This window comes from Schistocerca gregaria, chromosome 8 (assembly GCF_023897955.1).
Source record: "Schistocerca gregaria isolate iqSchGreg1 chromosome 8, iqSchGreg1.2, whole genome shotgun sequence".
NCBI lineage: Eukaryota > Metazoa > Arthropoda > Insecta > Orthoptera > Acrididae > Schistocerca > Schistocerca gregaria.
In genome coordinates, this window is record NC_064927.1 from 381,283,282 (window position 1) to 381,427,460 (window position 144,179).

A 144,179-nucleotide genomic window follows, 5' to 3' on the forward strand; every position below is an offset into this window, starting at 1 on the left:
TTGGGCTGAACGGTTCTAGGCGCTGCAGTCCGGAACTGCAGGACTGCTACGGTCGCAGGTTCGAATCCTGCCTCGGGCATGGATGTGTGTGATGTCAGGTTAGTTAGGTTTAAGTAGTTCTAAGTTCTAGGGGACTGATGACCTAATATGTTAAATCCCATAGTGCTCAGAGCCATTTGAACCATTTGAATCTTGGGCTGAAGACTTTTGGTAAACTTTGCATCAGTGTTAAAAGAGTAGAGGTTCTGAAAGCATGTTTTGCTTCTGTCAATCAAGATTATCATGCTATGCTTCGTCACATAACAGATAGACGAGCAACTTTACTGTTGGCTGTGGAAAGCGGACAGTGTGTTTTTGCCAAGAGTGAGAGAATGAGTGCAATAAGCTTATTTGGTTTTTCATTGCTAATGACGAAAGTGCATTGCCGGAGTGCACCATGTATTAAATTTGTTTCAGAAAAGTATAAAAATGTTCAAATGGATCTAAGCACTATGGGACTTTACATCTGAGGCAATCAGTCCCATAGACTTAGAACTACGTAAACCTAACTAACCTAAGGACATCACAGACATCCATGCTCGAGGCATGATTAGAACCTGAGACCGTACAGCCACGTGGTTCGGGATTGAAGCGCCTAGAACAGCTCGCCCACAATGGCCGGCCTCAGAAAAGTATAACTCTGGAACCCGAGTACATAAATCCTACAGGATTATATAATATTGATGCTCGAGGCATGATTCGAACCTGAGACCGTACAGCCACGTGTTTCGGGATTGAAGCGCCTAGAACAGCTCGGCCACAATGGCCAGCCTCAGAAAAGTATAACTCTGGAACCCGAGTACATAAATCCTACAGGATTATATAATATTGATGCTCGAGGCATGATTCGAACCTGAGACCGTACAGCCACGTGTTTCGGGATTGAAGCGCCTAGAACAGCTCGGCCACAATGGCCAGCCTCAGAAAAGTATAACTCTGGAACCCGAGTACATAAATCCTACAGGATTATATAATATTGATGCTCGAGGCATGATTCGAACCTGAGACCGTACAGCCACGTGTTTCGGGATTGAAGCGCCTAGAACAGCTCGGCCACAATGGCCAGCCTCAGAAAAGTATAACTCTGGAACCCGAGTACATAAATCCTACAGGATTATATAATATTGATGCTCGAGGCATGATTCGAACCTGAGACCGTACAGCCACGTGTTTCGGGATTGAAGCGCCTAGAACAGCTCGGCCACAATGGCCAGCCTCAGAAAAGTATAACTCTGGAATCCGAGTACATAAATCCTACAGGATTATATAATATTGATGCTCGAGGCATGATTCGAACCTGAGACCGTACAGCCACGTGTTTCGGGATTGAAGCGCCTAGAACAGCTCGGCCACAATGGCCAGCCTCAGAAAAGTATAACTCTGGAACCCGAGTACATAAATCCTACAGGATTATATAATATTGATGCTCGAGGCATGATTCGAACCTGAGACCGTACAGCCACGTGTTTCGGGATTGAAGCGCCTAGAACAGCTCGGCCACAATGGCCAGCCTCAGAAAAGTATAACTCTGGAATCCGAGTACATAAATCCTACAGGATTATATAATATTGATGCTCGAGGCATGATTCGAACCTGAGACCGTACAGCCACGTGTTTCGGGATTGAAGCGCCTAGAACAGCTCGGCCACAATGGCCAGCCTCAGAAAAGTATAACTCTGGAACCCGAGTACATAAATCCTACAGGATTATATAATATTGATGCTCGAGGCATGATTCGAACCTGAGACCGTACAGCCACGTGTTTCGGGATTGAAGCGCCTAGAACAGCTCGGCCACAATGGCCAGCCTCAGAAAAGTATAACTCTGGAATCCGAGTACATAAATCCTACAGGATTATATAATATTGATGCTCGAGGCATGATTCGAACCTGAGACCGTACAGCCACGTGTTTCGGGATTGAAGCGCCTAGAACAGCTCGGCCACAATGGCCAGCCTCAGAAAAGTATAACTCTGGAACCCGAGTACATAAATCCTACAGGATTATATAATATTGATGCTCGAGGCATGATTCGAACCTGAGACCGTACAGCCACGTGTTTCGGGATTGAAGCGCCTAGAACAGCTCGGCCACAATGGCCAGCCTCAGAAAAGTATAACTCTGGAACCCGAGTACATAAATCCTACAGGATTATATAATATTGATGCTCGAGGCATGATTCGAACCTGAGACCGTACAGCCACGTGTTTCGGGATTGAAGCGCCTAGAACAGCTCGGCCACAATGGCCAGCCTCAGAAAAGTATAACTCTGGAACCCGAGTACATAAATCCTACAGGATTATATAATATTGATGCTCGAGGCATGATTCGAACCTGAGACCGTACAGCCACGTGTTTCGGGATTGAAGCGCCTAGAACAGCTCGGCCACAATGGCCAGCCTCAGAAAAGTATAACTCTGGAACCCGAGTACATAAATCCTACAGGATTATATAATATTGATGCTCGAGGCATGATTCGAACCTGAGACCGTACAGCCACGTGTTTCGGGATTGAAGCGCCTAGAACAGCTCGGCCACAATGGCCAGCCTCAGAAAAGTATAACTCTGGAATCCGAGTACATAAATCCTACAGGATTATATAATATTGATGCTCGCGGCATGATTCGAACCTGAGACCGTACAGCCACGTGTTTCGGGATTGAAGCGCCTAGAACAGCTCGGCCACAATGGCCAGCCTCAGAAAAGTATAACTCTGGAACCCGAGTACATAAATCCTACAGGATTATATAATATTGATGCTCGAGGCATGATTCGAACCTGAGACCGTACAGCCACGTGTTTCGGGATTGAAGCGCCTAGAACAGCTCGGCCACAATGGCCAGCCTCAGAAAAGTATAACTCTGGAACCCGAGTACATAAATCCTACAGGATTATATAATATTGATGCTCGAGGCATGATTCGAACCTGAGACCGTACAGCCACGTGTTTCGGGATTGAAGCGCCTAGAACAGCTCGGCCACAATGGCCAGCCTCAGAAAAGTATAACTCTGGAACCCGAGTACATAAATCCTACAGGATTATATAATATTGATGCTCGAGGCATGATTCGAACCTGAGACCGTACAGCCACGTGTTTCGGGATTGAAGCGCCTAGAACAGCTCGGCCACAATGGCCAGCCTCAGAAAAGTATAACTCTGGAACCCGAGTACATAAATCCTACAGGATTATATAATATTGATGCTCGAGGCATGATTCGAACCTGAGACCGTACAGCCACGTGTTTCGGGATTGAAGCGCCTAGAACAGCTCGGCCACAATGGCCAGCCTCAGAAAAGTATAACTCTGGAACCCGAGTACATAAATCCTACAGGATTATATAATATTGATGCTCGAGGCATGATTCGAACCTGAGACCGTACAGCCACGTGTTTCGGGATTGAAGCGCCTAGAACAGCTCGGCCACAATGGCCAGCCTCAGAAAAGTATAACTCTGGAATCCGAGTACATAAATCCTACAGGATTATATAATATTGATGCTCGAGGCATGATTCGAACCTGAGACCGTACAGCCACGTGTTTCGGGATTGAAGCGCCTAGAACAGCTCGGCCACAATGGCCAGCCTCAGAAAAGTATAACTCTGGAACCCGAGTACATAAATCCTACAGGATTATATAATATTGATGCTCGAGGCATGATTCGAACCTGAGACCGTACAGCCACGTGTTTCGGGATTGAAGCGCCTAGAACAGCTCGGCCACAATGGCCAGCCTCAGAAAAGTATAACTCTGGAACCCGAGTACATAAATCCTACAGGATTATATAATATTGATGCTCGAGGCATGATTCGAACCTGAGACCGTACAGCCACGTGTTTCGGGATTGAAGCGCCTAGAACAGCTCGGCCACAATGGCCAGCCTCAGAAAAGTATAACTCTGGAACCCGAGTACATAAATCCTACAGGATTATATAATATTGATGCTCGAGGCATGATTCGAACCTGAGACCGTACAGCCACGTGTTTCGGGATTGAAGCGCCTAGAACAGCTCGGCCACAATGGCCAGCCTCAGAAAAGTATAACTCTGGAACCCGAGTACATAAATCCTACAGGATTATATAATATTGATGCTCGAGGCATGATTCGAACCTGAGACCGTACAGCCACGTGTTTCGGGATTGAAGCGCCTAGAACAGCTCGGCCACAATGGCCAGCCTCAGAAAAGTATAACTCTGGAACCCGAGTACATAAATCCTACAGGATTATATAATATTGATGCTCGAGGCATGATTCGAACCTGAGACCGTACAGCCACGTGTTTCGGGATTGAAGCGCCTAGAACAGCTCGGCCACAATGGCCAGCCTCAGAAAAGTACAACTCTGGAACCCGAGTACATAAATCCTACAGGATTATATAATATTGATGCTCGAGGCATGATTCGAACCTGAGACCGTACAGCCACGTGTTTCGGGATTGAAGCGCCTAGAACAGCTCGGCCACAATGGCCAGCCTCAGAAAAGTATAACTCTGGAATCCGAGTACATAAATCCTACAGGATTATATAATATTGATGCTCGAGGCATGATTCGAACCTGAGACCGTACAGCCACGTGTTTCGGGATTGAAGCGCCTAGAACAGCTCGGCCACAATGGCCAGCCTCAGAAAAGTATAACTCTGGAACCCGAGTACATAAATCCTACAGGATTATATAATATTGATGCTCGAGGCATGATTCGAACCTGAGACCGTACAGCCACGTGTTTCGGGATTGAAGCGCCTAGAACAGCTCGGCCACAATGGCCAGCCTCAGAAAAGTATAACTCTGGAACCCGAGTACATAAATCCTACAGGATTATATAATATTGATGCTCGAGGCATGATTCGAACCTGAGACCGTACAGCCACGTGTTTCGGGATTGAAGCGCCTAGAACAGCTCGGCCACAATGGCCAGCCTCAGAAAAGTATAACTCTGGAATCCGAGTACATAAATCCTACAGGATTATATAATATTGATGCTCGAGGCATGATTCGAACCTGAGACCGTACAGCCACGTGTTTCGGGATTGAAGCGCCTAGAACAGCTCGGCCACAATGGCCAGCCTCAGAAAAGTATAACTCTGGAATCCGAGTACATAAATCCTACAGGATTATATAATATTGATGCTCGAGGCATGATTCGAACCTGAGACCGTACAGCCACGTGTTTCGGGATTGAAGCGCCTAGAACAGCTCGGCCACAATGGCCAGCCTCAGAAAAGTATAACTCTGGAACCCGAGTACATAAATCCTACAGGATTATATAATATTGATGCTCGAGGCATGATTCGAACCTGAGACCGTACAGCCACGTGTTTCGGGATTGAAGCGCCTAGAACAGCTCGGCCACAATGGCCAGCCTCAGAAAAGTATAACTCTGGAACCCGAGTACATAAATCCTACAGGATTATATAATATTGATGCTCGAGGCATGATTCGAACCTGAGACCGTACAGCCACGTGTTTCGGGATTGAAGCGCCTAGAACAGCTCGGCCACAATGGCCAGCCTCAGAAAAGTATAACTCTGGAACCCGAGTACATAAATCCTACAGGATTATATAATATTGATGCTCGAGGCATGATTCGAACCTGAGACCGTACAGCCACGTGTTTCGGGATTGAAGCGCCTAGAACAGCTCGGCCACAATGGCCAGCCTCAGAAAAGTATAACTCTGGAACCCGAGTACATAAATCCTACAGGATTATATAATATTGATGCTCGAGGCATGATTCGAACCTGAGACCGTACAGCCACGTGTTTCGGGATTGAAGCGCCTAGAACAGCTCGGCCACAATGGCCAGCCTCAGAAAAGTATAACTCTGGAACCCGAGTACATAAATCCTACAGGATTATATAATATTGATGCTCGAGGCATGATTCGAACCTGAGACCGTACAGCCACGTGTTTCGGGATTGAAGCGCCTAGAACAGCTCGGCCACAATGGCCAGCCTCAGAAAAGTATAACTCTGGAATCCGAGTACATAAATCCTACAGGATTATATAATATTGATGCTCGAGGCATGATTCGAACCTGAGACCGTACAGCCACGTGTTTCGGGATTGAAGCGCCTAGAACAGCTCGGCCACAATGGCCAGCCTCAGAAAAGTATAACTCTGGAACCCGAGTACATAAATCCTACAGGATTATATAATATTGATGCTCGAGGCATGATTCGAACCTGAGACCGTACAGCCACGTGTTTCGGGATTGAAGCGCCTAGAACAGCTCGGCCACAATGGCCAGCCTCAGAAAAGTATAACTCTGGAACCCGAGTACATAAATCCTACAGGATTATATAATATTGATGCTCGAGGCATGATTCGAACCTGAGACCGTACAGCCACGTGTTTCGGGATTGAAGCGCCTAGAACAGCTCGGCCACAATGGCCAGCCTCAGAAAAGTATAACTCTGGAACCCGAGTACATAAATCCTACAGGATTATATAATATTGATGCTCGAGGCATGATTCGAACCTGAGACCGTACAGCCACGTGTTTCGGGATTGAAGCGCCTAGAACAGCTCGGCCACAATGGCCAGCCTCAGAAAAGTATAACTCTGGAACCCGAGTACATAAATCCTACAGGATTATATAATATTGATGCTCGAGGCATGATTCGAACCTGAGACCGTACAGCCACGTGTTTCGGGATTGAAGCGCCTAGAACAGCTCGGCCACAATGGCCAGCCTCAGAAAAGTATAACTCTGGAACCCGAGTACATAAATCCTACAGGATTATATAATATTGATGCTCGAGGCATGATTCGAACCTGAGACCGTACAGCCACGTGTTTCGGGATTGAAGCGCCTAGAACAGCTCGGCCACAATGGCCAGCCTCAGAAAAGTATAACTCTGGAACCCGAGTACATAAATCCTACAGGATTATATAATATTGATGCTCGAGGCATGATTCGAACCTGAGACCGTACAGCCACGTGTTTCGGGATTGAAGCGCCTAGAACAGCTCGGCCACAATGGCCAGCCTCAGAAACGTATAACTCTGGAACCCGAGTACATAAATCCTACAGGATTATATAATATTGATGCTCGAGGCATGATTCGAACCTGAGACCGTACAGCCACGTGTTTCGGGATTGAAGCGCCTAGAACAGCTCGGCCACAATGGCCAGCCTCAGAAAAGTATAACTCTGGAACCCGAGTACATAAATCCTACAGGATTATATAATATTGATGCTCGAGGCATGATTCGAACCTGAGACCGTACAGCCACGTGTTTCGGGATTGAAGCGCCTAGAACAGCTCGGCCACAATGGCCAGCCTCAGAAAAGTATCACTCTGGAACCCGAGTACATAAATCCTACAGGATTATATAATATTGATGCTCGAGGCATGATTCGAACCTGAGACCGTACAGCCACGTGTTTCGGGATTGAAGCGCCTAGAACAGCTCGGCCACAATGGCCAGCCTCAGAAAAGTATAACTCTGGAATCCGAGTACATAAATCCTACAGGATTATATAATATTGATGCTCGAGGCATGATTCGAACCTGAGACCGTACAGCCACGTGTTTCGGGATTGAAGCGCCTAGAACAGCTCGGCCACAATGGCCAGCCTCAGAAAAGTATAACTCTGGAACCCGAGTACATAAATCCTACAGGATTATATAATATTGATGCTCGAGGCATGATTCGAACCTGAGACCGTACAGCCACGTGTTTCGGGATTGAAGCGCCTAGAACAGCTCGGCCACAATGGCCAGCCTCAGAAAAGTATAACTCTGGAATCCGAGTACATAAATCCTACAGGATTATATAATATTGATGCTCGCGGCATGATTCGAACCTGAGACCGTACAGCCACGTGTTTCGGGATTGAAGCGCCTAGAACAGCTCGGCCACAATGGCCAGCCTCAGAAAAGTATAACTCTGGAACCCGAGTACATAAATCCTACAGGATTATATAATATTGATGCTCGAGGCATGATTCGAACCTGAGACCGTACAGCCACGTGTTTCGGGATTGAAGCGCCTAGAACAGCTCGGCCACAATGGCCAGCCTCAGAAAAGTATAACTCTGGAACCCGAGTACATAAATCCTACAGGATTATATAATATTGATGCTCGAGGCATGATTCGAACCTGAGACCGTACAGCCACGTGTTTCGGGATTGAAGCGCCTAGAACAGCTCGGCCACAATGGCCAGCCTCAGAAAAGTATAACTCTGGAATCCGAGTACATAAATCCTACAGGATTATATAATATTGATGCTCGAGGCATGATTCGAACCTGAGACCGTACAGCCACGTGTTTCGGGATTGAAGCGCCTAGAACAGCTCGGCCACAATGGCCAGCCTCAGAAAAGTATAACTCTGGAACCCGAGTACATAAATCCTACAGGATTATATAATATTGATGCTCGAGGCATGATTCGAACCTGAGACCGTACAGCCACGTGTTTCGGGATTGAAGCGCCTAGAACAGCTCGGCCACAATGGCCAGCCTCAGAAAAGTATAACTCTGGAACCCGAGTACATAAATCCTACAGGATTATATAATATTGATGCTCGAGGCATGATTCGAACCTGAGACCGTACAGCCACGTGTTTCGGGATTGAAGCGCCTAGAACAGCTCGGCCACAATGGCCAGCCTCAGAAAAGTATAACTCTGGAACCCGAGTACATAAATCCTACAGGATTATATAATATTGATGCTCGAGGCATGATTCGAACCTGAGACCGTACAGCCACGTGTTTCGGGATTGAAGCGCCTAGAACAGCTCGGCCACAATGGCCAGCCTCAGAAAAGTATAACTCTGGAACCCGAGTACATAAATCCTACAGGATTATATAATATTGATGCTCGAGGCATGATTCGAACCTGAGACCGTACAGCCACGTGTTTCGGGATTGAAGCGCCTAGAACAGCTCGGCCACAATGGCCAGCCTCAGAAAAGTATAACTCTGGAACCCGAGTACATAAATCCTACAGGATTATATAATATTGATGCTCGAGGCATGATTCGAACCTGAGACCGTACAGCCACGTGTTTCGGGATTGAAGCGCCTAGAACAGCTCGGCCACAATGGCCAGCCTCAGAAAAGTATAACTCTGGAATCCGAGTACATAAATCCTACAGGATTATATAATATTGATGCTCGAGGCATGATTCGAACCTGAGACCGTACAGCCACGTGTTTCGGGATTGAAGCGCCTAGAACAGCTCGGCCACAATGGCCAGCCTCAGAAAAGTATAACTCTGGAACCCGAGTACATAAATCCTACAGGATTATATAATATTGATGCTCGAGGCATGATTCGAACCTGAGACCGTACAGCCACGTGTTTCGGGATTGAAGCGCCTAGAACAGCTCGGCCACAATGGCCAGCCTCAGAAAAGTATAACTCTGGAACCCGAGTACATAAATCCTACAGGATTATATAATATTGATGCTCGAGGCATGATTCGAACCTGAGACCGTACAGCCACGTGTTTCGGGATTGAAGCGCCTAGAACAGCTCGGCCACAATGGCCAGCCTCAGAAAAGTATAACTCTGGAACCCGAGTACATAAATCCTACAGGATTATATAATATTGATGCTCGAGGCATGATTCGAACCTGAGACCGTACAGCCACGTGTTTCGGGATTGAAGCGCCTAGAACAGCTCGGCCACAATGGCCAGCCTCAGAAAAGTATAACTCTGGAACCCGAGTACATAAATCCTACAGGATTATATAATATTGATGCTCGAGGCATGATTCGAACCTGAGACCGTACAGCCACGTGTTTCGGGATTGAAGCGCCTAGAACAGCTCGGCCACAATGGCCAGCCTCAGAAAAGTATAACTCTGGAACCCGAGTACATAAATCCTACAGGATTATATAATATTGATGCTCGAGGCATGATTCGAACCTGAGACCGTACAGCCACGTGTTTCGGGATTGAAGCGCCTAGAACAGCTCGGCCACAATGGCCAGCCTCAGAAAAGTATAACTCTGGAACCCGAGTACATAAATCCTACAGGATTATATAATATTGATGCTCGAGGCATGATTCGAACCTGAGACCGTACAGCCACGTGTTTCGGGATTGAAGCGCCTAGAACAGCTCGGCCACAATGGCCAGCCTCAGAAAAGTATAACTCTGGAACCCGAGTACATAAATCCTACAGGATTATATAATATTGATGCTCGAGGCATGATTCGAACCTGAGACCGTACAGCCACGTGTTTCGGGATTGAAGCGCCTAGAACAGCTCGGCCACAATGGCCAGCCTCAGAAAAGTATAACTCTGGAACCCGAGTACATAAATCCTACAGGATTATATAATATTGATGCTCGAGGCATGATTCGAACCTGAGACCGTACAGCCACGTGTTTCGGGATTGAAGCGCCTAGAACAGCTCGGCCACAATGGCCAGCCTCAGAAAAGTATAACTCTGGAACCCGAGTACATAAATCCTACAGGATTATATAATATTGATGCTCGAGGCATGATTCGAACCTGAGACCGTACAGCCACGTGTTTCGGGATTGAAGCGCCTAGAACAGCTCGGCCACAATGGCCAGCCTCAGAAAAGTATAACTCTGGAACCCGAGTACATAAATCCTACAGGATTATATAATATTGATGCTCGAGGCATGATTCGAACCTGAGACCGTACAGCCACGTGTTTCGGGATTGAAGCGCCTAGAACAGCTCGGCCACAATGGCCAGCCTCAGAAAAGTATAACTCTGGAATCCGAGTACATAAATCCTACAGGATTATATAATATTGATGCTCGAGGCATGATTCGAACCTGAGACCGTACAGCCACGTGTTTCGGGATTGAAGCGCCTAGAACAGCTCGGCCACAATGGCCAGCCTCAGAAAAGTATAACTCTGGAACCCGAGTACATAAATCCTACAGGATTATATAATATTGATGCTCGAGGCATGATTCGAACCTGAGACCGTACAGCCACGTGTTTCGGGATTGAAGCGCCTAGAACAGCTCGGCCACAATGGCCAGCCTCAGAAAAGTATAACTCTGGAACCCGAGTACATAAATCCTACAGGATTATATAATATTGATGCTCGAGGCATGATTCGAACCTGAGACCGTACAGCCACGTGGTTCCGGACTGAAGCGCCTAGAACCTCTCTGCCACAGTGGCCGGCCTCAGAAAAGTATAACTCTGGAATCCGAGTACATAAATCCTACAGGATTATATAATATTATGTTCACATTACAAGAGGGTATTGTATCAGGTAAGAACGACTGTTTTTTTTTTCGGAACACAAGCTAATGAGGTTGAGTGAAATAAATTCAAGAATGAAGCTGTCGTAGCCTACCAACGAACTGCAGCTTATCATGAAAAGTGGTTCGGCTACGAAAACTCTCCTTCTAAGATTTTCACTTACATGGACGCAGGAAAAGTAACTCCTACATACGGAAAATATGTACAAGCATCAACTGTGGTGGGTATTGTAGAGGACATTGCTGAAGATAGTTTATGCGAAGATATCCATATACTAAATACACTACTGGCCATTAAAATTGCTACGCCAAGAAGATTACGTGCTACAGACGTTAAATTTAACCGACAGGAAGAAGATGCTGTGATATGCAAATGATTAGTTACTAAGAGCATTCACACAAGGTTTGCGCCGGTGCTAAAACTTACAACTTGCTGACATGAGGAAAGTATCCAACCGATTTCTCATACACAAACAGCAGCTGACCGGCGTTGCCTGGTGAAACGTTGTTGTGATGCCTCGTGTAAGGAGGAGAAATGCGTACCATCACGTTTCCGACTTTGATAAAGGCCGGATTGTAGCCTATCGCGATTGCGGTTTATCGTATCGCGGCATTGCTGCTCGCGTTGGTCGAGATCCAATGACTGTTAGCAGAATATGGAATCGGTGGGTTCAGGAGGGTAAAACGGAACGCCGTGCTGGATCCCAACGGTCTCGTACCACTAGCAGTCGAGATGACAGGCATATTACCCACATGGCTGCAACGGATCGTGCAGCCACGTCTCGATCCCTGAGTCAACAGATGAGGACGTTTGCAAGACAACAACCATCTGCACGAACAGTTCGACGACATTTGGAGCAGCATGGACTAGCAGCTCGGAGACATTGGCTGCGGTTACCCTTGACGCTGCATCACAGACAGGAGCGCCTGCGATGGTGTACTCAACGACAAACCTGGGTGCACGAATGGCAAAACGTCATTTTTTGGATGAATCCAGGTTCTGTTTACAGCATTATGATGGTCGCATCCGTGTTTGGCGACATCGCGGTGAACGCACATTGGAAGCGTGTATGTGTCATCGCCATACTGGCGTATCACCCGGCGTGATGGTACGGGGTGCCATTGGTTACAGGTCTTTGTCATTTCTCGTTCGGATTGACGGCACTTTGAACAGTGGACGTTACATACAGGATTCGAACCTGCGACCGTAGCGGTCACGAGGTTCCAGACGCTAGGGGAGGTGTTGCGCTATATTGGAGTGGTTGTCACCTGAGGGTGAGTCATTTGTTGTCTAGTTTGTTTATAATATTCGGACTTTGTGCGTTTTAGCCTTATTTTCATAGTTTTTGTTGGTCTTATTATCTAAGCTGCGATTTACATAAGTGAACAGTTTTAACTTTAATTGCAAGGGCGCTATTGACAGTGGCATCGAGCGTCTTAAAACCAACAGCAACAACGAAAAATGTTATCTAGGAATAGGAGAAGAAAAATCGGAGTAAACGTTTATGAATTGTTATGTTACACTCACCAAACTGCCTTGTATACTTGTTTGAATATCAAGAGGAGGAGAACGTGATAGGCTTCTTTCTTCACTAGATGGACATTGACAACAAAACATTATGTTTTATTTCACAGTAAATAAATTAAATTTACAAAAATAAGAAAGTATGTGCAGCCATATTGCTGCTTAATGATAGTCTCTCGCTGAAACTTCCACTTTGAAAGTAAAGAAAACACCTGTTAATGAAAATTGAAAGGGTAGTGATCAACGAGAGACGACACTACATTAATGTACTGTCCTATTCTATCTCGCATACATGCTCTCGGAAGGCGTATTCCTGTGAATATCGCAGAAATTTGTGGACAGTGACGCGACTTCTCTTCTTGAAAGGAATCAGCTCGTTGAGGTGCGCCACTTGTTGGCTCTTTCCAGTCGATCGTTGTAGTCGTGGTCCACCACCAGAGCCACTGTTGTCACGGCGTTGCGTATCTTCGAGGCCAAGTAATTCTCCACCTGCAGAGCAACAGACAAAAACACTGTGAAACGTGTTCTCCTACAGCAAAGAATGTTGTATGACCTAATTATAATGTGTGAATGAAAGTCATGAAAACTGTTTTACAACAGCGGGAAAAGATGATAAACCTACAACATTCATTACCATTTAGCACTTTGGAATCTGTTTTTTTTTTTGCTATCACACCCTTTATGGAAAGACTGAAACTGCGTAGCTTTCTTGGTGACTATTTGTGTTGGAAATATTGATAACTATTTAGTGAGTCACTTATCATACTAAATACCCGCGAAATGTTCAAAATTCAAATGGCTCTAAGCAGTATGGGACTTAACATCTGAGATTATCAGTTCCCTAGACTTAGAACTACTTAAACCTAACTAACCTAAGGACACCACACACACATCCATGCCTGATGCAGGATTCGAACCTGCGACCGCAGCAGCTGCGCGGTTCGGGACTGAAGCGCCTAGAACCGCTCGGTCACTACGACAGACCCGTGAAATGTTGTTTACTGCATTCGTCACTGGACTAACTGAACGGTGGAAAGCAATATAGAACACGAACTGACTTCAGTTCTCAAATCTAAGGACACGATGCAATCTATTACACTTCCGTTAAAATTTACGATGTAATTATTGTAATAATTTGGTCTGATGATTTTGTCCCCGACTTTTAACATTTGCAGCTTCTTAATGTTGCCCAAGAAGCCACACTGTTTTTCCTGTACAAAGCAATTCCTTTACGAAGACAGTCGGTACTCTGAAAATGAGATGCAGATGCTATTATGACTTAGGGGGACATGATCGATGTTCATACGCCACGCATATTGAACCGTAATTACAAAACAGAGTTTCCAAAATCCAAAACATAAAAGGTACTTTACTGTGGATTCACCATTTTTGGGGCAAGTTAAAAATAAGTGTATATGAATATGTATACATCTCAGTGGGTGTTTCGTTCTTTTATTCTAGGTTTAAACGTTAGCTATATACTACATATAAAATTGTTGTTGTTGTTGTTGTGGTCTTCAGTCCTCAGACTGGTTTGAGGCAGCTCTCCATGCTACTCTATCCTGTGCAAGCTGCTTCATCTCCCAGTACCTACTGCACCCTACATCCATCTGAATCTGCTTAGTGTATTCATCTCTTGGTCTCCCTCTGCTATTTCTACCCTCCACGCTGCCCTCCAATGTATAATTTCTGATCCCTTGATGCCTCAGAACATGTCCTACCAACCGGTCCCTTCTTCTTGTCAAGTTGTGCCACAAACTCCTCTTCTCCCCAATTCTATTCAATACCGCCTCATTAGTTACGTCATCTACCCATCTAATCTTCAGCATTATTCTGTAGCACCACATTTCAAAAGCTTCTATTCTCTTCTTGTCCAAACTATTTATCGTCCATGTTTCACTTCCATACATGGCTACACTCCATACAAATACTTTCCTGACGCTTAAATCTATACTCGATGTTAACAAATTTCTCTTCTTCAGAAACGCTTTCCTTGCCATTGCCAGTCTACATTATATATCCTCTCTACTTCGACCATGATCAGTTATTTTGCTCCCCAAATAGCAAAACTCCTTTAGTACTTTAAGTGTCTCATTTCCTAATCTGATTCCCTCAGCATCACCCGAGTTAACTCGACTACATTCTATTATCCTCGTTTTGGTTTTGTTGATGTTCATCTTCTCCTTTCAAGACACGGTCCATTCCGCTCAACTTCTCTTCCAAGTCCTTTCCTGTCTTTGACAAGAATTAAAATGTCATCGTCGAACCTCAAAATTTTTATTTCTTCTTCATGGATTTTAATACCAACCCCGAATTTTTCTTTTGTTTCTTTCACTGCTTACTCAATATACAGATTGAATAACATCGGGGAGAGGCTATAACCCTGTCTCACTCCCTTCCCAACCACTGCTTCTCTTTCATATCCCTCGACTCTTATAACTGCCATCTGGTTTCTGTACAAATTGTAAATAGTCTTTCGCTCCCTGTGTTTTACCCCTGCCACCTTCAGTATTTGAAAGAGGGTATTCCAGTTAACACATATAAAATATACAGTGAAAACATTGATATTCCTTTTTTGAAACAACCAGTACTCCACTCGCACAGGAGACAGAAATTGCACTTTTCAACAGGACAGTGTTCGTCTGTACATACCATGTGACTCTATGAAGTGTTAGCGTGATGACGAGGGCCAGCAACATCCCCAGATCTGCCACCGACAGAAAATGTATGGGATCAGTGCGAATATGAACTCCATCCCAGTGCCAGATCGAATACATCAAGGACTAGTTAGAACAGTTGTGGAACAGATTGCCTCTGGAGAGAATACAACGACCTTAGTACACCCTTCCCAACCGAATCAGTGCTCGCATCCAGGCCAGAGAGGAGTCCAGGGTCATATTGATAAGTGGGCTCACACTGCCAAGTTCTTTCTAAATTTGACTCGGTATTGTAATGACTGAAATAACGTCACATACTCTCTCAACCCATGAAGTTCCATTTCTTTTCCTTCTGTCCTTCAGCATGCTTCACTTTTCTTTTGTCAGGCAGTACCAGAGTGATTAGTTGCTGACGTGTTAGTTCTACTTATTGCCAACTGCACCAATGTCAATAAACAAGATAACTGAGAGTCCCTTGATCATTAATTGTGATTAAATTGTATCTGCGCTGCACCATTGTTAAACGTTGGTTAACAAAACGTGTTCATCTAACCGGGAATTTGATCGTAGTTAACTCTGTATGTTACAAAGGAGATTGCCCATTATACACCCAAAGTTAATGATTATCGCCTTGTGTAGTACTTATGCGTGCTTTTCAGTTTGTTGTAATGTGCGTACTGTTACTGCGCTATGGAGACCAAGAAAGGAGGCTCAATTTTACAGCTTTTCGGCTGTAGTGTGAAAATTTTAGAACGCAAAAAAAAGATGGACGGATTGAATAGCGAAAAATGCTGCACACCGACCTGAAATATGCGTATTAGTAGAATTTATTTGCTAACTCAGTTGAGCCTTCATCAAATTTTTGGTTTTAAATTGAATATAGTTAAACTGTAGTGTCTAGTGTGAGGTCACACATACGTAATATCCGTATTCCCGTTGTTGCGTTGACTACCATTACTCTGAAGTAAAGAAAATCAAACGGGTTTCAAGATAAAGATTCCTTTCATTTGAATGGAGGAGGATATTTTTTCAAAGCTGCTTACCATCACTGAAAAATATATTTACTGATAAAATAAAAACACGAGGCAGTCCTTAAAAGCAAGAGATATGTTTATTTTACACGAAGTTTCATAATAGCAAAAATTTCCAGTGTGTAGCTTGTGCTTACTTTCTGTTATAAACTGACAGTTATGTCCGCGCAGACTAAGCCAACACTTGGCACAGTGGATGAAGAGAGCACCCGTAAATGGCTTTACAGTAGGTTAAGATTTCTGGTCACTGGGGTAACTCTCCAGACGTTGACCTTTGCCAAAATAATTGCATCAAATACATTATTTATAATAAATACCATCGAATACTGCATGTAATACTTCTATTAAACTACGGCTTCAACAGGGTAGCGAGTTCTCCGAATAAGTATAGCCTACACGTGGTAAACACTGTATCTGCAAATGTTATTACTTGAGTTTTAACTATGACAAATTGTACCAAAACAACGCACTTTTGATAGCTCACTGTTAATCCATAGCATTGAAATTCACTGTACCAGTGACTCTAGGAAATCCATCCAGTACACTGAAACCATCTGTCACGGTGTGTAATACTACTGGAGAAGAAAACTTTATGTATTTTGGAGACACTGTTGATATGATCTCCAATACATCATTGATGAGTCTTCGTGTGGTTGTACTACATGCTATACGAGGGGCGTTTGAAAAGTTCGTGCAAAAATGAAAACTACTTACGTGTTTGAGGTAAATCTTTTTTATTTTTCGACACAGTCTCCTTTTAGACTTATACACTTCGTCCAACGCTGTTCTAATTTATTGGTCCCTTACGAATAATAGGAATTGTCCAAGTCTGCAAAATAGCTATTAGTTGCTAAAATCACCTCCCCATTTGAATAAAATCTTTGTCCCGCCAGCTATTTCTTGAAATTGAGGAACAAATAGTAGAGTGAGGGAGCCACGTCTAGAGAACAGGGCAATGTGAAACGAGTTGGAATCCTGTTTCTATTAATTTTGCGACTACAACTGCTGAGGTGTGTGCCAGTGCATTGTCATGCTGGAAAAGAACTTTGATGCGGTCTATTCACCTGCAATAGTTTTACCCTTTTCTACATGGTCGATGAGGATTATCCCTTGCGAATCCCAAAAGACAGTCACCATACCTTTCCAGCCTATTTTGGTGCAGATTCTCCCTTAGTAACGAGTGATTGTTGTTTGGTGTCAGGGGCATAGTAATGCATCCATGTTCCATCCACTGTGACGAAACGACGCTTTAAGTCCTGCGGATTCTACCTGAACAGCTGCAAACCACCCTTGCAACACTTCACAGGATTCTAATTTTGCTCAAGCGTGAGCAGTCGCGGAACCCATCTTGCGGATAACTTTCTCATGTCCAAATGTTTATGCAAAATATTATGTACCCGTTCATTCGAGATGCCCATAGCACTGGCAATGTCACGCACCTTAACTCTTCTGTCATCCATCACCATATCATGGATTTTACCGATGATTTCTGGAGTTTTAACCTCCACAGGGCGTCCAGAACGTTCAGCATCACTCGTGCCCATATGGTCACTTCGAAAATTTTGAAAGCACGTATAAACTGTTGTAATCGAAGATGCAGAGTCACCGTTATGTTAATCAAGCTTCTCTTTACTCTTGTTAATCAAGCTTCTCTTTCTCTTTACTTTTGCCTTTCATAAAGTAATTATTAATTACCGCACGAAATTCTTTTTCGTTTATTTCTTGACAATCACTCGACTTCCCTGATTCAGACGAATACCAAACACAAAGAAATAGACCAATATGGCCGAAACTTGGTGTGCGTTCTTTCCAAAGATGCTACCAACTAAACATGACCTCGAAACGCGCCAGTGGTGCCATCTCTCGGACTTCGCATGGACTTTTCAAACGCCCCTCGTAGGGCTGTCACCAATAACTACACAAAATGCACCAGTTGCATATATCATTAATATCATTAGAAGTCTGTTCATTGGCGAGTCTAAGTTATTCCGATAAATAGGAAATTGCAGCCAGTCGTTGATTTGACCGAATAACCACAACACTGATTCCTTTCAGAGATGAAATGTGTCTTCAAATTTCCTGTCCTCGTAATCTCCGAGAGGATTTCCCCTTTCCACAAGTACACTAAAACAGATGCAGCGATGATTTACGTGGTCAAGATGTAATATTTTCTGTGACATCTATAACGCCAAAAGGCGCCGCCGTCTTAATACGTACATATTTACCTAATCTTAACTGTGATAAGTTCAAGCTAAGCCAGTCTCCCACCTCAGTCAACTTTAACCCTGATCAACGCTCTCGTTTAACTTTAACTGAAGTTGGTGCAGCCGAACTTTTCGTTGAGCAGGGCTAAATGGCGACATAACCGCAGATAGCTTTTAATCGACGTTGATACAGTCAGCGCTTAAAGTACAAACTTCCAGGGTACTTTACATGTCACCATTTATACCGAAGTTCTGCATAAATGTCACAGCTCACCCTCTCTTTGTGACACATTACCCACACAGAACGGTGAGTTGTAATGTTGTTTCCTGGGCATTACACAGTGTCGAGAAAGCTACGTTAATTTAAAATGTAGAGAAAGATTTCCCTTTCTAGCAGTCTTGCTACAGGCATTTCGCAGCTACATTTACGACCCAAAACATTATGGCCACCTATTTAATAGTGTGTTGGTCGACATTTGGAATGCAATACAGCTGCGGTTCTTCCTGGCAGGGTCTGGACATGTGCTTGATAGTTTTCACGAGGTATGTGGCACCAAATGTTTGCACACAGGCCAGGCAGTTCCCATAAATTACAGACCGGTTGTTTACGGGCGCGAAACGTGGACTAGATACGTCATCGGGTTCAGATCAGGCGAATATGGTGGTCAAGACATCAATATGAACTCACTAACATGCACATCAAACCAACGTAGCACGATTATGGGCTTGTGACATGGATAGTGAACTCGCTGAAAGATATTGTTGAGGTTGGGGAAGACATCAAGGAAGAAGGGATGCATATGGTCCGCCGCAATGTTCACATAGACTGATGACCTCAGCGGTTAAGTCCCATAGTGCTCAAAGCCATTTTGAATGTTCACGTAGTCCACAGCTGCCTCTGATTACCAACACAGGCACCAGTGAACCCCAGCGGAATGTCATCCAGAGGATAATATTGGCCCCAGTGGCATTGTAAGTAGGCTGTTTACGTTTTCTTATTGGTAACGCCACGTAGCGCTCTGTATGAAAAATCACTGGCTGTGCCTTGTGCAGTCTGTGGCTGGTTTGCATTGTTGTCTGCCATTGTAGTGTTGGGCAGCGGCAGCTGGATGCTAACAGCGCGTAGCGTTGCGCAGTTGGAGGCGAGCCGCCAGCAGTGGTGGATGTGAGGAGAGAAATGGCGGTGTTTTGTAATTTGCAAGACTGGATGTCATGAACTACCATATATATTTTGACTATTAAGGTAAATACACTGTTTGTTCTCTATTAAAATCTTTCATTTGCTAACTATGCCTGTCAGTAGTTAGTGCCTTCAGTAGTTTGAATCTTTTATTTAGCTGGCAGTAGTGGTGCTCGCTGTATTGCAGTAGCTTGAGTAACGAAGATTTTTGTGAGGTAAGTGATTTGTGAAACGTATAGGTTAATGTTAGTCAGGGCCATTCTTTCGTAGGGATTTTTGAAAGTCAGATTGCGTTGCGCTAAAAATATTGTGTGTCAGTTTAAGCACAGTCTTGTATAAATTTTTCAAAGGGGACGTTTCATATAGACCAGTCGTGTATAATTTTTCTAAGGGGACGTTTCAGCATGTGTTTAAAACGCGGCGCATCTCTTGAGCAACTACTTGCCTCTATTGCAACGCATCCATACACTACCATAAACCTGGAGTAAAAAGAAATGTGAATCATTTCGTCAAGCGACATGTTTCCACAATGGACAGTGTTCTTCGAAACACTTGTGCCTGTAGCACCACTGTGCTCTGTCATTGTATTAGCCACGGGTCGCCAAGTACCCTGCTTTACAGAGGAAACAAACCTCCCAGCTCTATGTACTATGATGAGGCGTGGACGTCTTATGCCTTATCGCCAATTTGTAGTTTCACTCAGGTGACAATTGATGTCACCACTGACCCTGTCGCCTCAGTGCACCATATGGAAGGTTATAGGCATATGACGCACACATGTCCAACTCGTATATAGTTGTCAATTCAGTGGTCCGCAGCTCGTGGTCTTGCGGTAGCGTTCTCGTTTCCGGCGCACGGTGTCTCGGATTCGATTCCCGGCGGGGTTAGGGATTACTCTGCCTCGTGATGACTGGGTGTTGTGTGTACATCAGCATTGTTTCATTATCATTGACTCGCAAGTAGCTGAAGTGGCGTCAACTAAAGAGGACTTGCAATGCGGCGGCCAAACTTCCCCGCATGGGGCGTCCCGGCCAACAATGCCATACGATCATTTCATTTTTTTGTGAATACAGTAGATATTATTATCAACTTATTTATTAATTAAATAAAAAAATAGTTTTACCTACATTTAAAAGCATACTGCTTTACGACATATAACGTAAAGACGCCGCTCTTATACTATCTTCAGATGACCAATTAGTACAATTTTCTTTCATAAATACATGTTGCTCACAGTCAGAAAACGTTTCATTTTAAGTAACTCAGTATCACATTGAGATAGATGATCCTCTAAATCTGTGTTCTTTTTCTTAACTTCTCCTATCGTAATTTCTAATTGTTGACACTAACGTGCATCGCGTATTTCCAGCATCTGTTTAATAGCTGACGTTTTCTGTACTAGTAGTTTCTTCTTTACTTGGTAATATATTTACCAGTAAAACATCATCTATGCCTTACGGTAAATTCGTTTTCGTGCCCGATTTTTTTCCCATTGTTCATAACTACCCACTTATAAATTCTGCAAGGGGAAAATAAGAGACTTCATCTTGTGTTTCGGAAGAAGATTCAATAATTTTTCAAATTCATGTCATAATTACAATCAGCAAAATGTGTTGAGCACACACAAAAGTTAGCAACTGAAAACGTTTAAAGGCATTTATCAATTTTCTTTTCCTTCAGTGTTCTCAGAAACTATGTGAAACTTGATTTCTAATTAAACATGATTCCTAACTTTCTTCGTTGTCAAGGGTAGTTAGTACAACTCGTAATCGCACAGAAAATCATTATTTTTCATTTAAAAAAATCATAACATACTCCTCGAACCTCTCAGAAAACTGATAACTGTAGCATCAATCACGGATAATGCTACTGTTACACATAGAGACGTCTTAAGGCTAGAAAACTGTGAGCGAAATGTTGGAATACCTGCGTAGAATCGACGTTTGGTGCAGGGTTTGGCAGATGACGATCAGGCTTCAACATAACGAATGTAAGTAACCAGAAACACCCGTTATTGAATGATTACACGATTGCGGGAAATCACTAGAAGCTTTAACATCCATAAAACAACACTGCATTCACTCGAAAACACAATGACAAAGCAATAGCTTACGGCGTTGGCGGGATACTGATTGTGATTAGCGGAAGAGTCAGGTATGACGTCGATGTCCCAGCTAAAGCACTGGATATACCGAGCTGAACAATCCGCCATTTTGAATGCCAGTTCGAGGACAGTGTTGTATGCTTCGCTTGGCGCAGGAAAGTAAATCAGAGAATTTTGCTTAATTTTATTGTTACACAGCGTCAAATGGTTAGATGTACAGCTCCAGACTGCTCTGTTTCCTTCAGATATTTATCAGCGTAAGAGGTGACTTGTAAATTCAAGGCGCAAAGATTGGACATCAAATTCGAGCAACTATCTGTGTAAGTAGAAAGGCGTTTTCTTTGTTTTAGAAACAGATGTGCTCACAGAGCGGTGTTTATTTTAATCTTGCTGCAGATTATGTTTAGATAACACGACGTGACATTGTAAGTTTAAATGGCTCTGAGCACTATGGGACTTAACATCTGAGGTCATCAGTCCCCTAGAACTTAGAATTACTTAAACCTAACTAACCTAAGGACATCACAAACATCCATGCCCGAGGCAGGATTCGAACCTGCGACTGTAGCGGTCGCGCGGTTCCAGACTGAAGCGCCTAGAACCACTCGGCCACTTCGGACGGCTGTAAGTTTAAAGTGAAATACTTTTCATGATTTTATCTATAAAATCTGTACAAGACCACAAGCTCATCCAAACGAGCTGTTAATTTTATAAAACAAATTAATAACACTTTACCCACAGCTTGTTAGTAATAACAAATTATTATCAGTTTTTTTTACTTTTTAAATAACATCTGGACGATTTCTTGTACATCTTTTGAAATAGTCAATAATATTGGGATCTGCAGTATACTTCGAGTGCTCATGCAATTCCCACTTGTGCTGACATGAAATGTTAATGCCTGTTGTATTCCATTTTAGCATTATTCCGTAATTGTTTATGAATGCAACTCTTACTTAGAGCAAATTTAAATGGATGCGCCATATATCAACCAGAAAATAAGATACTGGTAACGAATTAAAAATGTATTTGGTAAATATGTAGAACAGCAACGAATGACTTGCATGGAACGCAAGTGAATGTATGATATCTCGGAACACCCGTCAAATCATCTACTTTAGTTCACCTGTCTCTTAAAGACAAATGTAAATATAATGTTATCAGCGCAAGGAATGCACATTTGATGGTCTTCAGAGCATATTAAAAAGTGTAAGTGTTCCGTAGAGTTAAACGAACGCCTTCAACGTGGGATTGAAAAAGGCAGATTGTTCAGCTTTTTCCGTTCAGTGCTCTAGTCCCAGCTTGCTACTGCGCACACACCCCTTGACCCCTACCGTCGCCTCGGTCGTCTACTGCCATAGCCTTTTAACGTTAAGTGTCGCTACACCGTCCCAACGGACGCGTTCGTCGAACGTCCCACTTTGATTTCAGCAGTTATTTCACACAGTGATCCTTCTCTGTTAGCACTGACAACTCTACGCAAACGGTGCTGCTCTCGGTCGTTAAGTAAAGGCCGTCGGCCACTGTGTCGTCCGTGGTGAGAGGTAATTACTAAAATTTTGCATTCTCAGCACACTCTTGATACTGTGGATCTCGGAATACTGAATTCTCAAACATTTTCGGAATGGAATGTCCTACGCGTCTAGCTCCAATTACCATTCAAAACTTCCCGTCGTGCGGCCATAATCAAGTCGGGGACCTTTTCACATGAATCATTTGAGCACAAATGACAGCTCCGCTAACGCACCGCCTTGTGTACGCGATACTACAGCCATCTGTATATGTGCATATAACTGTTCTTTGACTTTTGTCACCTCAGCGTAAACGGTACTTGACTCGCCGCTTAACATTCCCGAAACGTCACCAGGTAGCATGCAGTCTCAAGGTGAGCAGTGATCGTAACGGTTTGGCTCATCAGTGTATTTAGAGGTATCTAAAACATGAAGATGGTGAGAGGTCCCTTACTCCAAGGAGCGTAGGGAACGATGTGGGAGACCCGCGCCGCCAACTAGGCAAGGTCCTAGCGGAGGTGGTTTGCAATTTCCTTCCCCCGACCGTAATGGGGATGAATGATTATGAAGATGACACAACAACACCCAGTCATCTCGAGGTAGGGAAAATCCCTGAGCCCGCCGCGAATCGAACCCGGGACCCTGTGCGCTGGGAAGCGAAAACGCTACCGCAAGACCACGAGGTGCGGGCTAAAAACATAGATTTTTAAAATTTGTAACGACAATCGCCACCCTCTCCCCGCATTCAATCGCTGAAGTGGAATTTCGGAAGATGACAAAAACAGCCACCTGTTGTTGTTGTTTTCAGTTCTGAGACTGGATTGATGCAGCTCTCCATGCTACTCTATCCTGTTCAGGCTGCTTCATCTCCCAGTACGTACTGCAGCATACATTCTTCTGAATCTGCTTAGTGTATTCGTCTCTTGGTCTCCCTCTACGATTTTTACCCTCCACGCTGCCCTCCAGTGTTAAATTTCTGATCCCTTGATGCCACAGAACATGTCCTACCAACCGGTCCCTTCTTCTTGTCAAGTTGTGCGACAAACTCCTCTTCTCCCCAATTCTATTCAATACCTCCCCATTAGTTATATGATGTACCCATCTAATTTTCAGCATTCTTCTGTAGCACCACATTTCGAAAGCTTCTATTCTCTTCTTGTCCAAACTATTTATCGTCCATGTTTCACTTCCATACATGGCTACACTCCATACAAATACTTTCACAACGACTTCCTCACACTTAAATCTATACCCAATGTTAACAAATTTCTCTTCTTCAGAAACGCTTTCCTTGTCATTGCCAGTCTACATTTTATATCCTCTCTACTTCGACCATGATCAGTTATTTTGCTCCCCAAATAGCAAAACTCTTTTAGTACTTTAAGGGTCTCATTTCCTAATCTAATTCCCTCAGCATCACCCGACTTAATTCGACTACATTCCATTATCCTCGTTTTGCTTTTGTTGATGTTAATCTTACATGCTCCTTTCAAGACACTGTCCATTCCGTTCAACTGCTCTTCCAAGTCCTTTGCTGTCTCTGGCAGAATTACAATGTCATCGGCGAACCTCAAAGTTTTTATTTCTTCTCCTTGGACTTTAATACCTACTACGAATTTTTCATTTGTTTCCTTTACCGCTTGCTCAATATACAGATGGAATAGCATCGGGGACAGGCTACAACCCTGTCTCACTCCCTTCCCAACGGCTTCTTCCCTTTCATGCCCCTCGACTCTTATAACTGCCATCTGGTTTCTGTACAAATTGTAAATGGCCTTTCGCTCCCTGTATTTTACCCCTGCCACCTTTAGAATTTGAAAGAGAGTATTCCAGTTAACATTGTCAAAAGCTTTATCTAAGTCTACAAATGCCATAAATGTAGGTTTGCCTTTTCTTAATCCATTTTCTAAGATAAGTCGTAGGATCTGTATTGTCTCACGTGTTCCAACATTTCTGCAGAATCCAAACTGATCTTCGCCGAGGTCGGCTCTTATCAGTTTTTCCATTCGTCTGTAAAGAATTCGCGTTAATATTTTACAGCTGTGACTTATTAAAATGATAGTGCGGTAATTTTGACATCTGTCAACACCTGCTTTCCTTGGGAGTGGAATTATAACATTCTTCTTGAAGTCTGATGGTATTTCGCCTGTTTCATACATCTTGCTCACCAGATGGTAGAGTTTTGTCAGGACTGGCTCTCCCAAGGCCGTCAGTAGTTCTAATGGAATGTTGTCTACTCCTTGGGCCTTGTTTCGACTCAGGTCTTCAGTGCTCTGTCAAACTCTTCACGCAGTATTGTATCTCGAATTTCATCTTCATCTACATCCTCTTCCATTTCAATAATATTGTCCTCAAGTATATCGCCCTTGTATAGATCCTCTATATACTCCTTCCACCTTTCAGCTTTCCCTTCTTTGCTTAGAACTGGGTTTCCATCAGAGCTCTTGATATTCATACAAGTGGTTCTCTTTTCTCCAAAGGTCTCTTTAATTTTCCTGTAGGCAGTATCTATCTTATCCCTAGTGAGATAAGCCTCTACATCCTTACATTTGTCCTCTAGCCATCCCTGCTTAGCCATTTTGCACTTCCTGTCGATCTCGTTTTTGAGACGTTTGTATTCATTTTTGCCTGCTTCATTTACTGCACTTTTATATTTTCTCCTTTCATCAATTAAATTCAATATATCTTCTGTTATACAAGGATTTCTACTAGCTCTCGTCTTTTTACCTACGTGATCCTCTGGTACCTTCACTACTTTTTTCAGTTTCTTCAGTTTTAATCTATAGTTCATAACCAATAGATTGTGGTCAGAGTCCACATCTGACCCTGCAAATGTCTTACAATTTAAAAACTACAGCTGCCCAAATTAAAAAAAAATTACAGCAGTAAAGTTATTTAGATATGGAAATAAGTGGACGTCCTGGGATATTAAATTTCGTGTTCAGAGACGGTGAACACAATTTTTGGTTAAATACCTTATTTTCCCATCGCCAAGGCAATGTCGTCGACAGATGCATTTTCCTGATGAAATATGTATTTTTCTTTGTGTTGTAATCCAATACGGGTTTATTCACACTTATATTTTTATCTTGAGATTCCGGAACACTGGCATAATATTTAAGAGATACTGATTCACCCTTTGCAAGGTAACCAATAAAAGAGGAAAAAATTGATCTTTAATGTCCTATTAACTTCGATATTAGTAAAAACGGAGATTGAAGAGGTTAAAGAACGTAAATTACTATGTTCTTTTCGGGGGAACCATCCGGTCATCTGTCTTTAAGCGTTTTAGCTCTTCCACTGCAAATCCAGATCGCGACGGCCAGATACGGATTTGAATCTGACTCCTGGCATAAGGGACTCAAGTGTTTTACCCACTGCGCCAGCTCGCTTAGTTAGTGGAGGGGTAAAAGCTTTGTTGTTCCATGAAACCGGATTGCAGACGTAGCATACTTCGTCTATATGGTTACAGGGCCACCCGTTTTCATCTAATATTAAGAGTGCTGCTTCATTTCTGACTTCTGCACAGTCAAACTTCTAACATTCTGGGTGGTGCCTGTTTGTTCTATACCGTGTCTCCCTACCACTTTCGCGCAACGACGCTCTGAGCATGTTTTTTAGGGAATTGACTAGTTTGAACCTGAGACCTGTTGCTGGTAAGGAGACGCCAGACCACACATGACATGTAGAATTCAGAAGAGTTCAGTGAGACTAGCGATGATGTAACCAAATACTTAATGATTTCAGTGTCAGCTCCACTGCACTCCCTGTAAAAGAATCTTAATACTAACTAAATTTAGTGGAAGGGGTTCAAGGCTTTCCTATTTTTAGTTAGCTGGTAAAATAACGTCGAAAAAGCAGTTAAGTTTACCATTGGAAATTTTATTCTACTCACAAAACATCGTTATAAATTGCGCTATTGATAAAAGGAAATGTTTTAATACAGGATGGTAAAAACCAACTGCGTTCAACAAAAATGTGAACGAATATTCCCTGAATGGGTTTCCAAGCTCTACAATGGATCGAAGGATGACCTATGCCATATCACATCTATAATCTAAGTTTAAATTAAGTTTCACAAAAGAGCAAACTATCAAAGTGGTCTACAGTGACCCTCAATTATCTTTAATTACTTATCTAACTTGTCGTAAATTACAGTAGCTGATGTGGCTTCTCAATAACTATATAAAAGAAAAATCATCGCGTTTCAGATTTTTACTTCAAGTGGCAAATGTGAACACCATGAGCTTTAATTGACGATCGACACTAGTATTACGCAAAAAGGGGATGTAACAGATGAGACTTCTGCTGTTCTGAGTGAAGCCTTATGCGCTCAAAAATGTGGCATCGCGTGCGTTCATTACCTTGTCGGTGTTTAGGCAGCGTCAGGGCGGCGGCGGGCAGCACAGCTCCGCTCACCTCTCCATCTCGGAAGCAACTCTTCTCCTAATTTATCCTTACTACAATTTACCGAAGTTGGCTTAAAAAAAAACTATCTGGCTGTGTTTTCATCTGACCAATCAGGGTCTCAATGTTAACCTTAATCTCCGCCTACAAAAATTCTGTCTATCCAATGAGAAACGTTACACTTTTCGTGGTGGGACAATGTTTTTAAAGTTTCCAACGTAACAGAGACGCGAAAAAGTCTCACGCTAAAACCTGCAGCTGGTGTGGTCCTTTTAGCGTTATCGTAAGATCTACACTGTTCTTCTGGAGGGCTCTATCTTTTAAGATGGGCTGGGAGGGTGGTCCTAACGTAACAGAGACGCGAAAAAGTCTCACGCTAAAACTTGCAGCTGGCGTTGTCATAGTGGTTAGCTGGCGAATTGGGTGTCCAGTCCGTCCCTTATTGTAGGGCCTTCTAGCTTAACACGGTTCTGCTCTCGGCTGCTGTTCCCCCTCGGAACTGCGTCTGTCTCACGGTGGGAAGGTATGACATGCATTTAGGCATTCTTGTGTTAGTCTATGGTATTCCATTTGCTCACTCGTTACTCGTATTACTTTGGTTAATTTAATGTCGCGATTTTTTCGGAGCTATGTGACATACTACTGGATTTGCTTATCAAGTCAGGGTTTTCATAGAAGATGTTGGATTTGCCTAACACCTTACAAACTGGGCACCAGAAAGCGGTTAGTTTCTTCTTTTTTTTAAAGTCGAAGATTGCTGATAAATTCAACTAATGCAGCACCCATTATTAACTGTCATAAAATGTAAAAACCAGCATGCATTTACCTGACAGTAAAAAGACGTACCATGAAGGAATTATTCGAATACGGCGGAAATCGGTAGACGTGATGTACATGTACAAACAAATGACTACAATTTCAGAAAAACTGGATCATTTACTCAAGAGAGAGAGCTTCACACATTGAGCAAGCCAATAACGCGTTAGTCCACTTCTGGTCCTTAAGCAAGCAGCTGTTCGACTTGGCATTTGTTGACAGAATTTTTGGATGTCCTCTTGAGGGATATCGCACAAAATCCTGCCCAATTGGCGCGTTGCATCGTCAACATCCCGAGATGGTTGGAGGGCGCTGCCCACAATGCTCCATTCGTTTTCCATTGGGGAGAAGTCCGGCGACCTTGCTATCCAGGTTAGTGTTTGGCATGCACGAAGACAAACAGTAGAAACTCCCGCCATGTGCGGGCGGGCATTATCTTGCTGAAATGGAAGCCCAGGGAGCCTTGCCATGAAGGGCTACAAAACGGGGGGGCAGAATATCATCGACGTAGCGCTGTGCTGTAAAGGTGCTGCAGACGAAAACCATAGGGGTCTTGTCATGAAAACAAATGGCACCCCAGACCGTCACTCCTAGCTATGGGGCCGTATGACGGGTGAAAGACAGGTTGGTATCCCACTGCTGCCCGGGGTGTCTCCAGACACATGTTCGCTGGGCGTCGGGGCTCAATTCGAAGCGGGACTCATCGCTGAACACAGTTCTGCTCCGTGAACGAGATTCCAAGCCCAAGACTACGGCCTGTTGTGTTACCTTTTATGGAAAGGTTTCCTGGGCTTTCATTTAAGGAAGGTAATACCCACCCACACACGGCGAGAGTTTCTACTGTTTGTGTTCGTGCTTTCCAAACACTAACTTGGATAGCAATGTCACCGGATCTTTCCTCAATTGGAGACAATTGGAATATTATAGGCGGGGTCCTCCAACCGCCTCGGGATTCTGACGATCTAACAGAATTAGGCGCGTTATCCCTCATGTGGACATCCAACAACTCTGTCAATCAATACCAAGCCGAATAGCTGCTTGCATAAGGACGGGAGGTGGACCAACGCGTTATTGAATTGCTCAATTTGCGAAGCTCTTTCTGTTAAATAAAGCATTTGCAATCATTTGTTTGTCTGTACATGTACATCTACCGATTTCCGGTCCATCCAGATAATTCCTTCGTGGGCCGGCCGCGGTGGTCTGGCGGTTCTAGGCGCGCAGTCCGGAACCGTGTGACTGCTACGGTCGCAGGTTCGAATCCTGCCTCGGGCATGGATGTGTGTGACGTCCTTAGGTTAGTTAGGTTTAAGTAGTTCTAAGTTCTAGGGGACTAATGACCACAGCAGTTGAGTCCCATAGTGCTCAGAGCCATTTGAACCAATACCTTCGTGGTCCGTCGCTTTGTTTATTTTCTTTATTTTTTAAATCTTACGAGTGTATTACAGTTTAAGGACATAAAAGGGAAGCAGTTGTTAAGCAGTGAGTGAGACACTCTTGTGGTCTTTATTCAATTTATACCTTGATCAAACAGTATAAGAACTAACGGTATATACTGAGAGATATTAAAGTTCAAGCAGAAAAAACAAATACTTTACGTCTTCATCAACGACGCTGCAGTGTTTTCAAAGACGACTAGGCACCTGGAAGATCAGCTGAACAGAACAGACAGTATCTTGAAAAGAAGTTATTAAATGAACAACAACAGTTAATCCTAAGCGAATTAGTTTAGGAAATGAAATGCTGAAAGGAGTATCTTGAAAAGAAGTTATTAAATGAACAACAACAGTTAATCCTAAGCGAATTAGTTTAGGAAATGAAATGCTGAAAGGAGACGAGTTTTAATATTTGGGCCCAAAATTATTGATGATGGCCGTAGTGGAGGGTTATCAGATGAGACTGGCAATAAAAAGAAAAACATTTCAAAAATAGAAGTAGGTAACACCGAATATAAACGTGGTGAATGTGTTAGAAAGTCTTTCCGAAACAAATATGGCGGCAGTGTACTTTTGGAGGAAAGTGAATCCTCGACAATGGACGATTTGGACAAGAAGAGAAAAGCAGCTTTTGAAACTTGCCGTTACGTAAGAGAGCTGAATAATATTAGATGGGGAGTTCGCATAACTAACGAAGAGATGTGGACTCGAATCAGGTAGAAAAGAAATTTATGGCATAACTTGGTTCATTGAAGTGATCAGTTGACAGAATATTTTCTGAAGCATCAGGCAATTCGTTGGTGATGGAAATATAGGAGTTAAAGTCGTGCAGAATGACTAAGTATTGAATACAGTATGTAGTTTAGAACGGTTGCTTGATGTCCAGTATTGTACCGAGCATTTTGCGATGTTTTAATTGTTGATGGAGTTTTGGGACTACTTTCACTTGATTACTGTTCAAGAGAAGTGCCGCCGATAAATCAGCCTCCCATTTGTTTTACTGAAAATAAAGTAGTACACTCCTTAAAAACCTTCATCAACTTCTGATCAACTTCCTTTGGAGATAAACAGCCCAAAACAAATGCTGTCCAATTTGTCCACTGGGTGAAATGTCACGGACCCTCCCAGCCTTACAATTCGACAAGAATTACAATTTTCCTAAGCGCTTCATCACTCTTACATAAACTTTAGAATTTAACACTGCATACACTCCGTCAATCAAAATATTATTTACTTTGTTTAACGTCAATAAAATTTCAATTTTTTTTGCTTTCAAACTTTCGAAGTCAGATTTCCACTCACTCAGAGATCAGGATTGTGTTACACTGAAGTGAACTAACCAATCCCTAGTTTTTCCGCCGGCCGCGGTGGCCGAGCGGTTCTAGGCGCTTCAGTCGGGAACCGCACGACTGCTACAGTCGCAAGTTCGAATCCTGCCTCGAGCATGGATGTGTGTGATGTCCTTAGGTTAGTTAAGTTTTAGTAGTTCTAATTCTAGGGGACTGATGATCTCAGATGTTAAGTCCCATAGTGCTCAGAGCCATTTGAACACTAGTTTCTCATCATTAGATAATGGTATTTTGACATTTTCACAGCGCCGGCTAAAAACAGAAGTAAATTCGTCATTACTCAAGTTCTACGCAATCGCAAAACCACGGCATCTTGACTTATACGTTATTGTGAAACATTTATCATCATTTAAGCGTAGATAACCACGGCCGTTGTCACTATCAATAAAATTCTTCTGGGCTGTTGACCGCATTGTTAGTATATAAAATTATCCGATGTTTCGGCGATTATTGCAAACTACCTCATCAGTGTTTTGTGCTGAGCTTTATGCTAGCTCAGCACAAAGTCCTGAGGAAGGCCGTTCGCAATAATGGCCGAAACGTCGGACGATTTCATATATTGCTAATGTGATCAAGCAGCTGAGTAAAATTTTACTGACATTTATCATCATGATAAAAAATTTAGCGTGTTGCGCATAAATAGGCGAAGAAATTCAGTATGTTCGACTGCACTGCTGGTGACAAAACACTGTATTCGATAAAAATGTAAAACTACTAGGAGTATTCGGAATGACAATATAGAACTACTTATAGCAAAGGCTGCTGTCACGTTAAATTCGTTGATATAATCTTAAGGAAATACGTATATTTCATCCACAAGAGAAGTGGATAGCAAAAAATTCTTTGGACCAATTCGTGAGTATTGCTCATCAGTCTGGGCCCCTTGACGTGTTGAATTAATAGAAGAGCAAGAGAAGATCCAGTGAGAATCGTCGGTATTCACACAGGACCGTTTACTAAGTGCGAGAGCTTAAAGGAGATACTTAACGAACTCCAGCGACAGATGCTGCAAGAGAGGCATTGTTCAACATGGAGAGATTAACTGTTGAAATTCTGAGAGCAATCGAGGCACATAGTACTTCCTGCCAAGTAAGTACAACGAAAATATCGCAACGACAAAACCAGAAAAATTAGAGATCATACAGAGACACCAACAATCGTGCTTCCCGCACATCGTTTGCGTATGGCACAGGGGAACAGGAGTAAATAATAGTGTTAGCAGCAGTGCCTTCCACGCACTGTAAGGTGGCGTCTGGAGTATAAACTTATATGTGAATCGTAGCTCACTGATGTCAGTGTCCGCCCACAGTAGCTGAGTGGTAACCGGTACGGTAGCTCAGCGTGTTCGGTCAGAGAGATAGCTGCCCTCTGTAATAAAAAACTGAGTTAACAGCTCAACACTGGACTTGAACGGGTGTTTTGGGACATCCCTACCGGAAAAAAATGATCTGTGCGACATAATGTCAATCCTAAGGTTCGATTCCCGACTGTTGCCCTAATCATCATAATTTCATCCCCATTGACGCGCAAGTCGCCAAGGTGACGTCAAATCGAAAGACTTGCACCCGGCGAACAGTCTACCCGACTGGAGGCCCTAGTCACACATTTACATTTCTTTACTGATATCAGTTCTATTTTTGTGCCAGGCCGATACATTTCTACCTTGCCTCCATGTGATTTGAATCCGAATGCTTGTCCACTATCCACCTCACACACAATGGCCTTGTCACGTTGGATTCAATGGTTCTCGCATAACCATCGAAGCTAGGCAGGGTCGGGTTGGGTTGCCGCCTGGGAAAACTGGGTACCTTTGGCTCAGGGACGAGCAAGCCTCTAAGTGACCTACAATCGAAAGACTTACAACAGACTGTTGAGCCAACTACATTATTATTATTACCCATCACGTATGCGTATAAAGGAAGTCCGCCACGGTTACCTGTCCAAAGATGTTGACGAGCTGCAGCATCCTGTCGAAAACCATGTTCCGCTGCTCGGCTTTTTCCAGCTCGGTGAGGGGCCGCGGCGTGTGGTTGGCGCGACGGACCGCTTCCTGCAGCACGTCCTTCGTGTCGCGGACGGCGTTGGCTGCTTCGTCCTTGGCGTCTTTGACAGCCCACTGCGCCATCTCTCTGTCCGCCCTGGCCGTCCTGCTGATCACGTCCTTGGCGTCACTTGTTGCCTTCTCCGTCTCTTCTTCCAGGTCGGACAGCCACTGTGGCTTAGGAGAGCCTACTGCCTTGGCGTGGCAGCCCACCTGCAACAACGTGATAGTAATGGTAGAGGAAGAGTGCCGCTATTATCCGGAGCCACCTAGGTCGTGAATGTCTCCAGGGCCCATACTGTGGTGAGCAATCATCACCAGCTCACGTTCGCCATTGCTCTGGTCTCCCCAGGCACCTCGCCTGTGAACTCTTTGCTGCTGATGTACCCACCGTTCTAGTGAGTAGGCATTCCATAAAGTACTTACAATTGTGGAGTGGAAATTGGTTAGTGGTTTATAAATATATCCAGTAGGCCATTTAAAACAACTGGATAGTGTCCTAAGCCTTTAGTGATATACTGTAATTAAACTGGTGACTGAGGATCATTTTGGAACTAAGGGTACAAAATGAACTGACTACCCAACTCCCATATTAAAAACTAAACTAAACTCCATCCGAACAGGCCATGAAGGCCCAACGGTAACGCCTCAGCCTGAGGCGTAGCGCCGTATACCGATCCTGCCTTGGAGGCCGTTAAGTGGGAGATGTGTCTCAGAGCTGGATAGTGACAGATGGTGACGCGAGACTGGACGCGCACGTAGTTTATGTATCAGCCGATAGAGGACAATTTAGTTTCGATTGTGCCCACTAGAGTGCACTAAAGTAATAGAATGTTTTTCATAAACTGTTCAAGTATTTTCATAAAGTGTTATTATGTCTTTTTGTGTAGGTAAAATCTTATAAATGTGTTTTAGCAGTATGAATGATGCGTGAGTGGTTTGATGTTAATATGAAGATAACTGTTTAACGAGTTATGTAGTGGGATTTAGTGTGTAAACATTTCGAAGAAGTATGGACGTGGACAAAGGGGATTTTTGTGGAATAGATTTGTAAAGTACGTTTATGGTAAAGGGAAAATTAATTCCGGTACAAATAATAATAGTAAATAAATTTATGCATAAAAGAACTTCAGCATATTAGGTAATTACGTGGGTAAAAAGTGCAGTCGTTAGGTTTACTATTTTGTGATTGGTTATTGATGAAAAGCGCGGAATGACGCAGGAGAATGTTGTTTTGCTATTGGCTGCAGAGTAAACTGACCAATGGTAAAGCAATATTCTTCGCGCGCCTTCCTCTGCTGGTAGAGAAGACTTAGAGAATTCTAGAGGGGAGTCGGAGCCTAGCCATGAAACAGTTTGGACGTGTGTAATAGTAGTTACGATGGAAATGATAAGTTTCCGGATCTAGCAGTGTTTCATACATCAAAAGTGTTGTAAAGTGAAGGCATAATTATTCCGATGTGCGTGCAGAAATTGCGGAATTTTTAAGTGAATTTTGTGATGAGAAAAGACATAAATTCCGCGTGGCGTATTGAGCAGGTCGGTGGCTAAAAACTGTGACTGCATTTGGTACCGACAGACTTAATATTTGGCGAGCATTCTCAACCAAAAACAATCAGTATTTTTGTAGCTATTACGTTTTCGGGAAATGCAACACCATAAACTTGCTAACATGAGTGAAATGGATTGTGAGTGACTGTGTTAAGACTAGCACGGGCTTGGCAGTGATACTTGTTCCCCTAAGTTTCAGAATAAATTAAGGACAAAATTTCCAACCTTTCATTTCGTGTGAATACTTTCTCCCGGAACGCAGATTAGTGACTTTAATGGCAGCCTGGTTCACGTCGAAGTAAGTAGGTTTTGCTCGGCTTCCCTACAGATGATCTACTGAGACAACTTTCACAGGTAGGTGCTGGTACATAAAGGGACGGTTAGAACCACGCCGACGCAAGCCCGCAGGCATCACTGGATGCGGAAATGGAGGGGCATGTGGCCAGCAGACCACACTTCCGGCCGTACGTCAGTTTACGAGATCGGAACCGCTACTTCTCTGTCAACCAGCTCCTCCGTTTGCCTCACAAGGTCTGAGAACACCCCGTTTGCCAACAGCTCTCGGCAGACCGGATGGTCACCCATCCAAGTGCTAGCCCAGCCCGACAGCACTTAACTTTGGTGATCTGATGGGAACCGGTGTTAACCACTGTAGCAAGGCCGCTGGCGACAACTCCCACCTTATGGCAACTACTTAAATACATAGCAACACTTCACTGTGACAACCATCATGTCAATGCATACATTACAAGAGTGCACTAAATTTTACCAGACTCTGCCACATATCTCTGTTTTGCAACGAGATATCCTGTTACATCAACGACTTCATGTAACCCAACAGGAAAAAAATATATATATCAGAAACAAATACCGTCTGTGTGCTGGCATCGACCATATGTGGTGATACTATAAAATAAACAGGTATTGTCTTTCTGCTGTGACACACCCAAGCAGTGTATGACTATAGATTTGTATACTGTCATAAATTTTGTTTTTTACACCATGACTTTAAGATCTATGTCAGGTTTTAAACCAACATTAACATGTTTCGATCCATTGGCTCTTACTGAAATCTGGACATTGCATGGTGTAAATTTGAAACGTCCCCTTAGAAAAATTATACACAACTGTGCTTAAACTGACACACAATATTTTTAGCGCAACGCAATCTGACTTTCAAAAATCCCTACAAAAGAATGGCCCTGACTAACATTAACCTATACCTTTCACAAATCACTTACCTCACCAAAAATCTTCGTTACTCGAACTACTGCAATACAGCGAGCGCCACTACTGCCAGATAAATAAAAGATTCAAACTACGGAAGTCACTAACTACTGATAGGCACAGTTAGTAAATGAAAGATTTTAATAGAGAACAAACAATGTATTTACCTTAATAGTCATAATATATATATCAGTTCATGACATCCATTCTTACAAATTTCAAAACTCCGCCATCTCTCTCCCCAAGTCCACCACTGCTGGCGGCTCACATCCAACTGAGCAACGCTACGCGCTGTTAACATCCAGCTGCCCAACGCTACAATGGCAGACAACAATGCAAACTAGCCACAGACTGCGCACAGCACAGCCAGTGATTTTTCATACAGAGCGCTATGTGGCGTTACCAATAAGAAAACCTAAACAGCCTACTTACAAATTATGCTGCTGCTGTTTCCACAATACACAGGATGACTGGGATAAAAGCCAGAGGTGGTGTAAACTGACTGTTGGAAAACATTACTCGCCATGCAAATTGACTCATATGATCAAGTTAATTAATTAGCTTATCAATTTGATATCCATGATGTGCTGCCTGGCAGTTGGAAGTGATTGCTATGATACAGCACATATGATTCTTGACTTGAAGGGTAAACAGGTGCTCTTTTCGTTGCAGTGATATCTTTTAGTGATACCTCAATCTCTCACCTACACAGGGAGAGATGAGCATCTAAAGTGGAGTCCAGTATAAACCTAATATTTACAACTTCTCTGTGCTGTTACCTTAAGAGACATCATATGTGGCGAGGCATTTGGTTACTTTAAGAGAGGTCAAAAGTGAGGAGGGGTCTTTTGATAGAGGTAGATCTTAGCACTCTGTCACGAGTCAAAAATGAGTTTAATATTCTAGTCCTGCGATGCATGACGAAACAGATAAAAAAAATTTCCTACTTTATGAGAAAATACTTAGATGAAATGTAGCCTATGCAATGACATCACAGGATTTTCTCAAGTAACGACACTTAAGTGAAGTGAGAACACAGGTGTGCCTCGATCTCTTCTGTCTCCGAAAATAACTCATACAAAGGGTAGAAATTTAAATTTCACGTGAGAAATTCGATGTGTATGGTCAACAACATGCTTGGATGGGGTAAAGTAGTGTATTTTTAAAACTAGTGGGTCTATGTTTATGGCGGGTGGAATTGTTTAGAGCTACTGTATACATCCAGGCTGTAGCTGCCTGTTTTGCATGCACTGTGGCTAGCTAGAAGGGCGGTCACATGGCTTCTGAGATGGAAAGTTGTGAATTAGCTAAGCCTGTGATGGGTACAAAGAATGCACTGACCGGTCTGATCTTGCCCACAGCAGCAAGGGCTGGCAAAGTACCAATGTGCTGGGTGAGTGCGACAGAAGCGGACGTGCATGTTGTGTAATAGAAGATTGAATATGGGTGCGTGTTTGCTCTGGAAACATTGACAATATCCGAATTCCTACGACTCCAATCATCACCGGATGCCCTCAGTGGCGGGAGGTGATGCACTCTTACATACATGTGGTCCAAGACTGCAGCTGCAGTTGAGGTGGTAGTTTTCGCTGATCTCTGTGCATTGCTGGCGGCGTCGTGCTTTGTGCGGATGTCGGGACATGAGCGCAAGGGATGTGCGAGTGTTTCAGTGATCTCCGACATCTAGCCATGACAGCTGCTGCTACGGTCTGGATTGTGGTTTAAGTGTGTCGTGTTCTGTGCTTCCCAGTGCACTGCTGTGGAGTCTGCCTTGCAGTGCTATTTCTTGTTGTCTCTATCCTGTCATGCAGTAGTGCCTTCCTCCTTCCTAATATAGTGGAGAAAACCAATTTATGAATTCTATAGTGATCTGAAAACCCAATCACAATGGCGAATCCCCGATTGATAGTGATCTCTGACATCTAGTCACGGCAACTTAGAACTATGCATTCAATTGCGGTTGATGTGTGTTCTGTTTTTAGTACTTCTCAATACACCACAGTGGACTCTGTTTCGCATAGGTATTTTTGTTGTTGTTGTTGCCACCATCCCATCACGTGGTAGACTCTTTCTTCCCTTTTTCTGTGTTCTGGTATAGAAGAGAGAACCAGTCAACTTTGGAATTCTATAGCGCTTTAAGAATGAAAATACACCTCACAGACCTTTATTGGTCTGTAACTCTATAACTGTGAAGGAATAAATTCACGTCGAAATTTGAAACATCTACTATCATTCCACACATCACCACTTCCAATCGGATGTCAAATAATACACTACTGACCACTAAAATTGCTGCACCACGAAGATGACGTACTACAGACGTGAAATTACCCGACAGGAAGAAGATGCTGTGATATGCAAATAATTAGCTTGTCAGACCATTCACAAAAGGTTGGCACCGGTGGCGACGCCTACCGCGTGCTGACATGAGGAAAGTTTCCAACCGATTTCTCATACACAAACAGCAGTTGACCGGCGTTGCCTGGGGAAACGTTGTTGTGATGCCTCGTGTAAGGAGGAGGAATCAGTACCATCACGTTTCCGGCTTTGAGAAAGGTCGGATTGTAGCCTATCACGATTGTGGTTTATCCTATCGCGACATTGCTGCTCGCGTTGGTCGAGATCCAATGACTGTTAGCAGAATATGGAATCGGTGGGTTCAGGAGGGTAATACGGAACGCCGTGCTGGATCGCAACGGCATCGTATCGCTAACAGTCGAGATGACAGGCATCTTATCCGCATGGCTGTAACGGATCGTGCAGCCACGTCTCGATCCCTGAGTCAACAGATGGAGCGTTTGCAAAACAACCATCTGCACGAACAGTTCGATGACGTTTGCAGCAGCATGAACTATCAGCTCGGAGACGCAGCATCACAGACAGGAGCGCCTGCGATGGTGTACTCTGGGTGCAGAATGGCAAAACGTCATTTTTTTCGGATGAATCCAGGTTCTGTTTACAGAATCATGATGGTCGCAATCGTGTTTGACGACATCGGCGTGAACGCACGTTGGAAGCGTGTATTCGTCATCGCCATACTGGTGTATCACCCGGCGTGATGGTATGGGGCGCCATTGGTTACACGCCTCGGTCACCTCTTGTTCGCGCATTGATGACACTTTGAACAGTGGACGTTACATTTCAGATGTGTTACGACCCGTGGCTCTACCCTTCATTAGATCTCTGCAAAACCCTACAATTCAGCAGTATAATGCACAATCGCATGTTGCAGGTCCTGTAAGGGCCTTTCTCGATACAGAAAATGTTCGACTGTTGCCCTGGCCAGAACATTTCCCAGATCTCTCACCAATTGAAAACGTCTGGTCAATGGTGTCCGAGCATCTGGCTCGCCACAATACGCCAGTCACCACTCTTGAACTGTGGTATCGTGTAGAAGCTGCATGGGCAGCTGTACCTGTACACGCCATCCAAGCTCTGTTTGACTCAATGCCCAGGCGTATCAAGGCCGTTGTTACGGGCAGAGGTGGTTGTTCTGGGTAGTGATTTCTCAGGATCTATGCACCCAAACTGCGTGAAAATGTAATCACATGTCAGTTCTATTATAATATATTTGTCTAATTAATACCCGTTTATCATCTACATTTCTTCTTGGTGTAGCAATTTTAATGGCCAGTAGAGTAATAAGTTTGGATTATTTAATGAAATTTCTCGTCGAAAACACAAGACTGTTGTTTATGTGCACGAACTGCTGTGTAGTGTGGATCTTTTATTATTTCAAGCAGTTTGAAATTGTGTGAAGCAAATTGTTTAACATTATATTAAGGATTTATTTTATATTTCCTGTGGCACATCTTCTGAAGCAACATTTTTGACATCTACAAGATGTCATATTCCACACCTGATTTGATAACCCCTGAAGTAGTTCTTGTAATGCACCACAAGGAAGTGTGCCAGGAAGGCTGGGGCAGTTTAGAGCCCATGGCAGAATAAAATATCCCATGCTAGTTCCTATGCCATCTACAAAGCAAACTACTGCTCCCTCTCTCTGTACGGTCTGCAACTCCTGGTCTCGCGGTTGCATTCTCGCTTCCCGAGCACGGGGTCCCGGGTCCGATTCCCGGCGGAGTCAGGTATTTTCACCTGCCTCGAGATGACTGATTGAATGTGTTCTCCTCAGCATTTCATCATCATTCATGAATGTGGCGAGTTTGGACTGAGCAAAGGTTGGAAATTTGTACGGGCGCTGATAACAGCGCTATTGAGCGTCCCAAGAAACCAAACGTCATCATCAACTCTGCATGCAATGATCTTTTTTTAATGTATTTCGAGTCAGTCTGCTACTAGTTTTTGACATCATCAATTTGTGTGTGTGTGCGTGTGTGATATAGTTACCGTGCCCGTCTTACAATCCCTACATTACGATCACAGGGCCAGAAATTAATTATTTATTAACTTCAGCAGTATTTCAGGATCGTTTCCCAATCAGGTATTTACCTTGGAGGGAAGGCGTCTCTCACACTCATCGGTATCTGAAAAGTTGGTTCACAAACGTAGAGCCTTTGAAATGGCAGCCGATAGCTGACAGCTTTGTTAGAAGCTCACTGGCGTTTCCAAAATCCCTCTGGTACATCCCATCTCCAGGCAGCCAACACACGTGGCAAGACTCGAGAAAGTTTTTCAGATAGGTTTAAGAGGTCTGTGACCGTGTAAATAAGTGTTTCCTTATGAGGTTGGAATGAAGAAGCATCACAATTGTTTAAATGTTCCATAAATAGCCTTGAATCCCGTAAATTGAATAAATAAACAATGTTCCACACATTGTCTAAATTGCTTAAACAATATTCCATACACTACATTCAATTTCCCACCGAAGTAAACTGTATTGACCAAATTGTTTAAGCTATATTCCATACACTGCAATCTATTTTCCACCAAATTCTTTAAATAAATAAATAAACTATATTGTCAAAATTGTTTAAACGACATGCCATACACTGCAATCGATTTCCCTCCAAATATTGAATCAACTGAGTCTTCCCCCCCCCCCCCCCATTTCCAGGTGGAGAATAAAGGGGGAGGGCTGCGGTGTTTCCCATGGGGTTAATTTATTGATCAATTTAATTAATTAGCCAATGTGTGCTTGTATCGACAAGGGCAGTTCCTTGAGAGCTGAGGGAGGGGGAATAGGAGGGGGAGGAGAAGGGGGAGGGGAGGGGTAGGATGACATGGAGAAACACTTAACCAAACAATAGGTTAAGGACCTGTCAATCAAGAGAAAACAATACGCTTGCCCCTGAATATGTACTTGACCGTGATGTAGGCAACCCACAATGAGTACTGATGTTTTTACCTCTTCAAGCTACCGGGACAAATTTATTTCAGGAACTCGCCACAAGTACTTGTCACAGAAGTCCAGTTATTCTTAAAAGCCGGAGCATTCGCACTGTTACTGCATTATTATTCATGAATAAAATTCGTGATGAAACACAAAAATAAAAAAAAAAAATAAAAAACAATGTTGGAGGAGTAAATATTGATGTTACCAAGAAACGCAACTCAATTAACTAAATCAGAGGACTTCGCTTGGATTAAAATCTTTGAGGATGTCGTACGCAAATTTCAAACATCTCTTGTCTATTGTTTAATCAAGTATTCGATAACAGAGAACAATGTTGTGGCATGGTATCTCACCATGAGACTTTGATTTAATTACTCTTCGATTTTTGCAAATGTATTGCATATGTGATTATGGTAACATATCAGCTAAAATTTAAAGACGTCTGTACTGCCATTCTACTTTCCCCTCTCGTCAAAGAAATTGATTGGTAAACTCACTTCGCAATTCCTTGACTGGTGGTGCCAATTATGTTTCTTTAGGGGTTCCAACCGTACACTTTTTTCGGTCCATCTGTCTGTGTGTCATTCGCGTTTTTGACAATGATATTTTCACACCTTCTGTAAATTTGACAAGTTCCACGAAAAGACAAATTTGGCAATTACTTGCAGCAAGATGCAAGAAACTAGAACGAATTTTCACCCTTCAGTGGAGTGTGGGTGATTTCAAACCATCTGACAAATTAGAACTGTATGCCGGACCGAGACTCGAACCTGGGAACTCGATATGGCACACAGTTTCAATTTGTCTGGAAGTTTCATGCAAGAATCTGTTTCGATCAACTTTCGAACTTCTTGAATTTCACGAAACTAGCGGACATAGATTGGAAAGGGGGGGAGGGGGGTTTCAGATATGGTGGTTCGATAAATTCCACCCAATTCTATGATTGTATGGATAATGCGCCATACCATAGCAGGGAGCCCGACAGAACGCCTAATAAATATGATTTCAGGATTACAGTGTTAGAGTGGCTACAAGATGGGCAAATAAACTGCAACAACTCAATTAGGAAGGCTGAACTTTTATCTACAATAAAGGAAAACAAACCAGCCGTGAACGTGTACGTCGTTGATAAAATTGCTGAGAGCGTAGGCCAAAAGTAGTAAATGCGATAGAAGTGGCATGGGCCAAAATGAAACACAATTTCAGGAAGCACAATGTCGCTGGTGACATGTCGAGGGAAAGATTGCACAATCTTGTTAATGCTGCTTTCCTTTCAGTTACTGCACAGTTCTGGCAAGCTTATTGCAGGAATGATCAGCAGCTAGAGCAAGACTATTGGACACGAGATGGAATAATGGAAATGGGGATTGATAAATTTATCGTCAGTACCACACCTTCAAGCGATGATGAGGATGGTGATCCTGAATCAAAGACAAATGACAGTGATCTTTAGTGAACATCATTTTGACAGTTCTTTCAGGCACAATTAATTAGACTTTGTGAACATTGGTGCTGTGCTGCGTTTAATGAATGCAATGTGAAAACAGATTCCAAAAATCTGTTTTTGATGTTCAGTTCATAGTATCGAAAGTTGTATATTCATCTACTTTCATTTTCAGTGTTTTCGGTTAATAAATACATAAACTGTAGGTACAACTCTCGAGGATGCATGTGTCAACAAATTAGATGCTTTCCGATCTGATGGGAGTGTCACTTAAGTGGGCAATATTTCCGCGAGTGCCGCCTCCAATTTAGTTTTAAGCACAAAACACGGATAGTGGAGCTAGCACTGCTGCTAGATACCGACGCTGCCTTCCCCCCACCGCCCCCCTCCCCACGGCAGCCGTGATACGGAGGCGCGGTCGTTCCCCAAAGCCACCGCGCCAATCGTCTACTTATTGTGAACAAAAAAATGGTTCAAATGGCTCTGAGCACTATGGGACTCAACTGCTGTGGTCATTAGTCCCCTAGTACTTAGAACTACTTAAACCTAACTAACCTAAGGACATCACATACATCCATGCCCGAGGCAGGATTCGAACCTGCGACCGTAGCAGTCGCACGGTTCCGGACTGCGCGCCTAGAACCGCGAGACCACCGCGGCCGGCTATTGTGAACAAACAGTACACGCTTCGACCTTCCACTGCAGTAAGTCGTGCTGAAAACAAGAAGACCGAAGCTTAAAAAAAAGAGTAAATGGGTGTAGTGCGTTTCCTGACAGCGGAGGGGGTGTTGGATACGAAAATTCAGCAAAGAATGGTATAAGTGTACGAAGAGCACTGCACCACAGCGATCACCCACATTGGAAGGACAATGTGCGTTTGGGATTGTAGTTCCTTTGGGATGTCATTGTTGGAAGATATTGTTGATTTAGCTGCACTCTACTAATTACACTACTGGCCATTAAAATTGCTTCACCAAGAAGAAATGCAGATGATAAACGGGTATTCATTGGACGAATATATTATACTAGAACTGACATGTGATTACATTTTCACGCAGTTTGGGTGCATAGATCCTGAGAAATCAGTACCCAGAACAACCACCTCTGCCCATAATAGCGGCCATGATACGCCTGGGCATTGAGTCAAACAGAGCTTGGATGGCGTGTAAAGGTACAGCTGCCCATGCAGATTCAACACGATAGCACAGTTCATCAAGAGTAGTGACTGGCGTATTGTGATGAGCCAGTTGCTAGCCACCACTGACCAGGCGTTTTCAATTGGTGAGAGATCTGGAGAATGTGCTGGCCAGGGCAACAGTCCTACATTTTCTGTATCGAGAAAGGCCCGTACAGGACCTACAACATGTGGTCGTGCATTATCCTGCTTAAATGCATGCTTTCGCAGGGATCGAATGAGGGGTAGAGCCACGGGTCGTAACACATCTGAAATGTAACGTCCACTGTTCAAAGTGCCGTCAGTGCGAACAAGAGGCGACCAAGACGTGTAACCAATGGCACCCCATACCATCACACTGGGTGATATGTCAGTATGGCGATGACGAATACACGCTTCCAATGTGCGTTCACCGCGATGTCGCCAAACACGGATGCGACCATCAAAATGGTTCAAATGGCTCTGTGCACTATGGGAGTTAACATCTATGGTCATCAGTCCCCTAGAACTTATAACTACTTAAACCTAACTAACCTAAGGACAACACACAACACCCAGCCATCACGAGGCAGAGAAAATCCCTGACCTCGCTGGGAATCGAACCCGGGAACCCGGACGCGGGAAGCGAGAACGCTACCGCACGACCACGAGATGCGGGCGATGCGACCATCATGATGCTGTTAACAGACATGGATTCATCCGTAAAAATGACGTTTTCCCATTCGTGCTGCCAGGTTCGTCGTCGAGTACACCATCGCAGGCGCTCTTGTCTGTGATACAGCGTCAAGGGTAACCGCAGTCATGGTCTCCGAGCTGATAGTCCATGCTGCTGAAAACGTCGTCGAACTGTTTGTGCAGATGGTTGTTATCTTGCAAACGTTCCCATTGTTGACTCAGGTTTCGAGACGTGGCTGCACGATCCGTTACAGCCATGCGGATAAGATGTCTGTCATCTCGACTGCTAGCGATACGAGGCTGTTGGGATCCAGCACGAGGTTCCGTATTACTCTCCTGAACTCACCGATTCCATATTCTGCTAACAGTCATCGGATCTCGACCAACACGAACAGCAGTGTCGCGATTCGATAAACAGCAATCGCGACAGGCTACAATCCGACCTTTATCAAAGTCGGAAACGTGATGGTACGCATTTCTCCTCCTTACATGAGGCATCACAACAACGTTTCACTAGGCAACGCCTGTCAACTGCTGTTTGTTTATGAGAAATCGGTTGGAAACTTTCCTTATGTCAGCACGTTGTAGGTGTCGCCACCTGCGCCAAACTTTTGTGAATGCTCTGAAAAGCTAATCATTTCCATATAACAGCATCTTCTTCCTGTCGGTTCAATTTCACGTCTATAGGACGTCATCGTCGTGGTGTAGCAATTGTAATGGCCAGTGGTGTATATTACAACTACACTGTGCAGTCATATTAGTGTGACCTCTTGCAGCGTAGACCACTGTGTGACATGCAGGAAGAGAAAGAGAGTCGATGAGGTTTTGGGAGGCACAAATAGGGATGTGGACCTTTCCTGACTCCAGTGTCTCAACCAGCTGCGCTTCGTTTCTCTGTTGAGGATCCATGGCGCGAAAAGCCCAACCGGGGTTATCCCACAGATTATTGATTGTGTTTAAATCTGGGAAGTTTGGCGGCCAGGGAAGTACAATCCTGGTGCTCTTCGAACCACGCATGTACGCTGCGAGCTTTGTGATCTGTTGCATTGTCCTGCTGGTAGACGCCATTGTGCCGAGGAAAAATAAATTGCGTATAGGGGTGGACATTGTCCCCGCGGGTAGAGGCGTACTTGTGTTGATCCGTTGTGCTCGTGGAAGATCAAAACACATGTTTCTGTTGCCTCCACACCAAACTTACAGAACACGGAGTTAGAGTTTGTTTTACCCCACGTCCCACTCTCCCGCAATACAGGGTGTTACAAAAAGGTACGGCCAAACTTTCAGGAAACATTCCTCACACACAAATAAAGAAAACATGTTATGTGGACATGTGTACGGAAACGCTTAATTTCCATGTTAGAACTCATTTTAGTTTCGTCAGTATGTACTGTTCTTCCTCGATTCACCGCCAGTTGTCCCAATTGAAGGAAGGTAATGTTGACTTCGGTGCTTGTGTTGACACGAAACTCATTGCTCTACAGTACTAGCATCAAACACATCAGTACGTAGCACCAACAGGTTAGTGTTCATCACGAACGTGGTTTTGCAGTCAGTGCAATGTTTACAAATGCGGAGTTGGCAGACGCCCGTTTGATGTATGGATTAGCACGGGGCAATAGCCGTGGCGCGGTACGTTTGTATCGAGACAGATTTCCAGAACGAAGGTGTCCCGACAGAAAGACATTCGAAGCAATTGATCGGCGTCTTAGGAAGCGCCGAACATTCCAGCCTATGACTCGCGACTGGGGAAGACCTAGAACGACGAGGACACCTGCAATGGACGAGGCAATTCTTCGTGCAGTTGACGATAACCCTAAAATGTCAGCGTCAGAGAAGTTTCTGCTGTACAAGGTAACGTTGACCACGTCACTGTATGGAGAGTACTACGGGAGAACTAGTTGTTTTCGTACCATGTACAGCGTGTGCAGGCATATCAGCAGCTGATTGGCCTCCACGGGTACACTTCTGCGAATGGTTCATCCAACAATGTGACAATCCTCATTTCAGTGCAAATGTTCTCTTTACGGATGAGGCTTCATTCCAACGTGATCAAATTGTAAATTTTCACAATCGACATGTTTGGCTTGACGTAAATCCGCACGCAATTGTGCAATCACGTCATCAACACATATTTTTTTATGAACGTTTGGGCAGGCATTGTTGGTGATGTCTTGATTGGGCCCCAAGTTCTTCCAACTACGCTCAATGCAGCACGTTATCATGATTTCATACGGGATACTCTACCTGTGCTGCTAGACGATGTGCCTTTACAAGTACGACACAACATGGTGTTCATGCACGATGGAGCTCCTGCACATTTCAGTCGAAGTGTTCGTACGCTTCTCGACAACAGATTGGGTGACCGATAGATTGGTAGAGGCGGACAAATTCCATGCCCTCCACGCTCTCCTGACCTCAACCCTCTTGACTTTCATTTATGGGGGCATTTGAAAGCTCTTGTCTACGCAACCCCGGTACCAAATGTAGAGACTTTTCGTGCTCGTATTGGTGGACGGTTGTGATACAATACGCCATTCTCCAGGGCTGCATCGGCGCATCAGGGATTCCATGCGACGGAAGGTGGATGCATGTATCCTCGCTAACGGAGGATGTTTTGAACATTTCCTGTAACAAAGTGTTTGAAGTCACGCTGGTACGTTCTGTTGCTGTGTGTTTCCATTCCATGATTAATGTGATTTGAAGAGAAGTAATAAAATGAGCTCTAACATGGAAAGTACGCGTTTCCGGACACATGTCCACATAACATATTTTCTTTCTTTGTGTGTGAGGAATGTTTCCTGAAAGTTTGGCCGTACTTCATTGTAACACCCTGTATATCCTATCCGCTCTCTCCTCTGACCTCTAGTTCGCGAGTAGTAACGAAGATTCCCTATCGACGTGTTACGGTTCACAGCAGAGCTAAACTGTTGCGAGTGAAGGTTTATACATTTCGGAAAGCAATGTTTTAATTCGTAAATTTTGTTCTGTTTGTATCGAGTGGGAGAAAAAAGATACTGTCTCAAAACTTTGCTTTAAAAATAAGGAACATTTAGAACGCTAATAAAGCACTTCAACATTGAAGCTGCAGACAACAAAAGAACCATCTTTAGATGACCAAAAGAAAGCTAAGAGTGAAACGACAGAGTTTATTCACAAACTACTACGATATCACTCAAAGCCAACATCCCGCTGAAAAAGGTAGACGGCACTGTAGTCCAGAAATGGCTTCAGGTGTATGTACCTGGCATATACTGACTATCAAGAAAACCTCTTTGATTGCAAAACGCGGATTTCTAAGACCTCTTTCTGATTCTAATTTTTCTTTTTTCAATTGGGCATGATGTGGATAACTCCCCACTGCCAATTCATGAAGGAAACAATGCGTCCCGCATTCTGGATATGAAATACTGGCAAGATAAAGCTGTATTTAGAAGAGAAATCAGACCAAGCTCTAACTTGCGACGAAATTACAGATTCTTCTGGCCCCTGTGTGTTCGCAGTCTTGATCAAAATTCAAGATCCAGCATCTGAAAAGGAAATTATTTTGTTATGATGTGCATTTCTAGATTCCGCTAACAGCAGAATGCGTTCTGAATCGATCGTTCATGCTTTGCACACTTCTGAAGTTAGCCATGAGAATGATTGTAAAGTGTATAGTAACTGATTCTGCCCCATATATGTTAAAATATTGTGAGTACTAATGGGACTTACATGTGAACATTTCATTCAAACCACTTGTTGGGCTTATAAATTCAGCGTGTTCTTCTTGCTTGATGTCTTGCAAAACAATTTGAAAGAACATGTCGAAAATAAAGAAATGTTTTCACATTTCACATTTACTCTGTTCATACCTTGACTAAAACTTCCCCTATGTGTCATTTTCATTGTATCCCGAGGATATGCTGAGTAGATGCAGAAGTTGATTTAAAGCCGCCTTTTCATACATATGTACAAAGTTAGATACCCTCCATTCATTCTTCAAACAATTGTTACTAAACTTGTTCCCATGGTAAACTGCTAGACAGAAATGGGAGAGGGCAGATTTTGCAACTTGGTGAAATTCCAAGCAGCATTTGTTTTTGAAAATTGTAAGTTTATTCCAGATGTTATTTTGGAATTAGAGAGGCCTAATTATCTTTTCTGGTTTCAAAAATAACAGAACTGAAGGATATGATGAATGTAATTGCTTCTGGTCGTGTTGGCGAACTATTTAGTAAAACTGAGTGGTTTAGTGACTCGTTAAAAAGTGAAATAGCTCTCCTCTTGCAAAATTTTAGTATTTTAGTTATGAATAAAACTGAAAAACACATGTCCCCAAGTGATGCTAACATGTTATTTGCACTTTTGAATGATTTATTTCATTCAGCTAACGTAATTAAGTCAGGCTGAGTAAAACTTTGCGCCAATAATTGAAAAAGCACAAAAATAATCCGCCTTCAAAATGTTAAAACAGTCTGATATTATTGCTGGGTACCTTGCTTTTAGAGATATATTGCTAAATCAAACAGAAAAATCCCATTCTACAGTTTGAAATAATTCAATCACTGCGATCATTGAAACTAATGCACCTGATCTTTGCAAATTTTGTCTTGAAGTGTATTTGGGTTCCCTATTCATCCGTTGATGTAGAAAGTTTTTTTCGAAGTATTGTTTCATTGTCATTGTCATTGTCAACGAGCGGAAACAACTAATGAAAGAGATGTCCAATGTAACATGGGCTGTGTTATCTTTCACGATGCAAAGCACGGTAGTATAAGCCAGTGTTAACCACGAACTTAACAAAATAGTATTGGATATTTATTAGTAACCTTTCAGGCTTTCCAATTAATAAATGAAATGAAATGGTGGCCCTCGATTACGTACCCTCCGACTCAGAGTTGCGATATTAAAGGTTTTGGCTGGTTCAAAAATGGTTCAAATTGCTCTGAGCACTGTGGGACTTAACATCTGAGGTCATCAGTCCCCTAGAACCTAGAACTACTTAAACCTAACCAACCAAAGAACATCACACACATTGATGCCCGAGGCAGGATTCGAACCTGCGACCGTAGCGTTCCAGATTGAAGCGGTCTAGAACCGCTCTGCCACGTCGCCTGGCCGAATGACAGGGAAATAATAAATTCCTACTGCATGTAATTAGTCATGAACAACAACACAGCTCGCGAGATATTCACGTCTAAACGCACAGTACGTCTTCACTGTAAAGGCCACGTAAATCTCACAGGTGTACAAGTCGGCACTCTGAAGTATTTCTATCACCCGCGACCACGAACAAACCGCTCCACACTCTCCAAGTCTCTCCGCGACTGTGCGACTGCCGCGCCGTCGCGTCCAGCTCTTCCGTCCTGTGCGACTACCCCAGCACCCTTCACCCGAACTCGCTTCAGTCCAGTCTCCCCATTTACGAGGGCTGTGATTGGCTAGAGCGCTCGTGCTGTGTCTTCATACCAACGCCGCCACACAATCATAATGAACCACATTCGAAATACTGTATTTACATTTAAATAACTTGAAATTAAATAAATACTCCTACGGCTGGAGCATAAACACGCTATAACACACATTATTAGATACATAAACAAATTAAATGAACATATATCAAAGGAATAGAACAAAAGGTAGGCCAGTAGCCTAATGTCTCTGTGCTTTCTAAAACACAGTAAATATTTAACCAATTTCTTCATGAATGGTATATGTCGGATATAAACAATTACATAGATGAATACATATATTTATAAGCATGCTGCTACCGTTTTTAGTGTAACTGTGGAGTGCTTATGGCCTGACGCGAACGATAATAATCGGCCACTTTGACCTCCAATAACTCATGTACTATTCAAGTTACATGCCTGTAATTCATACCAATTTAGGTTCACACTAATAGCTTTCTAAAGACACGTGGATCGACGAAATCTGATGAACCTTTTAGATTTTGGAAATTCGTTGTTGGGTGTTACTTATATAATTTACAGTCAGATACTAAACTTTAATCTAATAAAGCTACTGAATATCTGATTACACCATCAGAATCGTCATTCAAATAATAGTATGTACATGTTTCTTTTTGAGGTATCGTTATTCATCTGGCTACTATTAATTTCTATATGATCTGTGAAATGTCTGCCATTAAGATTTCACAAAGTCCGCCATCTTTGATACTCCCGGCGGGGTGGCATTCATCTCACGCCAGGTGAGGAGAACACTACGTCATAATGACGTAACGCTATGCCATCGTGACGTATATCACCTAAATCGACTAAATAAGTACGTATATCGAACTTTGCAGTTGTACCGAAAACGTCAAAACTAAATGTAAATACATGTGTACAAACGGAGTGGCAAGAGTTGTGTGATATGCTCATCCCAGCTGAACGAACTGCGCAATGTAATCCCAACAATTTGCGATGTTATTGTGTATTTCATGAACATAATTAATGTCTGAGCGAAGGCGCCATAACGAAATAAAAAAAAGTTTGTCATTCTTCTTAAATCCGTGAATCGTGCATAAATCGTGTGGACAGAAAAGTGAAGTAACTAATTATTAAGCTGCAAATCCAAAGAATGTGGGATGTTATTGTGTGTTTCGTGAACGTAACGAATATAAGAATGAAGGAATCATAGCCATAACGAAAGTTAAAAAGTGTCTAGTCATGTTTTCAATCCGATTAATATTGAATAAATCATGTGGATAAAAACGCGAAATAGGAAGAAATTAAAGTGCTGGTATTTTTATAAAATCCAATGAATTGTACATAATTCATGTGGGCAGAAACGTTAAACTGAGAAATTGAAGTGGTTCTGAAGATAATTCCGAATGTTGCTAGAAACAGTTTTGTTTAATTTTGCCTTAGTGTTGTAAATCAACTAAGAAAGATAGTGAAATCTTTCAGACTATCTTCATGGATCTGCTCGAAAGTTCTCTCAAGTTCATAACGACGTACACGCTAGCAATACCGGACAATAGGACAATGAAAGCACATAAACAAATAACAATGCAAATTCAAGACGCACTCAACAGTCGATATACAGAATGCACACAACAGTCGATAGCACAACTCGCGAAACTCATGATGACGCGTGCCTACGTCACTATGACGTAGGGCTCTCCTCACCTAGCGTGAGATGAATGCTACCCCTCCCGGCGTGTCTCCTTCATCACCATAGCGTCACCATGGAATTCCCAGCCAAGCGGCTGGACAACTCTTGCTTCGGCCAGCGTCTGGCACCACGTGGTCGGTCTGCCGAGCGCCCACTGCCTCCTCCGAACTTAGAATATTTTCAGGGCGCCACAATTCGCCCGTTACCTTACAACCTGTTCAACTACCATTCATATAAACAATTCAGAATCGCAACACAGAAACCTTTCATGCTTAGTTACAGAATTTCATTAAAGCAATACGACACTATCTACATCGCGAAATGACGCAAAAATTAGTACCCTTCTCGCGAAATCGAACAGAAATCAAAGCGAAAAAAAAAACAAAACATGCCTCTGATTATAGAAAACTGCAGGGTACGGCGCTTAAATCCGGACGAATTTCAGTTTGAATTTACCGCCATATCGTAGTTCCGCCGGATGGTGTTTTTGGAAGTCATAGGCATCTGGTAAACAGTCAGAAACTCAAAATGGCCGAGATGTTACGGGCAAGGGAGAAGTACATCGGAAGAGCATGGTTCGCGTCCTAGGTGTTGTGTCCAGTAAGGTGATATCATGACGCCATATTTCTTTGAAAAGAAACAAAGTGTCACAAAATAAGTTTCTCAGCAATTTTTGACGAATGACGTGTCACCGTGTATGGTAACTGTAGCCACAGAGAGACAATACGTCTTTCAACAGGACTGTGGAACCGGTTCATACGAGGCATTTAGCCCAAAACTGGCTCTCGGATGACGTTGACATGTTCTGGTCAAAGGAGTTCTGGCCCCAGAATAGCCCGGATTTGAACGCCGTCGACTACTGTATTTGGAGCGTAGCTGAAAGAGTTACCAGAATGACGAGGCACCCTAATGTCGGTTTTCTACACACGGCTATCGAAGGAGCATTTGCGGAAATGGATAGCGCTCTTTTAAAGAGTGCGAGGGGCTCCCCCCGTCGGAGGTTCGAGTCCTCCCTCGGACATGGGTGTGTGTGTTGTCCTTAGGGTAAGGTAGTTTAAATTAGATTAAGTAGTGTGTAAGTCTAGGACCGATGGCCTCAGCAGTTTGGCCCCATAGAACATACCACAAATTTCCAAATTTTAAAGAGTGCGTGCGATCGCTTCAGGACAAGATTGCTGCTGAAGGACGTTACATCGAATAATGCTTCTCTTTAAAGATACCACTTATTTTGTGTAAAACGATTTTCATTTTCATTTATATTTTGTTTTAATAATTTAGCGTTTTTAAAGAAGTTCCATTTCTCAAGGTTTAAGCGTCGCACCCTGTATACCCAACCTGAAACAGCCTGACGTTATTATTAATGTTTTCTCGAAAATCAGTAACATATAACATGAAGAGCAAGGGTATAAACACAATCTCTTGGTGCACGCCTGACGTTATTCCAACATCAAGCCATAACTCTGCTTCTAACAACGTCGCTCTCTGACACTGTCAAAACTTCACTTGTTGAATGAACGGATAAAATAAAGCGATACTTGTTTTGTGTTAGGTGCAACATTCAGTAGTTTTCGAGAAAATGACGAAGTTTTGATGCTACTTCATCAGTTCGCGCGCGGCTTTCAATCAAGCGCGGTGGTAACCTAGCGCCTCCGAGCACAGATTCGAATATTTGCGCCCCGTGTTCGCAGCCATTTTTTTCTTTGGTGTCGCGGAAGTATGTAATATCTGTGACATCAATATTTTTTGACATCGAAAAACACAGTGTGATTATTGATAAAAGAAATAAGCATTTAAAATGTGTTAAACATAGATTTCAATAGCACTACTCTGATACAGCCTGATATAGTTAACGTTAATTGAAAATGGTAAATGTAAATTGCATTGTTGGCTTTCATTTTTTACTTTTATAATTAGAGGAATAATGCATTCCCCTTGTTTTTATATACCACAAAAAATCCAAAGCATAAAAATTCAGAGCACCACGAGGAACGTGTGAACGCAGGTCACGGTCACATTTTTTTAAAAAAATTGTGAATAACGTTAGGATAAACAACCTCGTTAACGAAACTACCTGGCAGATTAAAACCGTGTGCCGGACCGAGACTCGAACTCGGGACCTTTGCCTTTCGTGGGCCAATGCTCTACCAACTGAGCTACCCAAGCACGACTCACAGCTTTAATTCCGCCAGTACCTCGTCTCGTACCTTCCAAACTTCACAGAAGCTCTCTTGCGAACCGCACACTCCACTGTAGAGTGATAATTTCATTCTAGGAACCTTGTTAACGTTGCTAAGCAGATCGCGCTCTGGCGATAATTTCGCGGTAAACCAAGCATAGCTAAACAATTTCTCGAAAGCTGGAGCTCGAAATTGATTGCGCATGCACGAGTGTATTTTATTAATTACATCGCTTGTACTTGTGGCTTCCGTTAGGAGTGCTATGAGGACAGGGCACTTCTGTATCGGGCGAATGTAATTGTTCATTTGTCCATAAAAGTATGTGTCGTAGTGGAGGAACGGCGCACATTCTGGTGGAATTACGTTTAATGAACACGTCGATATTCCGATTTCATCCACAACCAAGTCATCATGTAAGGAGGAATAGCTTTCATCATCCTACTAGTGAATAACGAACGGAAACGTCTCCATTTTTACGTAAGGTTGCAAAAGTTTGGCCAAAAACTGAGGATGGAGTTCTTTGTTTCTACTGACCAACAGCTTTGTCTGTACCTTTCTTACCTCAAAACGTTAACGTTCTCCTGCTACAGATGTGATACTAACTTTCTGTTTGACCCATACTTATAACTAAATCAAGATTTAAGTCAGAAATTATAGTGAAGTTTTGGAGTTGAAACCGTCTCGCTGTCCACAGTAATTTAGCAAAAGCACGCTCGCCGTTGGTGCTGATGTGTTTGGCGACACGATGCTGTCGAATTCTTTGTTCCCCCTTGAAAGAACCGCGTCAGGTGTCTGTGGCTTTGTATTCAAAACGTTCCGTCAGCAATGAGGCTGCTGCAGTCACTGCCCAATGCTGCAATACTCGTGTAGAAACCGCTTGTCCATTGTTTATAGCCTATGCTGAACGATTGATCACCCACGTGTCTCGAGTGCACCCTCCGCTTGTCACTTGGACGCTTCACCGCGACAGCTGTTTTGGACTTGATAGCTTGCGCATTCGTACACAGGCCACTATGGATCAACACTTTCCGGAAAACTGTCACCAGCAGTTTTTGTCTCCAAGACGTCAGTGAAAAATTTGGCCCTCGAGACCACCAAGACATATGCCAGTTAACGCTATAACGTCATAACGTGTACGCAATAGTCACAAAATCTGGAAAGCTCACAAAAGATACCTGTCACCAGGTTTTAGACAAAGTTTTGTGAGCCTACATACAAATGGAGCGGTTTCTGAACATCATTTATTCGCATGATGAGCAAAGCTGTCCCTCCTTATACTATTGTGGCACATGTGCCTTCACACGTTGCCCGTGGTGCTGAATTTTTATGCTTTGTACGGTTGTAGGACGATTTGCAATGCTTGTTTCTTTGTTAATAATCCCAGTATGTTGCTTGATGTCACAAAAAATATTGATGTCGTTGATGTTCAAACGGTTCAAATGGTTCTGAGCACTATGGGACTTAACTCCTGAGGTCATCAGTCCCCTAGAACTTAGAACTACTTAAACGTAACTAACCTAAGGACATCACACACATCCATGCCCGAGGCAGGATTCGAACCTGCGACCGTAGCGGTTACGCGGTCCCAGACTGTAGCGCCTAGAACGACTCGGCCACCCCGGCCGGCTGTCGCTGATGTTACATACTTCCAAGGGACCAAAAGAAAAATAATGATAATTAAGATCGGATTTGAACATGGATGTACTACGCTACTGCCTCACTAGGTTTAATGCCACACGCGCGAACTCATAAAGTTGCATCAAAACTTTGATTGTAATTTGCTATGATACTATTGAGTGTTGGCCCCTAACACAAAAAAGGCGCCTCTTCATGTTGATCCTTTTTTCACCGAGCGAAGTTTCAACAGTGTCAGAGAGCAATCTGTGGCATATTCTTCTTTTAAGATATCATCCTACGACTTCCTTCCCAAGAAATCGTCAATTTAGACACAAATTTCTCTTGATACGCCATGCGATCGTATTTTCAGTTATTGGTATGTATGTGATACTGAGTGAAACGCTTTTCGGAAGTGAAGAAGTACCACTTATACGGACTGCCTTGCTTCGTGCTTTTCAGGATGCCTTGTGCGAAAAGCACGTGTTGAGTTTCACATAGATCTATTTTTTATTTGCTCCGAGAGTTGAATACCTTCATCACTTTCCCTCTGAAGAACATCAAGGCACAATGTTGCCCCCTTGCCTAAGCACACACTTGGAAAAATCAACCTCTTATGGCACGCCACTTTTGTAGTTTACAGAGAAAATTTTGTAAAATTAGCTCAGAAATGTAGTAAATATGAAGGCGAAAGCCTCCAGGTCAACACGTTTACAACAGCTCCTACGTATCAACTTGGTGGAATCTCAACTTTTCTGGATGCTGTGACTTTACAAATGACACGTTTCCGCCTTTCAGTACGAAAAGTTTCAACGCAGACTTTAACATATATCATACAACTATATTCTGTTCTTGTCCAGTGGTTCTCGAACAGTCTTTGTGAAAACTATGTAAGAAAGATACAGGGTGACCATTATTGAACTGTATGCGATTATATAATCATAACTTCTGAAAAGTTCACTTTAGGACGTTCAAACTGCACGCTGGCCGCGGGACATGTTGGAAATTAGTATGTGCATACACAGGCGTCTTGTTCTTGTCGGCTATTTGCACGGGAAAATATCACGGTACAGCGTGCCTGAGCGTATAGCGCTTGTGAATGCCTGCTATGGGAGCATAAACAGCCCACCTACAGCTCAAAGAAAGTTTGCGAACGAGTTTAAGTTGAAAACAACCGATCCATGTGTGCTAACAATCAAGAATTTGGTTCGCAAGTTTGAAAGAACCGCTAGTATTCGTGATGACAGTGTTGGCAATGTAGGCCGTCCAAAAAGGGCGAAAACGCCTGAAAAGATCGGGAAGACACGAGCTGTGTTTCAAACCAGCTCCAAGAAATCGAACAGAGGAACTGCACAACAGGAGGGAATCAACCGGGAGACACTGCGACAAATTCTTGTCGAAGACCTGCATCTCTTCCCATACAGTATTCCAATCCATCAGCCATTAAACCTCAGGTTCAGGGAACAGCGGTTGAGTTTCGCCACCTACATTGTCCACAGAACTGACAAATAGGACTTTGATGTGAATATGGTTTGGTTTAGCTACGAAGCTCACTTTCATTTAGATGGGTTCGTCAATAAGCAAAACTGGCGCTTATGGGAGACTGAGAATCCGCGTTTAGCGATCAAGAAGTCTCTTCACTCTCAACGGGTGACTGTGTGGTGTGCAGTGTTTAGTCACGGAATAATTGGTGCGATATTTCTTGTTGACACTGTGCTACCGAACGGTACGTGAAGCTTTTGGAAGATGATTTCATAACCATTATCCAGAGTTACTCTGATTTCGACAAGATGTGGTTCATGTAAGACGAAGCTGGACTCCATCGTAGAAGGGGAGAGTTGGGGACCGCATTCTGGTTCTGGGGTACGCAGAGGCCACTGGCATGGGCCTCGATTGTCCACCATATTCTCTGGGTCTGAAGACATGCGACTCCTTTTTGTGGCGCTATATTAAAGACAAGGTGTATAGCGATAACCCCAAAATCATTGCTGAACTGAAAACAGCCATTCAGGAGGTTTCCAGAATGAAACTTTTACTGTGCAGCGGAGTGTGCGCGATATGAAACTTCCTGCCAGATTAAAACTGCGTGCCGGACCGAGACTCGAACTCGGGACCTTTGCCTTTCGCAGGCAAGTGCTCATCCTTTCTTCCAGGAGTGCTAGTTCTGCAAGTTTCGCAGGTGAGCTTCTGTGACGTTTGGGAGGTAGGAGACGAGGTACTAGCGGAATTGAAGCTGTGGGGAAGGGCCGTGAGTCGTGCTTGGGCAGCTCAGTCGGTAAAGCACTTGCCCGCGAAAGGCAATGGTCCCGACTTCGAGTCTCGGTCCGGCACACAGTTTTAATCTGCCAGGAAGTTTCATTAAAGACGTCATCGACAGCATCGATGTTCTGACGCTTCAGCGGGTCACGCAGAATTTCGCTATTCATCTGCGCCACATCATCGCCAATGATGGCAGGCGTATGGACAATGTCGTAACCTAAATCCGAATATCTACAGTGACGTTTACATTTTGAATAAAGTGTGTGCACGCCGTAGTTTACGTTTTTTCATATAGTTCAATAATTGTCACCTTGTATTTTCAGCATGTTTCACACAAAGCATTGTGCTGTGTAGATTAACCAACTGTTTAAGACGGGAAAGTGTGTAGAAATACTAGTCAAAATTAAGTAAATGTTTGCAATCATAAATAAAATTTAAAATGCATTACAAAGATAAATATCCAAAATGGTTTATTAAATGCAATAAAAGTCTCTTTTTTACGTTTCCTTTTGTATCAAAAGGAAAGCTTCCAACCAATTTCTCATAAACAAACAGCAGTTGGCAGGCGTTGCCTGGTGAAACGTAGTTGTGATGCCTCGTGTAAGGAGGAGATATGCGCAACACCACGTTTCCGACATAGATAAAGGTCGGATTGTAGCCTGTCGCAATTGCGGTTTATCGTATCGCGACATTGCTGCACGCGTTGGTCGAGATTCAACGACTGTTAGCAGAATATGGAATCTGTCGGTTCAGGAGGGTAATACGGAACGCCGTGCTGGATCCCAACGGCCTCGTATCACTAGCAGTCGAGATGACAGGCATCTTATCCGCATGAATGTAACGGATCCTGCAGCCACGTCTCGATGCCCGAGTCAACAGATGGGGACGTTTGCAAGACAACAACTATCTGCACGAACAGTTCGACGACGTCTGCAGCAGCATGTACTATCAGCTCGGAGACCGTGGCTGCGGTTACCCTTGACGCTGCATCACATAGAGGAGCGCCTGCGATGGTGTACTCAACGACGAACCTGGGTGCACGAATGGCAAAACGTCTTTTTTTCCGATGAATCCAGGTTCTGTTTACAGCATCATGATGGTCGCATCCGTGGTTGGCGACATCGCGATGAACGCACATTGGAAGCGTGTATGTGTCATCGCCATATTGGCGTATCACTTGGCGTGATGGTATGGGCTGCCATTGGTTACCCGTCTTCGTCACCTCTTGTTCGCATTTATGGCACTTTGAATAGTGTACATTACATTTCAGATGTGTTACGACCCGCGGCTCTACTCTTCATTCGATCCCGGCGAAACCCTACATTTCAGCACGATAATGCACAACCGCATGTTGCAGGTCCTGTACGGGCCTTTCTGGATACTGAAAATGTTCGACTGCTGCCCTGGCCAGCACATGCTCCAGATCTCTGACTAATTGAAAACGTCTGGTCAATGGTGGCCGAGTAATACGCTAGTCACTACTGTGGTATCGTGTTGAAGCTGCATGGGCAGCTGTACCTGTACACGCCATCCAAGCTCTGTTTGACTCAATGCCCAGGCGTATCAAGGCCGTAATACGGCAAGAGGTGGTTGTTGTGGGTACTGATTTCTCAGGACCTATGCACCCAAGTTGCGTGAAAATATAGTCTCATGTCAGTTCTAGTAGAATATATTTGTCGAATGAATACCCGTTTATCATCTGCATTTCTTCTTGGTGTAGCAATTGTAATGGCCAGTAGTGTAAAATCCACGAATAGGTGTTAGGAAATTTTTGCTCAGACAGTGTATATGTGCTATAAACGTGACAAATGTGTGCACGTGCAAAACTACGGTAATAATGCTAGTAGTTAATAATTATGACTAGAGATTATATGACCTAAAACAACCATAATATGTTATTATGAGCAAAAATTTACAAAAACATACACAACAACACAAAAGTGTGACCTAACATTATCAAAATGAGGCAAAATTTCTATTATGTAATAAACTAGTGATACAGTTTTGATAATGATTTCTTTGAGAATAAAATGCATATGAGAAGTAAGCTACGCTATGGAATTTGATACTGTTGTATGCTTTTTATTAATGTTGTCAGAACATAGATAATCTATGATATGTCTGCATGCCCTCATTTTTACTTCAATTTATGAGCTGTGAGTTGCGATGTACGATTAATACTTTGTGAAAATTTTCAAATAAAAAAGATTTCCTATACTCAGCCAACAAAGACTTGTACTCCGAAAAACTTCTTTCTGCTTCATCTGACACAAGAGGACCATATTTAAAAAGGACAATGATGGCTCTCGAACTTCCACCATAACCGAGTCCATCAACATGAGGTAGCAAATATGAGGGAGCCAAGGAGGTGGAAACGTGGGTTCTACTATGCCAAGAGTCCTTGGTAGCTACAACAGGAAAACACAATTAATTAACAGGAGTTCAAAATAAGAAAGTATTTATTTATTACTTAACTTTGTTGTAGTCCTTGATTTGTTGATTGAAGACGCGACTAGACTAAGCGTCTGTATAATGACATAATTTGCAAGTCACAAATCTTGCAGTGACGAATTAATTTCTCGTAATCTTGAATGTTGAATCCGGCGAATTTAAAGACTAACTTGGCTGTCGACATGCCAACTTAGTACTGTCCACTTTACTGTAGTACTATTACGGAACTTTACAACTGAGCTATAAAGACTTGACGGTAGCAATGACTGAGCTGTAGACGATGGCTGAGTAACGTCGGCGCTGACTGACCACTGAGCGCGGCTACGAACTGTAAACTGGCACAACTCCACTAACTCTTCGCAGCGAGCATAAGTACAGCGACTGGCTGTGTACTCTTTGGCTAGCAGGGCTGTTCCGTTTATCGAGAGAATCGCATCCGGCGGATCGATCTCTCAGGCGGCGGTGTGGTCGTATGACTGACGACATCACAGACAATACCATTTGAATCGAAACACAAATGAATAAGAGAGAACTTTTCACCTAGCAAAATGAGTGAAATGGCGAACGCAGTGTATAATAACCTTAGTTTTTTCTAAAAGCTTTGCCGCTTTCTTTGACATTTCTTTTCCCACCTTACCACAATCAGCTTCTAAGTTATTCACAGTTGTTTTACTTGTTCTGTCAGCTTCTCTAGTGACACGTGGGACTACACCAAAATAGTTAAGGCAGCGGGAATAAATCCAAAATTTGATGTTATGTACGAAAATTTGCACGAAATTTCAGCATTCTTAGCTCGAATTGTGTCAAGGATGGAAAAGGAAATCGGCCGTGCCTTTTCAAGGGAACGATCGCGGCATTTGCCTGGACCGATTTAGGGAAATCACGGAAAACCTAAATCTGGTTAGCCAGTCGCAGATTTGAACCGTCGTCCTCCCGAATGCGAGTCGAGTGAAGCAATGCGAGCTTGTGCTCCGTCTTTAATGACCTCGATGTCGACGGGACGTTAAACCCAATCTTCCTTCCTTCTGTCCTTCCTTTATTAATTCTTTGGCTAATCGAAGCGAAGCGGCTTCACTGCAATCCACTGAATCAGCGATGCTTTTCACGGCAGTAATAGTTACACGCATAAACCCAGGACCCCTCTCTTCTCAAAATGGTAGATGGCGGTAAGGGAATGTCCGGAGCTAACAACTTAATTGCTGCAACATGTGATGAGGCTTTCAGAAATACATTTCTGACACACCCAATAAATTTTTCAACATCACTAAATTTATGAAACGTCCCCTTAGAAAAAATTATACAAGACTGTGCTAAAACTGAAACACAATATTTTTGGCGCAACGCAATCCGACTTCCAAAAATCCCTACGAAAGAATGGCCCTGACTAACATTAACCTATATGTTTCACAAATCACTTACCTCACAAAAATCTTCGTTACTCGAACTACTGCAATACAGCGAGCGCCACTACCGCCAGCTAACTAAAAGATTCAAACTACGGAAGTCACTAACTACTGAGGCACAGTTAGCAAATGAAAGATTTTAATAGAGAACAAACAATGTATTTACCTTAATAGTCTATATATATATATATATATATACAGACTGCGCACAGCACACCCAGTGATTTTTCATACCGAGCGCTAAGCGGCGTTACCAATAAGATAATCTAAACAGCCTACTTACAAATTTACTACGAGTCCCTTGTGCATCTCTGGGTAGGGCGTGAGCTAAATAAGTCACATGCACTATTTTACTGTATAACGCTTTCAGTGGTTCAGCAGCTATAACCACAGAAAGCACAGCATCCGTTACGAAGACTGGTACACTTTCACACTCACACCGTCAGGCCATATGGCACCCATAGATCTGTCGAGAAACTCGCTGGTGGTAGAAAAATTAACTTTTTATAAATGGTCACAGTTTATTAGAAACTTTTCGCCTGGTCCATCTTCTTCCAAAATTTCTACAACGACATCTGTGACATATCTTCTCATAGAATCTGTGGTTTTATCAACTGGTACCGATATTTTTCATTGATAAACCGCTGTTTGATTTGTTGACTTGTTTTTCTTAGCTTCTGCTGACGTAGTTCCTTTTAATGTGGAAGAATCACGAAGAGGTATGTCTGTGTGTTTCTCTAAAATTTCACAAAGTTTTGGACGGTTCGACTTACTTAAGGGAACGTCAGTAGAAAGGAAAGCTTTAGAAAAATCTTCATAGAATAGTGAATAAGATCGGAGGAATTCCCATAGAAGCATTAGCTGTAATGTTTTTCCATTTTCAATTAAGACATGAACTGTTATAAGTTTACTGAAACACTTTGCTTTACTTTAGGCATTTTTGAACTATACTGCACAAGTCTGAATAACGTAATAAGACACTTGTCTACAGGGCAGTGTCCAGAATGGTTTAAGAGACTACCTGTTCATAGAATAACAACAGCACCGTTGCGAAAGGGCGAAGTCCATATTGTGAATTCAAACAAGTAGGGGAGGGAGGCAAATACTTTTCCAGGAAACAAAATGAGATGCGCAGTTCTGAGAAATGATGTTACAACGAAGAAAGAAATTACCTGAGGTAGTTCTTTAATTCTGATAAGAGTGAAAACTATGCTACTGTACGCTCTATCAGACAGAAGTGGCCATTGTGCATAAATACGTCTTAACAAATTACGGAAACTGATTTAGTTTTTTCATAACAAGTATTTATATTTATATATGGAATATGCGAGTCTTGCCGAAAAACACATGACCTAAAATGCAGCCTTTTAGGGCCGGTATCTGCAATATTGCTGATGCTTGTATATGCGGCACCCAAATGAAAACGAGACAAATTGCAAGAAAACTAGCCAGACGCGAGTAGCACTCGCACTGAGGGTTCTGTACTAATTTATTTATGTGTATAGACAGTTCATCCATTTTGGGAATCGAGGATCTCGAAGATTTTCCTGTTATCCACATGATAGTGACAAGATATCGGTCCCGGAAATTCCAGGACATTCGAGAATGCTTTTATTGTAAGATCAAAATCGAATACCAAATGATTACAAATCATCACTTTTCGGATTATTTTTCTTCACTTTTATAGTGAAACTTGCATCTTGACGAATTTCGTGATTCTAGGTCACAGGAAGTACCCTATAGGTGTTGATGAGTGCGTTTGCGGGTATAAGAATATGTGACATCAATGGCTGTATCTTTAGATGGCTTTGACTTACAAGCTTGAATTTACTACACCGCCAAGGGGCTATATACCTTAGAAATGACATGAATTTCAACTTGGCACGTTCCTCCTCCCTGCGAAAAAGGGGCCTCAACAGTCGGACGGAGAGACAGACAGTCGAATGACAATTAACAAAAAAATTTCTTTTACTGATATGATTACAAATTAAAAATTTCCGGATTTCTTCCTTTTGTTTTATTGCGCAACCTTGCTTCTTACCCAATTTAATGACTATGGGTCAAAGGGGAGTACCCTATAGAGTTTGCATCAAATTATGTGACATAAATGGCCGTATCTTTTGATCGAATTGACTTGGAACCTTCAATTTTTTACACCACCAACGTAAATATGTAGCATAAATTTCAGCTTGGTACGTCTACACGTTCCTGAGAAGAACGCATTTTAATTGTTGCACAGATGGACAGGCTGTCAGGCCGGCGGACACAAAAATGATCCTCTAAGGGTGCCGTTTTGTCCGATAGACATAAGGAACCCTTAAAAGTAATTAAACTTAATTACTTCAAAAGTAATCGTCATAACTTTTAATAAATTTATCCAACTGTTAGACAAGACAGTCAGTGCCTTCAAGGAAAAATTTTGCGCTTGCTTAAGGAGCCACGGTTGTACCGAGGCGTGCACCTCTTCCACCAAAGCGACGGTCACCATTGTCTTTCTTCAGGGCTCCAAACTATGGAAATCGCGCTGTAAGAGACCGGGATTATATGAGGGATGCATAAAGGCTTCCCAACGAAAGTTCTGCCGCTTAATCGAAACAACTTTGGCAACATGTGGGCCCTCCGTACAATCCTGATCTCTCCCAAAGCGATTTCCCTATTTTTGTGCCCTGCGGAAATAACATTCGTGGCCGTAGATTTGCTTTGGACAAAGACATGCACTCCTGGGTGCAATCGATGTTCCATAGGCAACCGTAAACATGGTTCCATGAGGGCGTTGACCATATATTCTGATAGCGGGACAAATGATTTAACAGCTGTAGAGATTACTTTTGAAATAATATATAGTTTTCTTTTTTCCATCTGTCTCTGTTTCATTTGACTGCCCCTTAAATTACAGGCATTAGGCCGTGGTCCATAGCATAATTCAGTGCCTCACGTTTCGTCTTCTGATGCTGGAGGCGTCATCGGAGGCTTTAGCGATTCAGAAAGCAGTGCCTCATTATTTCTTCAAAAGAAAATAGTCGTTCAGCAGGAGCAAAACTTGGTAAACAAGTACTGTATTTAAGGAAAGATTTTTTTTACAGTTGTCATTTTCTTTTAAATATTTGTAGTGTTTCCAGATCTACTGTCACTGGCTACAGAATCGGTGTCCTCAACAAACATATAATAAGTTTCAACTTTTTTTATCAAAATGTTGTAAGTTTTTTCCATCTTCTTCTTCTTTTTCTTCTTGTTTCATCTTCTGCACTTCTGATATAAACAGTTCTTTAACGCATTCTCTGCTAACCTTCGGTACCAATTTCAGTTTGAAGAAAGATAAGGTATGGATACGAATGGGCCATTATTTGCCTTTGGTTGCTGTGATTTATAGAATCTCTCAAAACCCCTATTAAGACTTTCTTTAATAATGTGTATCAACGCACCTCAGTACTTACGTTTATCCTTTTGCAAGCTGCTTAGAATTCTTTGCATTCTCATTAGTTCTGGCAGAAGACTCCCTGACGGGTATCTTCGTCCTCCTACAAACTTAAGACGTTGTACTTCAATTATTTAATGCTGCTAATCCGAGTTTACTTAAACTACTTTTCAGACTATTCTTGACTGTGGGTAGATCTTGAATAGAATTATAGTATGAAACCGATTTTGCTGGACATGGATTAGGAGCGGATTTTCCAGTTGATTATAAGTAGATTTCTCAAGCCTTACGAGACCTTGATCACAGATTCGAAGGTGCTTGACATTTTGACGTGGCCCTTTTTTGTATGAATTACTTTGAGAATCTGCCATATACATATCTCTTGAAGCTCTTAACGTAATGTGTGTAACCTCACTTCCTCTTTCATTCAGTCACTTTGGCGTTCTCAGATGACTTCAGTACGTTTTAAACAAAATATGAAGGTAAACATATAATGTGTACTAAAGTTTTACTTCTTTTTCAAATAATTGTGGTCATGTTCATACTCATTTGACAGGTACACCTTTGGCGCTTATTGCGCCGTCTTTACCCAGCGTGAAATTACTTTTGTTTAAACAAATGGCTCATTAAATGAATGAAAGCTACGAAATACGAAATAACAAAAATCAAGAGAAGCATTTTGCGTTATACAAAAACAAAATATCTATATCTTAAGTATTTTTTGAAAAAAAAAGTGTCCGCAGCTCGTGGTCGTGCGGTAGCGTTCTCGCTTCCCACGCCTAAGTTCCCGGGTTCGATTCCCGCCGGGGTTAGGGATTTTCTGTGCTTCGTGATGACTATGTGTTGTGTGATGTCCTTAGGTTAGTTAGGTTTAAGTATTTCCAAGTTCTAGGTGACTGATGACCATAGATGTTAAGTCCCAAAGTGCTCAGAGCCATTTCAACCATTTTTTGAAAAGAAAATGTATTTCAGACGGCAAATAAAAATAGATATTTTGCATTTTCTATTTGCATTTCACATATATGTGTTTCAAATGATTTACATTTGTGTCCTTAAGATGGTGTTAACGCTTCTTTTTGAACTTCCAATGGACCCTTGGCCGCAAGTGCATGCGATTTTATGCACTCCTGCGTCGGTCCTTTGCAGTATTCAGATATTCGCGCCCCATTCTTGTTGGTTTAAACACTATAAATTTGCTGATACTATCCCTGACAGTTTTTGCTAGTGGAAGGAAAACTTCCCCTTTTACTTGGTTCGTTTTTATTACAAGCCTCTCGTGATGGCTCCAGTACCGGAAGACGAAACGTTAGGCAGAAAATTACGCCTTGGACCACAGCTAATGGCCACAATACAAATATCAGCAATATATGACCTGTCAGAAAAAAACCTAGTCTTACTAAAAATGATGTGTGTCCTCTTACCAGGAGTAGCAGTACGGCAGCGATGAAGAGGAGGGCACAACGGGAGCTCGCCATGCTGCAACGAAATCCTGTTGCCAACTGTCGTTAAATGCGCCACAGCCCGATGTTGCTGACTTCGCAGGTCGGAGGCGAACAGCCGACAAACAGCTAAGCAGGCACAAAGTGCGTCGCCCTACTTCCTGACAACTGGACGCTAGTCAGCTCTGCGCCCGTACTGCTGTCTCCCTGCGGCCTGAGGAATTTGCTGCGTCCGGCAATGCCGAGAGTGGGACAACAGATGGTGACGTTTTCGTTCTAAGCTGAGAGCCAGCCAGCTCCGGTGCAGATACGTAACACGGTATCTGTTAAGCGAATACCTATTTCCAAGTACACCCTGAGGTACACTTCACTAGGGGTTGTTGTTGTTGTTGTGGTCTTCAATCCTGAGACTGGTTTTGATGTAGATCTCCATGTTACGCTATCCTGTGCAAGCTTCTTCATCTCCCAGTACATACTGCAACCTACATCCTTCTGAATCTGCTTAGTGTATTCATCTCTTGGTCTACCTCTACGATTTTTACCCTCCACGCTGCCCTCCAATGCTAAATTTGTGATCCCTTGATGCCTCAGAACATGCCCTACCAACCGGTCCCTTGTGCCACAAACTCCTCTTCTCCCCTATTCTATTCAATATCTCCTCATTAGTTATGTGATCTCCCCATCTAATCTTCAGCATTCTTCTGTAGCACCACATTACGAAAGTTCTATTCTCTTCTTGTCCAAACTATTTATCGTCCATGTTTGACTTCCATACATGGATACACTCCATAAAAATACTTTCAGAAACGACTTCCTGACACTTAAATCTATACTTGATGTTAACAAATTCCTCTTCTTCAGAAACGCTTTCCTTGCCATTGCCAGTCTACATTTTATGTCCTCTCTACTTCGACCATCATCAGTTATTTTGCTCCCCAAATAGCAAAACTCCTTTAGTACTTTAAGTGCCTCATTTTCTAATCTAATTCCCTCAACATCACCCGACTCAATCCGAATACATTCCATGATCCTCGGTTTGCTTTTGTTTATCCTCGTTTTGCTTTTGTTGATGTTCATCTTGTATCCTCCTTTGAAGCCACGATCCATTCCGTTCAACTGCTCTTCCAAGTCCTTTGCTGTCTCTGGCAGAATTACAATGTCATCGGCGAGCCTCAAAGTTTTTATTCCTTCTCCATGGATTTTGGTATCTACTCCGAATTTTTCTTTTGTTTCCCTACTGCTTGCTCATTATACAGATTGAATAACATCGGGGAGAGGCTACAACCCTGTCTCACTCCCTTCCCAATCACAGCTTCCCTTTCATGTCCCTCGACTCTTATAACTGCCATCTGGTTTCTGTACAAATTGTAAATAGCCTTTCGCTCCCTGTGTTTTACCCCTGCCACCTTAGAATTTGAAAGAGAGTATTCCAGTCAACATCGTCAAAAGCTTTCTCTAAGTCACGTGGGGTATAAGAGGGTAATCTGAAAAATTTCCCACGTCAACATGAACAAACAGCACGTGTCAAAAAAGGTTGGGGAATTAGTTTGCACATGCCTAGTAACCCACTCACCAAAATTTTTGGCGCGCAGTTGTTTGACAGTCGTTTTACTGCGTTGATGCGCGTGTTTTTGTGAAAATCGACAAATTCGAGTATCGAGCTGTTATGATATCTTTGTTTTTGAAAGGCAATACCCCTACGAAAACTAAATACGAGTTGGAAGCTGTTCACGGGGAGTCTGTACTATCATTTACCACTCTGATATTTTGAGAGACTGAATTTAAACTTGCCCGTACCAACGTGGGTGAAGCTGAACGTTTCGGACGGTCAAAATCTGCAACCACTGATGGTAAAATTACTCAAGTTCATCAAATTGTGATAGAGAAGCGTCGAAATAAGCTGAGAGAGACAGCAGAGGCTATGACCGTATCTAAGGAACGTGTTTGTCACTTATTGATTGAAAATTTACGGGTGACAAAGCTGACTGCACGTTGGGTGCCACGGTTGCTCGCTCTGTGTCTTCTCACTCCTCAACAGTTACTGGGGCGAAAAAATTTGCGACTTGCGGCTTCAACAGCTTGAGCCTTCCTTGCTCGCCTGACCCAGCCCAGCCTCAAGCGACTTTTCTTTTTTCCCTCGGCTAAAAGTTGAGCTGCGAGGGCGGAAATTTTTGTCGAATGTAGGGGCCATCACCTTCGCAAACAACTGCTTTTCAGAGACAGACACTTTTATCTGGACAAGTGTCCAGAGCATCTCTGGTAGAAGAGTATAGACTTTGATGAAAAATAAAAATAAATTTCGAGAAAAAGTGTCTTGTGTCTTTGTTGGGTCGGAAACTTTTCAGACTACCCCCGTAAACCCATTGGAGCAATTATTTTCATTCAAAATCAAGCCCCACTTACGTATCAGCGTTGTCAGTGCATGTTTGAAAATGTTTTGTTATAGGATGCACTGATTTTTATCTGACGAAATAACTGGAAAATTTCTTAACAGTCAAGATGCAGCACGTTATTCTGGTGTGCTCCTGTGAATGGCAGTAGGACTGCTGCTGTTCCTCCATTAATTTAATGACTTGACAGACAGTGTTGCTTGTGACCTCAGGATTTTCACGGATAATGCAGCTACCAAAAGAGGAAATGCTTTTCCATAAAAACTATGGTAATAATCATTTCTCGGCCAAAGACACAACACGCTGTTAATTTAGCTGAGCACTTCACGATGTAAAACCCTTGTTCACTACAGGATTAATGAAGCTTAACGACAGCCATTCGTATCATACAATCAGAGGAACAAGATAATTGCCGGTACAAAGCAATCAGAGCCCGTATTGGAGCATTCGAATCAACTCCAACCGAGCTTTGCTGGTGGACGCAAATGACATGGCGTTAGAACTGCGCAGGAAATAAATCGCCGCCAAATTCGTGTTGAAATGTTTCCACTTCTTACATGACAGATACCTAACAAAGTTTAGAGAATTCATTAATAACTGCTATGCAGACAGGGATTGCTGTAACAAGATACTATCGCCATTAACAGATTTTTATACTGGTGCTTTGCCTTTGCGTGAGTACATAGAAATTTCCTCAAATTTGAGCTGTTTGAGTACGCCCTGTGCTATCACCTTAGTGAAGATGAACTTTAAGACGCACCTTCTTATCATTTCAGGTACACTGAATGACAAAATTTTTGCTGACAATTTAGCAACATGGCCATCCTCAAGACATCAGGCTCACTTGCGTTGCGTCCCCCCTCACTGCAGAACTTACAGCGATTTTAGAGCGACTTCAAGAAGAAACAGTCATTATTTTATCTCATTCACAGTCAGCACTGGTTCTGTTAAAATGCTACGATGTCAACAATACTGAAAATTACCTTGTGTACCAGTTCAGGAGCTTTCCAGTTTAAATAAAATTACCATCACGTTTTGGGTGGCATAGTGGAATAATGTGAAATGAAGAGGTAGGTAGTGTGGCCTTGGAAGTTGTGTACAGCAGGTTTAATTAAATAAGATAAAGTGCCACCTGTCGATAACCTACATAACATAAGGACTATAATCAGGGTCCGGTGGAACGAGAATCCACTTTAGTCTTACGAAATGCAGCATGCAGTATGAAACAATGGTACCTAATCTTCCTTCACGTCCTTGGTACCAAAACTGCAGATACGACTTCGATTTCACGGGAGATGGCGGCAACATCTCTACCGCCTCAACATGATACCATCTTCTTCATGTGAATGTGGCGGTAGGAAAATGTTAACCGAGTTTTCTTCGGACGCGACAGAACATATCAATAAACCGCGATACTGATGCATGTCTGATTTAGTTTGGGAATGCATCATCAATGAGCACTCAGCTTTTTTTCTTTTTATTTATTTTTTATTATTTTAGGTAGACATAACATTAAAGTGTATAAACTTCTGTACGACTTTATAGCAGAAGAACAGTTAAAAATTGGAAGATCGCTATTTTAATTTTTTTACATTTTAATGTAGTAAATGAATAAGCATGATTTGTGATATTAACCTTCCTTTGATATTAATCTATGTGTTTTAATTTGCTTATATCATAGAATTAATTTTACATTAAATGAATGAAACCAATAATTGCTGATTTTCAACGGTTTCAGGCTGTTACACGTTTAAATGCTGAAAAATCATTTTGAGGCTGGCTGTAGGAATGATATTCAGAACCCATTACTAAACAAAAAAAGTGTCGGAGTAAACTGAAACGTCGGAGATTCTCTTCTCAGGATTCAAAAGGGTTTGCTGGAGGGTCTTCATTTCTTTTTCCCAAACCCATACATAAACCATAAGGAGGTATTTTGTAGGTCCACGACGGCTTGTCCAATTCTAGAAAACTTCAGTCTTACTGGATAAAATGGCTACTTGTAATCCAATTATTGGGGTTGTGGGGACAAGTATGGAGAACTGCGTTGATCGCAGATAAGACAACGTCCTGAGGCACGTTTACGTTCTGTTATATAGATAAAATCCTACAACATTCGCCGATGTCATACTACATGTCTGCAAAGTCGGGTTTCCGTACGCAACTGAAATGACGCTACGACGAACGGCGTGACGGTTCCAGCTCCATTGCCTGGTTATCGTGCGGAATACGACAGCGGAGCTGAATAAGTCGAACAAGAATACGAATGTCGGATCAGAATGTGAATCTCACGGAAAAATAACATGTATCAAATACCCTGGTGAACACGAAGTTTCATTCTGTCTCCTGTAGCGAAGTCTGACCGATCATGCGTTATACAAGTGAATAAAACAATAACTTCACTCGTTAAGTCGCCAGTAATACTTATCATAGTTTGCTCCCTAGCATCCGGAAAGATTTCTTATGACTCCAGTTTTCAGACATTTATGTGCACTTATAGTCATATAATGCTGTCTTTACACACTGACCACTTTTCAAATTTTTTATAAAAAAAGTTTCTTTTCTTGTGGTGCGATGTTGCAGAGAATTTGCATGATTGTACATTGAGCTTTCGAAAGAAAACTCAATTCTACCAATAAAGCTTTGTTTATTGATGAACTATGTTAGAAAATAAAGTAAGAAAACTGCATCTTCTTCCAAAAATTAGTAGTTGAAACTTAGAGACTGAAATAATGAAGCACCTTCTGCTGCTGATTTAAATTATAAATGCGTGGATCTTCTAATAGTGAACGAAAAAATTATTGACTTGTAAAATTCTTTTTTGTACGCTGAAGTGGGGCTTGGTATATCTTCTAATTCAGCAGCATACCTGATTTTATATGTTTTAAATTAAACCATCTTTTCAGTTACGAAATCTGGGTATAAATTAAGGATGATGTCTCTAAAATTGACTTAAATATTCCTGAAATGAAAAATGCACTTCCTGTCCGATCTGCAGTATTGGTGTTCTGGCAGTGAAACTTTCGCCAGTTTGATTAAAACAATATTGTTCTATCCAAAAAATTTACACTACTGGCCATTAAAATTGCTACTCCAAGAAGAAATGCAGATGATAAACGGGTATTCATTGGACAAATATATTATACTAAAATTGAAATGTGATTTCATTTTCACGCAATTTGGGTGCATAGATCCTGAGAAATCAGTACTCAGAACAATCACCTCTGGCCGTACTAACGGCCTTGATACGCCTGAGCATTGATCAGACAGAGCTTGTATGGCGTGTACAGCTGCCCATGTAGCTTAAACACGATACCACAGTTCATCAAGAGTAGTGACAGGCGTATTGTGACGAGTCTCTTGCTCGGCCACCATTGACCAGACGTTTTCAATTGGTGAGAGATCTGGAGCATGTGCTGGCCAGGGCAGCAGTCGAACATTTTCTGTATCCAGAAAGGCCCGTACAGGACTTGCAACATGCGGTCGTACATTATCCTGCTGAAATGTAGGGTTCGCAGGGATCGAATGAAGGGTAGAGCCAAGGGTCGTAACACATCTGAAATGTAACGTCCACTGTTCAAAGTGCCGTCAATGCGAACAATAGGTGACCGAGACGTGTAACCAATGGCACCGCATACCATCATGCCAAGTGATACGCCAGTATGGCGATGACGAATGCACACTTCCAAAGTGCGTTCAAAGCGATGTCGCCAAACACGGATGCGACCATCATGATGCTGTAGACAGAACCTGGATTCATCCGAAAAAATGACGTTTTGCCATTCGTGCACCCAGGTTCGTCGTTGAGTACACCATCGCAGGCGCTTCTGTCTGTGATGCATCGTCAAGGGTAACCGCAGCCACGGTCTCCGAGTTGATAGTATATGCTGCTGCAGACGTCGTCGAACTGTTCGTGCAGATGGTTGTTGTCTTTCAAACGTCCCCATTGTTGACTCAGGGATCGAGACGTGGCTGTGCATCCGTTACAGCCATGCGGATAAGATGCCTGTCATCTCAACTGTTAGTGATACGAGGCCTTTGGGATCCAGCACGGCGTTCCGTATTACCCTCCTGAACCCACCGATTCCATATTCTGGTAACAGTCGTTGGGTCTCGACCAACGCGAGCAACAATGTCGCGATACGATAAACCGCAATCGCGATAGGCTACAATCCGACCTTTATCAAAGTCGGAAACGTGATGGTACGCATTTCTCCTCCTTAACGGGGCGCCACAACAACGTTTCACTAGGCAACACCGGTCTACTGCTGTTAGTGTATAAGAAATCGGTTGGAAACTTTCCTCATGTCAGCACGTTGTAGCTGTCGCCACCGGCGCCAATCTTGTGTGAAAGCTCTGAAAAGTTAATCGTTTGAATATCACAGCATCTTCTCCCTGTCGGTTAAATTTCGCGTCTGTAGCACGTCATCTTCGTGGTGTAGCAATGTTAATGGTCAGTAGTGTATATTTCCTTTTATTTCCAAACTTATGTAGCCAGCGGATTCGCCGCAGTGGTAACACCGGTTGAAAAGTTAAGCACTGTCGGGGTGGGCTAGCATTTGGATGGGTGACCATCCGGCCTGCCGAGCGCTGTTGGGTAGCAGGGTGCACTCAGGCCTTGTGAGAGAAACTAAGGAGCTACTTGATTGACACGTAGCGGCTCCGGTCTCGTAAACTAACATACGGCCGGTAGAGCGGTGTGCCGAGCACATGTTCGTCCATATCAGCATCCAGCGACGCCAGTGGGCTGAGGATGACACGGCGGCCTGTCGGAACCGTTGTGTGTTCATGGCCTTTTCGGGCGGAGGTCAGTTTTGCCAAGCGTATGTAGCTGTGCTGTCAAATATACTAAAAAATCTTGCTTACTTGTCTTCTGCCGTTAAGAGGAGGAAGGTGGTATGTCTTTTTAACCAGTTTATGGCGTTCATTTTGGACGCAGGATATCTTTAATCCGAGGTCAGTGCATTTGTAGCTGTTGTATTATGTGGGGCTTTAGTATCCAAAAACACTGAAACACGTATTTTATATTACTAATCTAAAACTCAATAGCAATTTTCAAAATCCTTTAGTATTTCTTTCCTAATGATTTTTTTAAAATCTTTCATCTACTGTCTCACCTCTTAGGGGCTGAATTTTCAAAAATGATGAAACACGTATTTCTGAACTTGTGCCCAAGAAACCAAATCCAAATTTTCGTAGTTCTAGCATCAAAAATGCTTTCATAGCGATGTATATTAAAAAAACCACTTCATCCTCTATTTCATCACCTTCGGCGTCGAATTTCGAAAAATCCCTTCTTAAACGATGCCTATAGTATAGGACCAACGGCCTACATAAATTTCAAATTTCTATCCTTTGCGGTTTGCGCTGGGCGATGATGAATCAGTGAATCAGTCAGTCCATTTTCTTTTCTATATACAGAGATTTTATTAATAGAATATTTCTCTTTCACGTCATGAACAGTTTAGTGTTTTCCTGCCAGCCGTATAAATAAAAATTTTAACCTTGTTTATCAGTTTTCGACTACATACTGGTGAGTTTTCTTGACATGTAACATTCAAATCACGCATTCAAACAGTGCCTTACGTCTAGCACGTCAGTACAAAATTAGATTTCCTGATGGAATAATTTGTAAATTATAGAATTAATAAGTTCCACTATTAAATTAAAAAAATTACAGAAATTTTATATTTTTAATCTTTTTAATAAGTTTAATAGATAGCACATCTTTTTATTGATGCTCGATAGTACAAATGATCTAGTTCTTTGGTCAATCAGTAAAAGATTTTAAAGATATCAGGAGTTACCTTAAATGCTAATGAGTCGTTTCTTCTTTTAATGTTTTGCACTGGAATAAGATTCTGTTGCAGAGGAAAATATATTTTAAGAGAAAAAATCCCAAAAATCCCATTTTCAACGATCATTAGAATTAGGTCCATTTGTAATCGTCTGACCAAGAGCACAAGGGAAAGCAACTTATGTCTGAAGGAAGCGAGGGGCTGTGGAGTGAAGAATTGGGCGCCAAACGATATGTAGCTTGTGTGAACAAGTGTTCTAGAAGCAGCTTGCGACGTGCAGGGGCGTGCAATGTCTGAAAGGGGAATCTTTTGTTTGCCCCTAGAAAGAAGTGATCGTCATAGACTGACTCTGTTCTTGCTCTCCCACATAGAGTGAAATACAAGGTTTGTCCGGAAAATACGTATAAAAGTTGAATAATGTCTTTATGTTACAAGTTGCAGGCACTGCCAGGTGGGACTACTGCTCTAATCAATCCCATCAACGCTCAGTTCGAGTCAGAGTACTCTGCGTGAAGGCGGGAGTGTGCGGCAGCTTGTTGACAGTTAACCTTTTTCACCTGCCGTCGGCATGGAGCTCTCTCTGATTGAGGAACAGCGCGTCAACATCAAGTTTCTTGCAAAGCTAGGCAAGAATGGCCGTGAGATTTTTGAGTGCTTGAAGCACGTTTACGGAGACAATTCTCTGAAGGTACCAATCGTGAACAAGTGGTTAAAAAGGTTCCGGGATGGCCGAGAAGAAGTGAACGATGACCCTCGCCCAGGGCGCCCGTCGACATCGAGTTCCGATGCAAAAGTTGAACGAATTCGGGCTTGTGTTCTTAAAGACCGGAGATTGACAATCGTTCACGAAATTCTGACACAAAAAGTTGAAATGAAGAAATTGTGTGCGAAAATCGTACCGAAGCTCTTGACGCCAGAACAGAAAGCAAAGAGGGTTGAGTGCTGTGAGGATTAGTTGGAAGCAGAGGAATGAGGGGACTTTCTCAACCGAGTCATCACTGGAGACGAGCCCTGGTTTTCCGAATTCGATGTGGAGCTCAAATCTCAAAGTAAGGAATGGAAACTAGAAGGAGAACCGAGAACAAAAAAAGTCGCGAAAACCAAGGTCCAATGTGAAGACTATGTTGATTGTTTTCTTTGATTCTAGGGGGATTGTTCACAAGGAATTTGTGAAAGGAAATTTTTACTTTTAAGTTTTGACACGTCTCAGAGCTCGTGTGGCCCGAGTGCGACCGGAGTTGGAAAAGGGGGCAGGTGGATCCTTCATCACGACAATGCGCCCGCTCACACGTCGTTCGTTGTGCGCGAGTTTTTGGAGAGAAGCTCAACCACCGTGACAGACCACCCGCCTTATTCACCCGATTTAGCCCCGTGTGACTTCTTCATGTTCCCGAAATCCAAAAAGGTGCTTCGGGGACGGCACTTGGGAGATGTGGAAGCCACCAAGGCGGAAACGACACGGCAACTGAACAACATCACAACTGAAGACTTTCAGCAATGTTATCAACAGTGGAAACGGCGTTGGCAGAAGAGTATCGCATCTCAGAGCGAGTACTTTGAAGGAGACCATATTGCAATACCTGAATAATTGTAAAATAAAGTTATTATTCAACTTTTATACGTATTTTCCGGACAAACCTCGTACTACTTTGCAGGAAGATGGAACGTGTAGTGGGTACTGACTGGTATCAAGTGTACTGCGAAACATTTTTTGTGAAATATCCAAACGGTTTCGCCATTCACCGCGACTAGTACAGGTATCAACAGTCATACTCCATCTGCCCCTTCGGCTCACATCCTTGGTACGCTCTAGGGGAGGGGGGGGGGGGTGTCTGCAGAGCTTGTCACGGCCAAATATAGATGAGTGGTAGCTACCGACACAACTTAAAATTATTCTGTGGGTGGTTTCATATATTGACTTTTGAGCGAGTTCCTGCGTATAAACTACTGATGGGTCACATGTCAATAATTGGGCTGCGTCTGAGATTTCGCACGTGCAATGCAGATTTACGAACTCTGAAAGGAAAGCGGTCACAGTGGAGCTCGCGCTTGTGCCCCAGTCCACATTTTTTCTAAAAAAAAAAAAACAATAAATATTTAGTTATTGAGGAACTATGTCGTCCAATAGTGGCAAAAGTGCGCCTTAATGTCAGTCTCAGAAGAACTTTTGCTGCACCGGAGGTACAATATACATTGTCAGGATCACAAAGCAACTAGTGAGACCGTGACCTCGTGACACACGAGCCGGGGTCGCACTATTGATCGGCCCCTAGCAGAGTGGATGGCCTCGTCGACTCGCACACCTCCTCAGCGTCTTATGAGAAGATTGTGGCTGGCAGCCCTCAGTCGTCGGGCATGGTGATCTCGACGGTGGTGTGGTCTCGGCGGCACGCCCTGGACACCAGTGAGCCCAGGAGCCCCCTCAGCCTCCCACGCACTCGCTGCCTGGGGCTCGGCCGCAGCTGAGAACGCGTCGCCAGCGGCACGCCCGTCCCCGTTTGGTGGCCGGTGTCGTCGGCGCGCGAGCTGCTCTCTGCGGCTTTCCCCTCTCGCCAGTTCTTCCTCGCGTAGCAGGCCGCCTTCACATGGAACAGAGCACAGTGACAACAGCAAAGACGTGTCCACCTACTGCGGATGGCATAAAAGAAAGAAAAGAGTAGTATGGCACATCAGCCAGTAGATGCGAGGGGCACATACAGCAGCCTAACTGGAAAGAATGTATGCCTCTGCTCACAATGGCTACATTCCACGCGATGAATGAGAATTGTGTTCAGAGTGTATCTTTTGAATGTAGGTGAGTAATGTACGAAGTCTGTTCAAAAAATTTGGGAACATTAGGTTTAGGATGGGTTGGGGAGGTGAGAAGAGAGGGGAAGGCAGCGCCAGCTGCTTCGTGCAGTGCTGGCATCATTACCCGTGACCATTTGTGCAGTTATACTTCGCGTCTACGAGTAGCCTACCGTTGGCAGCGCTTGCAGACAAATGAATATTAAAGATACAAACGAAGAGGCTGGCCGTGTGAGCACGCACAGCCAACATGAAAATAAAAGGTTTGTTAATAACACTGAAATAGGGATTTTACTCGAAATCGTACCAATGACTACAGGTGACAGTTTACGTTTTGAATGTGGATTGTTATTGTTCTCAACAAAAATAAAAACTACAGGAATAATTACTTAACGTAGACTTTGTGACAGTGGTAAACATACTCATTCTATTTTGGATTAAATTTTAAAAGGAACATAAAATTGGACTGCATTTCGTTGGTAGCCCTAGTTTTCAGTCCATGAATACAACAAATAATGTTTCACTTGGCAGATAAAGACTTTTTTGGGCGCTTCATGAAAAAATGTCGAGCAAGATTAAATTCATCACCTTCTTTATATGTGTCAGGCTTCCCTGTTTATCTTTCCTTTGTCCCCTTCGACCATGCTCTATTTAAGTTAACTCAGACGCTGTAAGAGCGTATAACGTTGCGTGCACGTTACTGCATAGTTCGGCCATCTGTTGGTAAAATTATGAAGTATTATTACGAAGCTTTATTGTACGAGCGAAGCGAAGCGAGCGTAGCCGCGGCTGAGCGGCGAACTGGGCAGTTTCGGCAGGCTTCCGTACGTCATGAATGAACTACATTTGAACGCTTCGCGGCAAAGAGTAAAACGAATGAAGTAGTTCACGGGAATGAACGAGTTCGGCCTAGCTCTACCCTGCACATGCCTGTGTTTAATGTATAACTGCCAGAAGTTTCATTGTTGTATATCTGTTGGTTATTGTTCAGTGCTGCATTGAGTAGGTCGTTGTGTCGCACAGTTTGCGAATTTCGAGACGGCAGAGTTAAAGGAGCAACGCGTCTGCATTAAATTGTGCGTGAAACTCAAGAAAACCTTCACGGAGGCGCACCATACGACGCAGGAAGCCTACGGTGATGAGTGCTTAAGCTGTACTCACCGTTACGAATGGTGTCTATTGACACACAGTCAACATGGGTTTAGATAACATCGTTCCTGTGAAACACAACTAGCTCCTTATTCACGTGAAGTGCTGAGTGCTATTGACAAGCGATTTCAGATCGATTCCGTACTCCTGGATTTCCGGAAGGCTTTTGACACTGTACCACACAAGCTGCTGGTAGTGAAATTGCATGCTTATGGAATATCGTCTCAGTTATGTAACTGGATTTGCGATTTCCTGTCAGAGAGGTCACAGTTCGTAGTAATTGACGGAAAGTCATCGAGTAAAACATAAATGATTTCAGGCGCTCCCGAAGGTAGTGTTATAGGCCCTTTGGTGTTCCTTGTCTATATAAACGGTTTGGGAGACAATCTGAGCAGCCGTACTCGATTGTTTTGCAAATGACGCTGTCATTTATCGACTAATAAAGTCATAAGAAGATCAAAACAAACTGCAAAACGATTTAGAAAATATATCTGAATGGTGCGAAAAGTGGCAGTTGACCCTAAATAACGAAAATTGGAAAGAACACATAGAAAATGTTGTGTGGGTCGATGAACTCTCTGCCAGACACTTAAATGTGATTTGTAGAGTTTCCATGTACATGTAGATGATATGGTTTAGGGAGGCCAGATGGAAGTTGAAGATAACCCTCGTTCAAGGCGCCATTCGACGTCTACAGACGACTCTCATGTCAGGAACATCAACGAAATTGAGCGTGGCAATAGAAGAATGACTGACTGTCTGAGAGATTGGAGACGAATGTAACATTTCAGTTGGATCATGTCATGAAATCATGACACAGCATTTTGAAAGCTTCGTGTTGCCGCTTACGTCGTCCCACGATCCATGAGTCACGACGAGAAAGACGTTCGACTTGCAATCCGCGAAGAGCATTTTCATCGCACAAATGAGAACCAAATGTTGCTTAGGAGAATCATAACTGGTGACGGGACGTGGGTCTACGGTTATGATGTTGAGGTCAAGGTTCATTCTTCACAATGGGCTGAAAACGTTCTGCAAGACCAAAAAAGCTCGTCAGGTGAGGTCAAATGTCAAAGGCATGCTGATAGTTTTCTTTGACTTTGGAAGCTTAGCTCATCACGAATTCGTGCGACAGGGACAATCTGTTAATCGGGACGCGTTGCGACGCCTGCGAGAAAATGTGAGAAGGAAACAGCCCAAAACGTGGCGAGACTGATCATGGCTCTTGCATCACGACAACGCACCCGCACATTCATCCCTGTCGGTGCGTACCTACTGCACAAAAAACTGAAATCACTGTGCTACCTCATCCTACGCACCCTCCAGACCGGGCCCCTGCAAACTTTTTTTATTTCTCAAGTTGAAAACCCCGTTGAAAGGACGAAAATTTGCAACGATACAAGAGATAAAAGAAAATTTGCAGACGGCGCTTCGCGCGATCCAAGAAGAGCCGTACAGGTACTGCCCCCGGCAGTGGCAACGCCGTTGGGAGGGGTGGATCAATTGTGGGGGAGATTAATTCGAAGGGGACCATGCACATTAAGTAAAAGGTAAGCGTAAAAAATTTTGTGGACAAAGTTCCAGAATTTTTCGACAGACCTCGTATGTGCATACCTACTTTCGTAAGCGAGGTCGCAAACGCGCCCCTTTGCGTTGGTGCTTGACTCGGAGGTAAGGTGGTTCGAATCCTGGTAGAGAATGGAATTTTCAGGATTTCGCTCCAAGTATTTGGCCGGTAAGGGCAGGCGAGACGGCGGCGTCAAGTTTCTGATCATCAGTTTTTGCGCCAGTGTCTTGAATTAAATTCCAAACCTCTCCGAAGTGTCTCATGAAGTGAGGGCATTTGAGACTGTTGATTGTTACCCGTACGTCGGATGGGTGCGCTAAGCTCGGTGGCCTCGTCGGTGCTATCCCCGCACCGCCGGCCGCTGTGGCCGAGCGGTTGTAGGCGCTTCAGTCCGGAACCGCGCTGCTGCTACGGTCGCAGGTTCGAGTCCTGCCTCGGGCATGGATGTGTGTGATGCAATAAGGTTAGTTAGGTTTAAGTAGTTCTAAGTTCTAGGGGACTGATGACCTCAGATGTTAAGTCCCATAGTGCTCAGAGCCATTTGAACCATTTTTTGAAACAATTGCGGAAAAAGTCGATATCATGTTGATAAATGGCTATTGTGACCAAAATGCCCAACGGGCGTGTGCTATGTGTGCTGCACCGTATCCTGGGCGACATCATCCAAGTATCCGGCAGTTAGCCGGATAGTTACGTTATTTAAGGAAACAGGTAGTGTTCAGCCACATGTGAAACGTCAACCACGACCTGCAACAAATGATGATGCGCAAGTAGATGTTTTAGCTGCTGTCGTTGCTAATCCGCACATCAGTAGCGGACACATAGCGTGAGAATCGGGAATCTCAAAAACGTCGGTGTTGAAAATGCTACATCAACATCGATTGCACCCGTGCCATGTTTCTATGCTCCAGGAACTGCATGGAGACGACTCTGAACGTCGTGTACAGTTCTACCACTGGGCACAAGAGAAATTTTTTTGCACGCGTTCTATTTAGCGACGAAGCGTCTTTCACCAACAGCGGTAACGAAAACCAGCATATTATGCACTATTGGGCAACGGAAAATCCACGATGACTGCGACAAATGGAACATCAGCGGCCTTGGCGGGTTAATGTATGGTGCGGCATGATGGGAGGAAGGATAATTGGCCCCCATTTTATAGATGGCAATCTAAATGGTATAATGAATGCTGATTTCCTACGTAATGTTCTACCGATGTTACTACAAGAAATTTCACTGCATGACAGAATGGCGAAGTACTTCCAAATGATGGATGTCCGGCACATAGCTCGCGTGCAGTTGAAGCGGTATTGAATAGCATATTTCATGACTGGTGGATTGGCCCGCTTGTTCACCGGATCTGTCGTCCCCTGATTTCTTTCTGTAGGGAAAGTTGAAGAATATTTGCTATCGTGATCCACCGACAACGCCTGACAACATGCATCAGCGCATTCTCAATGCATGTGCGAACATTACGGAAGGCGAACTACTCGCTGTTGAGAGGAATGTCGTTACACGTATTGCCAAATGCATTGAGGGTGACGGAAATCATTTTGAGCATTTATTGCATTAATGTGGTATTTACAGGTAATCACGCTGTAACAGCATGCGTTCTCAGAAATGATAAGTTCACAAAGGTACATGTATAACATTGGAAAAAAGCGAAATAAAATGTTCAAACATATCTGCGTTCTGTATTTTAATTTAAAAAACCTACCTGTTACCAACTGATCATTTAAAATTGTGAGCCATGTGTTTGTGACTATTACAGCGCCATCTATCACAAAGCGAAAAAAGTGGTCCAACTAAAACATTCATATTTCTTTTCGTACTATACTAATATCTAATAAAAGGTGAGGGTTCCTATGTAAAAAAAACGCAGTTGATATCTGTTTGACCTATGGCAGCGCCATCTAGCGGGCGAACCATAGCGCCATCTGGATTCCTCCTTCAAGCTAGACAAGTTTCGTTCTTTGTAATTTTTCGTTTGATGCTTTTTTCGTGAGATATTTGGCCCGGTCACTATCAATGGACCACCCTGTATTATTGAAATCAGTTATGAAACGTGTGGACGGTAAAGCCTTACATCGTCAGTCGTGGACCATTTTGTACCTTGAAACAGAAAAAAGGCCTTTTACGGGCAACATGTGGTATTTGCTGAGTTTTTTTAATGTCTTAACAATTTCAGCTGTCTTGAAAAATGGAAATTTGCTGTTAATTTCCTGTAGATCCAATATCAAAATGTGTTTAACTTGTAACGGTTTCTGACAATACTTTTACCTAATTTGATTTCAGTTACTGACAATTGGTATGTACACTCCTGGAAATGGAAAAAAGAACACATTGACACCGGTGTGTCAGACCCACCATACTTGCTCCGGACACTGCGAGAGGGCTGTACAAGCAATGATCACACGCATGGCACAGCGGACACACCAGGAACCGCGGTGTTGGCCGTCGAATGGCGCTAGCTGCGCAGCATTTGTGCACCGCCGCCGTCAGTGTCAGCCAGTTTGCCGTGGCATACGGAGCTCCATCGCAGTCTTTAACACTGGTAGCATGCCGCGACAGCGTGGACGTGAACCGTATGTGCAGTTGACGGACTTTGAGCGAGGGCGTATAGTGGGCATGCGGGAGGCCGGGTGGACGTACCGCCGAATTGCTCAACACGTGGGGCGTGGGGTCTCCACAGTACATCGATGTTGTCGCCAGTGGTCGGCGGAAGGTGCACGTGCCCGTCGACCTGGGACCGGACCGCAGCGACGCACGGATGCACGCCAAGACCGTAGGATCCTATACAGTGCCGTAGGGGACCGCACCGCCACTTCCCAGCAAATTAGGGACACTGTTGCTCCTGGGGTATCGGCGAGGACCATTCGCAACCGTCTCCATGAAGCTGGGCTACGGTCCCGCACACCGTTAGGCCGTCTTCCGTTCACGCCCCAACATCGTGCAGCCCGCCTCCAGTGGTGTCGCGACAGGCGTGAATGGAGGGACGAATGGAGACGTGTCTTCTTCATCGATGAGAGTCGCTTCTGCCTTGATGCCAATGATGGTCGTATGCGTGTTTGGCGCCGTGCAGGTGAGCGCCACAATCAGGACTGCATACGACCGAGGCCCACAGGGCCAACACCCGGCATCATGGTGTGGGGAGCGATCTCCTACACTGGCCGTACACCTCTGGTGATCGTCGAGGGGACACTGAATAGTGCACGGTACATCCAAACCGTCATCGAACCCATCGTTCTACCATTCCTAGACCGGCAAGGGAACTTGCTGTTCCAACAGGACAATGCACGTCCGCATGTGTCGCGTGCCACCCAACGTGCTCTAGAAGGTGTAAGTCAACTACCCTGGCCATCAAGACCTCCGGATCTGTCCCCCATTGAGCATATTTGGGACTGGATGAAGCGCCGTCTCACGCGGTCTGCACGTCCAGCACGAACGCTGGTCCAACTGAGGCGCCAGGTGGAAATGGTATGGCAAGCCGTTCCGCAGGACTACATCCAGCATCTCTACGATCGTCTCCATGGGAGAATAGCAGCCTGCATTGCTGCGAAAGGTGGATATACACTGTACTAGTGCCGACATTGTGCATGCTCTGTTGCCTGTGTCTATGTGCCTGTGGTTCTGTCAGTGTGATCATGTGATGTATCTGACCCCAGGAATGTGTCAATAAAGTTTCCCCTTCCTGGGACAATGAATTCACGGTGTTCTTATTTCAATTTCTAGGAGTGTAGTAGCGCGGTGATGTAACAGATAAACTATTACATACAGTACTGACAAGATTGTTCGATTACAACTCTGTTAAATTTCAATCGAATATTTATAAATGATCACGTTGTATCTTACAAAATATTTTTACATCGGGCAAACCTTAGTTTTCCAGAGTAATTTTTGTAATTTCAGAAAAAGGTGGGAGCACGTGAAAGATGAATGTCATCAGTTAAAAATGGAATAAGAAAATATGTTAAACTAGCTGACTTGGCGAAGTATGTTCCGCCTTAAAAACCAATAAATACGCAGATTTTGGATGTTAAGTTCAATTTTTTATTAGGAAATAGAAACAAAAAATTGAGTATTTTAATGATTTTTTATTCTTTATGTTTTTTGGCGCATAGCTTTCACTCTTCAATTAAGTACCTTGTGATACACAACATTTTTTTGTTTTATTATCAGGCGCAAGAACAAACAACGCAGGTGGTCTTCCCACCCGTGAACATGCCACATATAATTGACCATGTGCAAAACATGGATATTCCAGATTTAAACCACAAAATTTCAAGGATTGGCCTTGTGATTTGTTAATGGTCGTGGCGAATGCAATACGGATCGGAAATTGAAGTCTTTTAAACTCAAACGGCATATTGGCTGGGATCATCGGGATCCTCTGAATGAGAACTTCCTCACCTTCGGAGTTTCCTTTGAGTATCGTCGCGTAAGTAACATTGTTCATCAATTTACTTACCACCAAACGCGTACCTTTGCACAGTTTTGGTTTGTTTATGTTTCGAAGCATGATTACTACGGAGCCAACTTTTAGGCGTAAATTATGCGGTGGTAAGCCAGGCACATCCAAGGAGTTTAAAAATTAAATTGGATAGTTAGTGGCTTCATCTTCATTTGTTACACAGTCAATAGATTTGAATGAATGCATTTTACCAATGATGTCATTCTGAATTATGTAGTGTAGGTCATCTACATCTTTATTCTTAGCCACTAAAATTGCTCGCTCACTTAACCATTCATTACTTTTGTAGTTAGTAATGATGTTTGGAAATACTTTGTTGATAAGTTTGTCTTTCGATGAGACAAAGTTACAGATTGTCGTATCCCAATGGGTATCGTTTTCTAGCGGCGTTGTTAATGATGATTCAAAGAAAATACAAATTTCTTTAAATTTTTAATTAATGATATATACTGATACTTAATAACAGACGTTTAGCTGTCATTTGCGTTTTGTTATTCCATGTCAGATGCGTTTTTGTTATACCACGTTTTGTAACGGTCGAACGGGATAAAAAGTATCCTATGTCCGTCTCCTGGTTCTAAGATACCTCTACACCAATCGGTCCAGCAGTTCTTGAGCTATAAATAGAGTAACTAACACGACTTTCTTTTATGTATACAGACTTTATTGCAGTGCGGGCTGGAAACGAAAGTGTGAAAAGAATTTTCTACGCATACGACACAACTCACATACATCCGCACGTAAAGGGACCAGTGTGCGTGGAGGAAGAACTGTTTTCGAGAGGCGGCTGAACCAGCCCCTTGGAATTCCCAAACCAGCAATGACATTTGACATTTTATATGGATATGTGTGTAGTGTGGAATCAAGTTTGTGTTGTATGACATTGAGGGAGAGGTTTCGGCACATAGTCCCCTCCTCTAGGATAGTACCAACGGGACCGTGCAGGTTAATATCCGCTTCCAACGGACGGATCACCACCAACACTGACATATGCCCTCACTTCATGAGACAGTGTAGAAGGCTTTCTAATTTAATTATTCAGGGCAGTAGTGCAAAGTCTGGTGATCAGCAACCTGAAGTCACGACCTCTCTTGTCCGCAGCTCGTGGTCTTGCGGTAGCGTTCTCGCTTCCCGCGCACGGGGTCCCGGGTTCGATTCCCGGCGGGGCCAGGGATTTTCTCTGCTCGTGATGACTGGATATTGTCTGTCTTTCATCGTCATTTCATCCTCGTCGACACGCAAGTCGCCGAAGTGGCGTCAACTCCAAAGACTTGCAGCAGGCGAACGGTCTACCCGACCGGAGACCCTAGCCACACGATATTTCCATTTTTACCACCTCTCCTCAACTCTCTGGCCAAATACTGATGGTGGACATTAGACTTCGAACTGGATACCTCTTACTTGATGCTCCACTGCACTTGGGCTCTGTAGTAAGGCGAGTTGAGATCGACGAAGAGGTATTGCGTTATGACGGGAATGTGAGAACTACAAGCAAACTGTCGTGGGACAACACTACAAACTGTCGTGGGACAACACTAAAACAAACACGTCTCAAACATCGCACGTGAACTTGAGATCTTTGAGTTGCCCGCAGTAGTGCACGTGGATGGGTGCCTTTGGTGCAGTAATGCTAACAGTGTCTTTTGTGCACTTGGTACACAGACTTCGACTCTTACTGTAGCATAACAGCACATTAAAGACATTTTGAAAATATTACGCGAGAGATGATCATTATTAGACTGTGCACTAGCAACAATAGCCTTGACGATGACTACACGTTGGATGTCTCTCGCATTGGTTGACGCCTTTGTGACTGTTCCAGGAGGGAGCCAGGTACTCTCTCATAATTTTGCGAGAATCGAGACACTTTTATAGGATTTGTCGACCTATAATAAAGTTCGACACTCTAAAATGTTGCAAGATGTTTGAAATCCTTAAAAAATAAATATAAGCTGTAGGGAAACGCGGATAGTTCGTAATATGTACAGGAACCAAGAGGAAGCAATAAGATAGGAAGACAATGAGAGAAATACTCGAAAAGAAAAGGTCTAAAGCAAGGTGCATTCTCTCTACTACTGGTCAACCTGTGTATCGAAGGAGTAATGAAGGAAATAAAACAAAAATTCAGAAGTGTGATTGAAATTCAAGTGAAAGTACATCAACGAGAAGGTTGGTAGAAGACATTGCTACCCTCAGTGAAAGTGCGGATGAATTCAGAACCATTGGAATGGAAGAAACAACATATTGACATTGGACTGGAAGAAAGACGGAAGTACTAAGGTGCAGCAGAAATGAGATTCGCGAAAAACTTGAGATAAAAACTGGGGATCACGTAGCATATGAAGTGAAGGAAACTATGTTAAGCTGCAAATAAAATAACGCATGGCAGACGAAGGAAGGATACAAGAAGCAGATAACTTCAGCCAAAGAGAGCGTTCCTCACCAAAAGAAGTACACTATCTGATCAAAAGCATCGAGACACCCTCACGTAATGCGGAATTGACCACTAGATGCGACGAGAGGCGAATTTAGAAGTTTAGAAGGAGGCGGGGAGAATTCTGTGGTCAGCAGAGAAGCACTAATAGCAGACTGGGTCGGTCATAGTCACGGGATGTCATTTTATTTATTTTTTACACAAGTTCCGCAGGACCAAATTGAGGAGCAAATCTCCAAGGTCATGGAACGTGTGAGTACTGAAGTTACAATTTATACGTGATAATAGATAAAAATAAAATATTTATGAACCCGAAAAAAGTCAGGTCATAAGTTTAAGTAAACGCAATCAACAATACAACAAGTATCAGCTTAACTTTTCAAGGAACTCCTCGACAGAATAGAAGGACTCTTCAGTTTCGATTTGAAAGCGCGCCGATTATTCCTTACTAGGTTTCTGAATTCCGGTGGTACCTTACTGAAAACCGATGCAGCAGTATACTGCTTACCTTTCTGCACAAGAGTTAAGGAAGTCCGATCCAAATGCGGGTTTGATTACTGCCAAGTATCAACTGAGTGAAAGCTGCTTATTCTTGGGAATAAACTAATATTGGTAACAAGAAAAGACAATAAGGAATGTACATACTGAGAGGCCAATGTCAAAATACCCAGGCTCGTGAACATGAGTGGACAAGAGGTTCGTGAACTTACACCACTTAATGCCCGAACCAACCGTTTCTGAGCCAAAAATATCCTTTTAGAATCGGAAGAATTACTCCAAAATATAGTAGCATACGACATAAGCGAATGGAAATAAGTAAAGTAGACTAATTTTCGTGTCAAACGATCACTCACTTCAGATACGGTTCGAATAGTAAAAATGGCAGCATTAAGTCTTTGAACAAGATCATGAACGTTGGCTTTCCACGACAGTTTACTATCTGAGCACCTAGTAGTTTAAACTGTTTAGTTTCACTAATCATATGTCCATTCTGTGAAATTAAAAAGCGAAGTTTTGTTAAATTGTTAGAAACAGTAAAATCTGAGTCTTACTGTGATTTGTCATTAGTTTATTTTCTATTGACGTATGTCATGTACTGAACTATTTGAAACTGAGCCAATGTTACACACAGCATCCTTTACTACCAAGCTAGTGTCACCAGCAAACAGAAATATTTTAGAGTTACTTGTAATACTAGAGGGCATATCATTTATATAAATAATGGACATGAGTGGCCCCCAACACTGATCGCAGGGGCACCTCCCGCTTGACTGTACCCCACCCGGACCCACATCACAGCCATTCTGAACATTGTGAATAATGACCTTTTCCTGTCTGTTGCTAAAGTAAGAGGTGAACAATTGTGAGCTGCTCCCCGTATTCCGTAATAGTCCAACTTCTGGAGCAATAGTTTGTCATCAACACTATCAAACGCTTAGTTAAATTAAAAAAATATGCTTAGCGTTCGAAACCTTTTTGTTTAATCCATCCACTACCTCACAGAGAAAAGAGAATATAGCAGTTTCAACTGTTAAACAACTTTTAAAGCAGAACTATACATTTGATAGTAAATCGTGTGATACAAAATGATCAATTACCCTTACATATGCAGCCTTTTCAATGACTATAGCAAACACTGATGGTATAGAAATAGGTCTAAAATTGTCTGCATTATCCCTTTCTCCCTTTTTATAAAGCAGCTTCACTACTAAGTACTTTAATCGTTCAGGAAACTGACCATTCCTAAAGGAAAAATTATAAATATGGCTGAATACAGGGGTGCCATGTGCAGCACAGTACTTTAATATTCTGCTAGGCACTCCATCATATCCATGAGAGTCCTTAGTCTTCAGTGATTTAATTACTGACTCAATCTCCCCATTGTCTATATCACAGAGGAGTATTTCAGATATCATACTTGGAAGGGCATTTGCCAAGGGAGTTATATGATTCCTTGTAGACACTAAATTTTTATTTAATTCACCAGCAATGCTCAGAAAAGACTTTTAAATTCTGTACATACATCTGGTTTATCAGTAAGAGAAATACTTTTACTACTTAATGACTTTATAGCGTCGACCTTGTGCTGCTGACCAGACCTTCCTTCACAAGTGACGATATGGTTTCAATTTTATACTTTGGATTAGCTATTCTATTTGCATACCACATGCTCTTTGCCTTCCTAATAACATTTTTAAGCATCTTACAGTGCTGTTTGTAATGGGCTACTGTAGCTTGATTGTGACGACTTATAACAAATGCTCAGGGACATTTCAACCCTTCGGGAGCTACCGAAGCAATATTGTGGAAGGTGGTTGTATAAAATCGCATGAAAGCAGCAGAAGGAATCTTTTGTGAGCTACCTAGCGACACCAGTAGTCCAGCCACCTCAGTGATCGTGCGTAGGGAGTTAAAAAATGGTGTACAATGAGCGAGAAATTCTTCATGAGCCGCACATTTCTGAGTTCAGTGCTGAGCGACACTTGAGGTCGTGTAAAATACGATGCTACTGGACAGTGGGTGACTGAACACCAGTGATTTGAACTGATGGATCATGCCAGAACGTTGCCTACCATCATGTGTAGTGCCAAAAGTGAGGCTTGGTGGAGGTAGTGTTAAGGTGTGGGGGTGTTTCCCGTGGTTAGTTATGGTCCCCTTTTGCGCTCAAGTAAACGCTAAACTAGGAATGGTATGAACAAATTTTACAGCATTGTGTTCAGTATACGGTAGGAGAACAATTCGGAGCCGATGACTGTTTGCATTAGTACGGTCACGTAGAACGGCAGTATCTGTGAGGCAATGGTTTGTGGACGATAAGATTCCTAGAATGGACGGAGGTGACCAGAGTACCGACCTGAAGCCAATGGAATACCTTTGGGATGAATTACAATGTCGACTTCAGTCCAGACCTAATGTCCCACATCGCTACCTTTCTCCTTTCGACTATTGAGGAAGAAAATGTCCCCAGCACCCAGCTGATTAATGTCCTCTAATAGGTGTCCGGATACTTTTGATCAAATAGTGTAATCTAGTATGAAAGATAACCATCAACTTGACAACGAAATTCCTTAAAATGTATGGCAGGGGTACGGCATTGTACGGAAGTGATTTATGGATTGTGGGAAAACTGGGAAAGAGAGGTGTGGTTAACAGAAGGGCGCCAAATATTATATGGACATAAGAAACGAGGAGGTTATATGCACAATCGGCGAGGAAAGGAAGATTTGTAAAACACTAATCAGAACAAAAAATATGAGAATAGGACGACAGGGCCTGTCTTACGACATTAGGGAATTACCTGCATGGTACTAAAGTGAGATGTGGAGGCAAATATTCTGCGGGGATATAGTCTGGAATACATAAAGCAAATAACTGAGGGTGTTGGGTGCATGTTCTACTCTGAGACGAAGGGGTTGCCGCAGAAGAGGACACTGCAGTGGGCTTAATCAAATCAGTCAGAAAACGGATGGCCTGCAAACGAAAAGAAAATTGGGTTTCAACACTCAGTCGGCGATGAGGTTCAAAGCAAAATTACCCAAGGACATATAACATGTTCACCAGCTGCCCAGGTCAGAGACCTCTCGGCAGTTTGTGGGTCAGACCCATACGACGTCAGAATGTGTGACGGCAGCTTCAAGAAATTGCTCTGGATGGTGAGCGACCCAGAAGACATACTCTCCTAATATTGAGGCCACGACAGGAAACATGAACAGTGGAGTAGAGCCGAGTTCAGAGAAGGGTCGCAGTTTGGTCTGGAGGCTTTTTCTCGCCGTCTATTCATTTGGTTCGTTCCTGGTGCATGGTACAATTCCAAATGTTACAAAATGTGACCGATGTGGCTGCGCGATCGTTCTCATCAGGGTCAGCAACGTGTTAGGTGCACATCTGTCACGGTACATCTGTCACGGCATATCCCACTGTGAGATACAGACCGCATTGTGCGAGGCTTGCCTTTAGCCAGACAGCCGTGAATCCCGTCCCATAAAACTTTCGATGACACAGCCATAAAATTATCGTCCATCAACGGGGACAGTCACACACATGTGCTATGTTGTTGGTTCCCTTACATATACTTTTAATGTGAATAGATATAAAAATTCTAGAAGCTGTAGGTTGCAATTAAAGCGCATAACACTGTTTCGTTGATTGTAAAACCCATATGGTATTTCTGCCTGAAACAATGTTGGACGCAGCTCATGTTCAATGTGGAGAAGATGTACGACGCCGGCGAGCCAATGGAATCCACCTAGGGTGGTTGTTAGATGCCCACACGAAAGCTAATGGACAGTTTTGGCGAAAGAGAATCGCCGATAAACTGGGAGGAAATAAGAAGTGGGAAGAAGCAGAAACATTTCCCATCATTAGTGCAGTTACATATTACCTTTGACCTAAGGCACAAATAGGACGAAAACTGGTGACTCTGACGGTACAGAAGAGGAAACGGCGAACAGTTAAATAGAACTGCACATACAAGAGGTTTACTTATTATCTGCTACTTGTCTTCCATCGCCGATCCTCTAAGGCTCGCTTTTTCGTCAGCATTTTCGTCAGGCGATACGCATTTCAGCGATACGCAAAGCGTCTGGAGAGTCACAGCCTGCGACGTTTACTGCCCAGCTTGACTCCAGCGTGGCGTCATTCAATGTTGGCTACCTGACGAACCCGCGTTTAAGAAAGTTTTGTAACGTATGTACTGGCAAGTACTGTTGCATTTAGAGATCCATTGGGAGCAACTGAATCATAGTTAATCCTGTGCCAAGGCCAAATGTTCTGAGTTGATCTGTGCTGTTGGTTACATTTCTTTAGTTTGGGGTATGCAGTTCCCTATTAGCTGTTTTTCCTTCAAATAATCTTTTTTGTTGCTTTACATTCAGCAGTGTGGCACCCAACTATCATAAAACGATTGAATTTTCTCATGTTGAGAAATGAGAAGGAGCGATCTGTTTTAATTGGTAAAAACATTCTAAAGCTAAGAACACACAAAGTTTCCTTTATTTTCAGCAACTGGTTTCAACAGACTTTGAAGATCTGAAGATAACAGTCTGTCGAAACAGGTTGCTGAAAGTGAAGAAATATTTATGCGATCTTCGCTCTAGAAAGCTTTTAATCATAAAGTAGCTGATACAACAAGAGGGTCACAAAAGTAGAAATGATATCCTGGAATATCATGTGCACCTTTCTCGTAGTTTGTATGGGTATGGCATCCAGTGAGTAATGACGCCGCACTACTTAGCACTGACCTGGTAGACGAGCACTTACAAAATGAAGACATCACACGTCTACAGTGGTCAGCACAATCCCCAGACTTAGGTTGAATGCTAGCAGCCGTTAACATCACTTCCACAGGCTATTACTGACAAACACATAGAGCCTGTCTAGCAATGGGAGGCATGGAACTTCCTGGAAGATTAAAACTGTGTGCCGGACCGAGACTCGAACTCGGGACCTTTGCCTTTGCGGGCAAGTGCTCTACCAACTGAGCTACCCAAGCACGACTCCGCGTCGTCCTCAGTACCTCTTCTCCTACCTTCCAATCTTTACAGAAGGTCTCCTGCGTACCTTGCAGAGCTACCACTCCTGAAAGAAAGGGTACTGCGGAGACATGGCTTAGCCACAGCCTGGGGGATGTTTCCAGAATGAGATTTTCACTCTGCAGCGTAGAGTGTGCTGATAAGAAACTTCCTGGCAGATTAAAACTGTGTACCAGACCGAGACTCGAACTCGGGAACTTCGCCTTTCGCGGGAAAGTTCTCTACCAGACGAGGTACTGGCAGAAGTAAAGCTGTGAGGACGGGACGTGAGTCGTGCTTGGGTAGCTCAGTTGGTAGAGCACTTGCCAGCAAAAGGCAAAGGTCCCGAGTTCGAGTCTCGGTCCGGCACACAGTTTTAATCTTCCAGGAAGTTTCATATCAGCGCACACTCCGCTGCAGAGTGAAAATCTCATTCCATAATGGGAGGCATCACCACAAGACATGTCGGATGGCCTGATTCACCATATGGGGAATCGTTGTACACCATGTACTCGTTTGTAATGGAGTCAAACTGTGTAAAGACAGTCTGTAAGCCAGCGATAAACCACTCATGACCTGCGGCGGTTATTTCGGTGTAACGTGTACATAGTAGTGTATTGACAAGGCACATTTTCCTGCACACTTTATCACTATGCATCAAGGTTTTTTCCCCGGAAGATCCATTTGAGTGATTACATCACATTCCATTTAATGTAGGATTCCCTTGTTTGATCGCCTGTCACTATATGGAAAAAAACCTCTTTCATTCTCCCGATATTGATAAATCACAAACATCGAAATTATTTTAACGTGATGTCACAAAGATGGAGCTGTATGACGAGAAAGAATACAAACATAGACATGTTCATACCACTACGCTAGAGGTTCCATGGATAACATGAAGAAAAGTATCCATATACAGTAGCAAAAGAAGAAATATTTACTGATACACATCGTTGCAAATTTCAGATTGTTCCTTGATGATTTACGGTTTTAATTCATAAATTTAGGGATGACAAACGCCCATGTGACTGCTAACTTACCTTTTTGATTGGATCAGCGAAAAATCGAAAGAGCCGCTGTACCATATTGGGCAGAGGTGCCTCAGGAACGGACCATTGGCCGCTGCCCTGCTCTGCTGAGGAAGACGATTCCGGGCTGTCGAACTGTTCGCTGCTGAACTCTCGGTCGGGCAAGGGTCTGTCATCCGACCACTCCTCTGACGCGCTTCGTCTATTGTCGACTGTCCAGGAATGCTCGTCGGCTTCCCCTCTGCGGTCCCCGACGCCGTACAGGCTTCTCCCCGTGTAGTGATTGCTTACGGCCTGATGATGCATGTCCATCCTTGCAAAATTCTTCTTCGTTGGCCATTCGAAAGGTAGAACAATGTCCTCGACGCCTTCTCGCCATTTCTTAGCCGTCCTGGAACTGTCTGCCTTGGATCTCCAGGAGTCAGTACGTGAATTTGATACTATGACGTCTTCACAATGCGTTGTCGGTTTCATGTCATGACTCTCATATGAAAAGTGTTGCTTCTGTGGCGACTGACGTACTCCTAAGTTCCATTCTCCCTCTGCTGAAGCGCCAGCGTCGTAAATTAAGCGAGCCGTTGGTAATTCAAGTGGTACTGTTCTCTTCTCTGTTTCATCCGCCGTAAGCACACCTTGGTGCACATGTTCACCCCATTGTGGCTTGTGAGCGTCATGCACTTTGTAAGAAGTTTCATCTGAGACAGTTCCCCAAGTAATTGGTTTGGTCCTCTCAAAGGGCCTCTGGATTCTGAAGGACCCATCAGTAGCTCCACCAGAGTGAACAAATGATCCATAAAGGTTCATCTTATTCCCATGTACCACTTTGGAGCCCCATGGAACTTCAACAGCCTCCATAGAGAAAGGTTTGGACTCTATTGAGTCCTGATTTTCTATGACACCCTCCCTCTCACTACTGTGATGTTCTGGTGTTACCTTTTGGTTTCCATGGGCTTCATGTGATTGAACTTTGAGATCATCAAAAGATTCATATTCAGATTCCTCTCCTGATCCCCATTTCAAATCCAGCGTTTTGGAGACAGAGCCATCCACATGAACTGGATGACTCTCAGTTTTTATACGTTCATGAAGAACAGTGTATTGGTCCCAAGGTTCAGTGTCAGGTGTTTCTTCCTCAGGAACCTCCCCTGACTTCCATGTCATTTCAGCCTCTTTAGCTGCAAAACCTGGAGAATGGACTGGATATATTGCAGCTGAAGTACCATGTTCACCCTTCCATGCGTCAGAATAGTACGACCACGCAGTGATTGGTTTATAAGAGAAATCGTATGTACGATCTTTTACTTGATCAAAAGAATCAGGCTTCCTGTCCTCCTCTCGAGCCGTTTGTTCCATCTTCCAAGGTTCTTCAGCTACTTGGCCAGCGAAATTCTCTGACTGGGCCATGTCCTCATGCAATTTTAATGCACCTATCATATCCTTCCACGCCTCAGCATACTGTTCCCATTTCCGATTCCCAAAGGATTCATCTGCATAAATGCTGACCTGACCAGAAGGTTCTTTGTTCCATTTTTCATCTCCATTATCTATTTCCGCCTGCCACGATACTTCACCTGCTTCATCTGGAAACTTATCACTGTGTAACGAACCATCATAAATTTTTGTCGAGTCAAATGAATCTTTCACTGCAGTTTCACGATGCCCAAATATGCGGTGTTGCTTGTCATAGGACACCGCTACATGATCACTGATGCGATCCTGAGATTCAGCTTCCCATTCTTCTGTACCAGACAAGGCTTTTATACTCCAAGGTATATCAGATACTTTCCTGGGAAAATTATCTGAATGGATGACGTTCTTATGTGCCTGCAAGGCAGCAGGATCATCGTCCCATTCGGTAATATGTTTCTCGTTTACTGTCTCCTGGATGTCAGAGAATTCTCCTACAGAAGAAATGGCATGATCAGTGACGTCTGAATCCCATTTTGACTTCCCGGATGTAAACTCTTCGGTTTGGGACATTACAGTCTCTTCAGATGGGATGTTGGCTGACTCAACCAAGTTTTTGCTGCATTTTCTTGGCTCCAATACTTCGTCTCCCCATTTCTGGTTTCCTATAGATTCATTGTCAACACGAGTAGGATCATGAGGTTCAGAAGCCACGTGTTCGTTCACTCCTACTTTAGTTTCATCTGTTTCAGTATCAAAGATGTTGGAATCAACTGGGTCTGCCTGATCTTTCATATCTCCAAATCCTTTAACACTAGTAGGCTCATAAGGTTCAGAACCCACGTCTTCGTCCACTTCCAATTTTGTGTCGTCTGTTTCAGCAGCAAAGTTATAGGAATCAATTTGATTCACCCGACCGTTTACATCTCCAAATCTTTCCTTACATCTACTTATATAGCGTCCCCACTCATCTTTTTCTTTTGGGTAGTGCCTTTCAGAAACACGATCAAGTGGTCCAGAGTGCAATTTCTCACCATCAGGCACTGTTTCTGTCTTTTGTGGCAATTCATCCGTTTCCACGTGGAAATTCTCAGAATGGACAAGGAACTTACGGGTTTGTATACCATCAGAAACATAATCCCACTCACTACTGTGTTGTCCATGCTCAGGCTTCTCTTTTCCGTAGAATTCTTCTATTGGAACAACGGCGTCAGCAAAGAGCTCAGAATGCCATCCCTCCCGACCAGGTGTTGCTTCTATTTTCCTTGGGATTTCAGCTGGTTCCTCAGCCTTGTTTTTGGACTCTGTGTCCATTATTTCTCCTGTGCCATGGTATCTGACGTCGTGTTTATGATCACAGGAGCAACCTTCGTGTAGATGGTGGGTCCTGCCATTCCAAGCCAGAGCATGCGATGGTTTTCCATAAGTCCAGTCGCTGTACTCACGGTCTTCTGGAGTTTCTTCCCAGGACTTGTGATCATCTTCTTGCTCATCTGAAGAGCCATGATAGTGGTAGTGTTTTCCACAGTTTCTGGAAATGCATCCCAGAGTTTTCCACTGCTTACTTCCATTCCAGATTTGATGTAACTTGGGTTGTCCATTTATATCAGAGGGAGAAGAACTGTCAAGTAACTTATCAGACTGTGAAACAGGTACATGCGGTGTACTACGGTGCCATGTCTGTGGTAAGGCACGTGCAGAATTTTCTAGGTTTCTCGGAAATACATATTCCCCATCGGCACCATCATTTGACAACCAGTCGGAAGTTGCTCCTTGAAGTGAATGATAATCCAGGGACATGTCGTCACGATAGCTTGAGTCGCCGATAGCTGAATGCAGATTGGATATGTCGTCAAACTTTGCAGAAAGTTCTGTGCTCCCCAGCGGTCGCTCTCGTTCCAGCCAACTATGTAATCTACCTCCTGTGGAGTCTCTCTGAAAGTGACGAACCAACTGTGGCTCGATCTCTTTGTCTTCGTACCCTATCCTCCTGCATACGGAGCTGTGGAAGCGTTCTTCTTCAGGCACCAGTAAGCAGTCAGTTCTAAGTATGCACCAAGGTGCCTCTCCAGGTGGCGAAATGTTCTCTGGATACCATTCATTGGAGCTGGGGCCATCGTCGGTAACGAAGTGGTTGATATCCCGATGCAAGGACGAGTCTCGCCGGTTTTCTTTTGGCATTCCTGACGCCAGGTCTATCTGTGGAAGAATTTGGTCAAGTAAGTATCCAAAAAGCGATAGTTTGAATTGTTACTTATTCGTGTATTATATGAATTTCATTATTATTTTATTATTATTAAATGGCGTGTACCGCATTATGTAAAGTGGCCAACACAAGACAGTAGTTATAAGAGTCTAAGCTCGTGAAAGGGAGACAGTAGTGGGAAAGAAGAGAGACAGGATGCTAGCCTATACCCCATATTCTTCAGTAAGTAACGCAACCCTTTTTTTATAGGTCAGTTTCGGTTGAAAAAATGCAGAATTTTTTGTGAAGCATCATAGAATATTCTCGCTTCAGCCCCTGTAGTTCATGAAGTTCCGATAAATGGTGACGCTATATGTAGCCTTCAAAATGGTGTCTGTGACGGAGGTGCGTGCGAAGCAGAGAGCTGTGATCGGGTTTATTTGGGATGAAAACCAGAACATGATAGATGTTGATAGGCGCTTGCATAATGTCTACGAAGATCTGACAATGAACAAACGCACGGTTAGTCGCTGGACGAGAAGTCTTGTCATCATCGCAACAAGGTCGCGCAAGCCTGACCGATCTCCTGCGTGCCGGACGGCCGCGCATAGCTGTGATTCCTGCAATATTGGAACGTGCGTACACTCTCATTCGGGGTGATGGAGGATCACAATCAAACACCTCGTAGCAAAACTTGACGTCTCTGTTGGTAGTGGCGACACACCCGTCCACCAGTTGGGTATTCAAAGGTGTGTGCCCATTGGTTTCCTCGCCACCTAACACAAGACCATAAAGAGCAACGAAGGACCATCTGTGCGGAATTGGAAATGAGCGTTTGGTGTCATTCGCCGGGAGGTCCCTTGCGGGGCAGGTCCGACCGACTTGGTGCAGGTCTTATTACATTCGATGCCACATTGGACGACCTGGGCGCCGGATGGGGATGAAATGATGATGAAAACAACACAACAGCCAGTCCCTGAGCGGAGAAAATCCCCGACCCAGCCGGGAATCGAACCCGAACCCGTCACTCTGACCATTCAACTATCGGGGCGGACTGTGTGGAATTGCATGCGCGTTACGATGATGATCGTGACAATTTTTTGTCCGATATTGTCACTGGCGATGAAACATGGGTTCATCACTTCGAACTGGAAACAAAACGACAATCCATGGTGAGGCGCTATACTACCTTTCCTCTGAAGGAAAAGTTCAAAACCACACCATCAGTCGGTAAAGCAATGACGACGGTCTTCTGGGACTGGCCATTAAAATTGCTACACCACGACGTTGACGTGCTATAGCCGCGAAATTTAACCTACAAGAAGAAGATGCTGTGATATGCAAATGATTAGCTTTTTAGAGCATTCACACAAGGTTGGCGCCTGTGGCGACGCCTACAACGTGCTGACATGAGGAAAGTTTTCAACCGATTTCTCATACACAAACAGCAGTTGACCGGCGTTGCCTGGTGAAACGTTGTTGTGATGCCTCGTGTAAGGAGCAGAAATGCATACCATCTTTGATAAAGGTTGGATTGTAGCCTATCACGATTGCGGTTTATCGTATCGCGACATTGCTGCTCACGTTGGTCCAGATCCAATGACTGTTTGTAGAATATGCAATCGGGGGGTTCAGGAGGGTAATACGGAACGCCGTGCTGGATCCAAACGGCCTCGTATGACTAGCAGTCAAGACGACAGGCATCTTATCCGCATGGCTGTAACGGATCGTGAAGCCACGTATCGATCCCTGAGTCAACAGATGGGGACGTTTGCAAGACAACAACCATCTGCACGAACAGTTCGACTACGTTTCAAGCAGCATGGACTATCAGCTCGGAGGCCGTGGCTGCGGTTACTCTTGACGCTGCATCACAGACAGGAGCGCCTACGATGGTTTACTCAACGACGAACCTGGCTGCACGAATGGGAAAACGTCATTTTTTCGGATGAATCCAGTTTATGTTTACAGCATCATGATGGTCACATCCGTGTTTGGCGACATCGCGGTGAATGCACTTTGGAGGCGTGTATTCGTCATCACCATACCGGGTAATCACTCGGCGTGATGGCATGGGGTGCCATTGGTTACACGTCTCGGTCACCTCTTGTCCGCATTGACCGCACTTTGAACAGTGAAGTTACATTTCAGATGTGTTACAACCCGTGGCTCTAACCTTCATCCGATCCCTGTGAAACCCTACATTTCAGCAGGATATTGCACCACCGCATGTTGCAGGGTCTGTTCGACTGTTGCCCTGACCAGCACATTCTCCAGATATCTCACCAACAGAAAACGTCTGGTCAATGGTTGCCGAGCACAATACGCCAGTCACTACTCTTCGAACTGTGGTATCGTGTTGAAGACGCATGGGCAGCTGTACCTGTACACGCCATCCAAGCTCTGTCTGACTCAATTTCCCGGCGTATCAAGGCCTTTATTACGGCCAGAGGTGGTTGTTGTGGGCACTGATTTTTTCAGGATATATGCACCCAAATTGCGTGAAATTGTAATCACATGACAGTTCTAGTATAATATATTTGTCTAATGAATACCCGTTTATCACCTGCATTTCTTTTTGGTGTAGCAATTTTAATGGCCAGTAGTGTATGTGAGTCGAAACAAGGATCCCGGAGTAGACAACATTCCATTGGAACTACTAACGGCCTTGGGAGAGCCAGTCCTGACAAAACTCTACCATCTGCTGAGCAAGATGTATGAAGGAGGCGAAATACCCTCAGACTTCAAGAAGAATATAATAATTCCAATCCCAAAGAAAGCAGGTGCTGACAGATGTGAAAATTACCGAACAATCAGTTTAATAAGTCATAGCTGCAAAATACTAACACGAATTCTTTACAGACGAATGGAAAAACTAGTAGAAGCCGACCTCGGGGAAGATCAGTTTGGATTCCGTAGAAATACTGGAACACGTGAGGCAATACTGACCTTACGACGTATCTTAGAAGAAAGATTAAGGAAAGGCAAACCTACGTTTCTAACTTTTGTAGACTTAGAGAATGCTTTTGACAATGTTGGCTATAATACTCTCTTTCAAATTCTAAAGGCGGCAGGGGTAAAATACAGGGAGCGAAAGGCTATTTACAATTTGTACAGAAACCAGATGGCAGTTATAAGAGTCGAGGGACATGAGAGGGAAGCAGTGGTTGGGAAGGGAGTAAGACAGGGTTGTAGCCTCTCCCCGATGTTATTCAATCTGTATATTGAGCAAGCAGTAAAGGAAACAAAAGAAAACTTCGGAGTAGGTATTAAAATCCATGGAGATGAAATAAAAACTTTGAGGTTCGCCGATGACATTGTAATTCTGTCAGAGACAGCAAAGGACTTGGAAGAGCAGTTGAATGGAATGGACATTGTCTTGAGAGGAGTATATAAGATGAACATCAACAAAAGCAAAACGAGGATAATGGAATGTAGTCGAATTAAGTAGGGCGATGCTGAGGGAATTAGATTAGGAAATGAGACACTTAAAGTAGTAAAGGAGTTTTGTTATTTGGGGAGCAAAATAACTGATGATGGTCGAAGTAGAGAGGATATAAATTGTAGACTGGCAATGGCAAGGAAAGCGTTTCTGAAGAAGAGAAATTTGTTAGCATCGAGTATAGATTTAAGTGTCAGGAAGTCTTTTCTGAAATTATTTGTATGGAGTGTAGCCATGTATGGAAGTGAAACATGGACGATAAATAGTTTAGACAAGAAGAGAATAGAAGCTTTCGAAATGTGGTGCTGCAGAAGAATGCTGAAGATTAGATGGGTAGATCACATAACTAATGAGGAAGTATTGAACAGGAATGGGGAGAAGAGAAGTTTGTGGCACAACGTGACCAGTAGAAGGGATCGGTTGGTAGGACATGTTCTGAGGCATCAAGGGATCACCAATTTAGTATTGGAGGGCAGCGTGGAGGGTAAAAATCGTAGAGGGAGACCAAGAGATGAATACACTAAGCAGATTCAGAAGGATGTAGGTTGCAGTAGGTACTGGGAGATGAAGAAGGTTGCACAGGATAGAGTAGCAAGGAGAGCTGCAGCAAACCAGTCTCAGGACTGAAGACCACAACAATAACAGTGTATGTTTGACGTCCTCCATTATGGTGCAACGATCAGCTCTGAAGTGTGTTGTACTCCCTGAGGAAACTTAAGAAACGATTTCAGTGTATTCGTCGCCACAAAAATCTATACGAATTTCTCCTTCTCCATTACAACGCAAGGCTGACACAAGTCTGCGCCCCCGAGAGGAGCTGACAAAAGGGCTGTTCTTCCGCATCCACCCTATAGTCTGGATCTGGCACCTTCCATATTCCATCTGTTTGGCCCAATGAAGGGAGCACTCCGCGGGAAGCAGTACGTGGATGATGAGGAGGTTATTGATGCAGCGAGACGTTGGCTCCGACATCGCCCAGTGTTGCGGTCATAGAGGTCCTCACTGTAAGGTGGTGTAAGGCCGTCGCATTGAGCGGGACTTGTGTTGTAAAATAGGGTTTTGTAGCCAAAAGAGTGGGTAATAATACGGTATATTGGAATAAAACCAATCTGCTTTGAGAAAAAGATGCGTTGCGTTAATTATTTAACGACCCTCGTATTTCAAGCATTAAAGAGACTACGAAAGAATTTAGAAAATGAGGTAAATTTCAAAACTGACGTTGAATGTGTAATTTAGTCAGAACAGAAATTCTAGAAACGTACGTTCAGAGAAGAACGGGTTGATAGGATAACCAACGAAGAGCTGCATATCGAACCGGTGAGAAAAGAGCTTTGTTTCGCGCAATTTGACTAAAAGGAGTGATAGGTCAGCTGGACACATCCCGAGGCACCAAGGAATAGCTAATTTGGTAACGGAAGGAACTGTGGGAGATGAAATTACGGAGCAAAAACTATACTTCATTAAGGTAGGTATATGCAGATTCAAGTGAATGTTATTCGAAATACTTATGCAAAGATGAAGAGACATTTACACGATAGTGTAGCATGAGAAGTACTAGTGTTCAGACTGAAGGCTACCACATATAGCTTAAAATGACTACTCTAAAATGAAGTAAAATATTACATTACAAATAAAGAAGGTAAGAACGCGATGTGCCGTCGGTGCCGCAATTATTAATGGCTGAACCGTACCTCAGACGAACAAGAATGGGATATAACGAGAAAATCCGTCGCTTTCGTGAGGCAACAATTCGGAAATTCACTGGAAAAGATGTGGACAAATCACGGAAAATCTGAACCGTTATGGTTGCTCCGAGGATTTGAAAACCATTCTTCCCAGAATACTAGTTCAGTTTTTTAACAAATACGACACATCGCTTGATAACTGTCTTATAGCCACGTTCACATACATAGATTCTATGTACAGATTCTATTCACAGTGTCACAAGAAGATCACTGATTCGTTTCTAGAGCGCCCCTGGACTATATAGCAACTCTTGCTGGACTGAAGATTAACTATAGATGCAATATCTTGGTAACAACATAATCGATAGTTTTCAGAGAATAGCTCAGCTCACTTTGTACACAGGAGATAACTGTATTTTTCTCGAGCCATTTGTGTTCTTCTACACTCCAAGAAGAAGAAGAAAAAGAAAACAACAAAACGCTACAAGGGAATTACCCGAATGGGACGGAGATCAATAGCTATGATGTACATGTACAGACAAACAAATGATTACAATTACTGAAAAACTGGCTGATTTATGCAAGAGAAAGAGCTTCAGCACTGAGCAAGTCAATGACGCCTCTCTCCAGACACGTCTTCGTTGGTGGTCGGGGCTCAGTTCGAAGCGCGATCCGTCACTGAAGAGAATTCTACTTCAGTCAATGAGATTCCGGGCCGAAGAAGTGTCTGGAGACTTCCCAGACACTGGTGGGATACCCAGTCTGACTGTCTCTCGCCATACGACTCCACAAGCAGCAGTGCCGTTTCATTTCACAGGAGGACCCCTTTGGCGCCTTTACAGCACTGCGGTACGTCGACGATATTCTACGGCTCGTCTTGTAGCCCTTTTTGGCAAGCCATCCTGGACTTACATTTCAGTAAGATAATGCCCATCCGACACGGCGAGCCGGCCGGAATGGCTGAGCGGTTCTAGGCGCTACAGTCTGGAACCGCGCGACCACTACGGTCGCAGTTTCGAATCCTGCCTGGGGCATGGATGTGTGTGATGTCCTTAGGTTAGTTAGGTTTAAGTAGTTCTAAGTTCTAGAGGACTGATGACTTCAGAAGTTAAGCCCCATAGTGCTCAGAGCCATTTGAACCATTTGAACCGACACGCCGAGAATTTCCACTGTTTATCTTCGTGCTTACGAAATCCTAGGTTGCCCAGTAAGATCACATTATGGGCAGGCTCCTACAACTACCTCGGATTTTGACGATATAACGCACCAATTGGGAAGATATACCTCGGGTGGACATCCAACAACTGTATCGATCAACGACAAGCCGAATAACTGCTTGCATAAGAACCAGAGGTGGACAAACGCGTTATTGACTTGCTCAATTTGTGAAGCTCTTTTTCTTTAATAAATGATCCAACTTTCTGGCTAAGTTCCATGGAAGCTCGAAATTTAGTGCGGACGTCAATGCGAGATGCTTTTAATAGTTTCCACAATGAAACATTGCTTCAAAATATGGTAGAAAACCCAAAGTGATTGTGGTCGTATGTAAAATAGCGGTGGAAATGTTACCGCTGATGGTGCCACTAAAGCGGAGTAACTAAATACAGTTTTCCGTAATTCCTTCACGAAAGAAGAAGAAGTCAATATTCCAGAAATCGAAACCAGAACAGCTGTTAGCATGAGTGACATAAAAATAGATATCTTTGGTGTTGCGGATCAACTCAAATCACTTAAGAAAGGCAAGTCTTCGGGTCCAGATAGTATACCAATCAGGTTCCTTTCTGAGTATGCAGACACAACAGCGACTTTCTTAGCAATCATATACAACCGCTCACTTGACGAAAGGTCTGTTCCTAAAGACTGGAAAGTAGCACAGGTCGCACCAATATTCAAGAAAGGAAATAGCAGTAACCCATTGAATTATAGACCCATATCACTGTACTCGAACATTATGAATCACCTTGAAGAAAATGACTTATTGATACATAGCCAACACGGATTCAAAAAATATCGCCCTTGTGCAATTGCCATAAGTAATGAGTGCTGTCGACAAGGGATCTCAGATCGATTCCATATTCCTAGATTTCCAGAAGGCTTTTGACACCGTTCCTCAGAAGCGACTATTAATCAAATTGCGTGTATATGGAGTAACGTCTCAGTTGTGTGACTGGATTCGCGATTTCCTCTCAGAGAGGGACAGCAGAGGAAGCTGTCTCTGGATATTGTATCGTGAATCTTTCACTTAACATTTGAAACGACCTACATCCAAAATAAGTTTGAGCGTTAAACACTCTTAGATCGATTGAAAAAGGCATTCTGCGGAAGTGTACTCACAACAAGCTTCGAACTGATCACTGACAACGCAGCACTGATCACTAAATCGCTGCTCGACAGCACGTAATCCAGCTCGAGCGCTGCTGTTATGTTTATAAACAACAACATTCAGTATAACGGGGCCTCTTTTATCTTGGACACTTCGTATAACACGTTTCGCCTAGTGTTTGCCACTGGAGTTTCATGAAATCTCCTTGAAGCTATAGCGTTTATTAGTCGTATCTGGTATGTGCCCCAGACCGACGAGCAGTATTTAAGAATCAATCGGACGTGTATTTTGTAAGCACTTCTTTCATGGAAAAGCTGTATTTCCGCAGAGTTCCCCCTGGATTTGAGATTGTCGCCCTTTTCCTACTAGTTTTGTGTGGTAGTTTCACTTTAAATTGCTCTGAATGGTTACTCTATAATATTTTAGGTAGTTTCTGTTTCTGCTGCTTTATCAGCAATCGTGTATTCGAACAAAAGCGGGTATTTGCTCCTTTTTATGCCTCAAACTTTACATTTGTTCGCGTTTGGGGTCAGCGGATTGTCACTGCATCGCTCGTCGATTCTATGCAAGTCTACCTACATTCCGATACCGTTTTTTAGTGTCATGCCTTTCCTTCATGCAACAGCACCACCCAATAACAGTCCCATAGAGCTTCCTAATTTAACCTCAGAATTGAAGACTTTCAGCGAACATTTCTCACACCTAACGGAAGAAAATATGCTTTATGGAGATGTATCCGGAAATGCTTTATTTCCATATTAGAGTTCTGTTTATGCAACTCTTCAATACGTTAATCATGGGAATCGCACAGGAAAAGAACACATCAGCGCAGTATGAAACACTTTCTTAAATTAAGTGCTTGGAACGCCCCCTGTAGCAAGGATACTTGCATCAGCCTGCCATCGCGTGGAATCCCTGATGTGTCCCTGGAGAATGGCGTATTGTTTCACAGCCTTCCAAAACATGGGCACGATGTCTCAGCACGCCTTGTACTAGGACTTTTAAATGTCCCCACTAATAAAAGTCTAGTGGCTTTAGGTCCGAAGAGTGTGAAGGCCAGGGCCTGCCGCTGTGGCCTAGCGGTTCTAGGCGCTTCAGCCCGGAACCGTGCTGCTGCTACGGTCGCAGGTTCGAATCCTGCTTCGGGTATGGATGTGTGTGATGTCCTTAGGTTAGTTAGGTTTACGTAGTTCTAAGTCTAGAGGACTGATGACCTCAGATGTTAAACCTCATAGGGCTTAGAGCCATTTGAACCAAGTGTGAGGGCCAAGGTAGTTGTCTGTCTCTGCCTATCAGTCTGTCACGGAATCTGTTATTTAGGAGCGTACGAATATTAACGCTGAAATAAGGAGGAGCTCCATGGTGCATGAAGTACTTGTTTCGTCGCATTCTTAAAGGAAAATGTTCTAGCAGAGCAGGTAGAGTAGTCCTTAAGAACGCATGGTAAGTTTCTTCCCTGAACTTGGGTGAAAAAACCACGAGACCCTAACAAACAGCGACTAACAATGATTGGTTGGTTGGTTTGAGGGAAGGGATCAAACAGCGAGGTCACCAGTCCCATCGGATTAGGGAAGGACGGTGAAGAACCATCCCGACATTTGCCTGAAGCGATTTAGGGGTATCACGGAAAACCTAAATCAGGCTGGCCGGGCGCGGGCTTGAACCGTCGTCCTCCCGAATGCGAGTCCAGTGTGCTAACCACTGCATCACCTCGCCCAATCACTAACACTGCCGACGTAAATGTTGAGAGGAAATCTTTGTTGATGACGTGCTTGGACAGTTTCGTGAGTTGTCTCGACAGCACATTCGCAATGATTTTGAAAATATACAATCTGATCAATGACTCTGGACACTATCGACTTAACATCTGAGGTCATCAGTCCCCTAGAACTTAGAACTACTTAAACCTAAATAACCTAAGAACATCACACACATCCATGCCCGAGGCAGGATTCGAACCTGCGACCGTAGCGATCGCGCGGTTTCAGACTGTAGCGCCTAGAACCACTCCGTCACTCCGGCCGGCTACAATGTGATCACGTTGAAACGGAACCTCGTCCATTACACATGAATGCACCATTCGTAGAAGTGTACCTGTGCAAGAGCCGGCCGCGGTGGTCTCGCGGTGAAGGCGCTCAGTCCGGAACCGCGTGACTGCTACGGTCGCAGGTTCGAATCCTGCCTCGGGCATGGATGTGTGTGATGTCCTTAGGTTACTTAGGTTTAATTAGTTCTAAGTTCTAGGGGACTGATGACCACAGATGTTAAGTCCCATAGTGCTCAGAGCGATTTGAACCATTTTGAACCTGTGCAAGAAAATCAGCTGCTAATAATACCTGTGCACGCAGGCTATCATGTAGCACTTTCCAGACGGTCACGTGTTCAACATTGCTCGTTGCAGTTAATTGTCTTTCGCTGACACTACAGTTGTCGTCAACTGTCAACTCATCCAGCTGAGCTGTTCTCGTCCCCCCCAGACGCGAATAGTAGGCTTAAACCTCCCATGCTCCTTAAGACAACGATAATTTACTTCAAACGTCGTCTTGCGAGGGCACCGCCAGTCTGCAAATTTCTCTCTACACAAACTTTGATCGCCACTGTGATTATCATCCTCTAATCCGTACAGCAAATGGACGTCTGCCAGCTACACATTTCAGTACACTTCCAATGCTGAAGCCAAATCCGTGATGAACACTAAACAGTTGATACTACGTTCTTGCACAGTTCATGACGAACAGTAAACAGTTGATGCTATGCGCTTAGGGCTAGTAGAACAATGGGGTTTTGTACTGTGTATTGAACCGTGACCTAGAAATGACGGAGAGGCTTCGTCCCACCGAAGCCCTCAGTGGTTTCACAGCCGCACAACAGCATAACAGGTCACAGCAGTCCACCAGTCCACCCGTGCCATCGCCGCCCCACACTGAACCCAGGGTTATTGTGCGGTTCTGCTCCCAGTGGACACCCCCTCCCCGCCCCCCCCCCCCCTCCCCCCGGGAACGTCTCATACCAGACGAGTGTAACCCCAAATAATCATGGTGTACGCGTACGTGGAGACAGTGTTTGCGCAACAGTCGCCGACTTAGTGTAACTCAGGCGGAATAAGAGGAACCAGCCCGCATTCGCCGAGGCAGATGGAAAACCGCCTAAAAACCATCCACAGGCTGGCCGGCACACAGGACGTCGACACTAATCCATTGGGCGGATTCCCGCCGGGGACCGGCACGCCTTCCCGCTCGGGAAGTAGCGCGGTAGACCGCTCGGCTAGCCTGGCGGGCGCAATGATGTTAGTGGCATGTCAACACAAGAGATTCGTTCATATGAATTAGCTCATATGAATGCCCAAAGCTGAAATCGCATATACGCAGAGCCTTCTTCCGCTTCTGCCTACTAAAGTGTGTGCTCTATAAGCAGTGAGAGCAACCAGCCAGCCTCGAAAAAAAATTTCCTGGCGCTTCCAAGCTGCCAGATTCGCGCATCACAGAGCTGTCTGAGTTAGAGTGGTGGTAGGCTTTACGTAACTCGTGTTTTGTATGTGGCAGATTCTTCAATCTCTTGGAAGCTGTCGCAGATCCCGTGTCCGACTATTTCATGTTTACGTTTTATCGTTAAATGCAAGGTAAGTATGTTACTCATTCCTATAAAATCATGTTTACTAGTAGAAGTGCAAAAGACATGCAATTGGTTGAAACACGAAACTTATAATTGCAATTTATTCCAGCTCTTCACCGAATCGGAATCGGAATTTCTGTCGAGTAACAAGGAGTTGGAATTGTTACATCGTACCAAAAGACAAAAAATCAAAAATTCGAGAATGTGGTGCCGTAGTATAGCGACACTGAATTTGTGGAACATTTTTGTGTGCAGTGTCATGTGGAAGAGGAGTTAACTGGACAATTCACGAACTCTTGGCATTATAAGCATCACGCAGGGGGAAATGGGAAGCTGCTTCCACTGCATCACATTCTGATCTTTTTGTGGTTTGCTAGCCACGAAGCAGCAAGTTTTAGAAACGCGGCAGATATATTTAACAACTGTATTGGCTCCCTGCACCATGTCACAGAAAGAGTGACTTACTTCGTTAGTGGTCGACGTTATAAAGTGCCGTCCGTCGGGGTATGTTCGCATACGTTCCGACATCTTTTCCCCACACGATACGCAGTTGCTGCTGCTACACATATCAACTGTTGATCCACTACGAGCTGGAATCCAACCAGAAATGGGATAAGAAGAATTTAAGCAGAACAAACACCAAACACGGAATTCTGCGTCATCGTAGCTCCTCATGCACAGTAACGCCTTTTTCGTAGCACTTGAAAGTAGCTCTCTGGCAGCTGCTAGAACGAGTCTAAACAGTGAAGTGAGTCACATGTGAAAATTACCTGCGTTCCACTGGAAGACAGGCACAGGCAGTGAACCAAAGAAGTACAACTTACTGTACATTCTATTAAAACGTAACCAAAGGAGTATTTTGGGCCGGCTGCTGTGGCCGAACTGTTCTAGGCGCTTCAGTCTGGAATCGCGTGACCGCTACGGTCGCAGGTTCGAATCCTGCCTCGGGCATGGATGTGTGTGATGTCTTTAGGTTAGTTAGGTTTAAGTAGTTCTAAGAAAGCAGGTGCTGACAGATATGAAAATTACCGAACTATCAGTTTAATAAGCCACGGCTGCAAAATACTAACGCGAATTCTTTACAGACGAATGGAAAAACTGGTAGATGCAGACCTCGGGGAGGATCAGTTTGGATTCCGTCGAAATGTTGGAACACGTGAGGCAATACTGACACTACGACTTATCTTAGAAGCTAGATTAACGAAAGGCAAACTTACGTTTCTAGCATCTGTAGACTTAGAGAAAGCTTTTGACAATGTTGACTGGAATACTCTCTTTCAAATCTTGAAGGTGGCAGGTGCAAAATACAGGGAGCGAAAGGCTATTTACAATTTGTACAGAAACCAGATGGCAGTTATAAGAGTCAAGGGACATGAAAGGGAAGCAGTGGTTGGGGAGGGAGTGAGACAGGGTTGTACCCTATCCCCGATGTTATTCAATCTGTATATTGAGCAAGCAGTAAAGGAAACAAAAGAAAAATTTGGAGTAGGTATTAAAATTCATGGAGACGAAGTAAAAACTTTGAGGTTCGCCGATGACATTGTAATTCTGTCAGAGACGGCAAAGGACTTGGAAGAGCAGTTGAACGGAATGGACAGTGTCTTGAAAGGAGGATATAAGATGAACATTAACAAAAGCAAAACGAGGATAATGGAATGTAGTCAAATTAAATCGGGTGATGCTGAGGGAATTAGATTAGGAAATGAGACACTTAAAGTAGTAAAGGAGTTTTGCTATTTAGGAAGTAAAATAACTGATGATGGTCGAAGTAGAGAGGATATAAAATGTAGACTGGCAATGGCAAGGAAAGCGTTTCTGAAGAAGAGAAATTTGTTAACATCGAATATAGATTTATGTATCAGGAAGTCGTTTCTGAAAGTATTTGTTTGGAGTGTAGCCATGTATGGAAGTGAAACATGGACGATAACTAGTTCGGACAAGAAGAGAATAGAAGCTTTCGAAATGTGGTGCTACAGAAGAATACTGAAGATAAGGTGGATAGATCACGTAACTAATGAGGAGGTATTGAATAGGATTGGGGAGAAGAGAAGTTTGTGGCACAACTTGACTAGAAGAAGGGATCGGTTGGTAGGACATGTTTTGAGGCATCAAGGGATCACAAATTTAGCATTGGAGGGCAGCGTGGAGGGTAAAAATCGTAGAGGGAGACCGAGAGATGAGTACACTAAGCAGATTCAGAAGGATGTAGGTTTCAGTAGGTACTGGGAGATGAAGCAGCTTGCACAGGATAGAGTAGCATGGAGAGCTGCATCAAACCAGTCTCAGGACTGAAGACAACAACAACAAGTAGTTCTAAGATCTTACTTACAGAACATTCATTTATTCATCAACATCAACTTTGTCCCCTTTCATAGTAATGCCACTCAGACATAACGTATGTGCTAGCGCTTTTTCCAACCTTGGAAGCACTTCTGGAACTCATTTTTCGTTATGATTTTCAGCTGCTCAGACTGTCTCATCGCCCTTTAAAGTCTGTGCGCGCTGTTTACCGCCCATCCATTGGTGCAATGGGTACAGGAAAACTGTCACTCGATCACTATTGATGGGGCCACAGTGATGTTTATGTCGGTTTCTGGTCATGTCGGTCTGCCAGGAAACGAGGCTGCTGAGCCGGCCGCGGTGGTCTCGCGGTGAAGGCGCTCAGTCCGAAACCGCGCGACTGCTGCGGTCGCAGGTTCGAATCCTGCCTCAGGCATGGAAGTGTGTGATGTCTTTAGGTTAGTTAGGTTTAAGTAGTTCTAAAATCTAGGGGACTGATGACCTCAGATGTTAAGTCCCATAGTGCTCAGAGACATTTGAACCATTTGGAGTATTTTGAACATTTCGTGTAAGAAAACGTATCATGTAATGATGGTACGGTCTGTTTCTGCTTGTTATCCATGATTAATGTGATTATGAAGAGAAGGAGAAAGCAAGCTTTGACATGGAAATCAATCGTCTCTGGACGCGTGCCCGTATGAAACATATTCTTCCCCTATGTGTGAGGAATGTTTCCTGAAAGTTTGGCCATACCTTTTTGTTATATCCTGTATATCTATATCGTAATTTCTAACGGTACTGTAATACTCCCTTTTGCGCACTCCCGTAATTACTTTTACATCTACAGTTTGTCCCATTAAGAACGACGCGTTGATCTCTTCCTGCAATGAAATCCTAAAGCCAGCCGCAAAGGTGGTTCGATATTCCGTAATGTCTTACTTTGTTCACCGTACGACAGGACGAAATTGTTTCGAACACCTTATGGAAGTCAAGGAACACGGCATCAATTTGGACTCCGCTGTCTCCGTCCCTCCAGCTACAGGATGCCCCAGGAGTAATGGTCGTCTGGTGAACATGCCCTCCAAAATGCATGCCTGAAGAGGTATGAACGCTTCTTCATCTTCGGTACTGTGAAACAAATCTCTTCTGCTGCAAGCCGTGTGCTTTCCATGTTTTTTGGGGGGTGGGGGTGGTAGTATGGACCAGAACATAAAAAAAAATCCAGGAAACATGGAAGGTGCTCACGGTTCTTAATATACGCATTTAGAGTCCATGTTTACTGCTTAATTTTTTCTTGTTTTCATCTCTACTGCCTCCTCCTAAAACATAGAAATTCATTTCATTTATTGCATATTTAAAGGCCTACTGCCGTATAGTTTTGAAAGCAGGTCGTACATAATAAACTCCATGTGTAATAGTCCTTTATTCCACATCACTAGCAAAATTTGTTTTGAGAAATAAAACAAGAGTAATAATAATGGGTTAAAAATAAAATTAGTTGTAGGAAATGGTGTGTTAAAATAATAATGTTAGTAATTTGCAAGAAGATAATAGAAAGACAGGAAAGGGACGACATGAAAATATTCTTTTACTATTAAAACAAATTATAACATATAAACTATGATTCGTCTTGTTGCTATTCGAGGTAGGAGGACCTCGGCAGAAAAATCGAGCCCATGCCACCTGAGGTAGCATACAAAATTGTCTTCTTATATTACTAAATGAAATACATCTTGAGTAGCTCTGTGTTTATTTGTTTCTTCCGTCTAAGAACTAGTACTACATGTTACTTTTTTAAGTGCTTATGTATGGCATACCCATTGCACTGTTTGTGTTGCTATGTCTAGAGGTAGGTCTACATGTTGTAGGTTGGGTTGGGTTGGGGTTGATTGGGGGATGAGACCAAACCGCGAGATCATCGGTCTCATCGGATTAGGGGAGGATGGGGAAGGAAGTCGGCCGTGCCCTTTCAAAGGAACCAAACCGGCATTTGCCTGGAGTGATTTAGGGAAATCACGGAAAACCTAAATCAGGATGGCCGGACGCGGGATATATGTTGTATGTTAGCTGTTATGTTGTATGTCTGAGTGCATGATGCTGTTTCTCTCTACCAGTGCCATGGGCTGGAGGGAAGCTCTGGAACTTAAACTTCGAGCCTCACCTCCCCGTACAACGTACTCCTTAGATGTAACGATTGTCTCGTCGCTATGTCGCTTTCCTGTGCATTATTTAGTTACCATACTTAAAGTGCTTTTAAATACAAGAAACAATCATGTGCTTTGCTTATAATTATCCTATTTATCTATTTTACGTGTTATATTTCATATGTTATGAGCGCGTCTGATGTTCTGTTTGCGTCATTTCCTGTATCTGCATCCACATCTGTTTGTGTCCTCTCAAGGATCCTATTGTGTTTGTTGTGTGTGTGTGTTCGATATCTTCCGTATGGATTTACTTGTCTCTAGAGGTCATGCAATGTTCTTGAAACCTTATCAACGATGTTGTCTAGAGCATGCCATTTGTCTCGTAGTATTTCTTTGATGCCATTATATTCTATTAAAGATCTTATGTGTGTGTGACGGGGTTGCAATGTAAGTGTTCAGCAGAATCACATACCACACATGTGCGCGTAGCGCCCTGGCTAAGGCCCATTTCGTTCAAATGTCTTCAGTATGGAAAGCAAGCCGGCCGCGGTGGCCGTGCGGTTCTAGGCGCTCCAGTCCGGAGCCCCGTTGCTGCTACGGTCGCAGGTTCGAATCCTGCCTCGGGCATGGGTGTGTGTGATGTCCTTAGGTTAGTTAGGTTTAAGTAGTTCTAAGTTCTAGGGGACTGATGACCTCAGATCTTAAGTCCCATAGTGCTCAGAGCCATTTGAACCATGGAAAGCAAAGAGCTTGCAGTAGGAGATATCTGTTTCATAGGTTCAAATGGCTCTGAGCACTATGGGACTTAACATCTATGGTCATCAGTCCCCTAGAACTTAGAACTACTTAAACCTAACTAACCTAAGGACATCACACACATCCATGCCCGAGGCAGGATTCGAAACTGCGACCGTAGTAGCAGCGTGGCTGCGGACTGAAGTGCCTGGAACCGCTCGGTCATATGGGCCGGCTTCATAGGATCGAAGATGGAGAAATGCTCACATAGCGTTAAGGTATGCATTTTGAAGCCCATGTTTTTTTTGCTTTGTATGGTCGTTTCTGTCATATCACTGAATACTGACCATTCCTCCTGAGACCCATGTTTTTCTTGCTTCGTATGATCGTTTCTGTCATATCACTGAATACTGACAATTCCTCCTGAGACACCCTGTACAGCGAATGTTATCACCGACTTTGGAGGCGTAGCGGTTAAGGCACTGGAGTCGGGAGTACCATGTTTCAAAACCCTGCACGTAATTCATATTTAGGTTTCTGGTACTTAATGCAGTCAGTTGAGGGGAATGCCGGGCTGTTTCATTTGATAAGGCGACTTCCTGTATCTTTCCCTGTCGTTTTCGAGATCTGACTTGTGACATACACATCGAATTTATATATTTATTTGCCATGTTGCACATGAATTGGCATGAACATAGCACATATTATTTATCATAATTTCAAATGTGTTGTTAATAACGAAGCATTATGCATTTTAAGGAGTAAAAGTCTACATAAAATTTCTACATAAACAGAAAAACAATAACAGTAACTAAAAAAATCTGCATACTACCATTTGGCTACCCGGCGCACATGTATCCGCTCATCCAGAATCAAGAAGGCACACTGCTGGTCTAATAGACTATGAAACATCGGTAGATCACAAATTTTGTAATTTATAATTCTGGTCTACACTACTATACAACACTACACTACACAACACTCAATTACTCTAAAGTGCGCTATTGTACTTGCTAACAGATCCAAGCTGGATTTCTCAATTGTCTGGATGGTTTTCCCTCAACGCGCTGAAGTGCAACTCAGGATTCACAGGGTCTACGCTACTGTGTCAGCCAAGGTGTAGAGATTGGGAGATGGCTGACAGGCTCAGCAAATCCTTACTGCTCCTCCCAGAGACTCACAAACTCACTGTTTCCGCAAGGTTGTTGCATGTGAATGTTCTACCGTAGCGCGACTTGTTGCATGATATATTGCCTCTTCTAGGTTGTCTTTCAGCAATGTGCGCTTCCATTTCATAAGCTGATATTTTAGCTGTCAACGAGTTCTGTTTATGCCACAGTTCTTCGCTCCTTATAATGTTATAGACCGTTGCATTTCCAAATGTGATCCTGTACTGGTCTGTAACATCTTGTCTAATAGCACATTCCCAGACGATGTGATCCTGCTTGCCGATTGCTCTACATTCACAAGTACACTCCTGGAAATGGAAAAAAAGAACACATAGACACCGGTGTGTCAGACCCACCATAGTTGCTCCGGACACTGCGAGAGGGCTGTACAAGCAATGATCACACGCACGGCACAGCGGACACACCAGGAACCGCGGTGTTGGCCGTCGAATGGCGCTAGCTGCGCAGCATTTGTGCACCGCCGCCGTCAGTGTCAGCCAGTTTCCAGTGGCATACGGAGCTCCGTCGCAGTCTTTAACACTGGTAGCATTCCGCGACAGCCTGGACGTGAACCGTATGTGCAGTTGACGGACTTTGAGCGAGGGCGTATAGTGGGAATGCGGAAGGCCGGGTGGACGTACCGCCGAATTGCTCAATACGTGGGGCGTGAGGTCTCCACAGTACATCGATGTTGTCGCCAGTGGTCGGCGGAAGGTGCACGTGCCCGTCGACCTGGGACCGGACCGCAGCGACGCACGGATGCACGCCAAGACCGTAGGATCCTACGCAGTGCCGTAGGGGACCGCACCGCCACTTTCCAGCAAATTAGGGACACTATTGCTCCTGGGGTATCGGCGAGGACCATTCGCAACCGTCTCCATGAAGCTGGGCTACGGTCCCGCACACCGTTAGGCCGTCTTCCGCTCACGCCCCAACATCGTGCAGCCCGCCTCCAGTGGTGTCGCGACAGGCGTGAATGGAGGGACGAATGGAGACGTGGCGTCTTCAGCGATGAGAGTCGCTTCTGTCTTGGTGCCAATGATGGTCGTATGCGTGTTTGGCGCCGTGCAGGTGAGCGCCACAATCAGGACTGCATACGACCGAGGCACACAGGGTCAACACCCGGCATCATGGTGTGGGGAGCTATCTCCTACACTGGCCGTACACCTCTGGTGATCGTTGAGGGGACACTGAATAGTGCACGGTACATCCAAACCGTCATCGAACCCATCGTTCTACCATTCCTAGACCGGCAAGGGAACTTGCTGTTCCAACAGGACAATGCACGTCCGCATGTATCCCGTGTCACCCAACGTGCTCTAGAAGGTGTTAAGTCAACTAGCCTGGCCAGCAAGATCTCCGGATCTGTCCCCCATTGAGCATGTTTGGGACTGGATGAAGCGTCGTCTCACGCGGTCTGCACGTCCAACACGAACGCTGGTCCAACTGAGGCGCCAGGTGGAAATGGCATGGCAAGCCGTTCCACAGGACTACATCCAGCATCTCTACGATCGTCTCCATGGGAGAATAGCAGCCTGCATTGCAGCGAAAGGTGGATATACACTGTACTAGCGCCGACATTGTGCATGCTCTGTTGCCTGTGTCTATGTGCCTGTGGTTCTGTCAGTGTGATCATGTGATGTATCTGATCCCAGGAATGTGTCAATAAAGTTTCCTCTTCCTGGGACAATGAATTCACGGTGTTCTTATTTCAATTTCCAGGAGTGTATATGTGGTGTGTTGTCGTATTTTTAGTAAGCAAGTACCTGGGGTACGTAGCGTGACCCGACAGATAGTTTACAGCTCCCTGGTTGGAAGGAAGTATGTCATTCTTGTTCTTTCTGTTATGTTAGGAAGGAACTGATGGGTTCTGCTCCCAGTTTCTGCCCTGTCCCAGATTTCTTGCCAATCTCTATCGAAGGCTGTGTTTATTTCCTGATTCGATACGGCTCTTGTGCCTCTACTGTTTTTAAGCTCTACAGCTGCCTCTAGTACAATGGAAATTATTCCCTGGTATATCAGATACCCTGTCATCCTGTCCCGTCTTCTTGTCGGTGTTTTCTATATATTCCTTCCTCGCCGATCCTGCGGAGAACTTTCTGTTTCCATACGCTATCAGTCCACCTAATTTTTAACATTCATCTGTAGCACCACGTCTCAAATATTTCGATTCTCTTCCGTTCCGCTTTTCCCACAGTAAATGTTTCACTACCATGCAATACTGTGCTCCAAACAAACATTCTCAGAAATTTTTCCTCAAATTAAAGACCTACGTTTGATACTAGCAGACTTCTCTTGTCCAGGAATGCCCTTTTCTCCAGTGTCAGTCCGCTTTTTATGTCCTCCTTGCTCCGTTCATCAAGTGTTATTTTTCAGCCTAGGTAGCAGACCTCCTTAACTTCGTGTACTTCGTGATCTGCAATTCTGATCGGGTGTGCCTTCGTCAATGGCACCCGTGTCTTTCGATACCGGCTTCCGGCACACTCCTCAGTATTTACAGACGAACTGTTCGCTTTGTATCAGGCCACGGAGTACATCCGGCGACACAGCCTTTCCAATTGTATCCTCTGTTCAGACTCACTCAGTGCCCTCCAAAGTCTATGTGCGCTGTACACTGCTCATCCCTTAGTGCAATGGGTCCAGGAAAACTATCACTTGTTCACTCTTGGTGTAGACAGTTTCATGTTTCTGTGGGTCCCTGGTCATGTCGGTCTGCCAGGAAACGAGGCTGCTGACATTGCTGCCAAGGCTGCAATCCTCCTACTTCAGCCCGAGAGTGCTTATATTCCCTCCGATGATCATTGCGTTGCCGTCTGTCAGGAGGTGGTGTCCCTTTGGCATCGCCAATGGTACTCCCTTCATGGGAATAAGCTTCGGCTTATTAAGCCTCTCCCAGGGCCTTGGACTACGTCCTCTAGGCTCACCCGCCGGGAGGAGATTATTTTAACTCGGTTGCGTACTGGAACTGCCTTTTCAGCCATCGTCATTTGTTAAGTGGCGCTACCCCACCGCGTTTTCTACATTGCGCCTAAATTTTAACTGCTGGACTGCCCTTTTTTTTTAACAGTTTTCGTTGCAGCTTGGGATAGCCGTCTGATTTATCAGCCGTTTTAGCGAATGACGCGCGGGCTGTCGATCGCGTTTTACATTTTATCCGCCGAAGCAATATGGCGAAGGCCATTTAATTTTTAGTTTTGGACCTCCATTTCTGTGTGGTGGTTTTTTTTAGCCCTTTTCCACGTGCCTGGTTTTAGTTGTCTCATATTCTGTCCAATGGGATTGACGTACAGTCGTTTAACACTCTTGTGTTCGTGTTCCATAGTTTTGACTTGGGCGCGTATGACCCCAGTTGTTTTTTGCGCCCTAAAGCAAAACAAAACAAACAATCAATCCTTCTTCGATGTACAGATTGAACACTAGGGGCGAAAGACCCCATCGGCGTCTTACACCCATTTTTATCCGAGCACTTCGTTCTTCGTCTTCTAGTGTTATTATTCCCACTTGGTTCTTGTACATGTTGTACACTTAAGCGCCAGAGAAACTGGTATAGGCATGCGTATCAAATACAGATATACGTAAACAGCCAGAATACGGCGCTGCCGTCGGTAACGCCTATAGAAGACAACAAGTGTCTGGCGCAGTTGTTAGATCGGTTACTACTGCTACAATGGCAGGTTATAAAGATTTAAGTGAGTTTGAACGTGGTGTTATAGTCGGCGCACGAGCGATGGGACACAGCATCTCCGAGGTAGCGGTGAAGTGGGGATTTTCCTGTACGACCATTTCACAAGTGTACAATGAATATCAGGAATCTGGTAAAACATCAAATCTCTGACATCTCTGCGGCCGGAAAAAGATCCTGCAAGAACGGGACTAACGACGACTGAAGAGAATCGTTCAGCATGACAGAAATGCAACACGTCAGCAAATTGCTGCAGATTTCAATATTGGGTCATGAACAAATGTCAGCGTGTGAGCCATTCTAAGGTCCACTCGTGCACTCTTGATGACTACATGACACAAAGCTTTCCGTTTCCCGTGAGCCCGTCAACACCGACATTGGACTGTTGATGACTGGAAACATGTTGCCCAGCCGGACGAGACTCGTTTGAAATTGTATCGAGCCGATGGATGTACGGGCATGGAGACAACCTCATGAATCCACGGACCCTGAATGTCAGCAGGGGTCTGTTCAAGGTGGTGGAGGCTCTGTAATGGTGTGGGGCGTGTGCAGTTGGAGTGATACGGGACCTCTGATACATCTAGGTTCGACTCTTGACAGGTGACACGAAGTATCCTGTCTGGTCACCTGCATCCATCCACGTCTTTGTGCATTCCGACAGGCTTGGACAGTTCCATCAGGACAGTGCGACACCCCACACGTCCAGAATTGTTACAGAATGGCTCCAGGAACACTCTTCTGAGTTTAAATGGTTCCGCTGGCCACCAAACTGCCCAGAGCATATCTGGGACGCGTTGCAACGTTCTCTTCAGAAGAGATCTCCATCTCCTCGTACTCTTACGGATTTATGGACAGCCCTGCCGGATTCATGGTTTCAACTCCCTCCAGCACTACTTCGGACATTATTCGAGTCCATGCCTCGTGTTGCGGCTCTTTTGCGTGCTCGCGGGGGTGCTACACGATAGTAGGCAGATGTACCAGGTTCATTGGCTCCTCAGTATATTTTACTTGTCTTTCCCTATAATGTACCCCTATTTTTCTCAGAATTTCGAATATCTTTCACCATTTTACAATGTTGAACGCTTTTTTCCAGGTCGACAATTCCTGTGGAGATTGAAATGGCTCTGAGCACTATGGGACTTAACTTCTGAGGTCATCAGTCCCCTAGAACCTAACTAAGCTAAGGACATCACACACATCCATGAACGAGGCAGGATTCGAACCTGCGAGCGTCGCGGTCACGCGGTTCCAGACTGTAGCGCCTAGAAGCGCTCGGCCACTCCGGCTGTGAAGATGTCTTGATTTTTTTTTTCAGTCTTGCTTCCATTATCAGCTGCAACCTCAGCACTGTCTCTCTGGTGCCTTTACCTTTCCTAAAGCCAAACTGATCGTCGTCTAACAGATAATTAGTTTTCTTTTCCGTTCTTCAGCATATTATTATTGTCAGCAACTAGAGTGCATGAGCTGTTAAGCTGATTAAGCGATCATTCTCGTACTTGTCGGCCTTCGTTATCTCTTGAAATTGTGCGAATGATGTTTTTCCGAAAGTTCGATGCCATGTCGCAAGTCTCCTATATTCTGCATACCAAAGTGAATAGTCGTTTTGCTGCCCTTTTTCCGAATGTTTTTTGAAATTTTGATGGAATGTTATCTATCACTTCTGCCTTCTTTGATCATAACTCTTCCAAAGCTCTTTTAAATTCTGGTTCTAATACTGGATCCTCTATCTCTTCCCTGTCGACTACTGTTTCTTCTTCCATCACGTCATCAAACAAGGCCTCTCCCTCATAGAGGCCTTCAGTGTACTCTTTCCACCTATCCCCTCTCTCTTGTGCAATTTAACAGTGGAATTCCCATTGCACTGTTAATGTTACCTTCCGCCCCCCTCCCCTCTCTTTTAACTTCATCATAGGTTGTTTTTGACTTTTCTATATGATGAGTCAGTCCTTCAGACAATCATTTCTCATTCCATTTTTTCACATTTTTCATGCAGCTATTTCTCCTTAGCTTCCCTGCACTTCCTGTTTCTATCATTACTGAAATTTAAGTTTTCTTTTAATTTAATTTCTGCAGGGAAATCACCAGTTTGCTAAAAGGTGTGTCAAAGACGGGAAGCGTCCAGTCTAAGCGGAGGGCAAGTTATTCCAAATTTCAGTACCATCCCGTCGTTATGAAGGCACGCAAAAAGTATTAGCATTAGCGTACGGCGCCGCGGATATTTGTGATCATTTCACTAAATAGAGCTCTGTAAAGTATTTCGAAATGACAAACTTGGAAAGTATGCATGTTATTGCTTGCCGTGTAAGTGAGATTTAGAAAACAGTCAAAAGCGCATCGTTTGCGGCGTGAATTTAGATAAATCGCTTTTACTTCAGTAGTTAGTAACTGTGCTTAAACCATTTATCGGGACACATGGTTATGGTGGTAGATAAAGTAATATTTATCACGTGATTAGTACCCATGGTTAGTACCCATGGTTAACATTTTGTCAAGACGTAACCATAGTCATTAGTGAAGTACAGCACTTAGGACTGAAAGCAGATTTATTACTGACCCAGATAGAACAGAGAGGTCTCCTGGATGAAGAGCGCTGCTATTTACACAAACATAGTATAGACAAACATAAGAAATTTCGAGAACCTTCTAGAAATGATAAATAATAAATGACAAATATTAGCTGGTGATAGGACTCGAATGCCGTCCTGTGTCATGTCAGCTAGCGACGCTAACCACTGCTGCAGAACAGATGACAGCGTCATCATCTCCGATATATGAAAGTTCAGTTAAAAGCAGGATTAGATAGTTCAGCTTCTAAAAGGTTGGCCACAAAAGGTAGAGATGAAGGTCCGAGCTCGTACTTATGTTCACGAATAGGTTTACACGGGGAGCAAGTTGCACGTATACATCTACTGGAACAGTTGTGTTTCAGCACACCAAATAATGATGTATTCTAATGTTAAGCACATGCTGTATTCTTAAGCTCGATACATTATAGTACCTTGTTATTATTTTTTGAATTATTCAGCTGCCATTCTCTTTATTTTGTGTGCGATTGTACAATTTCGGCCTGAGGCTATTTTCAAGTATCTAAAACGGAAGAATTATTCATTGGATACATTAGTGACACTTGTGATTTTGACATAGGAACAAGTTGGTTGTTTGATTTGAGGGAGGGACCAAACAGCGAGGTCATCGGTCCCGTCGGATTGGGGGAGGACGGGGAAGGATGCTGGCCGTTCCCTGTCAAAGGAACCATCCCGTAATTTGCCTGAAGCGATTTAGGGAAATCACGGAAAACTTAAATCAGAATGGCCGGACGCGGGTTCGAACCGTCGTCCTCCCGAATGCGAGTCCAGTGTGCTAACCACTGCGCCACCTCGCTCGGAATAGGTACAAGTCATATCTACAGATATACTTGGTGCATTATAACTTACTGTAAGGGTGATTCTTTAGTAGTATTTTATGCCATGTATGTCTTTGCTCCTATGACTGCATGTTGTGTTCACGTTATGTTATTGGCGCTATTTGATCTTCAGAACAGTGTTCAGATTTTGTGTACTAGGATCTGATGTTGGGGTTTGCATTTTTAACATTATGTGAAAGATGATTCAAGGTTATGAATGTGTCCACATAAATATTGTGATTAGTCTGATGATTTGTGATAATCGAAACTGGTAGGAGTAGCAAAAGCTTTCCCTAGCCGCTCGTGCTGGTAATATACAATTGTCGATAAGTAAGTAAAAATTAATTAACTGTAACGACCCAACAGCGGTTCAAACAATGGAAAATCCACCACAGAAAACGACAATACTGTGGAAAGAATAGATTGCTACTCACCACACAGAGGAGATGTTGAGTTGCAGACAGTCACAATAAAAAGACTTCTATACGTCTGAGGCTTCTTCTAAATTGAAACTGCACACACATTCACACGAGCTCAGTTCACACGCTTATGACCACTGTGTCTGGTTGCCGAGACCAGACTGCATACACCAGCAGCACCTGATGGAAGAAGCAGTCTGTGGATGGTGGGGTAAGGAGCAGACGAGGTGGGGAGGGGAGGGATAGCAGATAGCGGATAAGGATGGGGGAAGGCGTAGTGCTGCTTACTGAAGTGTGAAGGGAGGTGATGACAAGGTGGGGCTGCTAGGTGCAGTCGGAAGGTTGACGGAGTGGGTGGGAAGTGGAAAAGGAGAGAGAAGTAAGGAGGGGGAAAAGACTGGTGGGTGCATTGGTGGAATGGAAGACAGTGTAATGCTGGAGTGAGAGCAGGGAAGGAGATAGGTGACTAAAGGATAGGGACTTGAGAAAGTTGAGGCTAGGTGTCTTACTGGAACGTTAGACATACAGCGTGTTTGAAAAAGAACTCTCTAGTTTTAATGTGTACTAGAATATGTATGAAGTGACACACTATTCTAGTTTGTGGTGACTGATTCATCAACTCTCCAAGTTTGGCTCCCCTGCTGTTGGCAGCACTGCTTGACTTTGAGATGGCACCAGTGCTGTTGTTTTGCTCTGTTCCGTCAGTTCAGTCCAGGCGTGCGTGCATTGGAGAGCAACTCAGCACCAATGTGTACTCCGCAACAGAAAGCGCATTGTGTAACAGTTAACCGTCGTAACTGCAGAATTTGGGGGGCAGAGCACCCACGTGAACTTATTAAGCATCAACGTGACTCTCCCAAAGTTAATATCTGGTGCGGTTTGATGGAAGATCGTGTGATTCCTCCTTTCATTTTTTGTAGAAAAAACAATAAACGTATACTTTTACTGTGAAATATTGACAGCGTACGTTTTTCCTCAAATGAGCGATACTTAGGCGGAAAAGGGGCTTGTCTTTTTCCAACAAGATGGCGGCCCACCTCACTGCAGTAACCATGTGCGTGCGGCTCTTGACGCTTTCCAGGAAGGGAGGCAGGCAGGGCTGGCCCAATACCTTGGTCACCTCGAAGCCCAGACTCAACTCCACTGGACTTTTTCTTTTCGGGGCACATAACAAATGTTGTGTACAGTGAAAAGATCGGAGACATCAGTCATTTATGGGAAGGAATCGTCGCTGCGGCTGGGACAGTTGCACCTGAAATGTTGGTGATAAGGTGGCGAGAAGTGAAAAATCGTCTCGACTCGTGCAGGGCAACAAATGGATCCCACGTCGATGTCTACTAACATTAAAAAGAACTGGAATGAAATCTCTTTCGTGATATGTATTCATTCCTGTAATTTTTCATTCATTTCCATGTTAAATTTATATTTAAAGCTAGGGAGTCTTTTTTCAGACACCCTGTATTGCAGGGAGAGTTCCCAACTGTGCAATTCAGAAAACCTAATGCCAGTGGGAAGGATCCAGGTGGCACAGGTTGTGAAACAGTCACTGAAGTGGAGCACATTGTATCAGGCATGCTGAACCAAGGTCATTAGACATGGAGGTCTGATTAGGGAAGGTCTGATTAGGGAAGGAAATCAGCTGTGTGCTTTCAAAAGGACGATTCCAGCATTTCCCTTAAAATATTTAGAGAAATTTCAGAAAACCTAAACGTGAATCTCTAGACAGCGATTTGAACCATTGTTCTCCTGAAAGCGAGCCAGCGTGCTAACGACTGCGCCACCTCGCTTGGTCTGGTCCTTACAAGTACCATGATATCACTGGAAGTGAAAGAAAAATTGAATAGGCGTTCTGTCCAGTTTTCGCTGACTAGACTTGCTGCTGTTCGAAGACCTCAGAGGAAGAGGAGTGATTAATGTGATGCAGGCTGGTGTGAACATTAGTGATTTCTCTGGAACTGCCACCCCGTCATGCAACGGTGCCTAGCACGCTGCCTGGTTAATTTAGGGGTGCTCCAGTAAAAGTCCCACAGCACGATCTGCCGTCAACACTTCATAACCAGACACTACACATGATCCTGGTGGGTATTTAGCTAACTGTTTGTTTAGTTACATGTCGCACATGTCACTTAGCACAATAAACATTAAAGACGTGGAACGAGTCATCAAACAGAATATTAACTTAATTTCTATATATGTGTAGAAGCATGCTGACCAGTTACAGAAGCAAAACAGTACTCATCTTAATAACACAAGTAAAAGTTAACATTTTAGCACTAAATTAGCTTCAAGTCTGTAAATAAAAATTCTTGCATCGAAAAGGAGTTTCTCAAAAGGAACTATTCAATTTACTTTCAAATTAAGTTTTCATATCTCTCAGGCTTAGGATATCTACATCGATTTCTACATACAAACTCTAAAAGCCACCATTCGGTGCATATCGGAGGTCATCTAATACCACCGCTCGTCATTGCCTTTCCTGAAACTTTCTGGCAGATTAAAACTGTGTGCCGGACCAAGACCAGAACCCAGGACATTTGCCTTTCGCGGGCAAGTGCTCCACCATCTGAGCTACCCAAGCAAAACTCACGACCCGTACTCACAGCTTCAATTCTGCCAGTACCTCGTCTCCGACGTTCCAAACTTCATAGAAGCTCTTCTGCCTCTCCTCGGGCATGGATGTATGTGATGTCCTTAGGTTAGTTAGGCTCTAAGCAGTATGGGACTTGACATCTGAGGTCATCAGTCCCTTAGACTTAGAACTACTTAAACCTAACTAACCTAAGGACATCACACACAGCCATGCCCGAGGCAGGATTCGAAACTGAGACCGTAGCAGCAGTGCGGTTCCGCACTGAAGCGCCTAGGTTAGTTAGGTTTAAGTAGTTCTAAGTTCTAGGGGACTGATGACCACAGATGTTAAGTCCCATAGTGCTCAGAGCCATTTGAATCATTTTTTTCTTCTGCCTCTCATTGCGATTCCTGTTCCACACCCAAATGTAGCGAGGGAAAAACGACAGTTTGTATGCTTCCATACGACGCCTGATTTCACTTACATTGTCTTCGCGCTCCTTAGGCGAGATGTATGCTGGTACCGGTAGGATTGTTGTGCAGTCTGTCGCGAAGGCTGCTTTTCTAAACTTCCTCAATAGTTCTATGGCGAAAATAACGACTTCTTCCCTCCAAGGATTCCCATTTGAGTTTCGTAACATAGTCTCATGTTGATCGAACCTAATGGCGACAAATCTGACAGCAGGCCTCTGAATTGCTTCAGTGTCTTCTTTCAACTCGATCTGCTTGCGATCCCAAACACTCGAGCAGTACTCAGGAAGGATTGTACAAGTGTTTTGTAAGCGGTCTTATTTTAGATGAGCTGCACGTTACTAGAATTTTCCAAATAAAACGAAGGCAACTATTCAGCTTCCTTACAACCGAATATACAAGTTCGCTCCATTTCATGTCGCTTTGCTGTGTTACATCTAGACACACTGTCCACTCACATACGTGTGACCATCTGTTAGAAACGTTTCTGCAGTGCTAAGCGCTGCGAGACGTATACGAAGATGGTCAGTGAGGTTTTGTGAGGTAGCGACGGGAATGTGGAGCCATGCTGGCTCCAGTGGCGTGACCAGAAGAGATGGGTTTCTCGGTTGAGGACCCATGGCGGGAAAAGCCCCATCAAGGTGGTCCCACAGATTCTCTATCCGGTTTTAATACGGGTAGTTTGACGGCCAGGGGAATACGGCAACCTCATTCTGGTGCAAACGTACATTGACGTCTGCCTGACACATGGCATTGTCCTGCTGGTAGGTGTCGCCTTGCCGAGAAAAAACAAAATGCATGTAGGGGTGGACATGGTCCCCAAGGACAGATGCGTACTTTTGTTACTCCGTTGTGCCTTCCAGAATGATGAGATCACCCAGGGAGTGACACGAAAAAAGTCCCCATATCACAACGTTCCATATTCCTTCCTGGGTTCTACCGACAACTGCTGCAGGCTGTTTGCTTTCAGACGGCCGTCTTTCCGATGGAGCATAGAACGTCATTCAATGATGTGTGTCGCTATGGATCGGAGGAAATCTTCTCTGGCTTCCGGCGGCTGTCTGATTTGGTGAAGACTTCCAGTCAGCGGGATGAAAGCAGAGCTCACCATCTGTAGCATCGTCGACAGGACTGACTGCGGACCTTTGGTACAGAGCCGAGTGGAGGGTCTGAATCAAAGGCTGAGACGGTTGTGCGACCGTGTGGGCTGCAGATTCCTCGACTTGCGCCATAGAGTGGTTCGGTTTCGGGTTCCGCTGGATCGGTCAGGAGTCCACTACACACAGCAGGCTGCTATACGGGTAGCAGGGGTTGTGTGGCGTGGACTGGGCGGTTTTTTAGGTTAGTTGGCCTCGGGCAAGTACAGAAAGGGCAACAGCCTCAAAGGGTGTGGGGCAAACTCAAGACATGCGGGGACCAAGCAGCAATCGGTATTGTAATTGTAAACTCTCGAAGCTTCATTCGTGAAGTACCGGAACTTCGAGCGCTTATAGAAAGCACCGAAGCTGAAATGGTTATAGTTACGGAAAGCTGGCTGAAGCCAGATATAAATTCTGCCGAAATTTTTACAAAGGCACAGACGGTGTTTAGAAAGGATAGATTGCATGCAACCGGTGGTAGCGTGTTTGTCGCTGTTAGTAGTAGTTTATCTTGTAGTGAAATAGAAGTTGATAGTTACTGTGAATTATTATTGGTGGAGGTTATACTTAACAACCGAGCTAGGTTAATAATTGGCTCCTTTTACCGACCTCCCGACTCAGCAGCATTAGTGCCAGAACAACTGAGAGAAAATCTGGAATACATTTCACATAAATTTCCTCAGCATGTTATAGTCTTAGCTGGAGATTGCAATTTACCAGATATAGACTGGGACACTCAGATGTTTAGGGCGGGTGGTAGGGACAGAGCATCGAGTGACATTATACTGAGTGCACTATCCGAAAATTACCTCGAGCAATTAAACAGAGATCCGACTCGTGGAGATAACATCTTGGACCTACTAATAACAAACAGACTCTAACTCTTCGACTCTGTAAGCGCAGAACAGGGAATCAGTGATCATAAGACCGTTGCAGGATCCCTGAGTATGGAAGTAAATGGGAATAAAAAAAAGGGAGGGTGGTTTATCTGTTTAGCAAGAGTAATAGGAGGCAGATGTCAGACTACGTAACAGATCAAAACGAAAATTTCTCTTCCGACACTGACAATGTTGAGTGTTTATGGAAAAAGTTCAAGGCAATCGTAAAATGCGTTTTAGACAGGTACGTGCCGAGTAAAACTGTGAGGGATGGGAAAAACCCATCGTGGTTCAACGACAAAGTTAGGAAACTAATGCGAAAGCAAAGAGAGCTTCACTACAAATTTAAACGCAGCCAAAACCTCCCAGACAAACAGAAGCTAAACGATGTCAAAGTTAGCGTAAGGAGGGCTATGTGTGAAGCGTTCAGTGAATTCGAAAGTAAAATTGTATGTACCGACTTGACGGAAAATCTTAGGAAGTTCTGGTCTTGCGTTAAATCAGTAAGTGGATCGAAACAGCATATCCAACATTGAAACAGAGGGTGACACGTGTAAAGCTGAAATAGTATACACCTTTTTCCAAAGCTGTTTCACAGAGGAAGACCGTACTGTAGTTCCTTCTCAAAATCCTCGAACGAACGAAAAGTGGCTGACATCGAAATAAGTGTCCAAGGAATAGCAGAGGAACTCAACAGAGGAAAGTCCACTGGACCTGACGGGATACCAATTCGATTCTACACAGAGTACGCGAAAGAACTTGCCCCCCTTCTAACAGCCGTGTACCGCAAGTCTCTAGAGGAACGGAAGGTTCCAAATGATTGGAAAAGAGTACAGATAGTTCTAGTTTTCAAGAAGGGTCGTCGAGCAGATGCGCAAAACTATAGACCTATATCTCTGACATCGATCTGTTGTAGAATTTTAGAACATCTTTTTTGCTCGCGTATCAAGTCATTTCTGGAAACTCAGAGTCTACTCTGTAGGAATCAGCATGGATTCCGGAAACAGCGATCGTGTGAGACCCAACTCGCTTTGTTTGTTCATGAGACCCAGAAAATATTAGATACAGGCTCCCAGGTAGATGCTATTTTCCTTGACTTCCGGAAGGCGTTCGATACAGTTCCGCACTGTCGCCTGATAAACAAAGTAAGAGCCTACGGAATATCAGACCAGCTGTGTGGCTCGATTGAAGAGTTTTTAGCAAACAGAATACAGCATGTTGATCTCAATGGAGAGAGGTCTACAGACGTTAAAGTAACCTCTGGTGTGCCACAGGAGAGTGTTATGGGACCATTGCTTTTCGCAATATATGTAAATAACCTAGTAGATAGTGCCGGAAGTTCAATGGGCTTTTCGCGGATGATGCTGTAGTATACAGAGAAGTTGCAGCATTAGAAAATTGTAGCGAAATGCAGGAAGATCTACAGCGGATAGGAACTTGGTGCAGGGAGTAGCAACTGACCCTTAACATAGACAAATGTGATGTATCGGGAATACATAGAAATAAGGATTCTTTATTGTATGATTATCTGGTAGCGGAACAAACACTGGTAGCAGTTACTTCTGTTAAATATCAGGGAGTATGCGTACGGAACGATGTGAAGTGGAATGATCACATAAAATTAATTGTTGGTAAGGCGGGTGCCAGGTTGAGATTCATTGGGAGAGTCCTTAGAACATGTAGTGCATCAACAAAGGAGGTGGCTTAGAAAACACTCGTTCGACCTATACTTGAGTATTGCTCATCAGTGTGGGATCCGTACCAGGTCGGGTTGACAGAGGAAACAAAGCAGACCCAAAGAAGAGCGGAGTTATTTGGTAAGCGTGATAGCGTTACGGAGATGTTTAGCAAACCCCAGTGGCAGACTATGCAAGAGAGGCGCTCTGCATCGCGGTGTAGCTTGCTGTCCAGGTTTCGAGAGGGTGCGTTTCTGGATGAGGTATCGAATATATTGTTTGCTCCTACTTATACCTCCCTAGGAGATCACGAATGTAAAATAGAGAGATTCGAGCGCGCACGGAGACTTTCCGGCAGTCGTTCTTCCCGCGAACCATACGCGACTGGAACAGGATAGGGCAGTAATGACAGTGGCACACCGTTGGGTGGCTTGCGGAGTATAAATGTAGATGTAGATCTGAAAAGGTCACCTGTCGCCACTCTGTGGACATCCAGTTGCAATACTGGCGCGAGCCGTCGTCGCCGAAGAACAAAAGTCAGCATCGGTGCGTGAACCAGGTGCAGCAACGTTTGCTGGAACGTCGTTGAAGAGACGCTCTTGGTAGCTCCCTGGTTCATCCGGGTAGTCAGTTGCTCAACAGTTGCACGTCTGTTCGCCCGTACAGATCTCCGCATGCTATCACCCCTGTCATCCATGGCCGATGGTGCACAGTGATATCGGTTCTCGGTTTGAATAGCGTCATTTTGCCAAGCACGGTATGCTTTGACCAGGTCGGCACGTGAACAGGTTACAAACTTCACCGTATCGGAAATGCTTTCACCCTTGGCCCGAAAGCCAACGATCATTCTCTTCAGATAAATCGCCCCGTTTCTGCATTAACACAAAGGCTGCGCTGTTTTTCCTCCCCCTTCCCCCCACCCAACTCTCTTCACATACCCTCCACTGAGAGTGCTGACGCTTGCAGTTTGTGACTGGTTACTATAGGTTACCGTCGAACACACGCGGTCACTATACCCTGTATACAATCGACGTGACTGTGCCAAAGCCGGCCGCGGTGGTCTCGCGGTTCTAGGCGCGCAGTCTGGAACCGTGCGACTGCTACGGTCGCAGGATCGAATCCTGCCTCGGGCATGGATGTGTGTGATGTCCTTAGTTTAGTTAGGTTTAAGTAGTTCTAAGTTCTAGGGGACTGAAGACCACAGCTGTTAAGTCCCATAGTGCTCAGAGCCATTTTTTGACTGTGTCAAACAGCACACCACTAATACTGTATTCGATTACTACAGGATTGTTTTTTTCTAATCATGTAAATTAATGTACATTTTTTGATATTTAGAGCAAGCTGTCATTGATCAGACCAAATAGCAGTGCTCTCCAAGTCATCCTGCACCCTCCAGCAATCACTTAAAGACGACGCTGTCCCGTACCTATAGCAACATCAGCAAAGAGCAACATATTGTTAAGCACACTATCCGGCAGATCGTCTATCATGACAAAAGATCTTGGTAGCTCTATTATTGATAATCTAAAGTGAATACCAGTTAAGGTAATATTTTTATGCTAGTGTAACTACGGATGTCATTATCTCTTCTGAATTCCAACGGATTATATTCAACATCTTCCGGGACAGGAAATATGCTGTTACTGTTGTCTATATCAAGGTTGCAACGCCAGATGACTGTAGCGAAATGCAGGAAGACGAACAAAGAATGGAGGATTTGTCAGGGACTGACAGTTCACCCCATACGTAAATAAATGTAATGTGTAGCGCGTAAATAGACGAAGAGCTCCATTACTCCCCAATTACGCTGTTGGTGAAGACTTATTGGAAACTGTAACAACCGTGAAACACCTAGCAGTCATCATCGGAAGCGACCTAAATTGGAATAAACACAAAAAAATCATTTGTAGCAAAGGCATCGCCAGGCTGAAGTTCATTGAAAAATACCGTAAGAATACGTCCAAGTAAGAAGTTGTGGTATCGTCCAAAGATCGTAATGCACACCAAAGTCGACAATGCGCATCGATACCACAGAGATTAGCAATTTGGCGCTGCAAACCACAACGACGAATGGTAGACGTTCTTGAAGATATGCCCTTTCTCTCAGCACTGCAGTGTCACCACACAGAGGTTAGTGTGAAGCACAGCATGGACTCGTATTGCCACAGTTCGCGACCTCCGATGAAGCAGTCAGCATCATCTAGTTAGGACACCGGTGCTATTCAAGTCTGAGGTGAAACTGTGCTTTCGTAAATGTTGAACTTGAATTGCAAGATAAACGTTTGTGATTGTGTTCAAGTGGGGCTTTACTATTCAAAGACAGACGTAAAAATTAGACACACTCCTGGATTGTATAAAGTTAAGTAAATAACGTGAACATGTAATAAAATGAACTAATATTTCATGTGCTGTAGTTACGATTAGCCATCTCTCAGAGCGATCAAAGATCCCATAGTTATGACCGGACGACAGTAGTTTCGTCAGGTCGTAATAGAAATATGTGACCCTCATCTGGTTGGATTAACAGAAGAGGTACGGAAGATCCAATAAAGAGGGGCATGTTTCGTCACGGGATCGTTTCGTTAGAGCAGTTGACGTCTAACTGGATATTACTGTCGTTAGAACGAGGTGGAATTTCTTCATACGGTATCTGAACAAAAGTATTCGGATACTCGTGATGTCACGAGAGACGGACCCATCAGTATAAAAGACACCTACAAAATTGTCATTGCAGATACACAATTTAGTTGAAAATTTAACTTTTCAGAAAAATTTTAACTTCTGGAGGTCTGCCGCATTAATGTTAATAGAATTGAAATAATTATTTAAATCAAAAACCTTTTTGTTGTAACACGTTTTTAAAATTGACTGACATGTATAAAATAATTTCTCGTAGCCCGTACAGATTTCTAAACCCATCTAGATAGTCTTGAAAATTTGTACTTGTGAATTTTTAATAGCTGTGACAATACTTGTAAAATTTAAGACAAAAAACGTGGGACGCATCCAACAGATGATTGAGGAGTGAACAGTTTACCTAATTCACTAACAAATTTTTAGCACTACAAATCATATGAAATGTTATTTGGTATTATCTGTTGCATGCGCCCAACGTTTTTCGAATTAAATTGCACAAATATTGTCATAGTATCTCTATGGGGCTAGGAGAAACTATTTTATATGTTTTAGTCCGTTTTAAAACGTGTTACATTAAAAAGATTTTTATTTGAATAATTATTTTCAGCGTTTTACTCTTGTGTATGTAAAATTGTTCAGTCGATTTCAAAACTTGTGACGATATTACAGGAGATACACGAACTTATTATTATTATTATTATTATTATCTATATGCGAGGGTTGGAATTTTAATAGTGGCAACTATTTATTTACAGCTCTTACAAAATAGATACATGTTTCACAGTTTCACTAGCCTTCAAAATAGACACCAGCATTGTGTATAGCCCGTTGCCAGCGATGTGGAAGTCGTAGGATACTCTTAGCAGCGCCAGTTGTGTTGACTGTTCGAGCGGCGAGGTCTATTGCCAGACGAATTTGTAACAGTTCTGAAGCCAATGCCGTGAATTGTTTCCTTCAGTTTAGAAATCGAGTTGAACTTACGAAGGCTTTAGTCAGGGGTGTGCGGCAGGTGGTATAGCACTTAGCAGCCCCATCAGTCAAACAAATCAGTAACAGCTTGTACTGAACGTGCTTGAGCGTTGTCCTGCAAGATGATGGTCAAGTCCTGCGAACTATCAACACAACTGGCACTGCTAAGAGTATTCTACGACTTCCACATCGCTGGCGACGGGTTATACACAATGCTGGTGGCTACTTTGAAGGTCAGTAAAACTTTGAAACACCTATGTGTTTTGTACAAGCTGTAAATAAAGAGTGCCACTATTAAAGTTCCAACCCTCGTACATACTTAAGTTTGTATGGAACACTCAAGAACGGCAGTCATACTGGCAGTTCTCCAATTTTCTTATGAACGACAGTGCGTGAATACATCAGGAAGTGGAGTTGGAGGAACTCTTGGAACGAGGGGATCTCTAACAATACTGAGATTCACACAGTCAAATGCCTTTGATGGGTCGCAGAAAATACCACCCGGCGCTATTTTGTTATTTAATGCTTGTAAAATTTGGTGGGTGAACAAGTAAATGACATTCTGAGGAGAGCACCTCTTCTGAAACGCAAACTGTCATTTACTGAGGGTGTTATTGTTGCGAAGGTGAAATACTATTCCAGAATCCATCATCTTCTCAAACATTTTGCAAAATTATGTCAGTTTTTAAACAGGGCGGTAGCTATTGACATCTCTCTGATCACCTTCCTTGAAGAGGGGCTTGACAACGGCATATTTCAGTCTCTCATGAAAAAGTCTTGAGTTAGTGATTCTTTACATATTTCAGATAAGACCGGGATTTTTATATGGTAAAAAATCTTTAGTGTTCTGTTGGAAATACTACTAAAGCCAGATGAGTCTTCATTTTTGAGAGAATGTGTAATTTTCTCAATTTCAGTAGGCATGTTGGTGATGCATTCTTATGATTGAATTTATGTTGTATTTAGTACTATACTGTAGCAGTTCTATCTATGTATGGCCCATATTTCATCGAGCTATGCTTCTTGGAGGCGGTATATCACGCGGAAGTCACGTTCCTGATTAAGTTTTGCACATCAGTTTAAATAGTCACTTGGAAGAGAAGTGAAGAGAGAGCGAAACGAGAGGGGCAACCGTACCTGCAAGAGGAGGGCCAGAGACAGCGCCTGCAGCAGCAGAAGCAGCAGCTGCGGTGGTGGAGTGCCCATGGTGCGCTGCGGGGTGACTGCATGGTGGAAGCGGTGGCGCGCGCTGCCTTTGTATGCCCAACTACGCGCGCCGCAGCCTTCCGGGTGGGCTGCTGACGGCGCGTGTCTGCGAGGACGGCAGTGAAGGCGCACGAGGGCCGCTTACTCACCCACGCAGCGTGTCTGGCCTGTCAACACTCAGTTCCCAGTCCCAAACACCAGCTACCGCCGCTGAACGTACTGACGGGGCGCTGGTGGGCTGCGGAGATATTACAGAGAATGACTTGGCAATGATGCCTCTAGACATGCTACATTGTCCAATTCAGATGGTTCAAATGGCTCAGAGCACTATGGGACTTAACATCTGAGGTCATCAGTCCCCTAGTACTCTACTGGCCATTAAAATTACTACACCAAGAAGAAATGCAGATGATAAACGGGTAATCATTGGACAAATATATTTTATTAGAACTGACATTTGATTACATTTTCAAGCAATTTGGGTGTATAGAACTTCACAAATCAGTACCCAGAACAACCACCTCTGGCCGTAATAACGGCCTTGATACGCCTGAGCATTGAGTAAAAAAGAGCTTGGATGGCGTGTACAGGTACAGCTGCCCATGCAACTTCAACACGATACCACAGTTCATCAAGAGTAGTAACTGGCGTATTGTGACGAGCCAGTTGCTCGGCCACCATTGACCAGACGTTTTCAATTGGTGAGAGATCTGGAGAATGTGCCTGCCAGGGCAGCAGTCGAACATTTTCTGTATCCAGAAAGGCCCGTACAGGACCTGCAATATGCGGTCGTGCATTATCCTGCTGCAAAGTAGGGTTTCGCAGGGATCGAATGAAGGGTGGAGCCACTGGTCGTAAAACATCTGAAATGTAACGTCCACTGTTCAAAGTGCTGTCAATGTGAACAAGAGGTGAGCGAGACGTGTAAGCGATGGCACCCCATACCATCACGCCGGGTGATACGCCAGTATGGCGATGACGAATACATGCTTCCAATGTGCGTTCACTTCGATGTCGCCAAACACGGATGCGACCATCATGATACTGTAAACAGAACCTGGATTCATCCGAAAAAATGCTGGCCGTTGTGGTCGAGCGGTTCTAGGCGCTTCAGTCAGGAAACGCGCTGCTGCTATGGTCGCAGGTTCGAATCCTCCTCGGGCATGGATGTGTGTGATGTCCTTATGTTAGTTAGGTTTAACTAGTTCCACGTTCTAGGGGACTGATGACCTCAGATGTTAAGTCCCATAGTGCTCAGAGCCATTTAAAGCCATTTGAAGCCATCTGAAAAAATGACGTTTTGCCATTCGTGCACCCAGGTTCGTCGTTGAGTACTTTGTCGCAGGCTCTCCGGTCTGTGATGCAGCGTCAAGGGTAACGGCAGCCATGGTCTCCGAGCTGATAGTCCATGCTGCTGCAAACGTCGTCGAACTGTTCGTGCAGATGGTTGTTGTCTTGCAAACGTCCCCATCTGCTGACTTACGGATCAAGACGTGACTGCACGATTCATTACAACAATGAGGATAAGATGCCTGTCATCTCGACTGGTAGTGATACGAGGCCGATGGCATCTAGCACGGCGTTTCGTATTACCCTCCTGAACCCACCGATTCCATATTGTGCTAACAGTCATTGGATCTCGACCAACGCGAGCAGCAACGTCGCGATATGATAAACCGCAATTAAGACAGGCTACAATCCGACCTTTATCAAAGTCTGAAACGTGATGGTACGCATTTCTCCTCCTTACACGAGGCATCACAGCAACGTTTCCCCAGGCAACGCCGGTCAACTGCTGTTTGTGTATGAGAAATCGGTCGGAAGCTTTCCTCATGTGAGCATGTTGTAGGTGTCGCCACCGGCGCCAAACTTGTGTGAATGCTCTGAAAAGCTAATCATTTGCATATCACAGCATCTTCTTCCTGTCGGTTAAATTTCGCGCCTGTAGCACGTCATCTTCGTGGTGTAGCAATTTTAATGGCCGGTAGTGTAATTTAATTATCCACAAGAATGCTATTGTCTTTCAGTCATTTAATAAGTCGAGTTTCTTCCATCGTCTCCATATGAAAATTTTATTTTGTAATTGTACATGGCCGGTATATTCTTGCATTGCTTGCGCGACGCTTTCTTTTCTTTAGCAAATTTGCTGCCGTGTCTTATTTTTATTTTCACTACTTTCGAGTAGTACCGAGATTCTATTGTCACAGGCAAGCCATCATAATTTGTTCGGGGCTGTTTAACATTACATCCATGACACAGTTAATTCATTCACACCTGAGCATTTCATTTCAAAGTTATTATCGGGTTCAGTTTATGTGAAGTTCATTTCCGAGTTCACTTCTTTATCAGCCATTCTTGTTCTCACAATGCAGTGTTACATTCGCGTGTGTATCATTTAATGTATGGAATTTTCATTTAGTCAATTTGCGAACATTAATTTACAGGGCATTTTAATGGAAGTATTTTGGACAATTTTTCCTTCAAAATTCGTTCCGTAATTTTGTGTAGAACTTTTATTCTGTTAGCTTTGTGTGTTGGAACTGTAAGTTACGTACTATGAAGTCAAGCTTTGTAGCACTGTTCATTGCACTGCTCAGTACTGAATTTCACAGTACAGCTTCTCACAGTTTACGTTTTCTGAAAGATAATTCAAATACAGTTATACAGTTGCAGACAGTTTTGTCGACCATTTTGTAAGATAATTTTTACGTAAGCACATCACTTGCACTGTTCAGATTCACATTCAATACAGACTGACATGAAAGTTTAAGAATAGTGAATCACAATACACAACAGTAAGGACAAGTTCCATGGGGCATTGGCACATCTTGCTGCTGGTAAATCGTCTAACGAGTCGTTATGCGTCTAGCTTTGCCTCCAAGATGAGTTTACCACAATGTCTAGATTTCTCTGTTTGGGGTCATCTGAAAATTGGAGTGTAGAGCATTCCCATTGATAAATTGAAGAACCCGAGCAACGAATTTTTTTAAGATTTACGAGGTCATCTGTGACGTGTCTGAAGAAATTTGTAACTGGCTCCAGAGAGAGGCGCAACACCGCTGTCGCATTTTTCCCCTTATTGTTGTTTAATCTGCTCACTGCTGGGGGTTGTCACCCTTCACAAATCGCCACTCTTCAGCAAAACGGTTTTAAAAATTGAAACGTAGTAAAACTTGTTAATTGACTTTAAAAAGTGGAATCTTTTCAGAAAATAATATACAGCTTATGAATTAATAAAGGGTCGATTTTAATAATGCTTTGAAATATTTGGGATCCATTTTAGTAATCGAAGAAAAGTCCGATTCAGAAATCAATAAAAGAACTAGTAGCGGACGGCTGGTCATTGGGACGCCTAACTCAGTCTTATGGAGCAGGAATGTAATGAGCAGAACTAAAAAATTAATATACAAATCCATATTGGAGAATGTGGTTCTATATGGAACGGAGATCTGGACAATTAACGTGAAGCACATAAAAAAGTTACAAACTCTAGAGGTGGACTTCTGGAGAAGATCGGCAAGAATCTCCAGGAAAGAAAAGATAAGGAACACCGAAATAATAAGGAGAATGAAAATAAAAGAAATAATATATGACGTAATGGATAGGAAGAAATGACAGTGGTACGGGCATGTATTACGAATGGAGGAAGCGAGAATACCAAAACTGATAGCACAACAACCGGAGGGGAGAAGAAGAAGAGGACGACCTATGACCACCTGGCTCCAAAGTGTACAGCACACTATGAGGAGAATGGAAGCAGAGGAAGAGGACCCACAAGATCGAAACACCTGGAGGAATATTTTGAAAGTATAGTTTAAGAACATTTATTCTTTGTATTATAATTTCCGAGTAAATTATTGTGTTGGAGATGAGCCTCTGTAATAAGAAAAAGCTCAAAATAATAAATAAATAAATATTTATACGAAGAGAAACAAGTGAAGACTTTCTGTAGACTGCCAGGGGTAAGGGCGTTATGGGACTTGTAAGTTTTTGGGTGATGTGTAGGATGGGTTTTATGTGTGAGGATGTATGGGAAGGTGATGAGGAACGCGATCGTGAACCAGGCCTTAGGATATGAATAGAGAGGAATGGTGAAGTCAGGAGCCCTGACAAAGCAAGGAGAGGCACGACCTCATAGGTCTGGTAAGACGGTTATGTGCTCTATCTGTCGAAAAGTACCCTGACATCCCTATGTAATGCGGAAGTGATCACTAGATAAAAGAGGCGTGGGTTACTGTGTTGCCAGTAGTAAAACAGTGAGAACAGCAGAGTGGGTCGTTCAGAAGCGCTCAATGACTTTGAACGTAGACTATTCATTTGAGTATAAAATGAATCAAGGGTATTTCGACCCTTCTAAAGCTGCCAAAGTTGATTGTTGGCGACATGATTTTGGATGTAAAAGCGAATGAACAAGAACCGCTAAACGAAAACCACCCAGACTTCATGTACCAACTTAAAGGGATCGTCGAGCACTGCGGAGGGTGGTTGTAAAAAAATTGCTTGTCTTCGGCAGAAGGAATCACTCGTGATTTCCAAAGTGTTACCACCAGTCTACGTAGTACAGTTACCGTCCGTAGGGAGTTAAAAAGAATGGGGTACAGTGGTCGAGTAGTTCTTTATAAGCTACATATTTCTGTAATCAGTTGCTAAGTGACGCTTGTGGTGGTGTAAAAAGTGACGCTGATGGACACTGGATGACTGAAAACGAGTGAAGAAACACGCTATACACTACGGCATTTCTATGGTAGTATTTGGGTCTGTCGGTTTCCTGGAGGAGACCACGTGCCATCATGTATAGCGTTCACAGTGAAGTACGGAGGAAGTGATGTTACAGTACGGGCGTATTTTTCGCGGTTAGGTTCTGATTTCTTTTTGCGCTTAGCTAAATGCGGAAGGATATGAACAATTTTTTTAGCACTGTGTCCTGCTTACAGTAGATGGACAGTTCAAAGGCGGCGACTGTACCAGCACGTCGGTGCATTCAGTCATAATGCAGAATCTGTGAGGCAGTGATATGTGGTCAATAATTGTCGTGAAATGGACTGATCTGCCCGGAGTCTCGATCTGAACCGAATGGAACACCGATGGGATGAGTTAGAGTATCGACTTCGCTCCAGACCTCAGTGTTCGAGATCACTACCTTCTCTAGTTTCGGTTATTGAGGAAGAATAGGCTGCCATTCTTCCACAGGCATTTAGTTACCTTGTTGAAGGCGTCTTCAGCAGAGTTCGAGCTATCATATTGATGTCCCCCGTGTCTGGATACTTTTGATCAGATAATTTTCACAAGGGATTGTGGTATTTTTCCCGGTTGTATTCTCCCACAAGGAAGGTGAAATATTTAGGAAAAAAGGTATTTACGTTTTACAATTCCTGGACAAAGAAAAATAATATCATAGATAAATAAATTTATTTTAATGAAAATTATTTCTATAATGACAAATTCAGATGTGCTTTACAAAAGAACTGAGGCGCTAAGAACCATAAGGGCTTAAAGCACACTAATGTACAATTTTGGTAAACGATGTGTCTCAATCTGGTGGCTGAAAAAATACTCTTGCCCATATTTGTTCTCAATCGAATTATTCGGTCTGGTATTTCACTAGACCCAATGCTTCTGCTTGTGGCTATAAGCAGCCGTCCTTCTCGGAAGCCCAACCTACCTGAAGTACGTTCCAAGTGTTGTCGAAAATTTCATTATTTTCTACATCGAGTTACCATCGACTCAGTTCCTAGTGTGTTTTGAGGGCGACTACGTTCTACGAGCGACGTGAACTCCGGGACTTTAGTGCAAATACTCCGGAAGTTAACAACTTTGAGATTCTCACATTCTTGCATTTGCTATACGATGTGTTGGAATAATGGCTTATGTATTACTGATTTTTATACTAGCTGTCTCGGAGTTTCGTCTAATCTAAAAAAAAGAAACGTTTTGCATTGCACACGTACATTGTCACCCGAGTCACTGTTTTCGGTGTATTGTGTTACATACAGGGTGATTATTGACTAAAGAATATCTATGCAACGTTGTTTACGATGTTAGCTAACGGCGCACATTTTATGCGGTTGGTATATGAATTTTTCTTCCGTCGAGTACCATAAACACATTTTTGTGAAGTTGTTCACGACGTTCTGATATACACTCCTGGAAATTGAAATAAGAACACCGTGAATTCATTGTCCCAGGAAGGGGAAACTTTATTGACACATTCCTGGGGTCAGATACATCACATGACCACACTGACAGAACCACAGGCACATAGACACAGGCAACAGAGCATGCACAATGTCGGCACTAGTACAGTGTATATCCACCTTTCGCAGCAATGCAGGCTGCTATTCTCCCATGGAGACGATCGTAGAGATGCTGGATGTAGTCCTGTGGAACGGCTTGCCATGCCATTTCTACCTGGCGCCTCAGTTGGACCAGCGTTCGTGCTGGACGTGCAGACCGCGTGAGACGACGCTTCATCCAGTCCCAAACATGCCCAATGGGGGACAGATCCGGAGATCTTGCTGGCCAGGGTAGTTGACTTACACCTTCTAGAGCACGTTGGGTGGCACGGGATACATGCGGACGTGGATTGTCCTGTTGGAACAGCAAGTTCCCTTGCCGGTCTAGGAATGGTAGAACGATTGGTTCGATGACGGTTTGGATGTACCGTGCACTATTCAGTGTCCCCTCGACGATCACCAGAGGTGTACGGCCAGTGTAGGAGATCGCTCCCCACACCATGATGCCGGGTGTTGGCCCTGTGTGCCTCGGTAGTATGCAGTCTTGAATGTGGCGCACACCTGCACGGCGCCAAACACGCATACGACCATCATTGGCACCAAGGCAAAAGCGACTCTCATCGCTGAAGACGACACGTCTCCATTCGTCCCTCCATTCACGCCTGTCGCGACACCACTGGAGGCGGGCTGCACGATGTTGGGGCGTGAGCGGAAGACGGCTTAACGGTGTGCGGGACCGTAGCCCAGCTTCATGGAGACGGTTGCGAATGGTCCTCGCCGATACCCCAGGGGCAACAGTGTCCCTAATTTGCTGGGAAGTGGCGGTGCGGTCCCCTACGGCACTGTGTAGGATCCTACGGTCTTGGCGTGCATCCGTGCGTCGCTGCGGTCCGGTCCCAGGTCGACGGGCACGTGCACCTTCCGCCGACCACTGGCGACAACATCGATGTACTGTGGAGACCTCACTCCCCACGTGTTGAGCAATTCTGCGGTACGTCCACCCGGCCTCCCGCATGCCCACTATACGCCCTCGCTCAAAGTCCGTCAACTACACATACGGTTCACGGCCACGCTGTCGCGGCATGCTACCAGTGTTAAAGACTGCGATGGAACTCCGTATGCCACGGCAAACTGGCTGACACTGACGGCGGCGGTGCACAAATGCTGCGCAGCTAGCGCCATTCGACGGCCAACACCGCGGTTCCTGGTGTGTCCGCTGTGCCGTGCGTGTGATCATTGCTTGTACAGCCCTCTCGCAGTGTCCGGAGCAAGTATGGTGGGTCTGACACACCGGTGTCAATGTGTTCTTTTTTCCATTTCCAGGAGTGTATACTTAATCCCAGCCTATAGGAGGTTGTAAAGTTACTCTTTGACTTTTTTTCTATAACTAACGCTCGCGTAACCTACTGGCCTTAGTTTACCTCTTTGACAGCTTAATCGCCACATTCAGTTTGGCACGGGACCTATTCGAATAGACAACGGCTCTGTCAAATTTACCTACATAAGACGAGATTTGTAATGTACTCAGTCTATGTACTCTCTTTCGTGAGATTTGTAGTAAAGTTTTATTTTAATGTAAGTACGACACTAATTGAAATTCCCGTATATTGGAATACCTAGCTCCGTCCTTATGTACATATTTGCTATCGTTGATTTTCTTATACACTTCGTTCCACAGCTTCATTCTGATGTGAAATTTTGAAACGCGTAACGCTTAATACAGAATTGTGCATCACGACCTTTCTGTATTTCAAAGTTGTGTCTAATGACTACATCATCAACGGACCGTTAAATCCTACTCGTCTTTCACACTTCTGAAAAATTTCGACGCTAAAGGTTTGGACACCCTGTAAGCCAGCGGCCTTCAAGCTGGCGCTATACAGTGTGACTTTTTCCACCGTGTACAAACTCTAGGGATTGATGGATGAGAGGATACGGAACAAAACTGGTCTAATGAACTTACGTCCGGAAATGCGTGGTTTCCATGCTAGAGACCATTTATTTAATCATACATTGCTAGAAAGACTGCGCTCTAATACGCGCTGTACCATGCAGCCACAGTTACAGTATGCCCGCTTGCTTCCTAGAGGGTGACACTGTTCCTCATACATCATGTCCCAGCGCACTCTCCTGCCATAGTCACTGGTAATGTGTCAGATTCACTTGCTGACTCACCTTGTAGTGGGTGTGATACAGTGTTGTACACAATGGAGCTTGCCGACATAGTGTTTACTTACGGAAAGACTAATGGCAACGGGTGGCGGTATATGTAAACAGTGCTCCATGGCTATTGTTAATTAGAGGAAGCGCCATGTTGAGCGTTGTAGCCGTTGATGTTGAAACTACACAATTTCCAATGGCACCAACGTAGTGCTTCGCAACGTCATCTCCAGGCAAAGTACTCTGTCATTTATTATTGTATATCACATGGGTCAGTATTTATTGTGTGTTCTTGTATCAACGTAGTTAATTTACTTTCGTATATTTAGGGTTATTGACCCAAGCTGTATTGTATGTGATAGGTTCTTGAGTTCAAATGGCTCTGAGCACTATGGGACTTAACATCTATGGTAATCAGTCCCCTAGAACTTAGAACTACTTAAACCTAACTAACCTAAAGACAGCACACAACACCCAGCCATCACGAGGCAGAGAAAATCACAGACCCCGCCGGGAACCGAACCCGGGAACCCGGGCGTGGGAAGCGAGAACGCTACCGCACGACCACGAGATGCGGGCATAGGTTCTTGGGACAAATCATAAAGTTACCTTAGCGTCACAATATTAAAGAGAAAATTAATTTATTTCCTTAACGAAGATTATCAGAAAATTGCTTCTTCTTGAAAAGGTACGTTGCGATTCAATTTAGTTATAAAGGGCCACAAATTTACCAGTTGCATTACGTTGTGATAGAATTATTTTATCATGTAAAGTCTACTGGTAATCTGAAAGTAAATTACTTTAGATTATTATTCAATACACATTCCAGAGAAACATTTAATAATATGTTCTGCATTTCATTGTTTGCATATTGTAGATAGTGTACGTTCATACATGTGTACTTGTGTTTATGGGACTTTGTAACAGCATGGTCGATAGGGAGTAGTTCTTGAGTGTAATTGATGATGTGAGTTGTAAAGTGTTTTCTCATTAATGCTTAATGCCATTGATTTACTGTAAGAAAGTAGAGTTTTACGAAATATGTTTTGTAGAATTGTAACTGTGTATTTAAGTAACGAAACTTTCTAACATATGTTTGTTTATGTAAAGGAAATAATAATGTAAAAACTGGTTCATACTTAGGAACTTGCAATGTACAATGAAAAAGACATGGTACTTCTCCTCCACAACCGAAGTGAGTTGGCGCGCACCAGAAGATGGAATTGACGCTCAGTCTGGGTGACAGGTGAGAGAGCACAGTAGCAGTCAGTAGCCAGCAACCAACAAGTCAACAGCGCAGGTGCCGATCGAGGCATACAGTATCTAATTGTGGTTGTAAAATGCTGCTCTCGCATTGGGAATGGCTGTAAAAATGATATTTACGTCGCCAAGAAGAACTAAATAGAGCATATTACTGCCAAAGGAGAGATCAGGCAGCCGCCACGTGCTCGCCGCCACTATTGCACCACCACATCATCAGATTCGAGACTTTATAACTGTATATCAGTATGTATCTGTGTGAATTAATTTGCAATAATAATGCAACTAGTACTAAACTTTGTGTTCTAACCATGAACTGTTTCCTTTCATGGTACCCATAAGGGTCCTCTCCTCATAATGACCAATATCCGAGCACCCTGTGTGTGAAAAAATGATAATCATCTGTGTTATCTAACAATGCATAGTTCTGAATGAAAATATATATAGATGTGAGTAGTTAGATTATTAATTTCAGTGATATAAAGGGAGAGATCTCCAACGTGTTTCGGTTTGCTTCCATTTTACAAATATCGTTGTTTTAATGTTCAGCAGTACAAAAATTGTCAGTGAAAATCACTTGCTTCACAAATGGTGTTATAAAGCATTTGGTCTTGAAGTTAATTGAAGTT

At 43.6% G+C, this 144,179-nt stretch overlaps 1 protein-coding gene across 1 annotated transcript; it reads right to left on the reverse strand.

Moving 5' to 3' along the window:
• Window positions 1-12,854: 12,854 nt before the first annotated feature.
• On the reverse strand, window positions 12,855-66,985 carry LOC126284823 (uncharacterized). The gene is made up of 3 exons (XM_049984034.1): window positions 66,716-66,985; window positions 33,403-33,720; window positions 12,855-13,263 (listed from the first exon to the last, which is right to left on the reverse strand). Exons 1-3 carry the CDS (start codon window positions 66,767-66,769, stop codon window positions 13,144-13,146), a joined length of 492 nt encoding a protein of 163 aa, XP_049839991.1. The 5' UTR covers window positions 66,770-66,985; the 3' UTR covers window positions 12,855-13,143.
• Window positions 66,986-144,179: the final 77,194 nt, after the last annotated feature.

Bases quoted from the DNA above. Each gene is read 5' to 3' on its own strand.
- LOC126284823 (XM_049984034.1), bottom strand. From the start codon at position 66,769: ATGGCGAGCTCCCGTTGTGCCCTCCTCTTCATCGCTGCCGTACTGCTA. The intron at 33,721-66,715 runs GTAAGAGGACAC...ACGTTGTTGCAG, and splicing joins CTGCCGTACTGCTACTCCTG to GTGGGCTGCCACGCCAAGGC. The intron at 13,264-33,402 runs GTAACCGTGGCG...GTTGCTCTGCAG, and splicing joins TCGTCAACATCTTTGGACAG to GTGGAGAATTACTTGGCCTC.